The sequence below is a fragment of the Salmo salar genome, chromosome 19 (assembly GCF_965601325.2).
Source record: "Salmo salar chromosome 19, fSalSal1, whole genome shotgun sequence".
NCBI classification, from domain to species: Eukaryota; Metazoa; Chordata; class Actinopteri; order Salmoniformes; family Salmonidae; genus Salmo; species Salmo salar.
The window spans coordinates 4811264-4955442 of record NC_138309.1 but is presented as its reverse complement, the minus strand read 5'-3'; the positions used below and the strand labels follow the sequence as shown (position 1 = coordinate 4955442).

Below are 144179 nucleotides of genomic sequence, written 5' to 3'. Positions count from 1 at the left end.
ACTAGAGGTCTGAATGTGTGGTCTTCAAATACAGGGCTGGTGTTAAGTTTGTTAGCGCTGGTGTGGTGTGAGGTCCTTTACTGTGCCGTGTTCCCTGAAGTAGCACATAGGGCACAGGGACCTGGAATTTAAAGTTCAGCCCCTGATTGATGTGGTCTGTTCTTAATGAAACACAGTGGGTAGATTGGACACACTCCTTTACAAGGACGGGCTTGAATAGCCTACAGTTTGAATAGCCTAATAGCCTACAACTTTCTACAGGAGAGTGACTGTAAAAAAACATGACCGACTGGCCTTTGTGACATCATAAACACGAGACCCCGACAGGAGACGTTCAAGGTTACAGCTGAGTCATGCTACTGTAGGTGAAACAAGGTCAGTCCGGCTCTGGAGGTTCAAACATAGCCACTCTGGAATGCACAGTCATCCTCGGCAGAACAGGGTAAATATGTGACATGGTAGCATCTGTTGAAAACATCCTTTAAAGGTCCAATGCAGCCGTTTTATCTTAATATCAAATCAGGTCCCGTGTGGCTCAGTTGGTAGAGCATGGTGTTTGCAACACCAGGGTTGTGGGTTCGATTCCCACGGGGGACCAGTACCGAGAAAAAATGTATGAAATGTATGCATTCACTACTGTAAGTCGCTCTGGATAAGAGCGTCTGCTAAATGACTAAAATGTTTAAAATCATTTCTGGGTAACATTAAGTACCTTACTGTGACTGTTTTCAAATACAATGAACAAAAATATAAACACAACATGCAACAATTTCAAAGATTTTACTGGGTTACAATTCACATGACTGGGAATACAGATATGCATCTGTTGGTCACAGATACCTTAAAAAAATGTAGGGGCTTGGATCAGAAAATCAGTCAGTATTTGGTGTGACCACCATTTGCCTTATGCAGCGCGACACATCTCCAACGCAAAGAGTTGATCAGGCTTTTGACTGTGGCCTGTGGAATGTTGTCCCACTCCTCTCCACTTTGCGAAGTTGCTTGATATTGGAGGGAACTGGAACACGCTGCTCAATGGGTGACTTGTCATCTTCCAGGAATTGTGTACAGATCCTTGCAACATGGGGCCGTGCATTATCATGTTGAAACATGAGGTGATGGAGGCGGATTGAATGGCATGATAATGGGTCTCAGGATCTCGTCACGGTATCTTTGTGGATTCAAATTGCCATCGATAAAATGCAATTGTGTTCGTTGTCCGTAGCTTATGCATGCCCATACCATAACCCCACCGCCACCATGGGGCACTCTGTTCACAACGTTGACATCAGCAAACTGCTCACCCACACGACGCCATCTGCCCGGTACAATTGAAACCGGGATTCATCCGTGAAGAGCTCACTTCTCCAGCATGCCAGTGGCCATCAAAGGTGAGCATTTACCCACAAATGTCAGTTACGACACCGAGCTGCAGTCAAGTCAAGAGCCTGGTGATGGCGACGAGCACACAGCTGAGCTTCCCTGAGACGGTTTCTGACAGTTTTGTGCAGAAATTATTCAGTTGTGCAAACCCACAGTTTCATAAGCTGTCTGGGTTGCTGGTCTCAAATGTGGTATGCGGTTGAGGCAAGTTGGACGTACTGCCATATTCTCTAAAACGACGTTGGAGGCGGCTTATGGTTGATAAATGAACATTAAATTCTCTGGAAACAGCTCTGGTGGACATTCCTGCAATCAGCATGCCAATTGCATGCTCCCTCAGAACTTTAGACATTTGTGTCATTTTGTTGTGTGACAAAACTGCACATTTTAGAGTGGCCTTTTATTTTCTTCAACACAAGGTGCACCTGTGTAATGATCATGCTGTTTAATCAGCTTCTTGATTTGCCACACCTGTCAGGTGGATGGATTATCTTGGCAAAGGAGAAATGCTCACTAACAGGGATGTAAACACATTTTTGCACACAATTTGAGAGTAATAAGCTTTTGGTACAAATATTTCTGATATCTTTTATTTCAGATCATGAAACATGGGACTCACACTTTACATGTTGTGTTTATATTTTTGTTCAGTGTAAAAGGGTCCAAACAAAAATTGCTTCTCAGCTAAATGCAATTTCTCAAGCACAAATTTTGCTGTCTGAGAGAGGGTCCTAATTGGAGGAGCATAATGGGAGGGATGTATAACATGAAAACTAGCTGTTATTGGCAGAAAGGAGGGCAAACTCTCTTTGTTATTGGTCTATTAACTTATACCGCCTTTGCACTGCCTAAAACTCCCACCCAGGCAAACAATCTGACATTTAAGGTGGTCTTTTCAAACAGCTATTACAGTAAAGTGCATTATTATCATTTTTACATTTTCACTGTATTTTTCCAACTTCATAGTGTGGAAATATATACAAAACACACGGAAATCACGTTTTTGACTGCACTGCCCCTTTAAGCACTCACATATTTGGAATTGTTCACATCTGGAACTTTCTGGACTGTAAAATGTGAACATTCTTCAAATAATCTCCAATCACACTCTGCTAAGGATAAGGTACTACTCAATCAACATGTGATATCGCTGCCATTGTAGTGGAATGAATATGACATTTATTTAATGACGAGACTAGTTAAGGTTTGGTTCTATTGATTACAGCACAAACCTGCTTCTCAAGTTTGGCCCTCACACTGTAATGTAAGACAACACTTACATCCAACAGCAAGGTTGGTATCTATAGGCAAGCTTTTCAAATCCTCCACAATAAAACAGTTTCAGGCAATTTCAGCTTTATTGTCTGTTTACAGGACTTGTGCCATTTATGTGAACATTTTGTACGGAAACAGTAATGCAGCCTTTACGGGCGTCGTGAGCCAAGAAAACAAGCAAAAGGTCGAAATATGTTTTGCAGCTTTATCGAAATGTCGGAGCATTGGCCGGGTCCCGGGAGAATGTGATGATGAAAGATAATGGCTGTGTTATTGTTAATCACAGTAAATGGAGTCTAGGGGGACACTTAGATGAGGGAGGGAGAGGGGAGAAGGGTGAGGCAGAAGTAGAGAAGGGTTATGATTATGGCTGGCTATATGAAAACAACTTATTGAAGTGTTTTGTCAGGAAACCATCATTCCTGAGGGCAGATTCAAAATGGGTGGGGGGGGTCAACAGTTATCTAAGGCTGCGTTCAATCAGTTGCAGACCTCCACAGATCCATCTTGACCTAGAATACTGAAGATATAGTATATTGTAGGTAAGGGAACATTGATTACAAAATGGTCCTGTGTGCCGTCTATATTTCAAGGTAGTATCAGATGTGCATCTTAACCCAGAATACAAAAGATATGGATGATACAGACACATCAAAGATAAGACAGCCTCATGGATCATACTTTATCACTGGCGACTGTATACTTGAGGCTATAAAGGGACACTGGTCTCGTTCCAGTATATTATTGTTCATAAGGACTTATTTCTATATTCACTCAGAGGAGTGAGAGGCTGTTCCAGCCCAATGCCAAACCCCTGAGTACAATAGGAGCTGAAGCCCAGAATCCAATCTAGCACTGCTATTTCCCGAGACCATTTCCCTGCAATATGCCCAGAGAGGAAACCCATCAAACCAAAATTGGTTCTCTGAAAGTTCCTGGAACATTTGTTAGGTCGCGGCAAATGTTCTCATAAAACAAAAATTGTCCAGTCGTGCTGATGATTATACAATGTTTATAAAAAAACATTTGCCTGATGTTGCAAGAACATTCCTAGAACACATTTAATTTTGTATGTTCTTTGAAGGTTACCAGAGGAGTAACCTTTAATTAGGCTGTGGGTACATTACATTACATTACAAGAGCTAGGTTCCCAAAACACAAAATAATCTCAGTTGTGTTGACATTCATTCAGTGTTCAAGTTAGGTGGCACAGGACATTCATATGTTGTAAGTATGTTGACAGATTTATAAATCCAGTCAGAAATGCAGAATTTAGACTTACTGTAAAAAAATCAAACATTGTTTGAAATGCTTGATTATGTTCCCACCCTTTTTAATGATCTGAAAAGCAAATGTGATCCTAACTCAGCATTCATAGTCTTGGATACCTTGTAAATATGGGCCCAGAAGTACTCAGAATATCAAGTGGATGGGTGAAGTGACGGTGAATAACCCAGTTACCAGTATTTCTGTGGGTTAGTTACGGTGCATTCGGAAAGTATTCAGACCCTATGACTTTTTCCAGATTTTGATACGTTACTGCCTTATTCTAAAATGGATTAAATCGTTTTTTCCCTCGTCAATCTACACACAGTACCCCATAATGACAAAGCAAAAACAGGTTTTTAGCTAAATAAATAAATATCACATTTACATAAGTATTCAAACTCAGTACTTTGTTGAAGAACCTTTGGCAGCGATTACAGCCTCGAGTCGTCTTGAGTTTCTCCCATTCTTCTTTGCAGATCCTCTCAAGTTCTTTCAGGGTGGATGGGGAGCGTCGCTGCACAGTTATTTTCAGGTCTCTCAAGAGATGTTCAACTGGGTTCAAGTCCCGGCTCTTGCTGGGCCACTCACAGACAATGAGAGTTGTCCCGAAGCCACTTCTGCGTTGTCTTGGCTGTGTTCTTAGGGTCGTTGTCCTGTTGGAAGGTGTACCTTCGCCCCAGTCTGAGGTCAGTATAACATTTGCTCAATGTTTTTGAAATGTTCTGAGAACCTCCAAGACCAGGTAAAATGTATAATGCGTGAACAAATATGCTATGAACGTCATAAAAACAGACTTATTGGGAAATTGTGGAACATTATGTGTTGAGCTGAATATCAGGAGTGAGTCAAAGAACTACACTTCCCAGAGTGCACCAGCAGCAGCAAACCGGCTGCTTGTCACCTGATCAATCATTTTCACTGATTTGGAGCACCTGTGAAGGCATGGAGGGCGTCAGTCATTCAGAAGAACAAACTTCAGAGGGAAAACTCCAAGTTCACTCACAGGTTCAGTCCAAAGATGCCAATGGTAAAAGGCTTAAATGGTTAATTCATCTTAGTTATTTAGAATGTTATTTAAATATTTAAACTAGTTTAAGTTCATTAAAATGTTTAATTAAGATGGTAACTTTTTGTTCTGTCTTTAAAGGTTTACAACCTAATTTACTGGCTAATTTACTGGACAGACCAATCAACTGAAGGTAAACTAAAAATAAAAAAGATTGAGTTGGAAAATTGAGTTGTCCCTGTGTCCTTTGGATGGTGAACAAGAGGAGGACTTGACATTATGTAACATTGTGGGAATGTCTGTGCAATCTATGTGAATATCACAAGAATATGCTTGCAACATCCCAGACAACGCCCATAAGTTCTGGGAACCTCTTAAGGATCGGTCCCTTTTTTTAACATTTTTGCCTAAAATGACATACTCAAATCTAACCTGAGGCAAGGATATGCATATTCTTGATAACATTTGAAAGGAAACATCTTGAAGTTTATGGAAATGTGAAATTAATGTAGGATATATATATATATATATATATAATTTCTTGTACCGTCAACCTTTAAAATGCAAGAGAAAGGCCATAATGTTTTATTCCAGCCCAGGCACAATTTCGATTTTGGCCACTAGATGGCAGCAGGGTATGTGCAAAGTTTTAGACTGATCCAATGAACCATTGCATATCTGTTCAAAATGTTGTATCAAGAGTTCCCAAATGTGCCTAATTGCTTATTTATACATTTTCAATCACATTAGCCTACGTTAGGGGGGGACACCAATCCTGTAGAGGTTAAAAAGGTCATACCAAGGATCATTTTACTATTTGATTTAGAATTTTAAGACCCCTTGAAGCATCAACCAAATGCTTTGATGAAAAATTATTTGATGAAACATTTTATTTGGCCTTACTGCTATTTTCCCATACAAACGCATTGAATAACAGATTCAGTACATGGAACACTCACCCCCCCCCCCCCAAGAAATCTAAAGGAAGTTTGTTCTGAAGTGTCTATCCTATTTCTGAGAGATATAAGAAAGATTTTTTTGACATGTATTTAACCCCTTATTTTTGTCACTTAACAGCCTCCATATATACTTCAATATATGTTTTCAACTGGTACCAGTTGACCTTCAGACGAAGCCGACGAGAGGGTTACCCTGGCCTACGAGGTCCGTAGCCTGCTGGTTTTCTGATTATTAATTGCACCCACCTGGTGTCCCAGGTCCAGAGAGGAAAATATTCCCTCATTATGTCGAGATCACAACTTTTTTATCTCATGATCACAATAATAAAAGTTGTTTTGTCGAGATCACGAGATAATCAAAAGTACCACACATCATCCAATTTGTTTAGATGCACAATAACCACCTTATCAAGGAACCCTGTGGCTGCGTTGATCAAAATGTGGGGCATTTAAGCCCTGAATGATGCCTGACAGGCAACTATGTCTCCCAGGCTGTGTGCAACCCCCAAGACCACAACCAATCACATGCAAGGAACAACGTAGCTAACTTGGCCAGTATTGTGAGCTAGGTAGTCTTGTTGGCTAGCTAGCTAGCCAGGCCGATCAGATTCAATAGCAACCTCAGAGGCTGATAAATCAGGATGATGCCTTGTAGGCTGTTTCATATGTGAGGCTCCTTGCAGACTGCCTACAAGGCAGCATCCTGACTTATCAGCCTCTGAGGCTGCTATTGAATCTGATCGGCCTGTCAGGAATGGAGCTCACCCACTCTGTAAATTTCAATATTATCCATAAAACATGAAGTGTCCCTTACAATTATACACATATCAGTTATCCAAGCTAACAACCAGCAGAGATAACAAGACTACCTAGCTAACTAGCTCGCTCACTCACAAGATTAGCCAAGTTATCTGCTTGGTTGCTTGCATGCCATTGGCAGTAGTCTTGGGGGTGAGAAACAGCCTGGGAGACAGGCTGCCGGTCAGACATTGTTCAGGGCTTAAATGCCCCACGAGGGCTTAGCTGCCCCACAAGCTCTTAGCTCAAGGTAAGGGACATTTAGCTTGCTAACATTCTAACTTATAAACTGATGATGAGCTCCAAACATAAATGAAAGCATGATGTTAACATGAAATGTACCATCCCTTATTGTAACAATCTATAATAACGTATGTGCTGATCCCCCGTGGGCTCTGCCGCCTCAGCCATACTGTCAATCTATCACCAAAACATCCTCTCCTATTTATAGATTTTATCTCGTGATCTCGACAAAACAACTTCTGTTATGTAGTGATCATAACATAATTACGTTGTGATCTCGACGAAACAAGGGAATCGTTTTTGTTTTTCTTTTGTTCTCTCTGGACTTCTGCAAATCAGTCCTTGATTAGAGGGAAGGAACATCACACGAACTTGTTGAGAGAATGTTCCCTGCATGCATTTGTTTGAAATTGAGAAAAGGTCCAATTGTTTTCTTATTTAGTTTGAAGGTTCTGAGTCTATATTTAAGAAGAATATCTGACCCACCATTTGGATTCGGTCCTATGTAGCATTAGATAAAAATAGAGACTCAGAGCTAGAAAATGGTATATACACTGCAGTTGAGGAACAATGGGAAAGTTATTTTCAGAAAAGTAGCAACACTTTTGCATTTCTTGATGGCTAATGTTATATCTTTCAATAAAGGATTATCAACACATACAGAGCAGCTCACGTTATAGGCAGAAGTATGCTTTCATGGCAGTCCAATCCAAACTCATCTCCCGGCATTTCCAGCCCATCCATTATCTCAGCCAATCATGGCTAGGGGGAAGGTTCCTGATTTTTCTGTAGCTAACTATGCTTGTACAGTGGTTCCTCCTTTAAAAGTTGCGAGCTTACACCGCGGGACAGCACTCACCTTTGATGATCTTCATCAGATGACAACCCTAGGACATTATGTTATACAATACATGCATGTTTTGTTCAATCAAGTTCATATTTATATCAAAAACCAGCTTTTTACATTAGCATGTGACGTTCAGAACTAGCAAACTTCCGGGGAATTCGCTAACATTTTACTAAATTACTCACGATAAACGTTCACAAAAAGCATAAATATTATTTTAAGAATTATAGATACAGACCTCCTCTATGCACTCGATATGTCCGATTTTAAAATAGCTTTTTGGTGAAAGCACATTTTGCAATATTCTAAGTACATAGCCCAGGCATCACGGGCTCGCTATTTAGACACCCGGCAAGTTTAGCACTCACCATAATCATATTTACTATTATAAAAGTTTGATTACCTTTTGTTGTCTTCGTCAGAATGCACACCCAGGACTGCTACTTCAATAACAAATGTTGGTTTGGTCCAAAATAATCCATCGTTATATCCGAATAGCGGCGTTTTGTTTGTGCGTCCCAGACACTATCCGAAATAGTAAAGAAGTGTCGCGCGCTGGGTGCAATTCGTGACAATAAAATTCTAAATATTCCATTACCGTACTTCGAAGCATGTCAACCGCTGTTTAACAGCTAGGATTTTTTTTATTAGGCCTACTTACAATTGAAACTGGTCAAAAATGTAGTATCCTACATGAAACAATATAATTTAAAGAAAAAAAGTCTGCACGTTCGAACTAAAACAAAGTAACAATGTAATTAAAAGTGCATATTTGTAAATCCCAAACTCTAAAAGTAATTGGAAAGGTAGATAAAAATAATGCATAACATTGTGGTTACAATAAAGAATGTAGCCCATCATGCAAATGTTTCCTATTAGCAGGACAAAATACTTTTTATAGCCCGGCTAATGTTGTGAAAATTCCTCAACTTGCGATGTATTCAATGCTTAAGTACTCTAAAGTGTTACATTTCTAACTCAAAACAGCATTTCTTCATCAACATCTTTATGCTTTTGTTAATCTATAATTCTTTGAATGACAGTTTAATATTTTATCAAGGTTTTTGAATAGTATTTTTGTAAATTGTAGCGCTGATTCACCGGCAGTTTTGGAGCCTAAATATTTTCTGAACTTCATGCGCCACTGTAAAATGCTGTTTTTGGATATAAATATGAACTTGATAGAACAAAAAATGCATGTATTGTGTAACATGATGTCCTAGGAGTGTCATCTGATGAAGATTGTCAAAGGTTAGTGCTTCATTTTAGCTGGTTTTCTGCTTTTGGACGGCTACCGTTGCTTTGAAAACGCTAAGAAAATGGCTGTTTTGTTACTCTGTTGCTGTGGTGGTATCCTAACATAATGTAATGTTTTGCTTTCTCTGTAAAGCCTTTTTGAAATCGGACAACGTGGTTCGATTCAGGAGAAATTTATCTATAATTATTTGAATAACAGTTTAATATTTTATCAAGGTTTTTTAATAGTATTTCTGTAAATTGTAGTGCTGATTCACCGGCAGTTTTGGAGGCAAAATATTTTCTGAACGTCACGCGCCAATGTAAAATGCTGTTTTTATATATAAATATGAACTTTATCGAACAAAAACATGCATGTATTGTATAACATAATGTCCTAGGAGTGTCATCTGATGAAGATCATCAAAGGTTAGTGCTGCATTTAGCTGTGTTTTGGGTATTTGTGATGCATGCTAGTTGCTTAGAAAATGGCTGTGTGGTTATTGTGTCGATGTACTCTCCTAACATAATCTAATGTTTTGCTTTCGCTGTAAAGCCTTTTGGAAATCGGACAACGTGGTTCGATTCAGGAGAAGTGTATCTATAAAATGGTGTAAAATAGTCCTATGTTTGAGAACTTTGAATTATGACATTTTGTGGTTTTAAATTTGGCGCTCTGATTTCTCACTGGCTGTTGAATAGGGTGGGACGATTTCGTCCTACATACCCGAGAGAGGTTCATCTTCTTGATCTTCTTCCTTTTTTTTCTGTAGCAATTCTGAGCAAATTGATCAAGGGCCACGGTTGATTCGTCTTTGAAGATGACGTTATTGAATGTCTCGCCAGCTTTGATCCATGCCTGGGCCTGCAGGACGCAAAGTTCTTTGTTTGTCAGACGAATCATTGGAATCATTGACTCACTCACGCATTGAAAAGGGCGAGGATCGAGATGGAGTCACAATCCATGCCAGGCACACCTGTGAGCTCTGGAACTCCACCTCCGACAGGCAGAGTCAACATATGTGGTGGGTTCGTCAGGTCTTCGGTTCACCCTAACATTGTCATTCCTCTTCTGACAACAGAACTTGATCAACTGCTCACCAGGCACAGCAAGGGCTGTCCGGACCGTTATGCTGTTCTGCTATTCCAAGGATGTGTAACCGATGAGAGATACCAGGAGTGGGCACAGATACATAGCCTTCCCGCTGTGGACCGTTTCGCGCTGCTCTGAAACAAGCATGGAGAAACTAAAATGTTCAGTTCTTAAGATATGTGTTGACTGAATATAAGCAAGTGATGTCTGCTAAATAATGATGTTTGGTTTCTCCAGGTATAAATAATTCTAAATAACAAACTGGCTTTATTTACAAATTAGTGAGAATGTCTCACCCCATGTTCAAGAATTGCCTTTTTCTCGCTCACTCTAGGTTAGATAAAAACGAAATCTACAAAATATTGTTACTTTTTAAAACTTGTTAGGGCTAGGGTCCTATTTTCAGAATTTCAGCCTGACTGACGTACCCAAAGTAAACTGCCTGTTACTCAGGCCCAGAAGCCAGGATATGGATATAATTGGTACCATTGGAGAGAAAACACTCTGAAGTTTGTAGAAATAAAATAATTCATGAGATTATAACACAATTGATATGGTAGGAGAAATCCAAAGAAAAAACAACCAGAGTTTATTTTATTTTTTAGATCCCATGCTCTTACAATGGAAAGCTATGCAATTCCTATGGCTTCCACTAGATGTCAACAGTCTTTGATCAAGGTTTCAGGCTTGTTTCTTCCAAAATGAGGAAGAATTTTGAGTTTTGGTACAGTGAGTCACAGTTGGAAATCAGTCTGTGGGAGCGCGATGAAGAGGATGCGCACTTGCTAATTTTACTTTTCTATTAAACACAATTCTTTCCGTATGAAATATTATAGTTTAATTACATTTTAGCGTACCTGATGATTAAATAGAAATGTAGTTTGACTTGTTTTAACAAAGTCTAGCAGTAGAATTCTGGATTCCTTTGTCTGCATGTTGAACGAGTGTATTACTGAAATCGATGGCGCCAACTAAACAGACTTTTTGGGATATAAAGAATCCCAAAAGTGTCTCAGCTACAACCATGCATGAAATACTTATTTCCCTCATTAAAATGCAAATCAATTTATAACATTTTTGACATGCGTTTTTCTGGATATTTTTGTTGTTATTCTGTCTCTCACTGTTCAAATAAACCTACCATTAAAATTATAGACTGATCATTTCTTTGTCAGTGGGCAAACGTACAAAATCAGCAGGGGATGAAATACTTTTTTCCCCCACTGTATATCATTCTGCCAGGTAAGCATAAGCTCCTTTGTACCTAGTTAACATTTAATTGAGAAGGTTTTTGGGAAAGCCTTTCCATCTACCAGAAGTCGGTTAGGCCTATCATTAGCATCGCTATATTGTTCCTTAATTGTTTGAAACCTGGATGCTTTTACTTCATATTATGAGGCATGTCTTACCTTGCTTCAAAGTAGCCTATAGCCAAAATCACACCATAGAAATGTTGAGGCAATTATTTTATAGACTTCCTCCATATGCGTTCTCCTGTTCTATTGTTTTTTTAAAATTTCTTTCATTCTATTGCAGCAGCCAAAGGCATTATCCTAGTCATATTAACAACCCATGATAGCCTGTTGTAACTGTAAAACACAATTTATTATGGAAACCCCTAAGAGGTGTGCCTATGTGAATGGCTGAGAAAAATAGACAAAGGGAGAGAGAATGTTTTTTTTTTAATAACTTAACAGACACTCTTATCCAGAGCGATTTACAGTAGTGAATGCATACATTTCATACATTTTATGCATTTTTTTATTATTATTATACATTTTTTTGAACTGGCCCCCCATGGGAATCGAACCCACAACCCTGGCATTGCACACACCATGGTGGCATTGCAAACACCATGCTCTACCAACTGAGCCACAGTGAAGGCTATGTGTGAGTGAAAGAGAGACAGAGAGAGAGAGAGAGAGATTATGATCCTGACCACATTTGTATCCTATTTGTTTCTCTGTTCCTCGCTCTCTCTCTCTCTGTCGCTCTCTCTCTCTCTGTTACTCTGTTCCTCTAAGTCAGTGAAAGTGAGGGAAGTGATGTTGAGGGTCAGGGCTCAGCAGCAGAAGACAGGGAGGAAGAGGAGTTAGAGGTGATTGGTGGGATAGAGATGTGGAGCAAGGAGAAAGAGGAGGGAGGAGTGGAGCGAGAGGAGAGTGGAGGGAAAGAGGAAGAGGAGAGTAGGGCGAGAGGAAAATGGAAAGGAGAAGGGAGAGGAGGAGGAAGAGGGAGTGTACACCAGAGAGGGGAGCCTTTGTTTCCATGGAGTGCATCTGCCCCAAGTCTCACCATTCACACTTGTACAACACAGCTTACTTTGTGCAATTTCTCTGTCTCATTTGTTGAATTTGGATCCGAAAAGTGCATGTACCTACATAGCTGCTCAAAGTGGTTGCATGGCATATTGCTACCTATGTATGATACCCTGAGGGTGGTGTCAGTAGACCAATGTGGAGGACCCTGCAAAGGCCACTTCCCAGAAACTGCAGGCGCTGGTCCTTGAAGGCATTCAAAATGCAGCTTGTGCATTCACTTTGTGATAGCTACAGTGGCAGGAAGCGAGGACCAAAGAGTGTGGCACCAGGAGGTGTGGACCGTTGTTACTCATAATTTGAAAGCAGGCCACTCCCTGGTGAAGTTTGAAGGGGTGCAAGAGAGGGTGTGTTGTGTGCATCGGAGTGGACATACTGTAGGGAAAAGAGTGTGAGATGTGTAAAAAACACTATTGGGTGCTCTATGTGTTTTGTGCCACTTTGCATCCTGCTTCCAGAAGTTCCATGACAATGTTGTAGGCTAAATGCAAACTGACAGTGCGAAATATGAATTTGTCCTACAAATCTTACAGGGACATTGTGTACTTTTTACAATTGTATTTTGTATCTGTTCATTCACTGAATTGCTCCTAAAGTAGGCTACTATTTCTACATTTTGTTTCAGGCCTGGTCTGTGCTAAACCTTACTGAGGAAGGTTATCTACATTTTGAAAGTCTCTGAATAGTTGTTTGCATTTTTACGTTGTTACAGAAGTAATAATCGTTGTCAATCAACTAGCCTACTGTTGTCGTGTTGAGTGTTAATCATATTTTGATAGTAAGTGTCTTTTAAACAATGGAAGACAAAAAATGAGTGTTATTCCTATTGACATGAATGTGGTGTCATATTGAAGAATAGGGTGTGCTCTTTTAATTGTAATTTGTTCTTTGTTTTTTAGCTATGTCTCCACCGATTGCTCAGTTTGGCCGGGCAGCCAGCTCTAGGAAGAGTCTTGGTGGTTCCAAACTTGTTCCATTTAATAACGATGGAGGCCACTGTGGGAACCTTCAATGCTGCATACATTTTTTGGTACCCTTCACCAAATCTGTGTCTCGACACAATCCTGTCTCGGAGCTCTATGGACAATACCTTTGACCTCATGGCTTGGTTTGTGCTCTGACATGCACTGTTAACTGTGGGACCTTATATAGACAGGTGTGTGCCTTTCCAAATCATGTCTAATCAATTGAATTTGTACCACACAGCTTACTTTGTGCAATTTCTCTCAAAATATATTTTGAAAATGTGTGAAATTGTGATAATTAAATAATAATTTGATTTCATTGTATTTCCATTATGAATTCATGCAACATATCTTGACCGGCTATATCATATACAGTACCTTCAGAAACTATTTATACCCCGGACCTTTTCCACATTTTGTTGTGTTACTGGCTGCATATAAACTGTATTAAATTGAGATCTTGTCTCACTGGCCTACACACAATAACCCATAATCTCAAAGTGGAATTATGTTTTCCTGAATTTAAAAAGATTAATAAAAAACGAAAAGCTGAACGGTCTTGAGTCAATAACTATTCAACCCGTTTGTTATGGCAAGCTCGATGGTGAAGTTATTAATTACACTTTGGATTGTGTATCAATACACCCAGTGTGTATCAATACAAACTAGAAAGATACAGGCATCATTCCTAACTCAGTTTCCCGAGAGCAAGGAAACCGCTCAGGGACTTCACCATGAGGCCAATGGTGACTTTAAAACAGTTCCGGAGTTTAATGGCTGTGATAAGAGAAAACTGACGGTGGATCATCAACATTGTAGTTACTCCACAATTCTAACCTATTGGGTCATGGGTCCTCTCCTCAGATCCTCAAAAGGTTTTACAGCTGCACCATCGAGAGCATCCTGATAGCTTGCATCACTGCTTGGTATGGCAACTGCTCAACCTCCATCCGCAAGGCACTGTAGAGGGTAGTGTGTACTGCTCAGTACATCACCGGGGCCAAGCTTCCTGCCATCCAGGACCTCTATACCAGGCGGTGTCCGAGGAAGGCCCTAAAAATTGTCAAAGACTCCAGCCACCCTAATCATAGACTGTTCTCTCTGTTACCGCAAGCGGTACCAGAGCGCCAAATCTTGGTCCAAGAGGCTTCTAAACAGCTTCTACCGCCAAGCCATAAGACTCCTGAACATCTAATCAAATGGCTACCCAGACCCAGATCTCGACACCGGTGCTCCCCGCACATTGACACATTGACTCTGTTCCAGTACCCCTTGTATATTTTTGGGGATTTTCTTAAACCTGCAATGTTGGTTAAAGGGCTTGTAAGTAAGCATTTCACTGTAAAGTCTGCACCTGTTGTATTCGGCGCATGTGACAAATAAAATTGGATTTGATTTTGATTTAAATGACAGGGTGAAAAGAAGAAAGCTGGTACAGAATAATAATGTTCCAAAACGTGCATCATGTGCATAAGGCACGAAAGTAAATCTGCAATAAATGTGACAAAGAAATGTACTTAATATCCTGAATGCAAAGCGTAGCCTAGTGGGTAGAGTGCTGGGCTAGTAACCGTAAAGGTTGCAAGTTCAAATCCCTGAGCTGACAAGGTACAAATCTGTCCTTCTGGACAAGGCAGTTAACCTGCTGTTCCTAGGCTGTCATTGAAAATAAGAATTTGTTCTTAACTGACTTGCCTAGTTAAATAAAGGCAAAAAAAAAAATGTTTGGGGCAAATCCAAAATATCACTGAGTACCACTCTCCATATTTTTAAGCTTGGTGGTCCCTCATCATGTTATGTGTATGCTTGATGTCGGCAAGTAGTAAGGAGTTTTTGGGGGGATAAAAAGAAACAGAATAGAGCTAAGCACAGGCAAAATCCTAGAGGAAAACTTCAGTCTGCTTTCCAACAGACACTGGGAGACACATTTACCTTTCAGCAGGACAATAACCTAAATCACATAGCCAAATATGCACTGGTAGTGCTCAACAAGACAACATTGAATGTTCCCGAGTGGCTTAAATCTGCTTGACAAAAAAATAGCAAGACTTGAAAATGGCTGTCTAGCAATGATCAACAACCAACTTTACAAAACTTGAAGAATTTTTTAAAGAAAAATTTGCAAATATTGTACAATCCAGGTGTGCAAAGCTCTTAGAGACTTACCCAGAAAGACTCGCGCTTTAATCGCTGCCAAAGGTGATTTCTAACATGTATTGACTCAAGGGTGTGAATAATTATGTAAATTTGATATTTTTTTAAATGTCAAAAAATGTGTTTTCACTTTTTCATTATTGTGTAGATAGATGACAAACAATATATTTAATCAATTTTGAATGCAGGCTGTAATGCAACAAAATATGGAATAAGTCAAGTGGTATGAATTTCTGAAGGCACTGTAATTTGAACACATAAGTGCATTTGTAACGTTAATAATCCATTTGAAGTATAATAATTTGTTAAATTAGAGGCACGTCTGAAAGTTAAAACATTGTTAAAATACAATAAAAGACTGAGATAATGGGAAATCAAATGAGAGATGGCTAATCTTGCTCTGTTGGAAGACTTGGCACAAACTGAATTTCGTAGAGAGCATGTTTTTAGAGACAGGTGGGACCTTTTTGTAGAAAGTACAGATTGTCTCATCAGATATCTTTTCCCAAAATCTTATAGGATTTTTGCAAGGATTTAAAACCTACTTTAGAAAAGCAAACATATGCCATTCCGGTGTACATCCAAGTGCTATCCACCCTCAGGTTTTTGGCAATAGGCACTTTTCACGGGAGCTTGCTGATCGACATCTCACAGACCTCGATGAGCCGACGTTTTGGATGCAATCATCAGCTAAATGAACTGTTACATTCAATTTCCATACACCATCACATAACAGGTTAAAGTCAAGATGGGTCTATTTGCTATCAATGGATTCCCAAATACGAACGGAGCAAGAGAAGGCACCCACATCACCATACAAGCACCATCCCAAAATGTGTTCAACTATGTGAACAGAAAAGGCTTCCACTCACTTAATGTGCAGGTGATAGGTTATGTGATGCGCAAAAGACACTGCTCAATGTGGTGTCAAGGTGGCCAGGTGGAACGCACGACTCATTCATTCTGCAGAATGTTGGCCTATATGTGGGAGCTCTTGGGGATGGATGGCTTATTGGTGAGTGTTGCTTACTTTTTTGAAGTATATTTACCATTGCAAAGCGACTTCAATTTTTCTAATGGTCATCTCTTTGTAGCTATGTTTTTATTTGAACTGGTCAAGCCACAACTGAGCAAGCCAAATAAAACCTTTTGGTTGTACTCAACCTCTGACACTTCTTTTTAGCTTTTTTTGGTTGTGCCATTGTATAACATGGTATGGCTTTGTATATTCCCCACGGGCTTTGAAGGGATTTTGACCATATATGATTAATTAGGGGAGTTTTGTAATGCAAATAGCCAAGGTCGTGCACGAGCACTGAGGCTGATAACAATTGGTATTCATCAATGGTGAGCTACCGGTTTGCATATGACAATCATAGGATTGTTTTGATAAATTACAAAATTCTATGTGTACGAACATTCTAAATTCCGTTCATAAGTAGTATTTTAGAATAGTTTCTATACAAAATGAATAAGCGAGGCCCCAGGACTCTGTGCCACTCTGTCTTCTGGGATGCCTCCCTGTTGACAGCTCACTCACATGAAGTCTTTACTTGGATGTCAGAAGTGAAACAGATCCCCTTCTACTCACCCTATATATTTACATACACACACAGTTTTTTCCCCCACACACTCTCCCTCTCACTCAAAACACATGCACATGCATATGCACACACGCATTGTGATGGTTAGCATTTTGTCAGGGAGAGGCTAATGCCAAGCGCTAATCCCTCTGAACTGTGCACAATGGGAATAAAAGAGTGCAAGGCTCAAGTCAAAGTCTCGGTGGAAAATTCAGGACAATGCTCGAGGGGCCCAAGTGTAAAGCTGTTTTGGATGGAGCACTGGCCTGCTCATTTGATTCTAATTGGTTTTAATATTCCTTTCTTTTTCTTTCTTCTACTCCTTAGAGCAAATGAGGGAGTTAGAATGTACAGTAATGGCTCTCTTAGACCTACTTAAGACGAGTTCTAGACGTACATTTGGCTTTGTGATAAAGTTGTTGCATTGTTATAGAATTGGGTTTTATTGTTGTATAATAAAATTGCTCTTGCATGAAAAATGTAGGGTTACTTGGGTAACCCCGGTTCTATGACAATATGAGTGAGATATCTCACTTGATGGGGATTCGTATCAATCACAGCTTCTGTTGGAGACAGACAGGTCAAGTCCTGAATGAGGTGAGCCACTCTCCTTTTCATAGCTACGCCACTCTCCCACCTCTGGTCATTCTCAAGCATGCCTCTCTTCCTTGCACTTTTGCGAGCAGGGAAAAGCTGTGAAAAAGCAAGTTCTATATCCAATATATTGTTTCTATCTTACATAATGGAGATATAGACTAACCCCGTAACCCAGGCATGCTCTCCGAAGCCAGACTATTCCCAACAATATCACCCCTCGGAGGCACTGAGGACAGTGTGTGCCAACGAAGGTGCAGTGACATCCAGCTGTTAAAACCTCAGAAATGTATGAGGGGTCGTCCAACATGCAGCATCGCAAATCTCTTGCCAACAGATGCCCTTAAACAGTGTCCAAGAGGTAGCCATACATCTGGTGGAATGAGCCTTCAAGCCCTCAGAGGTCTGCAAACCCTTGCAATTATAAGCCAGTATATTGGCCTCAACTATTAAATTGGATAGCAGTTGATGAGAGAGGAAACGAAGAGTTGGGGGGCACCCAGGAAATGAAGAGTTGGTCACTCTTTCGACATACTCTCGATCTATCCAAGTAGATGCACAAAGCATGTACTGGACACAAACGGTGGAGACACTCTTCTTCCCTAGAAGTGAAGGGCGACAGGTGGAAAGACATTAGCTTTAAGGCTACACAATTATAATTGCCACTGACCTTAGTCATGAAGAAGGGGTTGGGTAACAGTGTACCTTGGAGAACTCTGGGGAAAACTGTAGTCACAAATGGTGAACTGACAGTCCATTCAGCCCACTCACTCGCTTTGTTGAGAGTGAGTGAAGGAGAGATATTTCATCTCCATGCTGTGAAACTGCCTCAAGCACAATAAACAAGACCCAAGACGGGGCTAAAGACTTGGAGACAGGGCGTAAGCGACACACTTTCGACTGGGCAGAGGATATTTATGAGGCTAGCTCCCTCTTTTCCTGCGTCCCAGACTCACTCAGGTTTCCACCGAAACCTAAATTCAGCAGACAGAGGGAGAGAGCGATGGGGTATATTGGGAGGGAGAGGAGAAGGGGGGGCAGAGACAGGGGGAGAGAGAGAGGAAGGACAGTGAGTGAGAGAGAGACTATTGGGAAGGGAGGGAGGTGTCCAAGAAAGGGAGAGCTAAAGTGACTTGTGGTTTGAAAATGGTTGGGAAAGAAAATATATGGGATGAGAAACTCAGGTAGCAATTCACCCTGTCTCCTCCTCTCCCTCCTCCCTCTCATTCCACTCAAAACAATGTAAAGCAGTCCTAGATATGAGCCTCTGGGCAACTATACCTGCAGCACTGGACATAATATGTCCAAGTATGGACATTGTACATTGTACTACTGAACTAATTAGTCTACCCCTCTTTCCCCCTCACGTTCTCTCTATCATCTCCCCTTCTTCTATTGCTCCTTTCCTGTGTCTCCCTCTACCATCCTCAACTCCCTCCTTACCTCTTTCTCTCTTTCTTTCCATCATTCTAACCCAATTGCCCCTATGTTCTGATCCCTTTGTTCTCGCCCTCCTCCTATTCCTCCCTCTCCAATCTTTCCCCTGCTTCCCTTGAGTTGCCCTCTCTCTCTCCCTCCTTTATATATTCTATCCCAATCCCCCCTTTCCTTTCCACCCTCTCACACCTACTGGATTTTCTCACTGTGTGTATGTGTGCCTGTCTACCTGCCTGCCTGCCAGTGCATGTGTATGTGCCACAGGAGGCTGCTGAGGGGAAGATGGCTCATAATAATGGCCCGGAACGGGGCAAAGGGAATGACATAATATACCTGGAAACCATGTGTTTGATGTATTTGATACCATTCCACTAATTCTGCTCCAGTCATTACCCAAAGCCCTTTCTCCTCAATTAAGGTGCAACCAACCTCCTGTGGTTTGTGCATGTGTGCGGGCCTGCCTGCCTCCCTGCGATTTGTGTGTCTCCCTGCCTGCCTATCTGCATGCATGTGCGCCCACACACGCCCCATGTGTGTGTATGTGCTTCCACCCCGGGGAGGGTGTCTATTCCAGTTTTGTATTTCATTTCCTCTAGCAACTCAGTACAATAACACTCCAACACCTTATTTATTTGACTGTGGATGGCAGGGCCTCAGACTTTACATTGGGGGCTTTTGGGAGGCCTGACGGAGACAGGAGCCACAAGACATTAGGGGAGGTAGACGGTAGCCTCTGGTGGAGTCATGGGGCCCGCGTGGGACCCTCACTAAGTTTTTATTCTCAGAGTTACGGCTGTGGGACTTAGAGCGCACCGGCACCAGCGTCGGCGCCCAGGCTCCGTGTGAGAATCCGGCAACTGGTGGCAGTCGCCATTCAAGTCAATGGCTGGGGTCGGCCCCCCCAGGTGGCCGGCATATGGCGGACTGAGGGGAGACTGAGGGGAGACAGAGGGAGATCCAGGCGAGACCCCTTTGGTGTGTCACACACACATATCAGAATAACACACACAGGAGCCCTGGAGCCACCCAGGCTAGGCCCCGGTTGCCGCCAGAGACGCCGTGTCACCAAGCCGAGAGCGAGAGAGAGGAGGAGAGATAGAGACTGTTGTCTGAGTGGCTAGGGAACAGTTGATGATCAGTGGGGTTTAGGGGTGCGGGTTTGAGTGTGTGTGTGTGTTTGTGTTTGTGTGTGTTGGGTGCGAGTGTAGACAACCCAAATCCCACCTTGTCGCCCCCCCTCCTGAGAACGCTCAATCGCACATCCCCATGGCGACTCACTGCTGTCTCTGTTCATCAAAATTAGGGAGATTTACCTACCCCCAACACACACACACACACACACACACACACACACACACACACACACACACACACACACACACACACACACACACACACACACACACACACACACACACACAGATACACCACACACATGCTGAACAGGTGGCAGGCCTTGCTCTGCTCAGCAGGGCCCTTCAAAGGTTAAACATACAGAGGAGTGTGGGCTATTTTTTTTGCCTTTTCCCAAGGTGGAGAGAGAGAGAGAGAGAGAGAGAGAGATTCTTACCTAGTGTTAAAAGGTCCTAGTCTAAGTCTTGGCCATGTCTTTTGTGTCATCACCACTAACCCCTTCTCTCTGGTTTGCTCCTGTACGAATGCTGCCAAGCTGGGGGTGGACAACTGGTAAAGCTGATCCTGGATCAGTTTGACTTCATGCTTGGGCCCTGTGTTTTGTGCAATCACCACTAACCCCTTCTCTCTGGTTTGGTCCTGTACGAATGCTGCCAAGCTGGGGGTGGACAACTGGTAAAGCTGATCCTGGATCAGTTTGACTTCATGCTTGGGCCCTGTGTTTTGTGTTATCACCACTAACCCCTTCTCTCTGGTTTGCTCCTGTACGAATGCTGCCAAGCTGGGGTTGGACAACTGGTAAAGCTGATCCTGGATCAGTTTGACTTCATGCTTGGGCCCTGTGTTTTGTGCAATCATGTGACAGGCCTGGATTTTAACTTTATTTAAAGATTTTCCATCAAACTGTCCCGTTTTCTTGTTATGTCAGATGGTCCAACACCATCCACAGACACTTGCTTTCATTTTTTGTGTAAACCTAATTTCTAGATAAAGCTCAAAATACTGGATAAAATCTTACTATTTCACATAATTGCACAAAACACAGGGACCTATAATGACACAGACTGGTCCCAGTCTCTATGCACGGTGGCAGTCCTGAAGATGCATCCCTTCACCATCCATTCCATTGATCATGGCGTTAAGGTCTACAACTAATCTCATGAATTATATCTGCCCATCTATAAGATCTTATCTAAGCTCAAACATAGTTGTTTTTGTCTTTGATATGTTAAATCTCTAATCTGGCGATGAGCTGCTCCATGTTTTCTGTACTTTAGCCAACAGAATATCCTCTCTGATGATATAAGTGTGTGTGTGTGTGTGTGTGTGCCGGTCCTTGTGTGTGCACGTAAGTATGTGTGTGTGTCTGTCTGTGTGTATGTGTTTTGTCTGCAGTTTGTTGTGTTCCCATGCCAACCCCTTGTCTGTGGTTGTGGGTCAGAAGGTTATTGTTGCTCCGTGTTGCCTATAAGCAGATAAGAGCCAGCGGGGGGGAAACTATGTGAATCCTAGTTACACTGCCCCCCCTTCTCCCTCCCTCCTATCCCTGTCCAGCCTGCCTGGTGCCAAGAATCAGATTTCAGAATTTCCTTCTACAAGCCACGTTTAGAGTCAGCCAGCAGAGTCCACACATCCCCTTCCCCTCTCTCTCTTTCAATCTTTCTCTCTCTGTCTCTCTTGCTATCAATTTTGCTCTCTCACTGTCCCGCCCTTTCTGGCTCTATCTCGCACTCTTTCTGGCTGTCTCTACCTTGCCCTTTACCCCTCTCTGTCTGTACTGTCCGTATGCCTCATTATGCATCTCTGTCTCTCTGCCTCATTATGCATCACTCTCTCGCGCTTACACTCGCACCTGCAAACACACAATACTTCACCTTCTGTGAAATGAAAACAATGATAATTATAAAAGTTACCTCTAACCAAATTAAAAACGAATATCACATTATAATACACAATGAGCAATCACAGCTTGGCTATATACAGTGCATGTTAACCTGCTCCAGAGCAAAAGGTCTGAAAACTAGTGTCACGATTTACCAGGAGCAGTAGAGAGGCAGAGTCAATTGCAGGAGACAGAGGTCCGGTAGTGCGATAGCGTTTAATAACAACCCGAAAACAACACAAGAAGCCGAAAGGCACAGGGTGCACACAATACCCAAAGAGGGAACACGTTCCCAAAACAAATGACGCACGGGGCGCAGCCCGGCCAATACTAGAATAGGGAGCAGCGCTCAACAAAACCAAAAGACACAGAAACATGGATCGGTGGCAGCTAGTAGGCCGGCGACGACGACCGCCGCCCGACCGAGGAGGGGCGCCACCTTCTGTGGATACTGTGACAGGTAGATACAGTATGGTAGGGTTAAAGTGACTAGGCAACAGGATAGATAATAAACAGTAGCAGCAATGTATGTGATGAGTGTGTAAGTGTGTGTGTGGTGACATTGTGCCTGTGTATAAGTGTTATGTGTGAGTGAGTGTGTGTGTGTGTGTATGTGTTGGAGTGTCAGTGTAAGTACAGTGCCTTCTGAAAGTATTCAGACCCCTTCCCTTTTTCCACATTTTGTTACGTTACAGACTTATTCTAAAGTGGATCAAATGAAATGTGTTCCTCATCAATCTACACACAATACCCCTATAATGACAAAGTATTCAGACCCTTTGCAGTGAGACTCGAAATTGAGCTCAGGTGCATCCTGTTTCCATTGATCATCCTTGAGATGTTTCTACAACTATATTGAGAGTCCACCTGTGGTAAATTCAATTGATTGGACATGATTTGGAAAGGCATCCACATATAAGGTCTAACAGATGACAGTGCATGTCAGAGCAAAACCAAGCCATGAGGTCAAAGGAATTGTCCGTAGAGCTCCGGGACAGGATTGTGTCAAGGCACAGATAGGTACCAAAACATGTCTGCAGCATAAAAGGTCCCCAAGAGCATAGTGGCCTCCATCATTCTTAAATAGAAGAAGTTTGGAACCACCAAGACTCTTCCTAGAGCTGGCAAACCGCCCAAACTGAACAATCGGGGGAGAAGGCCCTGGTCAGGGAGGTGACCAAGAACCAGATAGTCACAACGACAGAGCTCCAGAGTTCCTCTGTGGAGATGGGAGAACCTTCCAGAAGGACACCATGTCTGCTGCACTCCACCAATCAGGCCTTTATGGTAGACTGGCCAGACCGAAGCTAATCCTCAGTAAAAGGCACAATGCAGCCCGCTTGGAGTTTGCCAAAAGGCACCTAAAGGACTCTCAGACCATGAAAACAAGATTCTGGTTTGATGAAACCAAGATTGAGCTCTTTGGCCTGAATGCCAAGCGCCACTTCTGGAGGAAATCTGGCACCATCCCTACGGGGAAGCATGATGGTGGCAGCATCATGCTGTGGGGATGTTTTTCAGTGGCAGGGACTGGGAGACTCGTCAGCATTGAGGGAAAGATGAACGGAGCAAAGTACAGAGAGATCCTTGATGAAAACCTGCTCCAGAGCACTCAGGACCTCAGACTGGGGCGGAGGTTCACCTTCCAACAGGACAACGACCCTAAACACACAACCAAGACAATGCAGGAGTGGCTTCGGGACAAGTCTCTGAATGTCCTTGAGTGGCCCAGCCAGAGCCCGGACTTTAACCCGATCGAACATCTCTGGAGAGACTTGAAATAGCTGTGCAGTGATGCTCCCCATCCAGCTTGACAAAGCTTGAGAAGATCTGTAGAGAAGAATGGGAGAAACTCCTCAAATACAGGTGTGCCAAGCTTGTAGCGTCATACCCAAGAAGACTCGAGGCTGTAATCACTGCCAAAGGCTCTTCAAAAAGGACTGAGTAAAAGGTCTGAAAACTTATGTAAATGTCATATTTCAATTGTTTTGTTTTTAAATAAATTTGCTAAAATTAGAAAAAAACTGTTTTTGCTTTGTCATTATGGGGTATTATTGTGTGTAGATTGATGAGAAGAAAAAAAAAACGATTTAATCAAGATGCTCTCTATGGTGCAGCTGCATAACTTTTTGAGGATCTGAGGGCCCATGCCAAATCTTTTCAGCCTCCTGAGGGGGAAGAGGTGTTGTCGTGCCCTCTACACACACAACCAACCCCAGCGCCCCCTGCCGACATACGGCCTAGTAGAGATTTATGTAGTCCTGTGGCGGCAGACTGGCCTGGTGTGGAGGGTCCAACCTGGGAGCACGACACACACATGCGCACAGGCGCACACACACACGTATATGCACAGAAAAGTGGTAGTCGGTGCCGTTTAAGATGAAGGAGGATAAAACAAATTTCATGAGCATGCCTTTCATGAGCATGCCTTATCCAAATGCCGTAATAGAAATGACTGTCATTCATATTCCATTCACCCAGTTCATTGTAAAAGCAATAGGTTTAGGCTACTACATAATACTCACATTTTCCCTAGAACCATTATGAGGTTGCTACAACCTAGCCTATGAATTAATGTTTACAATGTAGGTGCAAACAGGTCGAGAGAAAAATTGGAGGCAACAGACAGTGACACATGGACCGACAGTGACACATTCAATACCGCCTTGCATACTCTTGCCTGCATCTAGCTGATCTAGGATGTAATCATGAGCCCATCATGAGTCCAACCGTTGAAAACAATAATTTATTTTGGACAAATTCAGGTATGTTTATCCCCGTTTTCTTCCTTTTGCTTCCATTTAAGAAACGTTTTTCAACAGAATCGGCGGAATGAATACACACGTAAACACAGTTCACTTTCACATCAGCCACATTGTATTCATTCTCGCATCTATGCGCGCTCCTCCTCTCACCTTTTCCCTTCACTTGTGGACATCATATGAATGTGACCAGGGAAAAAAACCTTTCCAAACCATATCATAACCGCTACACACAGCCTACATCGTTGTCACCATATTAGCTAAAGTAACGTCATAGTCATCATAGCTAACAGAACTAACGCGTTAGTAAACCCGCTACAATCATGCAGTAAAGTTAGTGTACAGTCAGTAAGCAGTTTAGCACTTACACCGGCTAGCCCCGGTGGCAATAAATGTGTAAAACCAAAAGCTTACCTTGACTTGAAAGAGTTCCAGTGTTGTGTTGGATAGTCATAGCCAGCTAGCTAACATAGCATCCCTCTGTTTGAGCAGGGTGTTTGAGTAGGCTAAACTAGCTAGCTACATTTACTAGCTAAGTAAGTGAAACTGAAAGTGAAAAAAGATGACAATCTCACTCTTTATCTCTCTTGCTTCTCATTCATTGTGGAATAAATTAATTTGTTCAAAACTGTTCAACTATTTTCTTTCTTTCTCTTTGCGTCAACTACTCACCACATGTTATGCACTGCAGTGCTAGCTAGCTGTAGCTTATGCTTTCATTAGTAGATTCATTCTCTGATCCTCTGATTGGGTGGGCAACACGTCAGTTCATGCTGCAAGAGCTCTGATAGGTTGGAGGACGTCATCTGGAAGTTGTCATACAGAAAGTCTATGAAAGGGGGGGAAAAACATGAGCCTCTTAGGTTTTGTATTGAAGTCAATCTACCCAGAGGATGGAAGCTAGCTGTCCTCCAGCTACACCATGATGCCAACCTACAGAGTGCTGTTGAGGCTACTGTATACCTTCATTGCAAAAAAAGTATGCTTAATCAATTATTTGGTGATATGTGAGTATACTTTTTTAAATGTTTTATTTTTATCAAATCAAAATCAAATCAAATTTATTTATATAGCCCTTCGTACATCAGTTGATATCTCAAAGTGCTGTTCAGAAACCCAGCCTAAAACCCCAAACAGCAAGCAATGCATGTGAAAGAAGCACGGTGGCTAGGAAAAACTCCCTAGGAAAAACTCCCTAGAAAGGCCAAAAACCTAGGAAGAAACCTAGAGAGGAACCAGGCTATGAGGGGTGGCCAGTCCTCTTCTGGCTGTGCCGGGTGGATATTATAACAGAACATGGTCAAGATGTTAAAATGTTCATAAATGACCAGCATGGTCAAATAATAATGATCATAGTAGTTGTCGAGGGTGCAACAAGCACGTCCGGTGAACAGGTCAGGGTTCCATAGCCGCAGGCAGAACAGTTGAAACTGGAGCAGCAGCACGGCCAGGTGGACTGGGAACAGCAAGGAGTCATCATGCAAGGTAGTCCTGAGGCATGGTCCTAGGGCTCAGGTCCTCCGAGAAAAAGAAAGAAAGAGAGAAAGAGAGAATTAGAGAGAGCATATTTAAATTCACACAGGACACCGGATAAGACAAGAGAAATACTCCAGATGTAACAGACTGACCCTAGCCCCCTGACACATAAACTACTGCAGCATAAATACTGGAGGCTGAGACAGGAGGGATCAGAAGACACTGTGGCCCCATCTGATGAAACCCCCGGACAGGGCCAAACAGGCAGGATTTAACCTCTCTAGGGTAGGTGGGACGAAATCGTCCCACCTACGTAACAGCCAGTGGAATCCTGTGGCACGTTATTCAAATACCTTAGAAATGCTATTACTTCAATTTCTCAAACATATTACTATTTTACACCATTTTAAAGACAAGACTCTTGTTAATCTAACCACACTGTCCGATTTCAAAAAGGCTTTACAACGAAAGCAAAACATTAGATTATGTCAGCAGAGTACCCAGCCAGAAATAATCAGACATCCATTTTTCAAGCTAGCATATAATGTCACATAAACCCAAACCACAGCTAAATGCAGCACTAACCTTTGATGATCTTCATCAGATGACAATCCTAGGACATTATTTTAGACAATACATGCATGTTTTGTTCAATCAAGTTCATATTTATATCAAAAACCAGCTTTTTACATTAGCATGTGACGTTCAGAACTAGCATACCCCCCGCAAACTTCCGGTGAATTTACTAAATTACTCACGATAAACGTTCACAAAAAACATAACAATTATTTTAAGAATTATAGATACAGAACTCCTCTATGCACTCGCTTTGTCCGATTTTAAAATAGCTTTTTGGTGAAAGCACATTTTGCAATATTCTAAGTAGATAGCCCGGCATCACAGGGCTAGCTATTTAGACACCCACCAAGTTTAGCCCTCACCAAAGTCAGATTTACTATAAGAACAATGTTATTACCTTTGCTGTTCTTCGTCAAAATGCACTCCCAGGACTTCTACTTCAATAACAAATGTTGGTTTGGTTCAAAATAATCCATAGTTATGTTCAAATATCCTCTGTTTTGTTTGTGCGTTCAAGACACTATCCGAAGTGTAAAGAAGGGTGACGCGCTCGATGCGTTTCATGACCAAAAAATTCTAAATATTCCATTACCGTACTTCGAAGCATGTCAACCGCTGTTTAAAATAAATTTTTATGCCATTTTTCTCATAAAAAAGCGATAATATTCCGACCGGGAATCTGTGTTTTAGTTCAAAGAGAGAGAAAATAAAAACATGGGGTCGCCTCGTGCACGCGCCTCAGTCTCATTGTCCTCTGATAGACCACTTACCAAAGGCGCTAATGTTTTTCAGCCAGGGGCTGCCTCGACATGATTCAGCTTTTTCCCGGGTTCTGAGAGCCTATGGGAGCCGTAGCAAGCGTCACGTTACAGCAAAGATCCTAAGTTTTCAATAAAAAGAGTCAAGAAGCCCAAGGAATGGTCAGAGAGGGCACTTCCTGTACAGAATCTTCTCAGGTTTTTGCCTGCCATATGAGTTCTGTTATACTCACAGACACCATTCAAACAGTTTTAGAAACTTTAGGGTGTTTTCTATCCAAAGCCAATAATTATATGCATATTCTAGTTTCTGGGCAGTAGTAATAACCAGATTAAATCGGGTACGTTTTTTATCCGGCCGTGTAAATACTGCCCCCTAGCCCTAACAGGATAACCCCACCCACTTTGCCAAAGCACAGCCCCCACACCACTAGAGGGATGTCTCCAACCACCAACTTACCGTCCTAAGACAAGGCCGAGTATCGCCCACAAAGTTGAAGTTTTTATGAACTTCACTGAGGAGGATAGTCCTCCCCTTCCTCCTCTGTGGAGCCTCCACTGGCACAGACGCACACACACAGGCATACACACACACACTCTCACACACACACACACACATACGCACAGGTGCACACACGCATGCTTTCGCACACATAGGCACAGAAACACAAACACACACACAGGGATATGCACACACACACATACACAAGGGAGGGAGGGAGTAAAGGGAGACAGAAAGTGAGAAAGAGAGGAGGCAAGGAGAGGGCAGTCAAAGAGGGAAGGAGGCATGCAGAAATGAGTGAGTGAGAGGGAGAAATAGGGAAGGCGGTGGGTTGAGGTGTGTGAGTGAGAAGAAGCGAAAAAAGAGGGAAGGAAAAATAATCTGCTTTGATAAAGGTGGAGAAAGTGAGTAAGAGAGATACAAGGAATGGTGAAAAAAGGACGGGGATGGAGAAACACACACATGGAAACGTACACGCACACACACACACACACACAGCTCCCATGTTATACAGCAAGCATCCTTGTTTAATTCCACTCCCCATGTCAGAGTTCAAGTAGGCACTGACAGGGAGCGAGGGATGGATGAAAAGAAGAGGTGATAGGGGAAAGGAGGTTGGAGGGAGAACAGGGATGGAGGAAGAGAGGTGGTAGAGGAGAGGGAGAGAGGGGAGGATGGGAGATAAAAAGAGAGGTGGTAGAGGAGAGGAGGAAGGATGGAGGGAGATAGGGTATAGCGGGAAGAGGGGAATGGAGGAGAGGACGTGGTGGTAGAGAAGACTGGTGTGGTGGTGGTGGCAGGGTGTACATAAGAGCAGTGGTGGAGTAGTGTGTGTGTGTCTCTGTGCATGTGTGTGCATGTACATTTGTATGTGTGTGCGTGTACATTGTGTGTGAGTGGCGGTGGTGGGGCTGTAACTGTGCTATTTGATGTGGGCTTGGTGAGGGGCCAAGCATGAACCCAGGATTCTGGTAGGGCTTTGTTCCCACCAGGACTGTTTCCTGCTCGCAGTGTGTTATAAGGCAGGAATGGTGTGTGTGTGTGTGTGTGTGTGTGTGTGTGTGTGTAATATACCTGACGGAGGATTATACAGCGTATGTCCTACCCTCTTGTAAGATCCCAAGATAAAGAGTTCTCTAATGTGTGCTGGGGTGTCACTGATAGGTGCCTTAGCCATATTGGATTCCAGTCCTGAAGGACTATATCAGCATATATATTTGATCATCTCCAGTATGTCCTAGATCTGTCATTGTCCTGTTGTACATGGGGATTTTCAGCACCTCTGTGTCCCTGCTGGGTGCTGGTCTTTACCAGAAGCGGACTGACGAGGTCAGAGTTCTCCTTTGTTCTCTAAAGTGGACTGGTCTGTGCTAATTCTGTGTCCTTATCCCTAACTTTGACAAATTGGGTGTTGAGAGGTGTCGTGTTTGAATGTTGTGGCTTTCAATGCTGCATGGCTATGGTTTGGTCTCTCGTTATTTTGCTCTCTCTGTCCTCTCCATCTCTCTCTCTCTTTCTTTCCCTCTTATTCTTGCCCTCACCTATCACTGTCTCTCAAAGCTCAAACTCTTAACTTGCCCACCCCTCTCTTAAACTTTCTCTCTCCCTGCTTTCCTCTCCATTTCACCATCTCTCTTTCCCTATTTCTCTCTGGTGTTGGGGACAGTATGGAGTCACTGGGGGAATCAGTGACTGTCATTGATGAGTGACTTTTAGACAAGTCACCTATCTATGTGGCGGGCAGTGGCATCCGTTGAACTTTGAAAGTCACCGCCACCAACCCCTCAACACCGCCCCACGCTAATGTTGTCAAAGAGTGATGGGCCTTCTGGGGGCTGACAAAAAAATCAGACAACAAACAACAATAAGCCTGCTGGAAATTCCTATACTACCGCCTCTTTGAAATGGATACTCAGAACATTATAAATATATCTCTGTTTTATCTGTGCCTCAGGCCTTGCCCCATGGAAAAATTATTCCAAATACCTGCGTCGTTTATCTGCCCCTGGAATAGGCTTGCATGAGGAAGCCTAAAATAAGGGCCTCTATTATGGGACAGAACATTTACTGAGGGAGAGGAGAGAGGGAGAGAATGGGGATGTGATGGGTGTATTTTGGTGTGTCGCCCTGCCTGCGAAAGGGGTTGATGCGGGGGCGATCAGTGGCTCCACCGACTGTAGCCTTTATCTTGGAGATATGTGGGCTCTGCCGCCACTGTCAGCTGTTGTTTGGTGTGTGTGTGTCCACGCGTGTCTGTGTTAATCCTGATTACAGAAACAATATAACTCACTTAAATTTTCTATTAATTCTCTATTCTCTATTAACACTCATAAACATCTGACGAGCGTTGGAAATTGACTCTTTACACTGATTTCACCATAGGCTCAATATGTGTCATGTGCATTTGGTCCATGACACACACACATTCAATAGGTGATTCACTATTGACTAAGCATAGCGAGGCTCTTTCTTTTTTCTTTTATTTCTTTCTTTTCTTTTTATTTATTTTTTATTTCACCTTTATTTAACCAGGTAGGCCAGTTGAGAACAAGTTTTCATTTACAACTGCGACCTGGCCAAGATAAAGCAAAGCAGTGCAACAAAAACAACAACACAGAGTTACACATGGGATAAACAAATGTACAGTCAATAACACAATAGAAAAGTCTGTTTACAGTGTGTGCAAATGAAGTAAGGAGGTAAGGCAATAAATAGGCCAAAAGTGGCGAAGTAATTACAATTTAGCATTAACACTGGAGTGACAGATGTGCAGATGAGGATGTGCAAGTAGACGTACTGGTGTGCAAAAGAGCAGAAAAACAAAAACAAATATGGGGATGAGGTAGGTAGTTGGTTGGATGGGCTATTTACAGATGGGCTGTGTATAGCTGCAGCGATCGGTAAGCTGCTCTGACAGCTGACGCTTAAAGTTAGGGAGGGAGATATAAGTCTCCAACTTCAGTGATTTTTTGCAATTCGTTCCAGTCATTGGCAGCAGAGAACTGGAAGGAAAGGCGGCCGAAAGGGGTGTTTCTTTATTTTTTCACACTTTCTATCTTTCTTCATCTATCTTATGTGGGATCGGGTTACGGAATGCGCCACCACCGCCTCTGCATCCCATTGACATTTCCGTCAGCGGCTAAGTGTGTGTTAGCATCACAGCCCAAGCTCCCCAGTCATTCACATTGTTCCTGTGGCAGAGTGGAGAGGGCAGCATATCTGCCATGCCACAGATGCCAAGATAGGAAGGAATGAGCACATCTCAGCCTCTCATGAGAAAGAGGTGTCAGGTTGAGAGGGCAGGACTGGCAGAGGAACAGCGATGGCAGTGCCAATGATGACTCATATGTTACTCATATGTTACTATCATAATTACTTAGAAATTATGCCAATGCGATACCCACCTGGTTTGCTCCATGCACATTGGCATGGAATTAACCTCTATGGGCTAGGTGGGATGCTTGCGTCCCACCTACGTAACAGCCACTTGCAGCCTGTGGCGTGATTTTCAAAACCTTAAAAATCCTATTACTTCAATTTCTCAAACATATGACTATTTTACAGCTATTTAAAGACAAGACTCTCGTTAATCTAACCACACTGTCCGATTTCAAAAAGGCTTTACAACGAAAGCAAAACATTAGATTATGTCAGCAGAGTACCAAGCCAGAAATAATCAGACACCCATTTTTCAAGCCAGCATATAATGTCACCAAAACCCAGAAGACAGCTAAATGCAGCACTCACCTTTGATGATCTTCATCAGATGACAACCCTAGGACATTATGTTATACAATACATGCATGTTTTGTTCAATCAAGTTCATATTTATATCAAAAACCAGCTTTTTACATTAGCATGTGACGTTCAGAACTAGCATACCCCCCGCAAACTTCCGGGGAATTCGCTAACATTTTACTAAATTACTCACGATAAACGTTCACAAAAAGCATAACAATTATTTTAAGAATTATAGATACAGACCTCCTCTATGCACTCGATATGTCCGATTTTAAAATAGCTTTTTGGTGAAAGCACATTTTGCAATATTCTAAGTACATAGCCCAGGCATCACGGGCTCGCTATTTAGACACCCAGCAAGTTTAGCACTCACCATAATCATATTTACTATTATAAAAGTTTGATTACCTTTTGTTGTCTTCGTCAGAATGCACACCCAGGACTGCTACTTCAATAACAAATGTTGGTTTGGTCCAAAATAATCCATCGTTATATCTGAATAGCGGCGTTTTGTTCGTGCGTTCCAGACACTATCCGAAATGGTAAAGAAGTGTCGCGCGCATGGCGCAATTCGTGACAATAAAATTCTAAATATTCCATTACCGTACTTCGAAGCATGTCAACCGCTGTTTAAAATAAATTTTTACGCCATTTTTCTCGTAGAAAAGCGATAATATTCCGACAGGGAATCTCCTTTTCGGCAAACAGAGGAAAAAATCACAAAGGCGGGGGCGGTCGGGTCATGCGCATAAGCCCAGAGTCCCTTGATCGGCCACTTGAGAAAGGCGATAATGTGTTTCAGCCTGGGGCTGGAATGACGACATTCAGTTTTTTCCCGGGCTCTGAGCGCCTATGGAAGACGTGGGAAGTGTCACGTTAGAGCAGAGATCCTTAGTAAAAGATAGAGATGGAAAAGAAGTTCAAGAAATGGTCAGACAGGCCACTTCCTGTAAAGGAATCTCTCAGGTTTTGACCTGCCATTTGAGTTCTGTTATACTCACAGACACCATTCAAACAGTTTTAGAAACTTTAGGGTGTTTTCTATCCATATGTAATAAGTATATGCATATTCTAGTTACTGGGTAGGAGTGGTAACCAGATTAAATCGGGTATGTTTTTTATCCAGCCGTGTCAATACTGCCCCCTAGCCCAAACAGGTTAAGAAAACGTGTCAGGACCGGGACCAGGAGTTTTTCCTGACCAGCTGACCATGAAAAACTTCTGGTCCAAGTTAAAACCTTATAGTCCATTATTAAGACCCAGAGTTTTTGCTTGCCAGGTCATTTGGTTAGGAAAAACTCTTGGCCCTACCTCATAACACATGACCCTTAAAAAAAGAGGTAAGTCACTTCCAAAATAGTGCATTCATTCCGTAGCTGGTGTAGGATCTAATGTGTTTTCTTAGTCTTCGTCAGAGCCTCCATGTTAAGGACATTCTAAACAAGACATTTTAAAGACGTTAACAAGCAAGGTACTGTTTATTATAACAACTAACATAGAACACATACAAACAATCCCGCACAAAGACTAGCAGGCAGCGGGGTGTAAATAAACCCACCAAAATCAACTAAATGAACACAGGTGTGAAGAAACAGACAGACACAAACGAAAAGGAAAAATGGATCGGTGGCAGCTAGTACGCCGGCGACGACGACCGCCGAGCACCGCCCGAACAGGGAGAGGAGCCACCTTCGGTGGAAGTCATGACAGTACCCCCCCCCCGACGCGCGGGACGCCGGCCTCGAGGACGACCAGGAGGACGAGGCGCAGGGCGATCTGGATGGAGGCGGTGAAACTCACTCAGCAGAGATGGGGTCCAAGACGTCCTCCACCGGCACCCGGCATCTCTCCTCCGGACCGTACCCCTCCCAATCCACGAGGTACTGCAGGCCCCTCATCCGACGCCTGGAATCCAGTATGGATCGCACTATGTATGCCGGGGCCCCCTCGATGTCCAGGGGGGGCGGAGGGACCTCCTGCACTTCAGCTTCTTGAAGCGGACCAGCTACCACCGGCCTGAGGAGAGACACATGAAACGAGGGGTTAATACGGTAATAAGGGGGGAGCTGTAACCTATAACACACCATGTTTATTCTCCTCAGGACTTTAAATGGCCCCTCAAACCGCGGACCCAGCTTCTGGCAGGGCAGGCGGAGGGGCAGGTTTCAGGTCGAGAGCCAGACCCGATCTCCAGGCGTGAACAATGGGGCCTCACTGCGGTGGCGGTCAGTGCTCGTTTTCTGCCGGCCTTCGGCCCGTTTAGGTGCCCCAGGATGGCCTCCCAGGTCTCCCTCGAGCGCTGCACCCAATCCTCCACCACAGGAGCCTCGGTCTGGCTCGGATGCCATTGTACCAGGACCGGCTGATACCCCAACACGCACTGAAAGGGCGAAATGTTCGTTGAGGAGTGGCGGAGCGAGTTCTGGGCCATCTCTGCCCATGGAACGTACCTCGCCCACTTCCCTGGCCGGTCCTGGCAATATGAAACCTACCCACATCCTGGTTTACTCTCTCCACCTGCCCATTACTCTCGGGGTGAAAACCAGAGGTCAGGCTGACCGAGACCCCCAGACGCTCCATGAACGCCCTCCAAACCCGGGACATGAACTGGGGACCCCGATCAGAAACTATGCCCTCAGGCACCCCGTAGTGCTGGAAGACGTGTGTAAACAGGGCCTCCGCAGTCTGTAGGGCTGTAGGGAGACCGGGCAAAGGGAGGAGACGACAGGACTTAGAAAACCAATCCACAACAACCAGGATTGTGGTGTTCCCCTGGGACAGAGAAAGATCGGCCAGGAAGTCTACCGATAGGTGTGACCAAGGCCGCTGTGGAACGGGGAGGGTTTGTAACTTTCCTCTGGGCAGGTGTCTAGAAGCCTTGCACTGAGCGCACAGCGAACAGGAGGAGACGTAAACCCTCACGTCCTTGGCTAAAGTGGGCCACCAGTACTTCCCCCTAAGGCTTCGCACCGTCCTATCGATACCCGGATGACCAGAGGAGGGTAACGTGTGCACCCCCCGAATCAATCTATCGCGGACACCAAGCGGGACGTACTTCCGCCCAGCAGGACACTGAGGCGGAGTGGGCTCCAACCGAGATGCCCACTCGATGTCCGCGTCCACCTCCCACACCACCGGCGCCACCAGACAAGAGGCCGGAAGTATGGGGGTGGGATCGATGGACCGCTCCTCTGTATCATACAGACGGGACAGTGCGTCTGCCTTAGCGTTCTGGGAACCTGGTCTATACGATATCGTAAATCTGAATCTGGTGAAAAACATGGCTCACCTTGCCTGGCGAGGGTTCAGTCTCCTCGCCGCCCAGATGTACTCCAGATTACGGTGGTCAGTCCAGATGAGGAAAGGGTGTTGAGCCCCCTCAAGCCAATGTCTCCACACTTTCAGAGCCTTTACGACAGCCAGCAACTCCCGGGCCCCACGTCATAGTTTTGCTCCGCCGGGCTGAGCTTCCTCGAAAAGAAAGTGCGGGGGCGGAGCTTCAGTGGCGTGCCCGAGCGCTGTGAGAGCACGGCTCTAATCCCAGCCTCGAACGCATCCACCTCCACCATGAATGCCAAAGAGGGATCCGGATGAGCCAACACGGGAGCCTCGGTAAACAGAGTCTTCAAGCGACCAAAAGCTCTGTCCGCCTCAGCCGACCACCGCAGACGCACCGGCACCCCCTTCAGCAGTGAAGTAATGGGAGCAGCCACCTGCCCAAAACCCCGGAAAAACCTCCGGTAGTAATTGGCAAACCCTAAAAACCGCTGCACCTCCTTTACCGTGGTGGGAGTTAGCCAATTACGCACGGCTGCAATGCAGTCACAATCCATTACCACCCCTGATGGAAATGTGATACCCCAGGAAGGAGACAGACTGTTTGAAGAACACGCATTTCTCAGCCTTGACGTATAAGTCATGCTCCAACATTCGCCCAAGTACTCTGCGCACCAGAGACACATGTGCGGCGTGTGTAGCGGAATATATCAGAATGTCATCGATATAAGCCACCACACCCTGCCCGTGCAGGTCCCTGAGAATCTCGTCTACAAAGGATTGGAAGACGGCTGGAGCATTCTTCAACCCATATGGCATGACAAGGTACTCATAATGGCCGGACGTGGTACTAAATGCTGTCTTCCACTCATCTCCCTCCCGGATACACACCAAGTTATACGCGCTCCTGAGATCCAGTTTTGGGAAGAAGCGTGCTCCGTGAAATGATTCAGTCGCCGTAGCAATGAGAGGTAGTGGGTAATTGTACCCCACCGTAGTCGAATTTAGACCTCTATAGTCAATGCACGGACGCAAACCTCCCTCCTTCTACTTCTACTTCACAAATATGAAACACGAGGAGGCGGGTGACGTGGAGGGCCGAATGTACCCCTGCCTCAGAGATTCAGAGACATATGTTTGCATAGCCACTGTCTCTTCCTGTGACAGGGGATACACGTGACTCCTGGGAAGTGTGGCATTTACCTGGAGGTTTATCGCACAATCCCCTTGTCGATGAGGTGGTAATTGGGTCGCCCTCTTTTTACAGAAGGCGATAGCCAAATCGGTATATTTGGGGGGAATGCGCACAGTGGAGATTTGTTCTTGACTCTCCACCGTCGTTGCACCGATGGAAACTCCCACACACCTACCTGAGCACTCCTCTGACCACCCCTTTAGAGCCCTCTGTTGCCACAAAATAGTGGAGTTGTGAAAGGCCAACCAGGGAATCCCCAGCACCACCGGAAACGCAGGAGAATCAATGAGGAAGAAACTGATTCTCTCCTCATGAACCCCCTGCGTAACCATGTCCAGTGGAGCCGTGGCCTCCCTGACCACCCCTGACCCTAATGGTCGACTATCTAGGGAGTGCACCTGAAAGGGTTTGTCCATCTGAACCTGGGGAATCCCTAACCTATGCGCGAAACCGCGGTCCATGAAATTCCCTGCTGCACCTGAATTTACTAGCGCCTTATGCTGAGAATGGGGGAAAAACCCAGGGAAAGAAATTAACACATACATGTGACCAACAGGGGGCTCTGGGTGAGCCTGGTGCTGACTCACCTGGGGTGTCCGAACAGTGCTCGGCCTGCCGTCTCGACTCCCAGACGAGTTCCTCCATCACCGGTCGGCAGTGTGCCCTCTCCGACCACATCCTGTGCAGGAGGAGGTTCCTCCTCCGATCGCCCTCGCTGCAGCACCTCCTAACTCCATGGGGGTTGGAGAGGAGGTGCTGGGGGGTGGAACCAACAGGATCCGATCCGGACGCCCACTTGTAGCCAGCAAGTTATCCAACCTTATGGACATGTCCACTAGCTGGTCCAGGGTGAGGGTAGCGTCTCTGCATGCTAGCTCCTTGCGGCCGTCCTCACGTATGCTGCACCTATAGTGGTCAATCAGGGCCCTGTCGTTCCTCCCCGAGCCGGCGGCCAAGGTCCTGAACTCCAGCGCAAAGTCTTGGGCGCTCCTCGTCTCCTGCCGTAGATGGAACAGACGCTCACCTGCCGCTCGCCCCTCAAGGGGATGGTCGAACACGGCCCGGAAGCGCCGGGTGAACTCTGGGTAGTTGTCCCTCACCGAGTCTGGTCCATCCCAGACCGCGTTGGCCCACTCCAGAGCTTTGCCTGACAGGCAGGAGACGAGGGCGTTCACGCTCTCACCTTCCGAAGGAGCCGGGTGAACGGTTGCCAGATACAGCTCCAGCTGGAGCAGGAAATCCTTGCACCCGGCAGCCGTCCCATCGTACTCCCTCGGCATCACGAGCCAAATACCGCTGGGCCCAGATGACGCCGGAGAAGGTGGTGGTGCAGGTTGGAATGTGGCTGGTGCAGGGGTAGGCAGGCCACCCCTCTCCCATCTCTCCATGGTGGAGAATGGTGGTGTGGTGTTGAACACGCTCCTCCATGGAAGTGGAGAGCGCGTCAGCTCCTGCTGACTCCATAGTGTGGTGTGGGATTCTGTTACAATGCCTCCTAGTAGGAGGGGGTGCAGGAATCAGGAGCAGGAGAGCAAGGAAGTTCCAGTGGCACAAAATGTTTATTATGGTAGTCCTGAACTCAATAACAACATGAGGGAAAAACACGCACAAAACGAAGTCGCCACACGCAGGGAAACTAACTACACATACGGAGGAGAAACCTCGACTCCTAAACAAAGTCTCGAAAACGGTAACACTACCGAATAAAACGAAAACCCCATGGTGCAGAAACGCACCCCTAACGTAGAACACATACAAACAATCCCGCACAAAGACTAGCAGGCAGCGGGGTGTAAATAAACCCACCGAAATCAACTAAATGAACACAGGTATAAAAAACAGACAGACACAAACGAAAAGGAAAAATGGATCGGTGGCAGCTAGTAGGCCGGCGACGACGACCACCACCTGAACAGGGAGAGCAGCCACCTTCGGTGGAAGTCGTGACACGAAGTCCAAAGTCTCATTAAAGGGATATTTCAGGATTTTGTCCATTAGTCAGATGAACTCATGGATACCATTTGTTATATCTCTGCATCCAGTATGATATAAGTTAGAGTTGGTATACACTAGCATCCTAGCAGTTACCATAGACTTCCAGTCATTGTGCTAACACTAGTTAGCAATTGCACTAACGCTAGTTCGAAAATTACTTCAAATTGCTCGCAGAGATATACAAATGGTATCCACGAGTTAACCTGTTAGGGCTAGGGGGCAGTATTGACACGGCCGGATAAAAAACGTTACCCGATTTTATCTGGTTACTACTCCTGCCCAGTAACTAGAATATGCATATAATCATTGGCTTTGGATAGAAAACACCCTAAAGTTTCTAAAACTGTTTGAATGGTGTCTGTGAGTATAACAGAACTCATATGGCAGGCCAAAACCTGAGAAGATTCCATGCAGGAAGTGGCCTGTCTGACAAGTTGTGTTTAATCTTGGCTCTTTTTATTGAAGACTGAGGATCTTTGCAATAACGTGACACTTCCTACGGCTCCCATAGGCTCTCAGAGCCTGGGAAAAAGCTGAACGATATCGTGGCAGGCTCTGGCTGAAACACTTTATCACGTTTGGCAAGTGGCCGATCAGAGTACTATGGGCTTAGGTGCATGCCCGAGTCGACCGAATGCTTTATTTTCTTTCGTCTGTTTACCTAAACGCAGATTCCCGGTCGGAATATTATCGCTTTTTTTATGAGAAAAATGGCATAAAAATTGATTTTAAACAGCGGTTGACATGCTTCGAAGTACGGTAATGGAATATTTAGACATTTTTTGTCACGAATTGCGCCATGCTCGTCACAATATTATTTACCCTTTCGGATAGTGTCTTGAACGCACGAACAAAACGCCGCTATTTGGATATAACAATGGATTATTTTGAACCAAACCAACATTTGTTATTGAAGTAGAAGTCCTGGGAGTGCATTCTGACGAAGACAGCAAAGGTAAGAACATTTTTCTTATAGTAAATCTGACTTTGGTGAGTGCTAAACTTGCTGTGTGTCTAAATAGCTAGCCCTGTGATGCCGGGCTATCTACTGAGAATATTGCAAAATGTGCTTTCACCGAAAAGCTATTTTAAAATCGGACATATCGAGTGCATAGAGGAGTTCTGTATCTATAATTCTTAAAATAATTGTTATGCTTTTTGTGAACATTTATCATGAGTAATTTAGTAAATTCACCGGCAGTGTTCGGTGGGAATGCTAGTCACATGCTAGTCACATGCTAATGTAAAAAGCTGGTTTTTGATATAAATATGAACTTGATTGAACAAAACATGCATGTATTGTATAACATAATGTCCTAGGGTTGTCATCTGATGAAGATCATCAAAGGTTAGTGCTACATTTAGCTGTGGTTTGGGTTTATGTGACATTATATGCTAGCTTGAAAAATGGGTGTCTGATTATTTCTGGCTGGGTACTCTGCTGACATAATCTAATGTTTTGCTTTCGTTGTAAAGCCTTTTTGAAATCGGACAGAGTTGTTAGATTAACGAGAGTCATGTCAAACGATGTTTACAATCAATCTTTAGGGTATTTTTATCGTAAAAATGCGATAATATTCCAACCGGACAATAGCGTATTCATTCCAGAAGAAAAAGAAGGAACGGCGCCCTCGCGGGTTCGTGCATAACCAAGTCCCTTGTCCTCAGACAGGCCACTGATTGACTGAGCTACTATTTTCTGCCCAGTAACAGGAGAAGGATGAAAACGGTTAACATTGGCTGTTGACAGCCAATGGAAGCCTTAGGAAGTGCAACATGACCCCACAGACACTGTAGTTTCGATAGGGATTCAAAAGAAGAACTACAATTCTCAGATTTCCCACTTCCTGGTTGGATGTTTTTCAGGTTTTTGCCTGCCATATGAGTTCTGTTATACTCACAGACATCATTCAAACAGTTTTAGAAACTTCAGAGTGTTGTCTATCCAAATCTACTAATAATATGCATATCCAACTTCTGAGTCTGAGTTGGAGGCAGTTTAATTTGGGCACGTTTTTCATCCGAACGTGAAAATACTGCCCCCTATCCCTAAGAGGTTTTAAACATTTGTTTATGTGTGTTAGTTCCAGAGCAACGAGGTGCTGTTCGAGGCGGTGGAGCACCAGGAGATGGACCTGGTGCAGTTACTCCTGTCCCAGTACAGTCTGGAGGAGCTGGACCTCAACATCCCAAACAGTTAGGGCCTTCTGCCCCTGGACATGGCCATCATGACCAACAACGTACCCATGGCCAGGCTGCTGCTCCACGCCGGAGCCAAGGAGAGACCCCAATGTGGGTACCTGTTCTGGCTTGCTGGTTGGTTGACTGACTGGCTATCTGTCTGACTTTCTGTCTGGCTGTCTGTATTTGTTCTGACGGACTGACTTTCTGTCTGTCTGTTCACCTGCTTGCCTGCGTGCCCACTTGCACGCCTGCTCCTTAGCTTATAGGATCATAACAGTTGTTTATTGAAGAAAATATGAAGCATGTTCCATCATAAACCAGAGTATGAGTAGAAGATGCACTTTTGGTACTGATTTAGGATAAGCTTACCCTCCCCAAATCTTAACCTGTAAAACACAAAACGGAATTTTCTCTCCAATTTGTCTAATTGCTGCAACTCCCCAATGGGCTCGGGAGGCGAAGGTCGAGTCATGCGTCCTCTGAAACATGACCCGCCAAACCGCGCTTCTTAACACCCGCCTGCTTAACCCGGAAGCCAGCTGCACCAATGTGTCGGAGGAAACACCGTTCAACTTGCGACCGAGGTCAGCCTGCAGGCACCCAGCCCGCCACAAGGAGTCACTAGAGCGGCATGAGCCAAGTAAAGACACCCCTGGCCAAACCCTTCCCTAACCTGGACGACACTGGGCCAATTGTGCCTCGCCCTATGGGACTCCCAATCATGGCCGGTTGTGTTACAACTCGGTATCAAACCCGGGGCTGTAGTGACGCCTCTAGCAATGCGATGCAGTGCCTTAAACCGCTGCTCCACCCGGGAGGCCCGCAAAACTGACTATAGATCAGCGTCTAAAAGTGACTTCATTCTAACTCTGGCAAGCATGGCCATCGTCACGGCAACTGTACCCACCGCCACGGCAACCAGAGCAGTTGCCACAGCAACCACAACCAGCAGAACAACCAACCTCTCACCACGCACCAAACAACAGCACGTTCTCACACTAGAGTATGTCAAAGTTGGCAGAGAGAGAAGGAAGAAAGAGAGACGAAAAACACAATGGTGCTCAGGGGGTGTTAGTCATCTTCATGCGATATCTTCATGAGGCCGTTCTGCCGCCAGTGATCGAGCAGCCCCCGCCGTCTCACTCTCTGCTAACGATTAGGCATCACCGAGCTCTTCCAGACTATTTGTGTTTGCACTCCCTTTCCAGAACCTATCCAGACATTTTATAAAGGTATCACCAAATTGAAAACACTTGAGGGAAAGTGGTGTTTACTGAAGTTCGCTCTTTGATTGCTCTCCGGAGCCCAAATAACACATGAAGAAAAAAGAGAGGGAAATAGAAAGAGAGGGAGAGGGGGAGAGAAATAAAGGGCTCTCCCATCAGCCCTAGCCAGGTTACAGAGTCAGCGTTTTTATAAGAACGTTGTAATCAAACTCCATCTGAGGAGAATTGAGATCAAAGACAATGCAGGGCTTTCGTTGGGCTTTGAAAGGAAGCCATTGATTCTGCTGTAAGAAACTTCACAGAGTCTGTCTGTGGCTCCCTGAGACAGACAGGGACAGAGACGTCAAAGAGACATACTGTACAGAGACAAACAGAGGGAGACAGATATAGGCATTCACAGACAGGCATAGACTCATAGTGGTCCTGTGTTGCTCAGATGGTACAAGAAAGGGACAAAACACTGAGACATACTGAGACATGGACAGGGCTGTCATGCACCCCAAACATCTAAGGGGGCACAAAGTATATGAGGATGGCTGTGGGGTGGTTTTCTGGAAGTTGGAGAATTTTGCATATTTCAAACACCTGAAACAGCTTTTTCCTGCAATCTAGAGCCATAATAATTTAGCTTAATTCTATGTAACAAAATATGCATATATTTCTGCATATCTAAGCATACCTCTTGAGCTGTCTGTATCCTCGACTGGTGGTTCTTTTTTTTAAAGAAGCAAAATATTATTCTCTGCATTGCTGCTAAAATCTAGTAAATGTGAGTCTTATTCAGGTCATTTAGTTATTGCTTGCTTTTCTAGAGTCTACCAACCTTGCCAGCAGGCATGCCTGCGAAGATAGTTAGACAAGCTAGCTACTCTAAATGTATTGATAGACTGAAATGGCTTCTTGACAGCTAGTTATGAATTTGGGCGATTGGGAACCTATCTGGGCTAGCTAATGCCAACTTCATAAAATGTCTAGGTGGCTAGTAGTATTACAGAGCGACAACAACAATCATTTTAATGTATTATTTATTAAAACATTTTAAACAGGACAAATGCCCAGATTGGGTGTGTGGGCCAGATGGGGAATTTTAACACTCTTACAATAAGTGCCATGGGATCTTTAGTCAAGATAGAGAGTCAGGACACCCGTTTAACATCCCATCCAAAAGACAGGGCAATGTCCCCAATCACTGCCCTGGGGAATTGGGATATTTAACCTCTCTAGGGTAGGTGGCACCAAATCGTCCCACCTACGTAACAGCCAGTGGAATCCTGTGGCGCGTTATTCAAATACCTTAGAAATGCTATTACTTCAATTTCTCAAACATATTACTATTTTACACCATTTTAAAGACAAGACTCTCGTTAATCTAACCACACTGTCCGATTTCAAAAAGGCTTTACAACGAAAGCAAAACATTGGATTATGTCAGCAGAGTACCCAGCCAGAAATAATCAGACACCCATTTTTCAAGCTAGCATATAATGTCACATAAACCCAAACCACAGCTAAATGCAGCACTAACCTTTGATGATCTTCATCAGATGACAACCCTAGGACATTATGTTATACAATACATGCATCTTTTGTTCAATCAAGTTCATATTTATATCAAAAAACAGCTTTTTACATTAGCATGTGACTAGCATGTGACTAGCATTCCCACCGAACACTGCCGGTGAATTTACTAAATTACTCACGATAAACGTTCACAAAAAGCATAACAATTATTTTAAGAATTATAGATACAGAACTCCTCTATGCACTCGATATGTCCGATTTTAAAATAGCTTTTCGGTGAAAGCACATTTTGCAATATTCTCAGTAGATAGCCCGGCATCACAGGGCTAGCTATTTAGACACCCAGCAAGTTTAGCACTCACCAAAGTCAGATTTACTATAAGAAAAATGTTATTACCTTTGCTGTCTTCGTCAGAATGCACTCCCAGGACTTCTACTTCAATAACAAATGTTGGTTTGGTCCAAAATAATCCATCGTTATATCCAAATAGCGGTGTTTTGTTCGTGCGTTCAAGACACTATCCGAAAGGGTAAATAAGGGTGACGAGCATGGCGCAATTCGTGACAAAAAATGTGTAAATATTCCATTACCGTACTTCGAAGCATGTCAACCACTGTTTAAAATCAATTTTTATGCAATTTTTCTCATAAAAAAGCGATAATATTCCGACCGGGAATCTGCATTTAGGTAAACAGACAAAACAAAATAAAGCATGGGGTCGACTCGGGCATGCGCCTAAGCCCATAGTACTCTGATCGGCCACTTGCCAAAAGCGATAATGTGTTTCAGCCAGAGGCTGCCTCGATATCGTTCAGCTTTTTCCTGGGCTCTGAGAGCCTATGGGAGCCGTAGGAAGTGTCAAGTTATAGCAAAGATCCTCAGTCTTCAATAAAAAGAGCCAAGATGAAAGTTTTAGAAACTTTAGGGTGTTTTCTATCCAAAGCCAATAATTATATGCATATTCTAGTTACTGGGCAGGAGTAGTAACCAGATTAAATCGGGTACGTTTTTTATCCGGCCGTGTCAATACTGCCCCCTAGCCCTAACAGGTAAAAACATTTTTCGACCAGATGAAAAAGTGCCACCTACCGGACCTCCAACACCAGCATCTAATCTCCCATCCAGGGACTTAGCTTCAGAAGCAAGCCATCAGTGGGAGGCAGGGTGGTATGCTGCTGGCAAATCTGAGTGGGCATATGCCCCTGTGCCCCCTATGGGCATGACGCCTCTGGACATACATCAAATCAAATCAAATAAATGTTTATTCGTCACATGCTTCGTAAACAATAGGTGTAGACAAACAGTGAATTGCTTACTTACGGCCCTTCCCAACATTGCAGAGAGAAAGAAAATAGAGAAATAAAAGAAAAGTAATAACATGTAATAATACAAGTCATAATAATACACAAAGAGTAACAAAAACTTGGCTATATACACGGGTATCAGTACCAAGTCGATGTGCAGGGGAACGAGGTAATTGAGGTAGACATGTACGCTACCGTTCAAAGGTTTGGAGTCACATAGAAATGTCCTTGCTTTTGAAAGAAAAGCAAATTTTTTGGTCCATTAAAATGGCATAAAATTTATCGGAAATACAGTGTAGACATTGTTACTGTTGTAAATGACTATTGTAGCTAGAAATGGCAGATTCTTTATGGAATATCTACATAGGCGTACAGGGGCCCATTATTAGCATCCATCACTCCTGTGTTCCAATGGCACGTTGTGTTAGCTAATCCAAGTTTATCATTTTAAAAGGCTAATTGATCATTAGAAAAAAAAAATGCAATTATGTTAGCACAGCTGAAACTGTTGTTCTGATTAAAGAAGCAATTAAACTGGCCTTCTTTAGACTAGTAGAGTATCTGGAGCATCAGCATTTGTGGGCTTGATTACATGGTCAAAATGGCCAGAAACAAAGAACTTTCTTCTGAAACTTGTCAGTCTATTCTTTTTCTGAGAAATGAAGTCTATTCCATGAGAGAAATTGCCAAGAAACTGAAGATTTCGTACAACGCTGTGTACTGCTCCCTTCACAGAACATAATAGAAAGAGGAGTGGGAGGCCCCGGTGCACAACTGAGCAAGAGGACAAGTACATTACAGTGTTTAGTTTGAGAAACAGATGCCTCACAAGTCCTCAACTGGCAGCTTCATTAAATAGTACCCGCAAAACACCAGTCTCAACGTCAACAGTGAAGAGGCAACTCCGGGAATGCTGGCCTTCTAAACCGAGTTGCAAAGAAAAAGCCATATGTCAGACTGGCCAATAAAAATCCAAGATTAAGATTGGCAAAAGAACACAGACACTGGACAGAGGAACTCTGCCTAGAAAGTTGTCTCTTCACTGTTGATGTTGAGACTGGTGTGGCAAAAGGGTTTTCAACTCAGATAGTCTGTGTGTCCATTTTGTTAGCTATTTAGCAGTGTTATGGCTTGGGGGAAGAAGCTGTTCAGGGTTCTGTTGGTTCATGACTTGGGTTGCTGGAGTCTGACATTTTTAGGGCCTTCCTCTGACATCGCCTAGTATAGAGGTCCTTGATGGTAGGCTCCTGAACAGCTTCTACCCCAAAGCCACAAGACTGCTAAATAGCTAACAAAATGGACACACAGACTATCTGAGTTGACCCTTGTATTTAATTGCACTGTCTCTACGCACACTCACACTCCAACACACACACACTCACACTCCAACACACACACACACACACACACACACACACACACACACACACACACACACACACTCTCACTTAATTTCCTCACACATAACATAGACACACATTTATACTGACTGTACACACATGCACACACACTCACATACAATCCTTATATACGCTGCTGCTACTCTGTTTATCATATATCCTGATTCCTAGTCAAATTACCCCTATACATATCTACCTCTATCACTTCAGTATCCCTGCACATTGCAAATATAGTATTGGAACTGACCCTGTATATAGCTTACTTACTTTCTCGTGTTCTTATTTTTATTTCTCTTATGTATTTTTAGTACTACATTGAAATTGATTACTGACATTAAAACTTGAAACTAGTGATGTGGACACTTAGGATCTTGAAGATCTCGACCCACTCCACTTTAGCCCCGTCGGCGTGATTGGGGGCGTGCTCAGCCCTCCGTTTCCTGCAGTCCACGATCAGCTCATTTTTCTTGCTGACGGTGAGGGAGAGGTTGCTGTCCTGGCACCACACTGACAGTTCCCTGACCTCCTCCCTATAGGCTGTCTCATCGTCGTCGGTGATCAGACCTACCACGGTCGTGTCGTCAGCAAACTTAGTGATGGTGTTGGAGTCATGTGCGGGCACACAGCTGTGGGTGAATAGGGAATACAGGAGGGAACTAAGTACACACCCCTGAGGGGCCCCCGTGTTGAGGGTCAGTGTGGCGGATGTGTTGTTGCCTACCCTCACCACCTCATGCATGAAGACACACTTAAGCCAAAGTGAGACAGGGTGACGTGATAGATACTGAGTCAAGCTGAAATATAGACAGAGTACTAGAATAACTTAATTATACCTCGGAACCTGACATACAATTTTCCCATCATATTGGGTGTCCCATTGAAATCCACAGAGGAACCAAACCCTGCCTAGTCACACTTTTCTCTGTTATTTTAACTCTGAATGATGTGACCCACCTGTCTGGGGTATGTGGGACGCTAGCGTTCCACCGGCGGGACACACTGCCAACAGCCAGTGAAATAGCAGGGCGCCAAATTCAAAACAACAAAAATCTCATAATTCAAATTTCTCAAACATACAACTATTTTACACCATTTTAACCTGTTGGGGCTAGGGGGCAGTATTTTCACGGCCGGATAAAAAACGTACCCGAATTAAACTGGTTACTACTCTTTTCCAGAAATGAGAATATGCATATAATTACTATATTTGGATAGAAAACACTCTAAAGTTTCTAAAACTGTTTGAATGGTGTCTGTGAGTATAACAGAACTCATATGGCAGCCAAAAACCTGAGAAGATTACAAGCAGGAAGTGGCCTGTCTGACAATTTGTGGTCCTTCTGTTGCATCTCTATCGAAATTACAGTATCTTTGGGGTTACGTGACATGTTCTAAGGCTTCCATTGGCTCTCTGAAGGCGCCAGAAAGTGGATTGGGACGTCTGCTGTCTCTGGGCAAGGTACAGGAACTCTGTTTGAGAGTGGTCTGCCTGGTGGCTCAGAGACAGGAGATGCGCGTTCACGAGACTTGGCCATTTATTTCTTCACCTGTTTGAATGAATACAAGGTTGTCCGGTTGGAATATTATCACTATTTTACGAGGAAAATCGCATAAAAAATGATTTTAAATAGCATTTGACATGCTTCTAAGTACGGTAAAGGAACATTTAGAATTTTTTTGTCACGAAATGCACCCGCGCGTTACCCTTTGGATAGTGACCTGAACGCACAAACAAAACGGAGGTATTTGGATAATAACTATGGATTATTTGGAACCAAAACAACATTTGTTGTTGAAGTAGAAGTCCTGGGAGTGCATTCTGACGAAGAACGGCAAAGGTAATCCAATTGTTCTAATAGTAATTCTGAGTTTACTGAGCCTCGGCGTTGGCGGGTGTCTGAATAGCTAGCCTTGATGGCCGAGCTATGTACTCAGAATATTACAGTAGGTGTGTCTCTTTTGTCACATGAAACAGAATGTCATAAGGTGAATGCACCAATTTGTAAGTCGCTCTGGATAAGAGCGTCTGCTAAATGACGTAAATGTAAATGTAATTACAAAATGTGCTTTCGCCGAAAAGCTATTTTAAAATCTGACACCGCGATTGCATAAAGGAGTTCTGTATCTATAATTCTTAAAATAATTGTTATGTATTTTGTAAATGTTGATCATGAGTAATTTAGTAAATTCACCGGAAGTTTTGGGTGGGTATGCTAGTTCTGAACATCACATGCTAATGTAAAAAGCTGTTTTTTTATATAAATATGAACTTGATTGAACAAAACATGCATGTATTGTATAACATAATGTCCTAGGAGTGTCATCTGATGACGATCATCAAAGGTTAGTGCTGTATTTAGCTGTGGTTTGTGTTTTTGTGACATATATGTTTGCTTTGAAAATGGCTGTGTGATTATTTTTGTCTGGGTACTCTCCTGACATAATCAAAAGTTTTGCTTTCGCTGTAAAGCCTTTTTGAAATCAGACAATGTGGTTGGATTAACGAGAGTCTTATCTTTCAAATGATGTAAAATAGTCATATGTTTGAGAAATTGAAGTTATAGCATTTTTAAGGTTTTGTATTTCGCGCCACGGTATACCACTGGCTGTTGAATAGAGTGGGACGCTCACGTCCCACGTTTCCCATAGAAGTTAATGTAACCGCTGTGTCAGATTCCAATTTTTTTTTACAGCGAAAGCACACTTGCCAATAATCTGAATACGGCGCTCAGTCACAAAACCAAACCCGCCATTTTGTGGAGTCAACAAAACTCAGAAATAATATTATAAATATTCACTTACCTTTGATGATCTTTGTCCGAATGCACTTCCAGGAATCCCAGTTCCCAATAAATGTTCATTTGTTTCGATAAAGTCCATGTATATATATATATATATATATGTCCAAATACCTCCTTTTTGTTCGCACGTTCGGTCGAGTACTCCAAATGCGCTGTGCTCACGCATTAAGTTCAGACGAAAAGTCAAAAAAGTTATATTACAGTTCGTCGAAACATGTCAAACGATGTATAGAATCAATCTTTAGGATGTTTTTATCATAAATCTTCCATAATATTCCAACCGGACAAGACCTTTGTCTTCAAAAAAGAAAAGGAACACAGCTAACTCTCACGTGAGTGTGCGCCACTGTGCTCATGTCATTTTATCACTCATCTACTTCCAGGAGCCCCCAAAAGTGATAATTTCATTTCAAAGAGCATGGCTGATAATGTAATGTGTTGATCACCTCGGCGACTCTTTTGTTAATATAAATTACAACTGTGTGTTGTTGTGCCCTGCAGTCGTGAGCCTTGAGGGCTGTGCTGTGCACCTAGCCACATTGGTCCGTGAGGCAGAGGAGCGCGTGGGGGACCTACAGGCCCAGGTGCGGAGCGAGGGCCCCGGGGAGCGGGAGACGTCGGACCATGAGAAGCAACTCAAGGCCTGGGAGTGGAGGCACCGGCTCTTCAGACGCATGCAGACGGGCTTTGAGCATACCAGTCAGTAGATAGTCAAACACATACACAAGCAAACATGCAGACCCAAATACATGCCAAAACACACATAGTACACACCCAGGGGCACTACCTTGAGCAACTTAATTGTAAAATATACTGCGTGTGTGTGACAGACATTTTTGAGACAGAGATCATGTGCTCAGCTCTACTTGAAGTGCAGTTGGTACCCAGATCAATCCAGCATTGCCTTGATTTCAATTTTTCTGTTCTTTTTTTTATGGCATTCTGACTGGGCTGAGCAGGTAATGGGTTCCACGTTGTGATGGCTGGGACAGAGCGGTATGTGTGTGTGTGTGTGTGTGTGTAGTGTGTACGCGCAAGCGTGTGTGTTTGTGCGTATGTGTGTGTGTGTATGTCAGTAGAGGCTCCTCAGAGGTGGAAGGGGAGGACCATCCTCCTCAGTGAATTTCATTTAAAAAATAAATAAATCTATATATTTTTATATATATACTAAATAAATTGACATATCACCAAATAATTGATGAAAGCATACTTTTTTGCAATGAAGGTCTACAGTAGCCTCAACAGCACTCTGTAGGGTTGCACCATGGTGTAGCCGGAGGACAGCTACCTTCCGTCAATACAAAACCTAGGAGGCTCATGGTTCTACCCCTTCCATAGACTTACACAGTAATTATGACAACTTCCAGAGAATGTCCTCCAACCTATCAGAGCTCTTGCAGCATGAAATGACATGTTGTCCACCCAATCAAAGGATCAGAGAATTAATCTAGTACTGAGTAGTTGACTCAAAAAGAGAGAAAGACAATAGTTGAACAGTGTTTAACAAATTAATTTCGACACCGATCCTGTATTACTGTTTTGTTCGTGTTTCATGACACACGTGGTAGCAGGTAGGCAGCCCCCTTACGCCTGAATCAATCTGGACTTTGATGCATAGAGGACTTTTTTCCTCTTCATCATTCTACATACTCCATGCTTTTATGATCGGACGGTTTTTGTAGGCTGAAATTCTTCAGATAGTGTAAGGTGCATGTTACGATTATGAATAAAGAAAAATATGTCTTTGAGTGATTGAAAACTGTATGTAACTGTTTTACTGTAAGTTGACTGATGAATAATTATGAATGTGGAATATCAATTTAGTTGATCTTGATTTAACCATGATAGTCAACAGAACTTTCCACTGTTCCCAGGGAATGCTGGGTATGTGATATATTATGAAATTATTAAAATGTCTGACTTTTTGACAGCACTGACTGACTGTGATGGCATGAATAACATTGTTGAAGCCTTAAAAAGTAAACAATAGCGGATAATATAAAGATGCTCCCACCTTTGTCCGCCTGTCTGTCATTAGCAGCTCCTGTCTGAGGGTGGACTTCCAGGAGCCTCTCAGTGTCAACTCTGAAGTGGTCACCAAGTACAAGGGTCAGCAACTGTTACATGCTTATTACAATGCTTACTAGTAAGACATTAAGTCATGTTTATTATTCTATAGAGATTGGGAGGAAAGTATGTTCGATATGCACTAATGCAGGAATGGGCCACTTTGATTGCGGTCGGGGCCACAATAAATCTGAACTCATCATGAGGGGCCGCAGTTGCTTTTCACCTGACATCTGCATATGCCATTCAGAAGGCCAAGACATGTCTGCATCAGTGCATTCTAAACACTTTGAGGTCAACTAATTATGAATATTTAGTATTAGCACTGATGACAGTGCAACGTGCACGGGAGAGGCAGAAAAGTGCCGAGCTGGGCCATTCTTTGACATCAACATTGTTTGGCAGATGACACTGTCAAAAATTGCTCTGAGTTTATGCTTTCATGCATATGAAAAGAGGATAATGAGCAGTTTTACACAAAATCTGCAAATTTGCACATTTTGCCATATGGTGGAGAGAAATGTTTGCCGTTTTTAATATGATATCTGAGTGAAACTGACTAACAAAATCAATCGGGGCCCTCCGGGCTCTAATTCGACCTTGATTACTACAAGTTCACAGTAGATAGCTGGCCGCTAGACTCATTTACCAATCAAAAATGTTTTAGCTGACGTGGGCTAATTGAGTGACTATCAGTAACTGACATAACAAGATAAAACTGTTGATGAAGGACCAAATTTCTAAATTGCACCTTGTTTATTCTACTATTCTACCTCGCAACGGTAAGTTTAGTTTTTTCCCCATACCTGCACTAATGTAACTGTGAGTGTGCGTATGTGCGTTTGCATTTACGTGCGTGTGTGAATGCGTGTGCACGTGTGCTCCACGGTGAGGTAGAGCAGTTCCCCTTCCCACAGTCCTCTGTTGGGTGAGACGCTAGTAGAGGACACCAGTCTACTGCAGTGCAACATTACTGACCTCACACCTGTGAGTATACTCAAACATCAGAGTCATGTTCAGTAGGGCACACTGTACCAAAACGTTTTGCAATGGAAAAACTAAATTCTGTGGCAAAAATTCTATGCTCTTATTGGACAAATTTAGATGACACCTACCCGTTTTACTCTGTTTTCTACCTACTGAACTCAACCCAAGGCTATTCCAAAGCACTGATGTTGTTTCCCCCAGCTACCAGTGAATAGCCCTCCTGCATAAACTTCCACCATACCTTACTTCATTGTTAACTTACACGTACGAGATACCAGACCCAGTCACAGGGATGGCTAACTGTGGAGATCCATTCGATCACCACTGAGTTAGGTGAATATGCTTTTAGATTTTTGTACCTTACTTGTGGAATAGAGACATCACCAACAAACTAACATGGTCCATGCACACCATGACGGGCACGACAAAACCTATTCCCCCTCAGGAGACTGAAAAGATTTGGCATGGGTCCTCAGATCCACAAAAGGTTCTACAGCTGCACCATCGAGAGCATCCTGACTGGTTGCATCACTGCCTGGTATGGCAACTGCTCGGCCTCCAACCGCAAGGCACTACAGAGGGTAGTGCGAACAGCTTCCTTACATCCAGGACCTCTATACCAGGCGGTGTCAGAGGAAGGCCCTAAAAATTGTCAAAGACTCCAGCCACCCAAGTCATAGACTGTTCTCTCTGCTACCACACGGCAAGTGGTACTGGAGCGCCAAGTCTAGGTCCAAGACGCTTCTAAACAGCTTCTACCCTCAAGCCATAAGACTCGTGAACATGTACTCAAATGGCTACCCAGACTATTTGCAGTACCCCCCTCACCCCCTCTTTACACCACTGCCACTCTCTGATGTCATCTATGCATAGTTACTTTAATAACTCTACCTACATGTACATACTACCTCAACTAAACGGTGCCCACGCACATTGACTCTGTATCATTACCCCCCTGTATATAGTCTCGCTATTGTTATTTTACTGCTGCTCTTTGATTAGGGGCTCGTACTGTGAGGGAAAAAAGTATTTCCCCTGCTGATTTTGTACGTTTGCCCACTGACAAAGAAATCATCAGTCTATAAATTTAATGGTAGGTTTATTTGAACAGTGAGAGACAGAATAACAACAAAAAAATCCATAAAAACGCATGTCAAAAATGTTATAAATTGATTTGCATTTTATTGAGGGAAATAAGTATTTGACCCCCTCTCAATCAGAAAGATTTCTGGCTTCCAGGTGTCTTTTATACAGGTAACGAGCTGAGATTAGGAGCACACTCTTAAAGGGAGTGCTCCTAATCTCAGTTTGTTACCTGTATAAAAGACACCAGTCCACAGAAGCAATCAATCAATCAGATTCCAAACTCTCCACCATGGCCAAGACCAAAGAGCACTCCAAGGATGTCAGGAACAAGATTGTAGACCTACACAAGGCTGGAATGGGCTACAAGACCATCGCCAAGCAGCTTGGTTAGAAGGTGACAACAGTTGGTGCGATTATTCGCAAATTGAACACAAAGGAATTGTCAATCTCACTCGGACTGGGGCTCCATGCAAGATCTCACCTCGTGGAGTTGCAATGATCATGAGAACGGTGAGGAATCAGCCCAGAACTACACAGGAGGATCTTGTCAATGATCTCAAGGCAGCTGGGACCATAGTCACCAAGAAAACAATTGGTAACACACCACGCTGTGAAGGACTGAAATCCTGCAGCGCCCGCAAGGTCCCCCTGCTCAAGAAATCACATATACATGCCCATCTGAAGTTTGCCAATGAACATCTGAATGATTCAGAGGACAACTGGGTGAAAGTGTTGTGGTCAGATGAGACCAAAATGGAGCTCTTTGGCATCAACTCAACTCACCGTGTTTGGAGGAGGAGGAATGCTGCCTATGACCCCAAGATTACCATCCCCACCGTCAAACATGGAGGTGGAAACATTATGCTTTGGGGGTGTTTTTCTGCTAAGGGGACAGGACAACTTCACCGCATCAAAGGGACGATGGACGGGGCCATGTACCGTGAAATCTTGGGTGAGAACCTCCTTCCCTCAGCCAGGGTATTGAAAATGGGTCGTGGATGGGTATTCCAGCATGACAATGACCCAAAACACACGGCCAAGGCAACAAATGAGTGGCTCAAGAAGAAGCACATTAAGGTCCTGGAGTGAGCCAGTCTCCAGACCTTAATCCCATAGAAAATCTGTGGAGGGAGCTGAAGGTTCGAGTTGCCAAACGTCAGCCTCGAAACCTTAATGACTTGGAGAAGATCTGCAAAGAGGAGTGGGACAAAATCCCTTCTGAGATGTGTGCAAACCTGGTGGCCAACTACAAGAAACGTCTGACCTCTGTGATTGCCAACAAGGGTTTTGCCACCAAGTACTAAGTCATGTTTTGTAGAGGGGTCAAATACTTATTTCCCTCATTAAAATGCAAATCAATTTATAACATTTTTAACATGCCTTTTTCTGGATTTTTTGTTGTTATTCTGTCTCTTACTGTTCAAATAAACCTACCATTAAAATTATAGACTGATAATTTCTTTGTCAGTGGGCAAACGTACAAAATCAGCAGGGGATCAAATACTTTTTTCCCTCACTGTATGTGGAACTTGTTCAGTTTATGTCTCAGTTGTTGAATCTTGTAATGTTCATACAAATATTTACACATGTTAAGTTTACTGAAAATAAACGTAGTTGACAGGGCTGAGTTTATGTGTAGGTGACTAATAAACTTTGATTTAATTTGATATATCATATGTAGAGTAGCTTGTTATCCCCCTAATACACCACCTGATTTTAGACAGACGCTCCCCCCTGGACATTATTGTGCAGGAGAAATCCCCTGGTGTCTATAGGTCCTATAAGCCCTGTCACCATGAGAAACACTCTTTTTACACCACTTTGATACGGAAGTTACTTTTTCGTAGCAGGTTAGGAGATTTTACGCAGCAGGTTAGGAGAATTAATGTAGCAGGTTAGGATATTTAGGTTAAGGTTAGGAAAAGGATCAGGGTTAACGTAAAAGAGGGCTAGCAAAAAAGAGGAACTCGAAGCAGTCTTTTAGTCCGACTTAGGAGGCGCGCACACTACCCGAGTATATTACTTGCTAATGTTCAGTCTGTGGATAACAAAGTTGATGAGATCAGGGCAAGCGTTTCTTTCCAGAGAGACATCAGGGATTGTAACATACTCTGTTTCACGGAAACATGGCTCTCTCGGGATATACTGTCGGAGTCAGTCCAGCCATCTGGGTTCTCAGCTCATCGCGCCGACAGGAATAAACATCTCCCCGGGAAGAAGAAGGGCGGGGGTGTATGTTTCATGATTAACAACTCATGGTGTATTTGTAATAACATAGAGGAACTCAAGTCCTTTTGTTCACCCAACATAAAATACCTCACAATCAAATGCCGACCGTATTATCTCCCAATAGAATTCTCTTCGGTTATTGTCACAGCCGCATATATCCCCCCTCAAGCCGATACCGCAACGGCTTGAGGAGGAACTTCACTGGACTTTATGCAAACTGGAAACCATATATCTTGAAGGTGCATTTATTGTATTTGTGGATTGTAACAAAGCAAATTTGAGGAAAAGGCTACCTAAATTCTATCAGCCCTATTGACTGTAGTAATCGCGTTGGAAAAACACCATTGTTATTCCAACTTCCGGGATGCATACAAGACCCTCCCCCACCCTACTTTTGGGAAAAAAACTAAACAACTGAAAGCACAAACCACCGTATTTAACCATGGCAAGGTGACTGGGAATATGGCAGAATACAAACAGAGTAGTGATTCCCTCCGCAAGGCAATCAAACAGGTAAAACGTCAGTATAGAGATAAAGTGGAGTCGCAATTCAACGACTCAGACAGAGGACGTATGTGGCAGGGTCTACAGACAATCACGGACTACAAAAGGAAAACCAGCCACGTCGCGGACACCGACGTCTTGCTTCCGGACAAGATAAACACGTTTTTTTGCCCGCTTAGAGGATAACACAGTGCCACCGACACAGCCAGCTACCAAGGAGTGTGGGCTCTCCTTCTCCGTGGCCGATGTGAGTAAGACATTTAAACGTGTTAACCCTCGCAAGGATGCCAGCCCAGACGGCATCCCTAGCCATGTCCTCAGAGCATGCGCAGACCAGCTGGCTGGTGTGCTTACAGATGCCTCACAAGTCCTCAACTGGCAGCTTCATTAAAAATTACCCACAAAACACCAGTCTCAACGTCATCAGTGAAGAGGCGACTCCGGGATGCTGTCCCTCTAGGCAGAGTTGCAAAGAAAAAGCCATATCTCAGACCAGACAATAAAAAGAAAAGATTAAGATGGGCAAAATAACACAGACACTGGACAGAGGAACTCTGTCTGGAAGGCCAGTATCCCGGGGGTTGCCTCTTCACTATTGATGTTGAGACTGGTGTTTTGCGGGTACTATTTAATGAAGCTGCCAGTTGAGGACTTGTGAGGCATCTGTTTCTCAAACTAGACACTGTAATGTACTTGTCCTCTTGCTCAGTTGTGCACCGGGGCCTCCCACTCCTCTTTCTATTCTGGTTAGAGCCAGTTTGCGCTGTTCTGTGAAGGGAGTAGTACACAGCGTTGTTCGAGGTCTTCAGTTTCTTGGCAATTTCTCACATGGAATAGCCTTCATTTCTCAGAACAAGAATAGACAGACAAGTTTCAGAAGAAAGTTCTTTGTTTCTGGCCATTTTGAGCCTGTAATCAAACCCACAAATGCTGATGCTCCAGATACTCAACTAGTCTAAATAAGGACAGTTTTATTGCTTCTTTAATGAGAACAACAGTTTTCAGCTGTGCTAACATAATTGCAAACGGGTTTTCTAATGATCAATTGGTCTTTTAAAATGATAAACTTGGATTAGCTAACACAACGTGCCATTGTAACACAGGAGTGACGGTTGCTGATAATGAGCCTCTGTACGCCTATGTCAATATTCCATTAAAAATCAGCCGTTTCCAGCTACAGTAATCATTTACAACATTGTCTACACTGTGTAGACATTTAACATTGTCTACACTGTATTTCTGATCAATTTGATGTTATTTTAATGGACAGAAAATGTGCTTTTCTTTCAAAAACAAGGACATTTCTAAGTGACCCCAAACTTTTGAACAGTAGTGTATGTAAGAATGCAACACTATAGTACCCTCCAAGCTCATCATTAAGCTTGAGGCCCTGGGTCTGAACCGCGCCCTGTGCAATTGGGTCCTGGACTTCCAGACTGGCCACCCCCAGGTGGTGAAGGTAGGAAACAACATCTCCACTTCACAGATCCTCAACACTGGGGCCGCACGAGGGTGCGTGCTCAGCCCCCTCCTGTACTCCCTGTTCACCCATGACTGCGTGGCCATGCACACCTCCGACTCAATCATCAAGTTTGCAGACGACACAACAGTAGTAGGCTTGATTACCAACAACTACAGGGAGGAGGTGAGGGCTCTGGGAGTGTGGTGTCAGGAAAATAACCTCTCACTCAACATCAACAAAACAAAGGAGATGATCGTGGACTTCAGGAAACAGCAGAGGGAGCACCCCCCTATACACATTGACGGGACAACAGTGGAGAAGGTGGAAAGTTTTAAGTTCCTCGGCATACATATCACTGACAAACTGAAATGGTCCACCCACACAGACAGTGTGGCGAAGAAGGTGCAATAGCGCCTCTTCAAACTCAGGAGGCTGAAGAAATTTGGCTTGTCACTTAAAACACTCACAAACTTTTACAGATGCTCAATTGAGAGAATCTTGTCAGGCTGTATCACCGCCTGGGTCAGCAACTGCACCGCCCAGAACCACAGGGCTCTCCAGAGGGTGGTGCGGTCTGCACAACGCATTACTGGGGGCAAACTACCTGCCCTCCAGGACACCTACAGCACCCGATGTCACAGGAAGGCCAAAAAGATCATCAAGGACAACAACCACCCGAGCCTGTTTAACTCGCAATCATCCAGCAGGCGAGGTCAGTACAGGTGCATTAAAGCTGAGACTGAAAAACAGATTCTATCTCAAGGCCATCAGACTGTTAAATAGCCATCACTAACAGAGAGGCTGCTGCCAACATACACAGACTTCAAATCATTGGCCACTTTAATAAATGGACCACTAGTCATTTTAATAGCCTGCTTTCCACTAGCGGAACGTTTCGACAACATCCGGTGAAATTGCAGAGCGCAAAATTCAAACAAATTGTTAGAAATATTTAACTTTCATACATTCACAACTGCAATACACCAAATTAAAGCTTAACTTCTTGTTAATATAGCCATCGTGTCAGATTTCAAAAAGACTTTACGGCGAAAGTAAACCATGTGATTATCTGAGGACAGCACCCCATCAAACAAACACATGACAATCACATTTCAACCCGCCAGGCGCGACACAAAACTCAGAAATAGCGATATAATTCATGCCTTACCTTTGAAGAACTTCTTCTGTTGGCACTCCAATACGTCCCATAAACATCACAAATGGTCCTTTTGTTCGATTAATTCCGTCGTTATATCTCCAAAATGTCCATTTATTTGTTTCATTCAGAAAAACACCGGTTCAACACCCAGCATGACTACAAAATATCTAATAAGTTACCTGTAAACGCTATCCAAACATCTCAAATAACTTTCCTAAGTCAACTTTAGGTATTTTAAAACATAAATAATCAATAAAATTTAACCTCTTGTCGTTCGCCTAGGATAGGGGGCGCTACAGCGATTTTTGAAAAAAATTCGTGCCCATTTTAAACGGCCTCCTACTTAACCTCTTGGGGCTAGGTGGGACGCTAGCGTGCCACCCGTGGTGCACTCCATCAACAGCAGGTGCATTTCAAGAGCGGCAAATTTGAATCCAAATAAATGTCAAAATTCAAATTTTTCAAAAATACAACTATGTTACACCATTTGAAAGATAAACATCTCCTTAATCTAACCACGTTTTACGATTTCAAAAAGGTTTTACGGCGAAAGCATAAATTTAGAGTATGTTAGGACAGTACATTTACAAGAGTTGTGTGTAATGTTTTGTCAAGTCAAAGACAGGGTCACCAAAACCATAAAACCAGCTAAAATGATGCACTAACCTTTTACAATCTCCATCAGATGACACTCCTAGGACATTATGTTAGACAATGCATGCATTTTTAGTTCTATCAAGTTCATATTTATATCCAAAAACAGCGTTTTACTATGGCATTGATGTTGAGGAAATCGTTTCCCTCCAATAACCGGCAGTCAAGTCAACACCACAAATTAAATAATTAAAATTAGAAAACATTGGTAAAATATTATATTGTCATTTAAAGAATTATAGATTTACATCTCTTGAACGCAATCAACTTGCCAGATTTAAAAATAACCTTACTGGGAAATCACACTTTGCAATAATCTGAGCACTGCGCCCAGAAAAATACTCGTTGCGATACAGACTAGACGTCATGTTGGGGAGATCTAAAATCGAAAATACTATGTAAATAATCCATTACCTTTGATTCTCTTCATCAGATGTCACTTCCAGGTATCACAGGTCCATAACGAATGTAGTTTTGTTCAAAAAAGCTCATCATTTATGTCCAAAAATCTCCGTCTCGTTAGCACATGATGTAAGCCAGCCGGACTTCTCGTCATGAACGAGGGGAAAAAATATATTTCCGTTCGTTCAAACATGTCAAACGTTGTATAGCATAAATCATTAGGGCCTTTTTTAACCAGAACATGAATAATATTCAAGGTGGACGAATGCATACTCTTTTATAACGTATTGGAACGAGGGTACCCAACATGAACTAGCGCGCCAGGTGTCTAATGGGACATCATCGTTCCATGGCTCTTGTTCGGTCAGATCTCCCTCCAGAAGACTCAAAACACTTTGTAAAGGCTGGTGACATCTAGTGGAAGCAATAGGAAGTGCCAAAATATTCCTAAACCCCTGTGTTTTTCAATGGGATAGGTTTAAAGTCAATACAACACATCAGGTATCCACTTCCTGTCAGAAAATGTCTCAGGGTTTTGCCTGCCAAATGAGTTCTGTTATACTCACAGACACCATTCAAACAGTTTTGGAAACTTTAGAGTGTTTTCTATCCATATATAATAAGTATATGCATATTCTAGTTACTGGGTAGGATTAGTAACCAGATTAAATCGGGTACATTTTTTTTATCCAGACGTGCAAATGCTGCCCCCTAGACCCAACAGGTTAAACTCAGAAGCTAGGATATGCATATAATTAATACTTGTGGATAGAAAACACCCTAACGTTTCTAAAACTGTTTGAATGGTGTCTGTGAGTATAACAGAACTCATATGGCAGTCAAAACCCCGAGACCGATCGTAACAGGAAGTGGAATTCTGAATTGCGGACTCAACTTCATCAGTTTGCCTGTAAATCACACAGTGAGCAATGGTTCATTGAGAACTTCCTATTGCTTCCACTAGATGTCCCCAGTCTTTACAAAGTGATTTGAGCCTTCTACTGTGAAAACTGAATGAATGAGACGCAGTGGAACGTGGTCACACGGAGAGGGCCATCACCATTATGACGCCGGCCCCCTGGCTACCCTTCCCTTTCGAAACGTTTTGAAACACAATGCAATCGTCCCCCTTGAATCTTATTGGAGCTCTGGTTGAAAAAGGCCCTAAAGATTTATGTTATACAACGTTTGACATGTTTGAACGAACCTAAATAAAAAAAAAATGCATTTTTCCGAAAGTGGAGTCCCGCGCACGACGGAACTTTACATGCAGCCTTCAGAACGCGCTAACAAGAACAAGCTATTGGAACATAAAGGATTAACTTTTTAGAACGAAAATACATTTGTTGTGGACCTGGGATTCCTAGAAGTGCTTTCTGATGAAGATAATCAAAGGTAAGGGATTATTGACAATAGTATACAAGACTAGATTTGATATGCGATTGTTCCAAGATGGCGCTGACCTGTAACGGTAGCCTATTTTCTGAGTATCGCATCCCCTTTTATCGCAAAGTGTGATTACCCAGTAAAGTTATTTTTAAATCTGGCATTACAGGTGCTTTCAAGAGATATTCATCTATAAATCTTAGAATGACAATATTACATTTTTAAAATGTTTTCGAATAGTAATTTAGTAAATTGTAACGCTGTTTCACCGGATGCATTTGAGGGAAAATAGTTAGTCAACGTTACGCGCCGATGTAAAATGCTGTTTTTATATATAAATATGAACTTTATCGAACAAAAGAATGCATGTATTGTGTAACATGATGTCCTAGGGGTCTCATCTGATGAAGATTGTCAAAGGTTAGTGCTGCATTTAGCTGTTTTTTGGTTATTTGTGATGCATGTGGTTGGTCGGAAAATGGCTATGTGGCTACTTTTACGATATACTCCTCTAACATAATCTAATGTTTTGCTTTTGCTGTAAAGCCTTTTTGAAATCGGACAACGTGGTTCGATTCAGGAGAGGTGTATCTATAAAACGATATAACATAGTCCTATATTTCATTATGCTAATGGCGATAGGATTTTTCGCTGGATGTCTGTCCCCAACCAGGGGTTAAGGCGGGATAGACTGTGTTCAATACCGGATAAAAACAACGTGAAGCGCATGACCTGGAGCGCGCATCAAAACAGTAGAGAGCACTTGGCTGGACCCTCGTTCTGAATAGCCGTACTTCTTCATTTTTCTAAAGAAAAAATTCAACCAATTTCTAAATACTGTTGACATCTAGTGGAAGGAATAGGAACTGCAACCATGTACCATAGAAATCTAGGTTCCAATAGAAAAGCAATTGAAAACAGAGACACCACAAAAAAAATATTCTTGGAAGGTTTGTCCTCGGGTTTTGGCCTGCCAAATAAGTTCTGTTATACTCACAGACATAATTCTAACAGTTCTAGAAACTTTAGAGTGTTTTCTATCCAAATCTACCAATTATATGCATATCCTAGCTTCTGGGCCTGAGTAGCAGGCAGTTTACGTTGGGCACACTTTTCATCCGGAAGTGAAAATACCGCCCCCTATCCCAAACAGGTTTTAATAATGAGCCCGGGAAAAAACTGAATGTCGTCATTCCAGCCCCAGGCTGAAACACATTATCGCCTTTCTCAAGTGGCCGATCAAGGGACACTAGCTTATGCGCGTGACCCCGACCGCCCCCGCGTTTGGGATTTTTTCCTCTGTTTGCCGAAAAGGAGATTCCCTGTCGGAATAATATCGCTTTTCTACGAGAAAAATGTCGTAAAAATTGATTTTAAACAGCGGTTGACATGCTTCGAAGTACGGTAATGGAATACTTAGAATTTTATTGTCACGAATTGCGCCATGCGCGTGACACTTCTTTACTATTTCGGATACTGTCTGGAACGCACGAACAAAACGCCGCTATTCGGATATAACGATGGATTATTTTGGACCAAACCAACATTTGTTATTGAAGTAGCAGTCCTGGGTGTGTATTCTGACGAAGACAACAAAAGGTAATGAAACTTTTATAATAGTAAATATGATTATGGTGAGTGCTAAACTTGCCGGGTGTCTAAATAGCGAGCCCGTGATGCCTGGGCTATGTACTTAGAATATTGCAAAATGTGCTTTCACCAAAAAGCTATTTTAAAATCGGACATATCGAGTGCATAGAGGAGGTCTGTATCTATAATTCTTAAAATAATTGTTATGCTTTTTGTGAACGTTTATCGTGAGTAATTTAGTAAAATGTTAGCGAATTCCCCGGAAGTTTGCGGGGGGTATGCTAGTTCTGAACGTCACATGCTAATGTAAAAAGCTGGTTTTTGATATAAATATGAACTTGATTGAACAAAACATGCATGTATTGTATAACATAATGTCCTAGGGTTGTCATCTGATGAAGATCATCAAAGGTGAGTGCTGCATTTAGCTGTCTTCTGGGTTTTGGTGACATTATATGCTGGCTTGAAAAATGGGTGTCTGATTATTTCTGGCTTGGTACTCTGCTGACATAATCTAATGTTTTGCTTTCGTTGTAAAGCCTTTTTGAAATCGGACAGTGTGGTTAGATTAACGAGAGTCTTGTCTTTAAATGGCTGTAAAATAGTCATATGTTTGAGAAATTGAAGTAATAGGATTTTTAAGGTTTTGAAAATCGCGCCACAGGATAGCAGTGGCTGTTACGTAGGTGGGACGAATTCGTCCCGCCTAGCCTAGAGAGGTTAATAATGTTTACATTTCTTGCATTACTCATCTCATATGTTTATACTGTATTCTGTACTGTTCTACTGTATCTTAGTCTATGCCACTCTGACATTGCTCATCCATATATTTATATATTTTTAATCCAATTATTTTACATAGATTTGTGTGTATTAGGCATATGTTGTGAAATTGTTAGATATTACTTGTTAGACATTGCTGCACTGACGGAACTAGAAGCAAAAGCATTTCGCTACACCCGCATTACGCTAAACACGTGTGACCAATAAAATTGATTGGATTTGATTTGATTTTGAAAATGCTCTACTCACCTGCCAAGAAAATCACTTCCTGTCGTAGCTGTATCGAAGTGGTGTGAAAAGAGTGTCTCCTGTCACCATGCTGCCCCTTGGCACAGTGCAGTATGACGGGAGCCACCGTGACATGACAGCAGTCAGCGTGGGGTCAGGAAGTGGCTGGCGGCTGCCTGATTGATCTGGCTGGAAAGTGGAGGGCAGGCTGGTTCCACAGCAAGGTCATGTGTTGTGTTACTTGTGATGCTAGTGGTGGTAGGCTGTTGTAGACATGGGATGGGAGCCTCCCACACACACTGGGATGCATGATACATAGGGATGCTTGCACACATAGAGATGGAGATAGAAACACATACACACACACACACAAACACACTGCAACACAGACACGTAGGGATGCATAGTGACATGGAGATGGAAGTGGCTGTGGGGTCATGCTGTAATAGCTATAGTTCATCGAGGGGTCAAGGAAACCTGATGTTGGGCCTGGCCTCAGTGAGTTATGGTCAGCTGAGGAGGCACTCGATAGTAAGCAGCACATATGCATTATAAATACAATCTCTACAATGGTTTTCTGCTGGGCTTTGTTACATCAAAGCACACACACACACACACACACACAAACACAGTATAAAACATGCAGGGACAAACATTGCCACCCAACGTACTGTATATGCTATGAAAGAGAATATATCATTTGTCAACTGCATCACTATCAGAGACACTCAAGTAATAATTAACAAGACCCATTAAAATGTTGACATTTTATTTTTTTATTTTGTTTAATTTATTTAATTACATTGTATTTCATAATGCATTGTGCTAATGCCATCTCCTTGTGTTGTTCTGTGACAGGGGACATATTACTATGTCCAGGTGTCTGCCTACAACATGAAGGGATGGGGTCCTGCCCAGACCTGCACCCCGTCCTGCACTTCCCCCTCCAGTAAGTCCACCAATCTATCCCCTCCTTTGTGTGTGTGTGTGTGTGTGTGTGTGTGTGTATGTATGTATGTGTGTGTGTGTTCATGCGTGCATCCGTGCATGCATGTGTGTGCCCATTAATGCGTTGTGTTGTTCTCATTGAACCCACATCTAATGTGTCTTCTGAGCAGAATTTCCAACGCCAACGTTGTTTCAACTTTGCTTATGAACCTCTTTCCGTCTTCCATGGTATTGGGTGGGTGGTGGTTGGCAGCTGGACCCCCCATCCAGGCCGGACGTCAGTGTGTGTAACCGTAGCTGTGTGTTTGGGCCAATGAGATCAGTGGTGTGAAGTCATCCAAGTCAACAGCTGAAGAGATGAGTGGCCAGAACAGCTCTCTATTTCTCTTCTTCTCTCTTGATCTTTCGATATCTGTTTCTCTTCCTTCATCTCTCCCTTTTTCTTTCGCACTCTCTCTTTCGAGCTCTGTCTCTTCCTCCCCTCTCTCTCTCCTTCTCTCAATCGCTCTCTCTCTCTCTCAGTAAGGACACAAGGAGAGGAAGCCCATTTAGACTATTTAGATGTACCCGGCCCTCAGTCGCTTCCACATTCCGAGTGGGATTCCTGACGGCATGGTTTGGGATGAGTTTTAGAGCGTGTGCCTAAAAACCTCAGTGCATCAACTGGTGTTGACTTTCTTAGGTCTCTCAATACCTGACCTGAATGTCCATGGTAGGAAAGAGAGGGAGATGTAACTCCAGTGTATGACTGAAGAATAGACAGTTTGTACTCTGGCTTTTAGAACACATTAGCCTCTTTAATGGCCTTCAATATGTATACGTTATTGTATATGTAACATATGTAATTGTTTATCTGCACGTTTGTGTGCGCGGGCGCGTGTTCATTTTAAGCACGTTTCTTTATTTCCGTACTTGTGTAAAAAATATTAAACACATACAGACATATACCAATGAGTGTATTCATTTGTCTGTGCAAGTCTGTATAGTGTGTGTACACTGTACAGAATGTTTGTGAGTGAGTGTTTGTATATCTCTGTATACACGACAGAGAGAGCGAGAGAGAGCGTGAGAGAGAGAGAAACTGCAGGGCTTTCCCTTTCCCTCCCCCTACCCACCTACCCCCTTCCCCTCTCGCCCCTCCCTCCGAGCTAATTTCAATGGTTGCGTGTTTGTGTTTTCTATTTGGGCCACCACTGGAAATATTTGCATGTCAGTGAGAGCTGGGGCCGTAAATGCCCAACAGTGAGGCCCTTATATGAGGACCACTCTCTCCGCCGAGGCCATTAAAGAGGCTAGTTGTCCAGTCAGGACAGGAACCTTTCCGGGAATAGAGCTCACGGTGTTTCACCCAGCCTCCAGGGGCCCACGGGGAATAACCAAGATGTCTGTGTTGCTGCCGTCTTATCACCAGCACATCGTCCTCCCTCCTTCTTCTACTCCTCCATGGGACACTGCTGGCATGCTCTCTCTATCTAGAGGGAGAGTCTATACTAACCTGTTTACCCCTGTGTATGTATACAGTGTGAATGAGGGAGGGGGAAAGGATGTGTAGTGTGTTTGTCTGTATAGTATGTGTGTGTGTGTGTGTGTGTGGACTTTATAGCATTCAAGAAGGCATGGATTATTGAGTCATTGTTAGTTTTACACTTCAGACATGACTCTGCCATTGTGCTGTAAAATTGTGGATTTTGTCTCTTGTATAATAAATACTATACAATATTTTATACTGGATTAAGCGTACACTTTCGTTAACTGTAACTTTGTTAGTTATGTTCCAACATTCCCTCCATCTTGTGCTTATATCAGTTATTTCTTTGTCTTGGTTCCAGTAGTTTGAACACTAAACAAAAATATAAACGCAACAGGTAAAGTTTTGGTCCCATGTTTCCTGAGCTGTAATATCCCTGTTAGTGAGCATTTTTCCTTTGCAAAGATAATCCATCCACCTGACAAGTGTGACATATCAAGAATCTGATTAAACAGAATGATCATTACACAGGTGCACCTTGTGCGGGGGACAATACATTCATTTCTCTACCATAAGCCGCCTCCAACATCGTTTTGAGAATTTGGGAGTATGTCCAACCGGCATCACAACTGCAGACTACGTGTATGGTGTTGTGTGGGCTAGCGGTTTGCTGATGTCAACGTTGTGAACAGAGTACCCCATGGTGCCGGTGGGGTAATGGTATGGGCAGGCATAAGCTACGAACAACGAACTCAATTGCATTTTATCAATGGCAATTTCAATGCACAGAGATACTGTGATGAGATCCTGAGGCCCATTGTTGTGCCAGTCATCTGCCACCATTACCTCATGTTTCAGGATGATAATGCACGTCCCCATGTATTTATATGAAATCCATATATTATAAGAAATCCACATATTAGGGCCTAATTTATTTATTTCAATTGACTGATTTTGTTATATGAATTGTAACTCAGTAAAATCTTTGAAATTGTTGCATGTTGCACTTATATTTTTGTCCGGTATAGTTTTTTCTAGGAGATTGTCAGTTGGATAGGCTCTCTGCAAGGTTTGCATATCTTACCTATGATATGTACATTCTTTTCTGACTCAAATTGGGTTCCCTCAAGATTACTCTGATGTCCAAAAGATTTCAAATAGAAATGTCTTTAAGTTGCATGTATTTGAAAAGATCTACATTGGTCAGTCCGTCATGGAAATAAATGTATTTCCTGTTACCGAGTTATTTACGGTTTCTATGTCTTTAGTTATCCATGTAGACCAATTTATTGGTGAATTCTGAAAAGCTATCAAATTATGTTTCCATATGGTTGTGTTTTTAGGAAGTGATATTGGTTCATGTAGAATACGTTTAATTTTCTTCCATATTGTTATAGTCTTCTTAACTATGAAGTTGTTAATGTTCTTAGCTTTGTGTGTAACGGTTGTCGTCGGGAATGGAGGACCAAAACGCAGCAGGAATGTGGAAGATCATCTTATAATTTATTTTAAATAAAGAGAACACCAAAAACACCAAAACGAAAAATGCACGAACAACAAAACAGTCTTGTAAGGCTCACACAGGCAAAACAAGAAACAATCTCCCACAAACACTAAACCAAACACATACCCATATATAGGACTCCAAATCAGAGGCAATGAGAAAACACCTGCCTCCAATTGAGAGTCCAACCCCAATAAACCAGACATAGAAATACAAAAGACCAGAGACCACAGAAATACAAACATAGAATATTACCCAAAAACCCGGAAATAATAAATCAAACGCCCCACTAAATAAACCACCACCCCGAACCACATAAAACAAATACCCTCTGCCACGTCCTGACCAAACTACAATAACAAATAACCCTTATACTGGTCAGGATGTGACATTGTGCTTAGAAAATAGACACGTGAAAAGATTCTGTGGGTGAGCATGCACTTCTTCAATATGTACCCATTGTTCCTCTTTATTGCATTTAACTATTTGTTGCAAGTAAAAGCCCTGGGTGGCAAGTTGATACAATTCAACGTCCGGAAGGTTAAAACCACCCTCTGACTTAGGAAGATGTAAAACATTCCTTTTTATCCTATGAATTTGATTTGTCCAGATAAAGACTGTTATGATCTAATATTATTTTTTAAAGAATGTCTTCAGTGGGTTAATTGGGATTACCGATAATAAATATAAAAACTTTGGGAGTCAAGCCATTCTGAAGAGATTTATTCTACCTATAAGATTCATGGAAAGATTGTTCCATTTAATTAGATCTGGGCTTTTTCTAAAATAGTGATTTATTTTTCTTTAATTAAAATGTCTAACTTAGATTTAAATTTTGCAGAGTTTGATTATCATTCCCCTAATGTACACCTTAAAAGTATCCCAAAATATATCGGGGGGTGGCTTTTCACTGTCCTCTATGTCTACATTTGTATTGGTAAATGTTCATTTTCTATATTCTGTCGCTAAGTGTAATTTCTGTTGATATAATTAAGCATGATTGTTCAGAGCATTTTAAGTAAATTGTTCAGAGCATTTTTGGAAATAAAAATGTAGTCAATTCTTGAACAGCTTTTTTTCCTTAGAGAAAAAAAAGGACTAGTCTTTTTGAGTTGGAAATAGTAATCTCCAGTTGTCATGTTTTAGATTACACTTTGGAAATTCCTTGAATTTGCCTTTTTTAATGCTACGCCTGTCAATCTAATGGAATGTATGATTAAGGTCACCTGCTAAGATAATAGTTCCTGTTTGGATTTGATATGTGACTCGTTTCAGGAAACTGGGCGTATGTCATGCGCCACTACTTTACTGGAGAGCCATTTGAACATAAACTTTTTCATTTGAGCTGGTCAGTATGTGTAGGTAATCCTTTGTAACGCCGCTTTAAAAAAATATATATCACATAGTAGAACTGCATAAGTGTTTGTTGCTCTCCACTTTCTGGAGGACCGGGTTTTGAAATCAGTGGAATTTGAGTATGATAGCTAAGGAGATGGAGAAAACACCTGTCTGCGGATTACATCTTCAAACTAAGGGCAACCATGGCATTCGTGACAGAGAGGGAGAAGCGTCCATCCATGTATACGGGTAACATAGTCTAGCTAGCTACATTTTCAGATATTACACATTTCAAATTTTGTCAGAAAGTCATTTTCATTTCAAGTTAAAGCAAACTGTTAGCTAGCTAGCTAATGTTAGCTGGCTGGCTCGCTAACTAATGTTACGTGTATGATCTGTGTAGTAATATTTTTTGCATCTCAGATACGTTTGCTTTGCTAGTTATAGCCTATTGTTAGCTAGCTAACATTGAACCTGGTTGGTTAGCTACCTGCAGATTCATGCAGGGTAGTAACGTCATGAGTTGGGATTATGGTTAATTGTTTAGCTAGCTACAGTGAGGGAAAAAAGTATTTGATCCCCTGCTGATTTTGTACGTTTGGCCACTGACAAAGAAATGATCAGTCTATAATTTTAATGGTAGGTTTATTTGAACAGTGAGAGACAGAATAACAACAAAAAAATCCAGAAAAACCGCATGTCAAAAATGTTATAAATTGATTTGCATTTTAATGAGGGAAACAAGTATTTGACCCCCTCTCAATCAGAAAGATTTCTGGCTCCCAGGTGTCTTTTATACAGGTAACGAGCTGAGATTAGGAGCACACTCTTACATCTAGATGTTCCGCTAGCGGAACACCGCTCCAATATCCAATGATAGGGCGTGGCGTGAATTACAAACTCCTCAAAAATCCAAAAACTTCAATTTTTCAAACATATAACTATTTTACACCATTTTAAAGACAAGACTCTCCTTTATCTAACCACATTGTCCGATTTCAAAAAGGCTTTACAAAGAAAGGAAAACATTAGATTATGTCAGGAGAGTACCCAGCCAGAATAATCAGACACCCATTTTTCAAGCTAGCATATAATGTCACAAAAACCCAAACCGCAGCACTAACCTTTGATGATCTTCATCAGATGACAACCCTAGGACATTATGTTATACAATACATGCATGTTTTGTTCAATCAAGTTATATTTATATCAAAAACCAGCTTTTTACATTAGCATGTGACTAGCATGTGACTAGCATTCCCACCGAACACTGCCGGTGAATTTACTAAATTACTCACGATAAACGTTCACAAAAAGCATAACAATTATTTTAAGAATTATAGATACAGAACTCCTCTATGCACTCGATATGTCCGATTTTAAAATAGCTTTTCGGTGAAAGCACATTTTGCAATATTCTCAGTAGATAGCCCGGTCACAGGGCTAGCTATTTAGACACCCAGCAAGTTTAGCACTCACCAAAGTCAGATTTACTATAAGAAAAATGTTATTACCTTTGCTGTCTTCGTCAGAATGCACTCCCAGGACTTCTACTTCAATAACAAATGTTGGTTTGGTCCAAAATAATCCATCGTTATATCCAAATAGCGGTGTTTTGTTCGTGCGTTCAAGACACTATCCGAAAGGGTAAATAAGGGTGACGAGCATGGCGCAATTCGTGACAAAAACATTCTAAATATTCCATTACCGTACTTTGAAGCATGTCAACCGCTGTTTAAAATCAATTTTTATGCCATTTTTCTCATAAAAAAGCGATAATATTCCGACCGGGAATCTGCGTTTAGGTAAACAGACGAAAGAAAATAAAGCATTCGGTCGACTCGTGCACGCGCCTAAGCCCATTGTCCTCTGATCGGCCACTTGCCAAAAGCGATAATGTGTTTCAGCCAGAGGCTGCCTCGATATCGTTCAGCTTTTTCCCGGGCTCTGAGAGCCTATGGGAGCCGTAGGAAGTGTCATGTTAGAGCAAAGATCCTCAGTCTTCAATAAAAAGAGCCAAGATGAAACACAACTTGTCAGACAGGCCACTTCCTGCATGGAATCTTCTCAGGTTTTGGCCTGCCATTTGAGTTCTGTTATACTCACAGACACCATTCAAACAGTTTTAGAAACTTTAGGGTGTTTTCTATCCAAAGCCAATAATTATATGCATATTCTAGTTACTGGGCAGGAGTAGTAATCAGATTAAATCGGGTACGTTTTTTATCCGGCCTTGTCAATACTGCCCCCTAGCCCTAACAGGTTAAGGTCCTGGAGTGGCCTAGCCAGTCTCCAGTCCTTAATCCCATAGAAAATCTGTGGAGGGAGCTGAAGGTTCGAGTTGCCAAACGTCAGCCTCGAAACCTTAATGACTTGGAGAAGATCTTCAAAGAGGAGTGGGACAAAATCCCTCCTGAGATGTGTGCAAACCGTGTGGTCAACTACAAGAAACGCCTGACCTCTGTGATTGCCAACAAGGGTTTTGCCACCAAGTACTAAGTCATGTTTTGCAGACGGGTCAAATACTGATTTCCCTCATTAAAATGCAAATCAATTTATAACATTTTTGACATGCCCTTTTCTGGATTTTTTGTTGTTATTCTGTCTCTCACTGTTCAAATAAACCTACCATTAACATTATAGACAGATCATTTCTTTGTCAGTGGGCAAACGTGCAAAATCAGCAGGGGATCAAATACTTTTTTCCTTCACTGTAAGAACAGAGGCAGACAGCATATGATTAATCAATTACAGTGCTACCCTAATATTCTCTCAGTTCATCACATTTGCAGTGTCTCTAGCGGTGTCTCCTAACCAGCCTTGTGCCCCCGGTTGGCCCGAAGGTTATCGATGACGGGACTGGCTTCCTCTCTGACATCAAAACATACATGCAGACGAGAGACAGATGGATAGAGAGAGAGCATGATTAAGCCTTGTTTCTTTTTATTCTAACGCGGTCAGTCATCATAATCATCAGGAAGTGAAAGGCAAAACTTACCTTGGATCATTAAGTCTGGGACTACTACATCTCTATCTGTATTTCAATGTAAAGCATCTCTTTAATAATACTTCCTGTTGACCTGACCTCTCACCTATGATCATGCTGTGCCCTCTGTGTCAGCCAGTTCAGATGCGGGAGGGGTTCACCGACACAGCTGATATAACCTAGAGGATTTAGGGAGAGGGGGAGAGGGATGAAGTGAAGGAGAGAGACAGTTATTGTGTGTGTGTGGTCTCTCCTGATGTCCACACTAAGTGGCCAGAGTACTTTATGCTGAAAAACAGACACATGAGGACAAACAATTTATTTATTTATTTAATTTGATTTATTTATGTCATTATTAGACATAAATACCACTTGAAGCTTGATGATGACTTGATCATTTGAATCAGCTGTGTAGTGCTAAGGCAAAAACAAAAATCTGCACAGGTGTTTGGAGCATTCCGATATGCCACAGCTGGTGAGGTGTCAGGTTCGCCTCTGTACTTAAAGGGTGATTATTCCAACTCTCTGTGAAATGCTGCAGATCTGCCCACAGATCTGAACACATATCCCACACAGAAGAGGTGGATAGAATTTGACAAGTCAAGGTATCCTTCTTCCTCCAGACTGTGCATGTGAGACAGGTTCCATGTACAACAAGACAGGCAGAGAGAAAGAGAGAAAAATAACACAGAACAGTTTAATGTGAACATTTAATGTGAACATCTGGCAATATCTACATTTTTGACCCCTTGATCAGCTCGCACTCTGAAAGTAAAGAAAATAGCTTATTTTTTGGAGATATGAAAACAATAACTGAGATATCACCATTCAATCTAAAGCAGCAGATGTCATTTTCAGGATATGTCAATACAGCACAGAAAGCTTAACTTCTCTCGGCTAGGTGGGACGTGACCGTCCCACACTATTCAACAGCCAGTGAAATAGCATGGCGCGAAATACAAAACAGCAAAAATCTCATAATTTCAGTTTCTCAAACAATCAACTATTTTACACCATTTTAAAGATAAGACTCTCGTTAATCTAACCACATTGTCCGATTTCAAAAAGGCTTTACGGCGAAAGCATAAAATTTGATTATGTTAGGACAAACTTCACAAGAAAATCCACACAGCCATTTTCCAAGCAAGGACATGCATCACAAAAACCAAAAGTACAGCTAAAATATTCACTAACCTTTGATGATCTTCATCAGATGGCACTCATAGGACTTCATGTTATACAATACATGTATGTTTTGCTCGATAAAGTTCATATTTATATCCAAAAACAGCATTTTACATTGGCGCGTGATGTTCAGAAAATGTATTCCCACCAAAACTCCGGTGAATGTGCAAATTAATTTACAAAAATACTCATCAAAAACGTTGATAAAATTTACAAGAGTTATTGAAAGAATTATAGATACACTACTCCTTGACGCAACCGCTTTGTCAGATTTCAAAATAACTTTACGGAGAAAGCACATTGTTCAATATTCTGAGTACATAGCTCAGCCATCGAAGCAAGCTATGCCAAGTTCTGGCATCAACAAAACTCAGAATTAGTATTATAAATATTCTCTTACCTTTGCTGATCTTCATCAGAATGCACTCCGAGGACTCCTACTTCCACAAGAAATGTTAGTTTTGTTCGAAATACTCCATATTTATGTCCAAATACCTCCGTTTTGTTCGTGCGTTCAGATCACTATCCAAAGGCATAACGCGCGAGCGCAGTACCAGAGACGAAAAGTCAAAATGTTCCATTACCGGTCGTAGAAACATGTCAAACGTTGTTTACAATCAAACCTTAGGGTATTTTTAACATAAAACATCGCTAATATTCCAACCGGACAATAGCGTATTCATTCCAGGAGAAAAAGAAGGAACGGCGCACTCGCGGGATTTCCACACTTCCTGGTTGGATTTTTCTCAGGTTTTTGCCTGCCATATGAGTTCTGTTATACTCACAGACATCATTCAAACAGTTTTAGAAACTTCAGAGTGTTTTCTATCCAAATCTACTAATAATATGCAAATATTTGACTCTGGGCCCGAGTATTAGTCAGTTTACTCTGGGCACGCTTTTCATCCGAAATCGAAAATACTGCCCCCTATACCCTAAAAAGGTAACACCAGACTGGTCTTGTGGTTGTTCATTAGGTGATGGGAAATATGCAATATGTATACAAAATAATATACTTACCTGTTGTATCTTGAAAAAAGCATTGAAATTAAAAGTGAAATGTTTAACCTATTGACCTGCTTCATTATTTATGTATTACCAGTTGATGAAGAACAACTCCAATTTCATATGTCAGTGAACATTTTTCTACGCTTAAGTAAGAATTAAAAAGTTAAAATAACTTCTTAGATTTGATGGAGACATTATACATCTTAGTACCTTATCAATTAATGATTTGTATCAATGTGGATTAGAGACAGAGGTGCAGGATGTTTTTACAGAACAATGGAACGAAGCTGGATCATTCTGGCAATGATACCTGCACCATCTACACGCTGCAAAGACTCCCTAACTCTTCTCCATTGTACACAATGCCCATTGTTTGGAGACTTCCTTTGACCATTCTAAAGCCCACATGGGGCATCCTTGCCTTAATTAATGGCGCTGACTTTCTGGTCTAACTCTTCATCTGACATTTCTTTTTGATACTGTCGCAAAGCTAACTAAAAAGCAGCCTTCGCAAATGGAGGATGGCTTTCACTTCAGCAGTAATAAATTTATGAACTTCTTTGAGGAAAAGATCATGATCATTAGAAAGCAAATTACAGACTCCTCTTTAAATCTGGGTATTCCTCCAAAGCTCCATTGTCCTGAGTCTGCACAACTCTGCCAGGACCTAGGATCAAGGGAGATACTAAAGTGTTTTAGTACTATATCTCTTGACGCAATGATGAAAATAATCATGGCCTCCAAACCCTCAAGCTGCATACTGGACCCTATTCCAACTAAACTACTGAAAGAGCTGCTTCCTGTGCTTGGCCCTCCTATGTTGAACATAATAAACGGCTCTCTATCCACCGGATGTGTACCAAGCTCACTAAAAGTGGCAGTAATAAAGCCTCTCTTGAAAAAGCCGAATCTTGATCCAGAAATTATAAAAAACTATCGGCCTATATCGAATCTTCCATTCCTCTCCAAAATTTTAGAAAAAGCTGTTGCACAGCAACTGACTGCCTTCCTGAAGACAAACAATGTATACGAAACGCTTCAGTCTGGTTTTAGACCCCATCATAGCACTGAGACTGCACTTGTGAAGGTGGTAAATGACCTTTTAATGACGTCAGACCGAGGCTCTGCATCTGTCCTCGTGCTCCTAGATCTTAGTGCCGCTTTTGATACCATCGATCACCACATTCTTTTGGAGAGATTGGAAACCCAAATTGGTCTACATGGACAAGTTCTGGCCTGGTTTAGATCTTATCTGTCGGAAAGATATCAGTTTGTCTCTGTGAATGGTTTGTCCTCTGACAAATCAATTGTAAATTTCGGTGTTCCTCAAGGTTCCGTTTTAGGACCACTATTGTTTTCACTATATATTTTACCTCTTGGGGATGTCATTCGAAAACATAATGTTAAATTTCACTGCTATGCGGACGACACACAGCTGTACATTTCAATGAAACATGGTGAAGCCCCAAAATTGCCCTCGCTAGAAGCCTGTGTTTCAGACATAAAGAAGTGGATGGCTGCAAACTTTCTACTTTTAAACTCGGACAAAACGGAGATGCTTGTTCTAGGTCCCAAGAAACAAAGAGATCTTCTGTTGAATCTGACAATTAATCTGGATGGTTGTACAGTCGTCTCAAATAAAACTGTGAAGGACCTCGGCGTTACTCTGGACCCTGATCTCTCTTTTGAAGAACATATCAAGACTGTTTCAAGGACAGCTTTTTTCCATCTACGTAACATTGCAAAAATCAGAAATGTTCTGTCCAAAAATGACGCAGAAAAATTAATCCATGCTTTTGTTACTTCTAGGCTGGACTACTGCAATGCTCTACTTTCCGGCTACCCGGATAAAGCACTAAATAAACTTCAGTTAGTGCTAAATACGGCTGCTAGAATCCTGACTAGAACCAAAAAATTTGATCATATTACTCCAGTGTTAGCCTCCCTACACTGGCTTCCTGTTAAGGCAAGGGCTGATTTCAAGGTTTTACTGCTAACCTAAAAAGCATTACATGGGCTTGCTCCTACCTATCTTTCCGATTTGGTCCTGCCGTACATACCTACACGTACGCTACGGTCACAAGACGCAGGCCTCCTAATTGTCCCTAGAATTTCTAAGCAAACGGCTGGAGGTAGGGCTTTCTCCTATAGAGCTCCATTTTTATGGAATGGTCTGCCTACCAATGTGAGAGACGCAGACTCAGTCTCAACCTTTAAGTCTTTACTGAAGACTTATCTCTTCAGTAGGTCCTATGATTAAGTATAGTCTGGCCCAGGAGTGTGAAGGTGAACGGAAAGGCTGGAGCAACGAACCGCCCTTGCTGTCTCTGCCTTGCCGGTTCCCCTCTTTCCACTGGGATTCTCTGCCTCTAACCCTTTTACAGAGGCTGAGTCACTGGCCTACTGGTGTTCTTCCATGCCGTCCATGGGAGGGGTGCGTCACTTGAGTGGGTTGAGTCACTGACGTGGTCTTCCTGTCTGGGTTGTGCCATGGCGGAGATTGTTGTGGGCTATACTCGGCCTTGTCTTAGGACGGTAAGTTGGTGGTTGGAGACATCCCTCTAGTGGTGTGGGGGCTGTGCTTTGGCAAAGTGGGTGGGGTTATATCCTGCCTGTTTGGCCCTGTCCGGGGGTATCATCGGATGGGGCCACAGTGTCTTCTGATCCCTCCTGTCTCAGCCTCCAGTATTTATGCTGCAGTAGTTTATGTGTCGGGGGGCTAGGGTCAGTCTGTTACATCTGGAGTATTTCTCTTGTCTTATCCGGTGTCCTGTGTGTATTTAAATATGCTCTCTCTAATTCTCTCTTTCTCTCTTTCTGTCTTTCTCTCGGAGGACCTGAGCCCTAGGACCATGCCTCAGGACTACCTGGTATGATGACTCCTTGCTGTCCCCAGTCCACCTGGCCGTGCTGCTGCTCCAGTTTCAACTGTTCTGCCTGCGGCTATGGAACCCTGACCTGTTCACCGGACGTGCTTGTTGCACCCTCGACAACTACTATGATTATTATTATTTGACCATGCTGGTCATTTATGAACATTTTAACATTTTAACATTTTGACCATGTTCTGTTATAATATCCACCCTGCACAGCCAGAAGAGGACTGGCCACCCCTCATAGCCTGGTTCCTCTCTAGGTTTCTTCCTAGGTTTTTGGCCTTTCTAGGGAGTTTTTCCTAGGGAGTTTTTCCTAGCCACCGTGCTTCTTTCACATGCTTTGCTTGCTGTTTGGGGTTTTAGGCTGGGTTTCTGTACAGCACTTTGAGAATATCAGCTGATGTACGAAGGGCTATATAAAAATAAATTTGATTTGATTTGAAATTTGACATATCAGAATAGCATTCCCTGACAGACATATTGTGTTCTTTCATCCTTTTGTAAAAAAAAGCTAAACGTTACACTGTCATGTAATATGATTATATATCGACTATGAAACAAATAGGACATGGCCTGCTTATGAGTTGCCATGAAAGAAAGTTAGATGAATTCAACTGAAAATGGTGAGAACAGGTGTTCGTAGCTAAATGTTTTTGGATAGCTTGAGAATAATAATTGCATGATTAATCATTCTACGGTATGTATGTATCTATGTAATATAGTAGAATGTTATGAACCGACACTGAATCGTAGGCGCTAACTACTAGCTATGTAGAAGTTGGACGGAAGAACGCCCGGTGCTGCTTACCTGAGATGCCATCACAGTCCTTCTTCGTAGGTGTCCTCTATGACTTCCTTTGTGTCGGAAAGAAAGGCAGTATTGGTTGTAGCCAAACTGACACTCAAAAAATGGCCAAAATGGAGGGTGGTTGATAGCGAAATTAAATTGGAGTTTTGTTTTCAAATACATTTTTTGTTCTATAAATATTTTTGGGAATAAAATGCATAAAGTTTTGTGCTCTATTACAAAATATTTGATTGCAAAAATTATTTTTTACTCTGAAGCCTCGTTTTAGCTTTCAGAACAATTATTTTTGATTGAAAATGTCACGGATCCCCCTGGAACTTTCATTGAGCACACCTGGCCCCTATTCCCACTGATTGTATTTGTATATATGTGCCCTTTGTTCACCATGGTGGGGTCGATTATTGTTACTATGTCCGTTGGTCATGTGAGTACCTGTGCTGTGTGTTTTGGGCTTTCGTGCCCTTGTGGAATGCACAGATGATTACTGGTCTCGTCCCGTCTGATAATCATTGTGCGCTTGTGTTATTTATTCGAGGTACTCCTCGCTCTTTTGTTTGGGTTTCAACTCTGTGTTTTGTTACGTGTTTGTTTGGTCTTCATCCCCGTGCCTTTACACGGCACTCCATAATTTGGAAAGAAAAAAAACCCTATTACGCATTCCTGCGCCTGTCTCCCGAATCATTGTTACCAACATGACAGAAAGAAAAAAGTTGCTTTCAGAAAAATTATTTTGGACTTGAAAATAAAAAAGTTTTGCTCTCAACAAAAATACATCCATTTGTTGCAAGTTGGGGAGGGGGGCTAATAGCTGAACAATAGACTATTCAACCTTTACTAAAGAATAGTCTAATAGCCGATCTAGGTGTGGAAAACCCCCCGTCCTATCACAGACCAGATTTGCCTTAACAACCAAGGAGGAGTTAGAGCACTGATTATGCTTTTGGGTCCCAATGCACTACTGTCTCTAACTGACAATGAATGGGCAATATAAACCAAATAATAAACTGATAATTGTGCACGACTTCAAATGAAACAAGCAGGGTGCAGGTTTCAAACCCTCAACCTTCTTGCCCGAAGTCCAGCACGCTATTGACTGTGCACCAAAAGCATGCTCAAGCCGCAGAGTCGATAGAGTGCGTCCTCGCGGTAGCTTGCACCTTACACGCTATGTTGGCTGAAAGTAATGACTTTCAAATAAGTTACCTTATGTTATGTTGGCTGACAATTTGTTAGCTACGCTGTCCTTACGATCCACATAGCATATCATTACAGCAGTATGTATCGGTATGTTAGCTACCTACCTAACATTAGTAGTTATACATCAAACTTGCCAGTATATTAACTATAGGCTATCTAACTACCCAACGTTTATTGACTTGATTATTCCCATCATTCTTAGCTTAGCTAAGCTATTGCTAGTTTGAACACCAGAGGGCATCTTTGAGAAGCATTTGACAGTCTACCATATTGCAGACACACGGGAGACCGGGGTTCAATTCCCCAACAGAGAGGACGGAGTAGGCTGTCCTTGTAAATAAGACTGAGTTCTTAACTGATTCCATATGTGTTATTTCATAGTTGTGATGTCGTCACTATTATTCTACATTGTAGAAAATAGTCAAAATATAGAAACATCCTTGAATGAGTAGGTGTGTCCAAACTTTTGACTGGCACTTGCTTAATTAATTTGATTAAGTGCCTTGCTCAAGGGCACAATGGTTGTAGGTGGCACCTGAAATATTGACACCTTCATCTACATTTTTATTTATTGTTAATTGTATTGTTTGTGTATGTATAGTCAGGATGGAGGGAGATTAATGGTTGCGCACCTCACCAGCGGGGCCAGAAGGAGGCGCTAGACCAGCTACTGGGACACATTAAAGAGGCACACCTTCACTGTGTGTACCACGGTATAAACGTTCTCCCTATCTTCTCTTCCCTTTCACCTCAACACATAGAGGTTAGGTAGAAGTAATCTGTAATCACTGATATAGGATCAGACCTTTATGAATCCTGCTAGATGTTAAGGTTAGAGTGGGGCTATATTAATCTGATTCTAGATTTGTGGTTAGGGGAAACGTGAGTCACACTGTGTGCCACACTGAAATGAGCCACCATCTTTTCATGAGACAGCCATTCTCCTGAAATGAATAATGGGTCTCTCACTTGGAGTAGGAGCATATTAAATGCCAAGTATATCTTGGAGATATTGTTCAATGCTTCACCATTAGCTGGCTCCCAGGTTTGCATTTCTTTCTAAAATACAACTTACAGTAAATTGGCTCCATGAATGTCAAGGCCAGATCACATAGAACATTTTCACTGTTGTTTGTGAATCCAGTTTCAGTCAGTCAGCTTAGCCCAATAGCGTAATGGTTGGAGATAATATATGCATATACTGTATATATAGTGTACTATGTATAATTCTACTATATAGTGTATATAGTGCAATGATACTGTATATGTCATATGCCATAGTAATTGTAGTAGTTGTACAGTATGTGCATATATAGTATACTGTGTATAATTATACTATATACACAGTGTAATGACATAATGTAACGTCATGTATAGTAATCAGGGGGGTAGCAGTGTATACTATATACACATATAGCATAATGATATAATGCAACATGACATACAGTCATCAGTAATAATCTATATAATAGTCAGCATTCAGTCCCCTGGCCAGGCTTTTCCAGAGTATGCAGCACAAGTTCATGCACGGTAGCTGAGATCGTCTGTACCGGGTCATGTTTGTTGTTCTTGTAGAGACGGAGGCTTGACGCTAGTTTAAGGGGTATAAATTAACACTGACTAGCTGCTGCCCGGTCCCTCAACAGGCCTCCAGAACTGCTGTCTGCTACCACCCTCCCACCCCCCGCCCTGCCGGCACCCCTTCTCCAAACACTATTAATTAAACTGTGAAAGGGGCCCTGACTAACACGGGCACCCCAGCGGACGGCTATACCTGTCTGTCTTACTCAGTGTCAGGGCGGTAAGAAAACGGGGGGTTTAGTGGGGGGGCGAGTTGAGCTGCAGCTCGTTTTCTTGTTATTCCACCTTGACTCATCTCATGAAAAGAAAATTTGTTCATTTCTCCTGAATAGGGCATTTATTGACTTAAATGGCCCTAGCCTAATCCTAATCCTAACCTTAATCCTAATGCTAACCTTAACCCCAAACCCAATAACCCTAAACCTAATCCTAACTCCTAACCCTTAAACCTAACCCTAACCCTAATTTAACCCTAACCCCTAAGCCTAAAATAGCCTTTTTTTTTTAAATGTCCCACTTCTGGGCCCCACAAGGATAATAAAACAAAAAAAAACACACACACTCACACATCCAGCCCCCCTTTGGGAATGACTGGTTCCCTCTGGCCCTATAATCTGCAGCAGAGTGTGAGTGACTGTCAACTAAACCTGAATAGAACAACACATTCCACCACACTACATACACCTAAGTTGTGGGACACAGGATTCCATTCCTAACACTGATGCACCGAGGAAAACAGATTCTTACTGTACATTGTTACTGTGTCTTTGGCTTGGTAATTCTATGAATCATTGTCTTGAATGTCTTGTCCTTCCAGAGCAGTGCAAAGCCCCTCCACATGTAAGGAAACACTGTATTCAAATGCCTGCGCCACCTATTCCAGCCAAAAAGCAAATTTGTCAAAAGCTTGAAATGGTACATAACCGCTTTTCTGGTCTCCCTTTACACCTCTATGTATTGCGACCCACACAGACAGCTGTGTGTTATGTGTTATGCTGTCCGTTGGTTGTGTTGTGCAGTGAGGGAAAAAAGTATTTGATCCCCTGCTGATTTTGTACGTTTGCCCACTGACAAAGAAATCATCAGTCTATAATTTTAATGGTAGGTTTATTTGAACAGTGAGAGACAGAATAACAACAAAAAAATCCAGAAAAACGCATGTCAAAAATGTTATAAATTGATTTGCATTTTAATGAGGGAAATAATTATTTGACCCCCTCTCAATCAGAAAGATTTCTGGCTCCCAGGTGTCTTTTATACAGGTAACAAACTGAGATTAGGAGCACACTCTTAAAGGGAGTGCTCCTAATCTCAGTTTGTTACCTGTATAAAAGACACCTGTCCACAGAAGCAATCAATCAATCAGATTCCAAACTCTCCACCATGGCCAAGACCAAAGAGCTCTCTAAGGATGTCAGGGACAAGATTGTAGACCTACACAAGGCTGGAATGGGCTACAAGACCATCGCCAAGCAGCTTGGTGAGAAGGTGACAACAGGTGGTGCGATTATTCGCAAATTGAAGAAACACAAAAGAACTGTCAATCTCCCTCGGCCTGGGGCTCCATGCAAGATCTCACCTCGTGGAGTTGCAATGGTCATGAGAACGGTGAGGAATCAGCCCAGAACTACACGGGAGGATCTTGTCAATGATCTCAAGGCAGCTGGGACCATAGTCACCAAGAAAACAATTGGTAACACACTACGCCGTGAAGGACTGAAATCCTGCAGCGCCTGCAAGGTCCCCCTGCTCAAGAAAGCACATATACATGCCCGTCTGAAGTTTGCCAATGAACATCTGAATGATTCAGAGGACAACTGGGTGAAAGTGTTGTGGTCAGATGAGACCAAAATGGAGCTCATTGGCATGAACTCAACTCGCCGTGTTTGGAGGAGGAATGCTGCCTATGACCCCAAGATTACCATCCCCACCGTCAAACATGGAGGTGGAAACATTATGCTTTGGTGGTGTTTTTCTGCTAAGGGGACAACTTCACTGCATCAAAGGGACGATGGACGGGACCATGTACTGTCAAATCTTGGGTGAGAACCTCCTTCCCTCAGCCAGGGCATTGAAAATGGGTCGTGGATGGGTATTCCAGCATGACAATCACCCAAAACACACGGCCAAGGCAACAAAGGAGTGGCTCAAGAAGAAGCACATTAAGGTCCTGGAGTGGCCTAGCCAGTCTCCAAACCTTAATCCCATAGAAAATCTGTGGAGGGAGCTGAAGGTTCGAGTTGCCAAACGTCAGCCTCGAAACCTTAATGACTTAATGAAGATCTGCAAAGAGGAGTGGGACAAAATCCCTCCTGAGATGTGTGCAAACCTGGTGGCCAACTACAAGAAACGTCTGACCTCTGTGATTGCCAACAAGGGTTTTGTCACCAAGTACTAAGTCATGTTTTGCAGAAGGGTCAAATACTTATTGTTGTTATTCTGTCTCTCACTGTTCAAATAAACCTACCATTAAAATTATAGACTGATCATTTCTTTGTCAGTGGGCAAACGTACAAAATCAGCAGGGGATCAAATACTTTTCTCTCACTGTACTTACCACTACCCAGTGTTCGCGGGTTTCGACATGCCAGTCAACCTGCTATCTGCCAACCATGCGAATGCCTGGAATGTTCTTGTGCCGGGCATCCTGGTGGTTGGTGGAGTGGCGGGGGGTGGAGCATCGCAAATTTAAGACCATGTTTAGCCATTGTTCTCTCTCTTACGTCTGGTCTTAATAAGAGATGGTCACGGTTGTTTTATATGGGTATCCTTAATTGATTTGGCGTGGGCTACGGCCAAATAGTAGTCTGTGTTGAGTTGGGTTAATAAACCGGGAATTCGTAACCTTAACCTCTGTCTGGACAATTGTTCCTTTATGATCTAGCGAGGTGATAAAAGTATTGTATCTCCTCCCTTCATCCATCTTCACTTTCATGAGATAATTTGTTTTGACACCAATAAATGCTAGAAATGCCACAAAATATAATCTCATATGTCATTTTACCTATAGGCGATTGTTAGAATTAATAGTTCAAGGCCACTACTGTGCTGTCTTGAATTAGCGACTTTTGACAATTGTTCAAAACTAAGTGACTGCTTTGTCTCTATGGTTTTCCAGAGGGCTCTACTTGACATCTATATTCTTCCAAGACGACAACGTCCTGGTGACGCCTAAGGAACAGATCCCCATCGTAGAGATAGAGGACTCCTACTCCAGCTCACTGATGCAAGACTTCCTAGTCTTCACTAAGGTAACAAACGCACTAGTTCCATTCCTCACGTTTCACATTTGACAGTTTCCACTGGTATTTACATTTAGTACCTTCTGGTACTAGCAGTACTTAAAATAATTCAACAAAATGTCTAACATGCTATGAACCTGATACCTAATGGTACCCAGTGGTGCTTGATTTAATGAGTCCTGGAGAAATAAACAAGTATTAGTTATTACTGTGCGATTACCATTTCACCCTTTACTTTCTAATAACTGGTCATTTCTGTAGCGTAAAAGAAAGTGATTGTGTATCCTCCATCCCCAGGTGTCCTACCTATGGGAGGAGATTCCATGGCTGCAGCAGTGTCTCAGCCCCTCTCAGTCCTTCTGCTCATGCACCCTCCAGACACGCCTCAAGATGCTGCAGGCCATCTCCCAGCTCCAGGTTCTTCCTTACACATCAATACTGTTATAAACATGACATAACACCTTAATAACGCCTTAGAAACACTCATGGTTGTTTATGACTGGTTACGACTGATAACGTGGTCAAAACCATCCAATCTTCATCGAAACAAACAACTCTTAGCCAACACCATTAAATATTGATTAAAATTGGTCAGAACCATCAAATGTTAATTGGGACCATCAGATTCTGGTCAAAACCATCAAAAGTAAGGTGTCTTTGAAAGTGTCTTTTTGGGGATGTTTTTGCAGGGCATGCTGGGAACTCGGGACCTGGATCAGGTTTATTTTGAGCCAATCAAAGATAATTATTGCAACGCCCTGCTGGTGTTGCTGAGGGACATGAACGCATGTCCCAAGTGGACCCAGCTGTGTAAGCTCCAGCTCCAACACAAGTCCAATATCGTCCCCCAAGGAACCCACGGCCTTGGACATGCTGCTCATCACCCTCCATGTAGGTCCCAACCCATTACAATCACTGGTGTTTGTAGCTTAACACTGTAGCATTAGCGACACTGACACCCTTTTCCTTAAACATTGCATAATCCCCCGGCCCTATAATGGAATCATTTTTTATAGCTCATTGGATTGAATTTGGATCGAGTTTGAATCTGAGGATAATAATACAAAATATGCATTGTAGCTATTTGTATTCCTGCCAGTACTTACAGTAACTGCATTTCAGCATACACAGAGGATAAGGCTCCATTCATGCCAAACCAAAATAGCGATGTTTAAACTGTTCCCTACATTTACCCTTCACCACTTTGCATGTGATTATTTTCATTGTAAACACACATGGCAATACCCTACCTGTCATACCTACTGGTCACTTGTATCTAAGTAGTCTATCAAGCTAGTCCAGTTGACTCACAGTCACAGCAGACATGTAAATGCTAGACAATGGACCCATGCCAACAAAACAGCTCCCGTAATCTCTTATGCTCAAATTCCCTGAAATACCATTCATTTAAATGAGAGTAATTAGAAGATTGGAGTCTTTCAGACATATTGGGTCAATTGCAACGGACGAGCAGAATTTAACGCGCACCTGCAGGTCAACACTGGATCTGAATGTTTAAACAAATGTGATTGCAACCAAAAACACACAAGAATAAAACAGCATCAGTTTATCTCTTGCTGTTACCATGTCAAGTGATTATGCTACCAGACAGCAGTAACTAGGTTCTCTACTCCCGCCCTCAAGGAAATATTGACAGGTGTATTGGAAACCATAAGGCTGGTGAATGTAAAAATACTTAAAGTATAATAAGAATATATAAGTAGTAAGCCTATATTTCATTTAAATGTTTCACCTCAAATGGCAAAATAATATAATATGTGCTATTTGAAATAGCTTTATTAGATTACATTTGATAAAAAAAATATTTAGAGATAATATAACTCCCCCCGATCTTGATAAGACATTACCATTATTTTTAAAGACAACTTTCTTTTTAACCCTTTGACGTGTACGATCACGTATTTGTGATCGTTGTTGAGGGGTCCCTGCAGCGGACGATCACAAATATGTGATTGGAACAGTAACAACAGAACATATGATGCAACAAACGCATCTTAACAGCATTGTTTTCTGAAAAGCATCTAAACAATGTTTTGTACTGATGGGAAATAAAGGTCTTCACAACTTTGTTCCTCAATTTCCCCTTTTATTGTAAAAGATAAATGCGAACTTCATCATCCAAACATCACGCGGAACACATCCACAGCTAAACTCATTCCATAAACCTATCAGAACTCAGGATAAGACCTAGATGCAGACAGTTCGAATCACAGAAGTTTATTTACAAAACAGGGGGCAGGCGAACAACAGGTCAAGGGCAGGCAGAGGTCAGGAATCCAGGGCAGAGTCCGTAAGGTACAGAATGGCAGGCAGGCTCAGGGTCAGGGCAGGCAGAATGTTCAAAACCGGAAGAACTAGAAAACAGGGACTAAAAAGAACAGAAGTACGGAAAAAGACGCTGGTAGGCTTGATGAGACAGGACAACCTGGCAACAGACAAACAGAAAACACATGTATAAATGCACAGGGGATAATGGGGAAAATGGCCGAAAACTGGAGGGGTTGGAGACAAGCACAAGAGAGGTGAAACAGATCAGGGTGTGACAAAACCAGTCTAAATAACAGGTTGGGCTGACAAATGAAAACATAAGTTAGCAGTTTAACATCTTACATCTAGACGTTCCGCTATCGGAACACCTGCTCCAATATCCAATGATAGGCGTGGCGCGAATTACAAATTCCTCAAAAATACAAAAACTTAAATTTTTCAAACATATGACTATTTCACAGCATTTTAAAGACAAGACTCTCCTTTATCTAACCACACTGTCCGATTTCAAAAAGGCTTTACAGCGAAAGCAAAACATTAGATTATGTCAGCAGAGTACCAAGCCAGAAATAATCAGACACCCATTTTTCAAGCTAGCATATAATGTCACAAAAAACAAAACCACAGCTAAATGCAGCACTAACCTTTGATGATCTTCATCAGATGACAACCCTAGGACATTATGTTATACAATGCATGCATGTTTTGTTCAATCAAGTTCATATTTATATCAAAAACCAGCTTTTTACATTAGCATGTGACGTTCAGAACTAGCATACCCCCCGCAAACATCCGGTGAATTTACTAAATTACTCACGATAAACGTTCACAAAAAACATAACAATTATTTTAAGAATTATAGATACAGAACTCCTCTATGCACTCGATATGTCCAATTTTAAAATAGCTTTTCGGTGAAAGCACATTTTGCAATATTCTCAGTAGATAGCCCAGCCATCACGGCTAGCCATTTAGACACCGACCAAGTTTAGCCCTGATCAAACTCCGATTTACTATTACAAAAGTTTCATTACCTTTGTTGTCTTCGTCAGAATGCACTCCCAGGACTGCTACTTCAATAACAAATGTTGGTTTGGTCCCAAATAATCCATCGTTATATCCGAATAGCGGCGTTTTGTTCGTGCGTTCCAGACACTATCCGAAATGGTAAAGAAGGGTCGTGCGCATGGCGCAATTCGTGACAAAAAAATTCTAAATATTCCATTACCGTACTTCGAAGCATGTCAACAGCTGTTTAAAATCAATTTTTATGCCATTTTTCTCGTAGAAAAGCGATAATATTCCGACCGGGAATCTCCTTTTCGGCAAACAGAGGAAAAAATCACAAAGACGGGGGCGGCCAGGTCACGCGCCTAAGCCCAGAGTCCCTTGATCGGCCACTTGAGAAAGGCGATAATGTGTTTCAGTCTGGGGCTGGGATGACGACATTCAGGTTTTTCCCGGGCTCTGAGCGCCTATGGACGACGTAGGAAGTGTCACGTTAGAGCAGAGATCCTTAGTAAAAGATAGAGATGGCAAAGAAGTTCCAGAAATGGTCAGACAGGCCACTTCCTGTAAAGGAATCTCTCAGGTTTTGACCTGCCATTTGAGTTCTGTTATACTCACAGACACCATTCAAACAGTTTTAGAAACTTTAGGGTGTTTTCTATCCATATATAATAAGTATATGCATATTCTAGTTACTGGGTAGGATTAGTAACCAGATTAAATCGGGTACGTTTTTTATCCAGCCGTGAAAATACTGCCCCCTAGCCATAAGAGGTTAACAGCTAGACTTGTTTACAATGTACCACATCTCTGGTGAACATAAGGAAGAAATGCAATATTGTTTTGCCATGTTTGTTATGTTTGACTTGGCGAAAACTCCCTAATACCAGAATGCTTTTCACTATAAAACGCAAATAAACAAAATCAAAGATGGCTGCGCCCATTTTCTGAAAAATATTTACTTAGTGTGCCACTTGTCAGCATATAACAAATCTTCAATGTACTTGTTACAGTGAAAACAAGAACCGAAGCATATGACTTGACAAGTCGTTTACAGTTTTTCACAAAGAAAATGAAATGTTATCACCTCACAGATCATCACACCAAATACAAGCCTACTGCCTAGCCTAACCGTAGCGTGAAAGCTAAACAGGTATGAAACCATTTTATGGGGGTTTGTGGGGGGTATTAAAGTCCATTGGGGTAGAAATGGGGAAAGGTATTGTAGGGGCATATGATGCAGGAAATGATGGGGGATTTATCAATAAATGGGGTGCAAACACAGGAGAAGTTTATACACTAAATAAAGGGGCGTCTCAGCTGAAAGGGGCGTCTCAGCTGGCAACCCTAACATACCAACGTTACAATCTGATGCCGTGTTCAAAACAACTGGGAACTCGGAAATCTCCGACTTCAGTGTGTTCAAGACAACTGGGAACTCAGATAAAAACTAGCTCCGACTGGGATTTTTTTTTTTTTACGGTCATCCAACTCGGAATACCAACTTGGGAACTCGGGCCTCTTTCTAGAGCTCCGACTTTGCGAAGGTTGTACTGATTATGATGAGCTAATGCTAAGCTAATGCTGGCTATGTGTGGCACCATGTTTGTTGACATCCTACAATGCATTCTGGTTGTCACGGAAGAGTCAATCTATGCTAGAATCGGAATGCATGATTTGTCACCAGGACTTGAAAACGTGAATAAAATAAATACATTATGATCCATGGCTCCCGAGTGGTGCAGCAGTCTACAGGTTCATAATTAGCTCAGCGTCTTCTGGGTTTGGGGAAAGGGAAGGTTTGGCCGGGATAGGCCATCATTGTAAATAAGAATATGTTCTTAACTGACTTGCCTATTTAAATACAGGTAAAATAAAAAAAATACATACTGTGTGCTACAGTAGAAACGACAACACAATATACAGAAAATAAGCCAATTACTTTGATAGGAATGCATACATGTCCAAAGTCCAATTTGTAAGGAAAACAATGAAGGCAATGCAGGTGCCAGGGAGAAAATGTGCTGGGGGAAAAGTTTGTACAAGGCCGGTTCTGACTAGAGATGCACAATGTCTTCATACTTGATCTGGGGAAACACTGAGGAAGTGATTGGGGTCTCGTTGAAGAGTGAAGCTTTTCCCCGGCTCAGTAAAGCCTCAAACATAAATTTCACTACACCCACAATAGCAATCTGCTAAATATGTGTATGTGACAAATTTGATTTGATTTGAAATGGGCTACTTCTTATGTGAATTAATGAGGCAGAACACCTCAATTAAAACTGTTGTTAGAAAATAAAACTTGTTAGAAAATAATTTAAAATTGACAAGTTGAAACATAGTCTATAGATAATTAGCAGGCAGCATACCTTGATTTGAGGACAGCGTGCCTTGGTTTGAGGACAGCGTAGATGAACTGTCCTGTTTCTTAACAATCACATTTAGGAACAGTGAATGCATTTTGACATCACGTGCATAAAAAAACTCACCGTTAGAGATATTTGGAACTCACATGTGAAAAGGTTAAAGACAAGTTGTAATTAATGGATTACATGAATTGGAAACGAAAAGGTGTCGGGTAAATTGGCACTTTAGATAGTAAACAAGTAAAAAATACTTTATTTTAGTTGTACGGAATTATTGTCAAATAGATAAATTGCCCTTAGTCTGCTAAAAAAGCAAGATTCATTTGTTCCGATGATAATACCCACCAGAGTTTGAAATTGTCTTGAAAAAATTGGCAGCAATCAGAACTAAAAGTTCCCCCGAGCATTTACTTTAGGGACCGGTAAATCGGTGGCCAATGATAGAGGCAATTGAGATCAGCTGTGCGGGTGATTTTACCATGGTTTGATTGTTTAACAAGAGATAGAGATTACCTTGTGCTAGTGCGCTGGCCAATGTTCATTGCAATAGGCCATACTGTACATATCCAGAAAGGCTAATCAAATAAAAGTTCAGTGGTCGCGTACACAGTTTAGCAGATGTTGCAGCGAAATGCTCACTTTACTAGCTCCTAACAATGCAGTAAAATGTCAAACACAAAAAAATCTAGAAATCAAAAAATCCAATGAACATTGAGCTTGTCACTACCAATGCTCTCTGAATATGAATTAGAGTACATTTTTGTTTCTGGTGAACCTAATACCAGCCAATCTGATGTTGTTTTGTTTGCGCTGCATGTTGGTTTGGGGTTTTTATTCCAAAAACAATGGCTGGAGCTTCAGTTCTGGCGGTCACGATCAACTCCATTGATGTATTGGATACAGGATAAATATAGTTTATGATTCCAAATATGAACAAATTATATAATTGAACAAAAATAAAATGCATTATATGGTTATTATTTAATATGAACTTAAAACCCCCAAATACCATAGACTGGAGCAACCCGATCCTCAAAGCCCTCAAAGCAACAACAATATAACCGCCATCACGGTTGACAACTCCCTTGTGTCCTCCTCCCAGAGTGCTAAGAGCCTTGGCGTGACCCTGGACAACACCCTGTCGTTCTCCACCAACATCAAGGCGGTGACCCGATCCTGTAGGTTCATGCTCTACAACATTCGCAGAGTACGACCCTGCCTCACACAGGAAGCGGCGCAGGTCCTAATCCAGGCACTTGTCATCTCCCGTCTGGATTACTGCAACTCGCTGTTGGCTGGGCTCCCTGCCTGTGCCATTAAACCCCTACAACTCATCCAGAACGCCGCAGCCCGTCTGGTGTTCAACCTTCCCAAGTTCTCTCACGTCACCCCGCTCCTCCGCTCTCTCCACTGGCTTCCAGTCGAAGCTCGCATCCGCTACAAGACCATGGTGCTTGCCTACGGAGCTGTGAGGGGAACGGCACCTCCGTACCTTCAGGCTCTGATCAGGCCCTACACCCAAACAAGGGCACTCCGTTCATCCACCTCTGGCCTGCTCGCCTCCCTACCTCTGAGGAAGCACAGTTCCCGCTCAGCCCAGTCAAAACTGTTCGCTGCTCTGGCACCCCAATGGTGGAACAAGCTCCCTCACGACGCCAGGACAGCGGAGTCAATCACCACCTTCCGGAGACACCTGAAACCCCACCTCTTCAAGGAATACCTGGGATAGGATAAGGTAATCCTTCTAACCCCCCCCCCTTAAAAGATTTAGATGCACTATTGTAAAGTGGTTGTTCCACTGGATATTATAGGTGAATGCACCAATTTGTAAGTCGCTCTGATAAGAGCGTCTGCTAAATGACTAAAATGTAATGTAATGTAAAATGTAAATATCTAAATAAATGACATTAAAATATACATTATCAAAGGCAATCCCAGTCTCATGTCTTCCCCATCTGGTTCCCGTCATTATTTCAGGAGAAGCTGGCCTACCACAGACGGAGCAGGAAGCTCCTCTCCCCAGGCCTGTACCTGGGCTACCTGAAGCTGTGTAGCGCCATGGACCAGATCAGAACCCTGGTGCCTCAAAAGCTGCCCAACGTCCTCTGTCACACCAAGATACGAAACAACTGTAATGTGTCTCGGTGAAGTACCTGGATATCCGGTATCCGGTATTAGTGAATTTATTGGTTTCATGTTACGGTATTGTTATTGAAATACTAGCTATTGTCTGTAATACTGTATATATGTAAATGTGTGTGTGTGTGTGCGCGTGTGCATGTCAGGGAGGAGTGGCAGTGGCTGCAGGCCCTCAGTTCTTTGGAGGAGTCTCTGGAGATGGACCAGGATATCCAGAGCGCTCCACACCGCCTCCTATAGAACTTACACAGTGCTGCCAAGGACCTCATGACCCACATGAACAATCCCGTCAGCCAGGTCAGCATCCATCCATCCATCAATTATTGCTTATTATCACTAGATAAGCATTGTAGATCCTGAGCCTTTCAAAAAATTATAAAATGTCAGAAACACCCAAAGATGACCACAGTAAAAATCTGTAGTTGTACTGTAGTTGTAATACATTTCAACCATCCTTCCAGCCATCCATTTCTAACATCTATGCTGTATATCCATCTACTACATGGCAATAATGTCATAGTTGTGACTCAGTATGCTGTCCCCCTCTTCCAGGCACAGGAATTCCGTATCTATGCCCAGGAGGTGTTGGAGTTTGGGGACAAGGTGTCCTTCCTGCTGCTGCTGCCCCCCTCAGACAACATGTGTACGGCCCCCGGCCAGAACAACCCCTACCCCCCCAATCAGGCTTTCTCAACTTGCCTCTGCAGTTCTTTGAGCAGGGTCAGTACTGCTCTGTCTAGTGTGATTTTCTTCTTTTTTCCCATTACTGTTATTTATTCAACTATGTACATTCAATTGACTTCAGATTAGTTGGCCTATTGTGACTTAAAATGGTTTGTGCAGTTGACTCCAAATGAATGCTTGAGACTGTTGTGACAGTGTGCACTAAACCCAAAGCAATTAAAAGTCATTAAAAAGTTATGTGAAACTTATCTGAAGTACACTGAACAGGAAACAACTGCATAAAGTGCATTTGTGACTAACCGGCTCAAATTGGTTTTATGTGGCAAAATTTGATATATTTTTTTTTTTTTTACATTGGGTAAAAGTAGACACTCAGAGCTACAAAATGGTATATCACATACTGCATTTTTGAGGAACAATGGGAATGTAATTCTGTTTTGAAAGTTGATAAACTTGTAAACTGACTTTTGAGCAAAGGGCCTTTGAAAGTTTTGGTACCTACTGTAGCGTTCTCCTTTTTCTACACCCATTCAGCATTGTTCACACCCTCTTAAACCAGCCCACCCATCTCTTTAAGGATTCACATGTGAGGTCAAGTGCTAAACAGTGAATAGTGTAGTAAAGATTAAGACTAAAAGTGGTAGTAGCCTCCATACATAAGTTAAGGCCATGCAGGTAAACAGAAAGTGTCCAGCTAAAAATATGTTACAAATATTATATTACACTTACTCAGACACACTTGTCTAAATTGATGGGTCATGTGAAAGAAATGCTATAACCCCAGCCACATCCAGTGGTAGAAAAAGTACTAAATTGTCATACTTCACTAGAAGTATAAATCATTTCAAATTCCTTGTATTACACCAGAAGGCACAATTATTTTTATTTATTTTTATTGACGGACAGCCAGGGGCACACTCCAACATTCAGACATAATTTACAAACAAAGCATTTGTGTTTAGTGAGTCTGCCAGATCAGATGCAGTTGGGATAACCAGGGATTGTTCTCTTGATAAGTGTGTGAATTTGATTCTCCTGTCAAAATGTACTTTTGGGTGTCAGGGAAAATGTATGGAGTAAAAAGTACATTATTTTCTTTTGGAATGTAGTGAAATAAAAGTTGCCAAAAATAGAAATAGTTAAGTAATGTACAGGCACCCCCCAAAATACTTAAGTAGTACTTTAAAGTATTTTTACTTTAGTACTTTACATCACTTCCCAAATGCCTTCACACCAATACATAAGCATACTTTATATGCTGTTACACACATACTTATCACATAGTATTCCATACATAAGTTAAGGCCATGCATCCTGAGTGGAAACCTGAGTGAGGTGCACATGTATATTACATAAATAGATGCATGCACCATATATTTATGTGGTGGACACTTGATATGGCCACATGATATTGTTGTAGTATGTCTCAAAATCATGTTACGGCCACACATATCAATATTCATTTTATATATCAATATAAAATGTCTTGCTAAGTGGATGGGTCTCTACAGAATGTGTAAATGTTACAGTCAAATGGATACTTGCATAGTAACAATATTAGAAATAGATAGTGTCAATATAAATAAAATAATATACAGTATGTACAACAACAATATCAATAACGATATCAATGATAGACGAGGTAGTTATATGCAAACAATCAGGGGTAAAGTAGGTGAGCAGCAGGATAAAATAAATAGTAGCAGCAAAGTATGGTGTGTGTTAGGAGAGAGCCTGTTTCGGTCCTGCCCTTGACTTTGGTGCAGGACATGTGATGTCCATAGCCTCTTCGTCGCCAAAGTCCCTGATCTTCTCAAAAATATATGTTTGTCTAGCTGTGTCCAGTCCAGGTGGTGTTTGTACAGGCAGACCATCTATGGGAGGAAGGATATCAGCGTTGAGCAGCAGTTGAAACCTGGTCCCGACAGTCTGAACGCTCCTTGGCGACAACAATACCAGGCTCCAGAGCATCGAAGCTGTAAAACAGGAAATAACCAAAACAAAAATCTGAAGACATTACAACACTGCACAACATCAATTCACCTCCCAAGTTTAGATAAGAAGAATAACCTCATACAATGCAATGAAAATGATTTTCACCTGAAGTGCTGGTACTGCTTGAACTGTGGCAGTGGCCTGAAATACGGAGTCAGGTGTTGTTGCCAGCCATAGCTTTCCAGCTTTCCGTACCATCCTCCAGTCCAACAAGCTGTGGGTTATTGACCCCCTGACACAGTGCTGTCCTTCACAACACCAGCAATCTCAGACAAAGTGTTCACAATGGTCTTTCTGAAGCGCTGCTTTATGAGGCCGAAGCACCAGTCGGGGGCAAACTTGGTGTGGCCTGTGATCAGGAAGTGAAGGTCCAGACTGTGGTGGAGCTTGTGCATGGTCCGCCAGGTACAATACCAGAGCACAAACTTGTTCTTGTTTTGGCCACTGCAGTTATCACAATTCAGGTCCACATGTATTTCCCCAACTCCGTAGTTGGTGAAGAAATGGTGCATGTAGTTGATGACCGCGTTGCTGCCTTTGCTTGCTTGGGCCAGCTCTCTTTTTGATGGGAGGCATTTGATCATTCTCCTTGTATGACTGGTGGAGGAGAGTCAGGCATTTTCTACTGATACTGAAAGACAAATTCCAGATACAAATATTTTAAAATTATTATACAATAGATGCGAAATGGCATTCTGAGATAACATCACTACACACAGTTCATACACGTCAGCTGGCTAGCTAACTGCAAGCTATAATGAGCAATACAAACTGATTGTCATAGCTAGCTAAAGTTAACCAAATAGGTTCAATGTTAGCTTGTTAGCTAGCTAACATTAGGCTATAACTTGCAATGTGAATTGGCATTCTGAGAAAATATCACTAAAGTTACACACACAAGTTCATGTTAGCTAGCAAGCCAGCCATCTAACCTCAGCTAACGTTAGCTAGCTAACAGCAAGCTTTAACTTGGGGTCTTTTGTTTAGACATGTCATGTTAACGTTAGCTAGCTAGCTAAAAAAATAACTATAATCCCAATCCATAGAGTAACGTTACTAGCAATACAAACTGATTGTCATAGCTAGCTAAAGTTAGCCAAATAGGTTCAATGTTAGCTAGCAAGCCAGCCATCAAACTCCAGCTGGCTAACAGCAAGGTTTAACTTGCAATGAAAACAACTTTCTGACCAAAAATAGAAACATATAATATCTGAAACTTTATCTAGATTCTTACCCGTAGACATGGATGAAAGCTTCATGACAGACTGCAATCCCTTTTATTAAATAAGACTTCCTGTGTCGTTTCTGTTTAGTTTGTTTGGCCCGTTGTGTTCCACTGATTTCAAAACTTGGTCAACTTCTTTCGTGACAAGAACACTGTTGATCGCCGTTTCTTCCCCATCACTGTCATCAGAAGACTCTACAATGTCTTCTTCAATTATTTTTTTTTAACCTAAATCAGGGATTTCCTCATCGTCTGATTCATTTTCAGAGTCAGAGAGAGTCAGCAGTCCTCCAGAAAGTAGTCCATGACAACTTTTTCCCGCTGACCTTTGTCGATAGCGCCTGATAAATTCAGGGCAGCAATGTTATTGAGAGCAGTAGCAACATTTTTGCAGTTCTCCATTGCTTTCTTTCGAAAAAACTGCAGTAGAAAAGCTTATCTACTCATAACGAGCAGCTGATTTTATAGACACAAGATGCTACACCGCGGACCAATCTGAAACTAATCTCTCGGCATGTCCAGCCCACTCATTATCTCAGCCAATCATGGCTAGCGGGAAGGTTTCTGACTTTTTCTTTGGTTAACCAACTAGGCTCGTAATTTAACAACTTTATTCGTATTTACAGTTGGCATAAAAGTTTATAATTAAGGCACATGAAAGTTCACACATTTGAGAAGGCATTTCTGCCAAAAAATGCATTTTGCTGAATTTTTTTATTTATTTTTCAAATGGCTCTTCTGTGAAGTCGTGACTTGTAACAGACGCCTAGTATACTGAAAAGGTGTTAGTATTTTTATCTGTGAGTTATTTAGTCTTTTTGTACGCTTTTAAATCCTGTCCCTTCTACAGTTCACTTTGATGCCTACTGCCCCAGCTTTATAGGGCAGTACTGCCGTGTGTCTGCCCTGCTGGAACTGGAGTTGCTCATGTCCCAGTAGACCCTGAGGGAGGCCTTCTCCGAGACGGAGCTCCACGCTGCCAAGCAGAAACATCAGCAGGTCCAGGAGCACATGCAGGTAGATGGAAGTCCTAGCTGATATAACTTCTATGGGCTAAGTGGGACGCTAGCGAGCAGGACACAGCCAGTGAAATATCAGGGTGGCAAATTCAAAAACAACAAAATGTCATAATTCAACTTTCTCAAACATATAACTATTTTACACCATTTTAAAGATAAACTTCTCGTTAATCTAACCACATTGTCAGATTTCAAAAAGGCTTTACAGCGAAAGCAAATCATTAGATTATGTTAGGAGAGTACATAGACAAAAATAATCACACAGACATTTTCCAAGCAAGGACATGTGTCAATAAAACCCAAAACACAGCTAAATGAAGCATTAACCTTTGACGATCTTCATTAGATGACATTCCTAGGACATTATGTTACACAATACATGTATGTTTTGTTCGAAAAAAGTTTATATTTATATCCAAAAACAACATTTTACATTGGCGCGTGATGTTCACAAAATGTATTCCCACCAAAACGTCCAGTGAATGTGCACATCAATTTACAAAAATACTAATCATAAACGTTGACAAAATATATAACAATTATTTTAAGAATTATAGATAGACTACCCCTGGATGCAACCACTGTGTCAGATTTTAAAATAGCTTTACGGAGAAAGCACATTTTTCAATATTCTGAGTACATAGCTCAGCCATCACGGTGAGCTATTCAGACACCCGCCAAGTTCGGGGCAACCTAAACTCAGAATTAGTATTATAAATATTCTCTTACCTTTGCTGATCTTCGTCAGAATGCACTCCCAGGACTGCTACTTCCACAAGAAATGTTGTTTTTGTTCGAAATAATCCATATTTATGTACAAATACCTCTGTTTTGTTCGTGCGTACAGGTCACTTATCCAAAGGCATAACGCGCGAGCGCGGAACGAGAGACGAAAATTCAAAATGTTCCATTACCGTATATAGAAGCATGTCAAACACTGTTTAAAATCAATCTTTATGGTATTTTTAATGTAAAATTGCGATAATATTCCAACCGGACAATAGCATATTCATTCAAGAAGAAAAAGAAGGAACGGCGTGCTCGCGTGACTGCGCATATCCAATCCCTTTTTTGCCAGGCAGACCACTCAGTGAATGAGCTCCTATTATCTGCCCAGTGACAGGAAAATGCTCAAACCACTTTCTGAAGGCTTTAGACAGCCAATGGAAGCCTTAGGAAGTGCAACGTCACCCCACAGACACTGTAGCTTCGATAGAGAATCAAAAGAAGAACTACAATTCTCAGACTTTTCACTTCCTGCTTGGATTTTTCTCAGGTTTTTGCCTGCCATATGAGTTCTGTTATACTCACAGGCACCATTCAAACAGTTTTAGAGACTTCAGAGTGTTTTCTATCCAAATCTACTAATAATATGCACATTCTAGTTTCTGGGCCAGAGTAGTAACCTGTTTAAATTGGGTACGTTTTTCATCCAGCCGTGAAAATACTGCCCCCAACCCAGACAGGATAACCATAACCCTGATATCCTGATATGGATTTAGTCTCCAGGTGCTCAATAGTGATAACTAGAGCCATATAAGCGCTAAGATATTATCACACAAGGAGCTAATAGATTACAGGTCACCTGGAGTTCAATTATTGCACATGATGTTTCAAAGAGCACTAAAAGTAAATAATGTATTTTTCCTGTGTGTTTCCCCTTTCTACAGCAAATGAAGGAGGTGTGACCAGAGGCACGGTGGATCATAGATGCTCTACAGTATGCCCGCTACAAGCAGCCCACAGGTGGCCTTTCCCTGGCCTGGATCATCGACTTCTCCAGTGACGTTGTGCCTGACACGCCCCGCTCCACCTCCTCCCAGCCAGACTACCTGCCCTTGCCTATGCCCTCCCCCGAACCCAGCCGCAGGCACTCTAGTGAGACAGGGATAGGGCCACAAGTTTTTCATTCTGATAACACGGTCTTGTGGTGTTGGGTCTGTTTTACAAGAAAATCAATTATTGTTTGTTTGTGGGTTTTACAAAAGTGAATAGTTGTGTGTGTTTTACTTCAAAGGGAATGATTTTGTGTGGTTGACCCAAAGATAAATAATTGTTCTGACCACACGGTCTTATGATGTTGGGTCCGTTTTACAAGAAAATAAATAAGTGTTTGTGTGTGGGTTATCTTAAGGTGAATGGCTGTTGTGTGTATTTTACCCAAATGGGAATGCTTGTGTGTGGTTGACTTAAAAATACATAATTATGTGTGTTTTGTTTCTCCCTCCCAGTAGACTTCCACGGTCTCTCCTACAAAGAGGGTTCCTCTGAGGTCTTCCTTACCACCGACAGTGACTACAATACCAGCCATGCCCAGAGCCCCCACGACAGTGTGCTGGAGGGGGTGGAAAGGGTTCAGGGATGGGGGAGCTGAGGGACTCCACCCCCGACATTCTCCAGACCTCGGAGCCCCAAACGAATGACAGCAGAGCGGAGTGGGGCCCGGGGGGAGAGGCGAAGGGACTGCGACTTCATCCTACTCAGCCGGCAGATCGAACTACTGAGGATTGTGGAGAAGAGGCAGGCCTTCTGTGTGAGAACCAGTAGTCTTGATTTCTCCTCTCCCTCTGGTGGTCATCCTGCCCACTCACCCTCAACATCGCCATCCTCCTCCCTCCACCCACTGCTAGCACCGACCCTCCTCTGTGGACTGCTACTGCCCTACTGAGCAGTGCCTGCCAAACCCCCTTGCCCGCACTCTGTCAGAGGACAACGGCACCCAGAGGCTCTCGGGTGCCCACTCCCACGGTACCCACAGGAAAAGCTGGAACGCCACGTTACGGGTGTACCCACAGTACCGAACAAGGCTACCCAAGGAAACCAGTGTGAAGGTATGGGGAACTTGGCTTGAGGATGTCAGGTTATAATGAATTGTTGTCCAACTTCCACTGGAACTTTCTTTCCTTTTCACCCTCTCTTTCTCTCTCTTTTCCTCTTTGGTTGTTTTTCCCAACCAACTACTGTACAGAGACTAGTAAATGATTTTGTTTGTTTATTTGTTCATTATTTTGTTAACTGAAGTGCTTCTGTGATACTCTGTTTCCATGAGGTCTCCTCCCATCCCATGTAAACTTCCCTTCCTTCCTCAACCCTCATCTGGACACCAAATGGACAAAAGCAAATGGAAAACAGTTATTTTTATATTATTTGCATCATTAAATGTTGGAGCCCAAAAAGGAATGTGATGGTGTAGAAGATCAATGAATTAATGCCACGGTGCTCTGGCATGAAGCATGATTGACGGCAACATATTTTGGCGCCTGCGTTGCCAGAACACCACGGTTTCGTCATCTGCAGCCACATGCGGGCAGACAAGCCTTTTTCTCGGGAAGAAATCTGGAATCTGTCCGGCAATTTGACCAGCCAGCTTGTCACTATGTCAGACTCGCCTTCGTTGGCCACTGTTTTGACTTTGGGAAGGAGAGAGCTAGGAGAACACATAAGACAGAAGGATAGAAATAAGGAGGAAGGGAGGCGGAGAGGGAGGGAGGGATGGGAGAAAGGAGGATGCTATTTCTTTGGGATCCTGGCACTTACTTTCTGGTGTTTCTTTTTCATCCTGAGAGCAGGAACAAATACTTTGTGCATGGCATCTCCTGCCATACTGTGGTGGAGTCATAGAACAAACAATCATCTCATCCAACGCAGCTATCGATAAGAAAGGAAAAGACAACAGATTTGTATTTATATTTTACGAAACCCAAACAGGAACAAAAGAAAGAGAAGCAATACTTGACTTCTGCAAAGTTTTTTACCCATTTGTTTCTTTGTGATTCGAGACAGTTGTACATCTTCCAGAATTCCTCCAAAAACTGTGCCATGCTTGTCATGTGCTAACCGTTAGTCAGTGCAGTGTTTTGTGTTATCTGACCAGTAAGAGGTGTTTGTCACCTCATTGGGGGTCTATTAGTCATTACAGTACTGTAAGTACTCCAATGGAAATAGGAATGGCCAAGTTGCTCTTCGACGTGATACTAGTAAGCTCTTTGAGCGCACAGTGGCTGCAGGATTTGGTTTTAGTCAAGCACTCATCTCCGTGTTGATTTGGTGGAAATCCAATGTAGCAAAACCTTCAAGGCACTCCTAAATTCTTTGAAAGGGTTCAAACAGAAGGCATTTCAGCCCTGTATGAAAGACCCTGGTTGAATATAATGCCCTGATGTCTGGAATGAAAGCCTGCACTTACTGTGACATTGTTGGTCCAGAAAAGTTTAGACCTAGAACCTTCTACCCTGTTCTATAGCCTTTCCTTAGACGTGATTGGGTTCTCCGAGCCAGGTTCTCTAGTTTCCTTTACCCTCCCCCCCTAAAATGTGTGTTTACATATAACTACGAAAATAAGTCTTAAAGAGCAACTGATGTGAAGTTGTAATTGAAAAGTCTTGGTTTTACTGATGTTTTGAACTCTTATGTTAGCGCTTAGATGTATATTTTATTCACATTGTTAAAGACTGTTTTTACAAGGGCAGACTGCAAAAAAATACTTGGACATAGAGAAAACGGTACTAAATGTATCTACTGTTAGACGTCAAGCTACTGGATCTGTCAACAATATAGAGGTCAGAGGACAATTCTGAACGGTGAAAGGGCAGAGGGTGAGGGGGGTTTGCAAGTCCCTCACCAGCCAAAGGAGAAGGAAAGCCTGATCTTTACAAGACCCCTTTGGCAGATCCACTGGGCACAGTCATGAAGGAGGCATCACGTCATAAAAAATATATATATTTTTTTATTGAACAATAAATGAATATTATCAAATAAAACCTCCATTGTTTTGAGTTTCTATTTTACAGATCACTGTGAATAATTGTAGAAGTAGACATGGGTGCACGTTCACAATACTCAAAGTTCGGAGAGGCTTTTTTATGTGATGTCGGTCCTTTTTAACACATTCTGCACCGTAAGACTTTACTGTAATTTCAACAGAGAAACACTGTAGGATGCACAGTATAATACCATACATGTGTTGTACAGCTTTCATGCCGTAGATTTCACTGCATTGTGGGTAAAATACTGAAAAATACTGTTATTAACTGTAATTGGGAAGCCTCCTGTAAAAATCACTCTAACATACTGTATTTCTTTACAGTAATATCTTATGCCTACTGTAGATTCAAATTATCAGTTTCAGACACCAACCTCATGGTGTCAGGTGAGACATATGAAGTTCAGACTACTTCAGTAAATCTCTTCTTGAAGCAGCTGTGAAGTGGAAGAATATTTCCAACAGCTGCTGGGTAGGTACCTTGACTTGTTCATAAGTATATTTATTGCTAGCCAACGTTGAATTACTGCATGTTTCCTTAGCTAACCTAGCTAGCTAACCTAGCTAGCGGCACTATGAAGACCAAGGAGCTGTCCAAACAGGTCAGGGACAAAGTTGTGGAGAAGTACAGATCAGGGTTGGGTTAGAAAAAAATCTGAAACTTTGAACATTCCACGGAGCACCATTAAATCAATTTTTTTTAAATTTAAAGAATATGGCACCACAACAAACCTGCCAAGAGAGGGCCTCCCACCAAAACTCACGGACCAGGCAAGGAGGGCATTAATCAGAGAGGCAACAAAGAGACCAAAGATAACCCTGAAGGAGCTGCAAAGCTCCACAATGGAGATTGGAGTATCTGTCCATAGGACCACTTTAAGCTGTACACTCCACAGAGCTGGGCTTTACGCAAGTGTGGCCAGAAAAAAGCCTTTGCTTAAAGAAAAGAATAAGCAAACATGTTTGGTGTTCGCCAAGAGGCAAGACTCCCCAAACATATGGAATAAGGTACTCTAGTGTGATGAGACTAAAATTTTGCTTTTTGCCCATCAAGGAAAACGCTATGTCTGGCACAAACCCAACACCTCTCATTACCCTAAACACCATCCCCACAGTGAAGCATGGTGGTGGCAGCATCATGCTGTGGGGATGTTTTTCATCGGCAGGGACTGGAAAACTGGTCAGAATTGAAGTAATGATGTATGGCGCTAAATACAGGGAAATTCTTGAGGGAAACCTGATTCAGTCTTCCAGAGATTTGAGACTGGGATGGAGGTTCACCTTCCAATTATGTTGTTAATTCATTTTTATTGTTGTTACCAATTTGAATACATATATGTTATGTATAAATGTATTGTTTTTCTTACATTTAGATTTCAGGTAGAATATCTCTGTAAATTTGCTGAATTATCCTGGCACCAGAGTTGCCAGCTTAACACTGTAATTTTGCTTTACAGTATTGTTTTTCTTACTGTAAAACATTACAATATCCCTGTAAATGTACATCAAGGATGCTGTAATATGTCTTTACAGTAAGGAAAATAGTACTGTAAAACATAGTACAGCATCTCTGCTGTAAAGCAAAATTACAGTATTAAGCTGGCAACCGTGGTGCCAGTATAATGCTGTAAATTTAGAGGGAAAAGTTTTACAGTATGTCTTTGAGATTAACCCTTTAGAAGTTTTCGGGATGTCTTTGAGTTTCGTCAGTGTTCTCCAAGAAACCGAACCATGTTTCAGACTAGTCATGTTGGATGTTTTAAGGGCATCTTGTATTAATAAAGGCATCCACTTGCAAACCAGCTCCAATCAGAAGGATCATACATGAGGAAATCCAATTTCGGTTACAAAACGGGTGCCCTGCCAAATGTCAGCAGAGCACATGAAATGAAACTGGAGCGACTTTAAGGAGCATACGCAACCAAAGACCAGTCTAGTGGCTTGACATGAAGGAGAATGAGTGACAAATAGAGCTCACTTGTTCCTACACATGCTATATAGCAATGGTCTCATCCGTATGAGCTGGCCAGCCAATGAAAAAGGAATGGTAGGCAGCTCCAATAGCATTTCAGCCTATGGGAATGGCTTTGGCATTTCGATCTTCAAACTGTCAGAGTGCTAACATCTGTAACACATTACTTAAAGCTGATGTGTATAATGCATTATGATGCAGTTATAATGCATTGTACGACATCCTCTGATGTCAGACAGTATCATCTCATAATATCAAAATTAGTTATTGTCATTTTGAGTATGTAGAAAAAGAGTACACATATTATGATGAGTAGGGCTGTAGCGGTCATGAAATTCTGTCAGCTGGTAACTGTCATGCAAATAACTGCCGGTCTCACGGTAATTGGCCGTTAATTAACGTAAACACGTTTAGCATCTCCAGACTTCCACGCATAGCCTACAAGCCACTGATGCTGACCTTTGGAACATCTGCATTTTAAAAAGTCTAATCAATCCATTATTTATTTTAGACAAGTCTAAAGAAACATGATATGAAGAAAATGTAGCCTATTTCAGAATAACAGAATAGCATATTCTGCGTCATCCTTGGGTTAGGCCCTGATCTGGCTATGCCATATTGCTGTGGGATACACTGGTTCATTTAGCAGATAAGATTTGCTTATAATGTCCATGGCATTATTTTAGATTGTTTTATGTAAGAAGAATACAATTGAACATATATTAATAAAATAGAAAGGATATTTTCTCCAAACGATTTCCGAGGGAGTGCGCACATGCACCTATTGAGCAGTTAACAAAGTGTTAATTTGAAACAGGTCCTCCAATATGCTTAATTTATTTTAGTTGATTTGTAATACATTCTAATGCTGCATGATGCAACTCTAATGATTATTTGAAAAAAATTGCATGAGTGTGCTCTGCTCTGTTTCTTGCGCATGCTGCACACACTTCTTCAGTCTCTCATTCACCCATTAGAGGATTCTCAGTTTAATCTGGTCTTTACATATGTGAGCGACCGGCTCAAATCGGTCTGATGTAGCACAACTTGAAATTGTGTTTTTTACATTGGATCAAGGTAGAGCTACAAAATGGTATATCTAATACACTACAGTTGAGGAACAAAGGGAAAGTAATTCTGCTTTGAACATTGATAAACTTGTAAACCCACTTTTGAGAAATGGCCTTTGAATGTTTTGGTACTACTACTGGAGAGCCCTTCTTTGTCTACACCCATTTAGCCTCATTCACACCCTATTTTATGTTTTATTTAACCTTTATTTAACTAGGCAAGTCAGTTAAGAACAAATTCTTATTTACAATGACGGCCTACCAAAAGGCAAAAGGCCTCATGCGGGCATGGGGGCTGGGATAACATTTTTTTTTTATAAAAAAAGGTATAGGACAAAACACACATCACGACAAGAGAAACAACACAACACTACATAAAGAGAGACCTAAGACAACAACATAGCAAGGCAGCAACACATGACAACATGGTAGCAGCATAGAACATGGTACAAACATTATTGGGCACAGACAACAGCACAAAGGTCAAGAAGGTAGAGACAACAATACATCATGTAAAGCAGCCACAACTGTCAGCAAGAGTGTCCATGATGGAGTTTTTCAATGAAGAGATTGAGATAAAACTGTCCAGTTTGTGTCACGGGTGTCGTTGTGTAGAGATGACCAAAACGCAGCGGGAATGTGGATGCTCATCTTTATATTTATTAAATAAAGAGAACATGAAAAAACAACAAAACAAAGAACGGCAGACGACAGTTTTACAGGCTATACGCAGCAGTGCAAAATACAACTACCCACAAAAAACCCCAGGTGAAAACAAGCTCCTAATATATGACTCCCAATCAGGAACAACGACGTACAGCTGTTCCTGATCGGGAGCCACACAAACAACAAAGAAATAGACAAACCAGAAAACCATAGAAAATCAAAACCAGAACATACACTAAAACCCCGGAATACATAAACCAAACACCCCTTTAATACTACACACACAAACCGAACCATATGAAACAAATACCCTTCTGCCTCGTCCTGACCAGGACGTGACAGTTTGAGTGTTTGTTGCAGCTCGTTCCAGTTGCTAGCTGCAGCGAACTGAAAAGACGAGTGACCCAGGAATGTGTGTGCTTTGGAGACCTTTAACAGAATGTGACTGGCAGAATGGGTGATGTATATGGAGGATGAGGGCTGCAGTAGATATCTCAGATTTTTTTAAATAAGCGACCGGTATACAGAGATGACCAGTTTACAGAGGATATAGAGTGCAGTGATGTGTCCTATAAGGAGCATTGGTGGCAAATCTGATGGCCGAATGGTAAAGAACATCTAGCCGCTTGAGAGCACCCTTATTTGCAGATCTATAAATTACGTCTCCGTAATCTAGCATGGGTAGGATGGTCATCTGAATCAGGGTTAGTTTGGCAGTTGGGGTGAAAGAGGAGCAATTATGATAGAGGAAATCAAGTCTAGATTTAACTTTAGCCTGTAGCTTTGATATGTGCTGAGAGAAGGACAGTGTACCGTCTAGCCATACTCCCAAGTACTTGTATGAGGTGACTACCTCAAGCTCTAAACCCTCAGAGGTAGTAATCACACCTGTGGGGAGAGGGGCATTCTTCTTACCAAGCCACATTACCTTTGTTTTGGAGGTGTTCAGAACACAGTTAAGGGCAGAGAAAGCTTGTTGGACACGAAGAAAGCTTTGTTGTAGAGCATTTAACACAAAATCCGGGGAGGCGCCAGCTGAATATAACTGTATCATCTGCATATAAATGGATGAGAGAGCTTCCTACTGCCTGAGCTATGTTGTTGATGTAAATTGAGAAGAGTATGGGCCCTTGGATCGAGCCTTGGTGACAGGCAGTGGCTGAGACAGCAGATGTTCTGAATGTATATACTAAATCTTTGAGAGAGGAAGTTAGCAAATCCGGCCAAAGACCCCTCAGGGACACCAATACTCCTTAAGTATGGAATGGTCTACCGTATCAAAGGCTTTGGCCAAGTCATTAAAAATAGCAGCACAACATTGCTTAGAATCAAGGGCAACGTTGACATCATTGAGGACCTTTAAGTTTGCAGTGACACATCCATAACCTGAGCGGAAACCATATTGCATACCAGAGAGAATACTATAGACATCAAGAAAGCCAGTCAGTTGATTATTGACAAGACTTTACAACACTTTTGATAAACAGGGCAAAATAGAAATAGGCCTATAATAGTTAGGATCAGCTTGATCTCCCCCTATAAATAAAGGATGAACTGTGGCTGCCTTCCAAGCAATGGGAACCTCCCCAGAGAGGAGAGACAGGTTTTAAAGGTCAGAGATAGGCTTGGCGATGATAGGGGCAGCAACCTTAAAGAAGAAAGGGTCTGAACCATCTGACCCAGATGTTTTTTGGGTGTCAAGTTTAAGGAGCTCCTTTAGCACCTTGGACTCAGTGACCGCCTGCAGGGAGAAACTTTATAGTGGGGCAGGTGAAAAAGAGGGAGGAGCATCGGGGCTAGTTGCATTAGAAGGGGTGGGAGATGAGGAAATGTTGGACGGGCATGGAGGCATGGCTGGGTCAAATAGGAATCCTGACTTATTGAAGTGGCGATTAAAGAGTTCAGCCATGTGCTTCTTGTCAGTAACAACCACATCATCAACATTAAGGGACATGGGTAGCTTTGAGGAGGAGGGTTTATTCTTTAACCGTTTTCCAGAACTTCTTGAAGTTAGACCCACAAAGAGAGAACTGCTCCTTAAAGTTACTAACTTTGGCCTTCCCGATAGCCTGAGTGCACTTATTTCTCATTTGCCTGAACGAGAGCCAGTCAGCCTGAGTATGCGTGTGCCAAGCCTTTCGCCAAATGCAATTCTTGAGGTGGAGTACCTCTGCAAGATCACGGTCGAACCAGGGGCTGAACCTGTTTAATTCTCATTTTCTTTGTGGTGGCTTTTGTTAACTTCTTATGGACAACATCCGGTGAAATTGCAGAGCCCAAAATTCAAACTACAGAATTATAAATATTTAATTTTCATAAAATCACAAGTGTAATACATCAAAATAAAGCTTAACTTCTTGTTAATCCAGGCGCTGTGTCAGATTTCAAAAAGGCTTTACGGCGAAAGCACACCATGCGATTATCTGAGGATGTCACGACTTCCGCCGAAGTCGGTCCCTCTCCTTGTTCGGCCGGCGTTTGGCGGTCGACGTCACCGGCTTTCTAACCATCGCCGATCCACTTTTAATTTTCCATTTGTTTTGTCTTTGTCTAACACACCTGGTTTCAATCCCCCAATTACCTGTTCATTATTCAACCCTCTGTTCCCCATGTTTGTTTGTGAGTGATTGTTTCTATGCAGGAAGGTCTGTTATTGTGGGCTCTGTTTTTGTATTGCATTTATATTATGTTGAGTAAAATACTTTTATTTACTCATATCTGCTGTCCTGCGCCTGACTCCTATACACCAGCTACACATAGACCTCCTGACAGAGGACAGCGCCCCGCATAAAAAAACATGAAAAACATATTTCAAACAGGCAGGTGTGCCACAAAAGTCAGAAATAGCGATATAATAAATGCCTTACCTTTGATGATCTTCTTCTGTTGGCACTCCAAAAGGTCCCAGATACATCACAAATGGTCATTTTGTTCGATAATGTCCTTCTTTATATCAATAAAAACTCAGTTTAGCTGGCGCGCTTCAGTCAATAATCCACCGTTTCCCTCCATTAAAATGCATACAAAATGAATCCCAAACGTTACTAATAAACTTTTCCAAACAAGTCAAACAACGTTTATAATCAAACCTTAGGTACCCTAATATGTAAATAAACGATACAATTTAAGACGGAGAATCGTTATTGTCTTTACCGGAGAAAAATACCAAATAACGCGTTCTCATTCACGCGCTTGGAAACACTGCAGCCAAAATGGGAGCCACCTAGAAAAACTACAATTTCTGGCTCATTTTTCCAAAAACCAGCATGAAACTCTTTCTAAAGACTGTTGACATCTAGTGGAAGCCCTAGGAACTTCAATCTGGGAGGATTTAGCTTTATAATAAAAGTGACAGCCATTGAAAACAGTGGTAGGATGAAATCTTTCTTTTTTGGGATGGTTTGTCCTGCCAGTTCTGTTATACTCACAGACATAATTTTAACCTGTTAGGGCTAGGGGGCAGTATTGACACGGCTGGATAAAAAACATACCCGATTTAATCTGGTTACCACTCCTACCCAGTAACTAGAATATGCATATACTTATTACATATGGATAGAAAACACCCTAAAGTTTCTAAAACTGTTTGAATGGTGTCTGTGAGTATAACAGAACTCAAATGGCAGGTCAAAACCTGAGAGATTCCTTTACAGGAAGTGGCCTGTCTGACCATTTCTTGAACTTCTTTTCCATCTCTATCTTTTACTAAGGATCTCTGCTCTAACGTGACACTTCCCACGTCGTCCATAGGCGCTCAGAGCCCGGGAAAAAACAGAATGTCGTCATTCCAGCCCCAGGCTGAAACACATTATCGCCTTTCTCAAGTGGCCGATCAAGGGACTCTGGGCTTATGCGCGTGACCCGACCGCCCCCGCCTTTGTGATTTTTTCCTCTGTTTGCCGAAAAGGAGATTCCCTGTCGGAATATTATCGCTTTTCTATGAGAAAAATGGCGTAAAAATTGATTTTAAACAGCGGTTGACATGCTTCGAAGTACGGTAATGGAATATTTAGAATTTTATTGTCACGAATTGCGCCATGCGCGCGACACTTCTTTACCATTTCGGATAGTGTCTGGAACGCACGAACAAAACGCCGCTATTCGGATATAACGATGGATTATTTTGGACCAAACCAACATTTGTTATTGAAGTAGCAGACCTGGGAGTGCATTCTGACGAAGACAACAAAAGGTAATCAAACTTTTATAATAGTAAATATGATTATGGTGAGTGCTAAACTTGCCGGGTGTCTAAATAGCGAGCCCGTGATGCCTGGGCTATGTACTTAGAATATTGCTTTCACCAAAAAGCTATTTTAAAATCGGACATATCGAGTGCATAGAGGAGGTCTGTATCTATAATTCTTAAAATAATTGTTATGCTTTTTGTGAACGTTTATCGTGAGTAATTTAGTAAAATGTTAGCGAATTCCCCGGAAGTTTGCGGGGGGTATGCTAGTTCTGAACGTCACATGCTAATGTAAAAAGCTGGTTTTTGATATAAATATGAACTTGATTGAACAAAACATGCATGTATTGAATAACATAATGTCCTAGGGTTGTCATCTGATGAAGATCATCAAAGGTGAGTGCTGCATTTAGCTGTCTTCTGGGTTTTGGTGACATTATATGCTGGCTTGAAAAATGGGTGTCTGATTATTTCTGGCTTGGTACTCTGCTGACATAATCTAATGTTTTGCTTTCGTTGTAAAGCCTTTTTGAAATCGGACAGTGTGGTTAGATTAACGAGAGTCTTGTCTTTAAATAGCTGTAAAATGGTCATATGTTTGAGAAATTGAAGTAATAGGATTTTTAAGGTTTTGAAAATCGCGCCACAGGCTGCAAGTGGCTGTTACGTAGGTGGGACGCAAGCGTCCCACCTAGCCCATAGAGGTTAACAGTTTTAGAAACGTTAGAGTGTTTTCTATTCAAATCTACCAATTATATGCATATCCTAGCTTCTGGGCCTGAGTAACAGGCAGTTTACTTTGAGCACGCTTTTCATCCAGTGAAAATACTGCCCCCTACCCAAGAGAGGTTAACAATACCACTGAAAATATAAAAAAAGAAGGTCCAAGTGTCTTCGACAGAGCTGATTCTATACCATTTTATAGAGGCCAGTTCATTAAAGTCTTTTAACCTGTTAGGGCTAGGGGGCAGCATTTGCACGTCTGGATAAAAAAAATGTACCCGATTTAATCTGGTTACTAATCCTACCCAGTAACTAGAATATGCATATACTTATTATATATGGATAGAAAACACTCTAAAGTTTCTAAAACTGTTTGAATGGTGTCTGTGAGTATAACAGAACTCATTTGGCAGGCAAAACCCTGAGACATTTTCTGACAGGAAGTGGATACCTGATGTGTTGTATTGACTTTAAACCTATCCCATTGAAAAACACAGGGGCTGAGGAATATTTTGGCACTTCCTATTGCTTCCAATAGATGTCACCAGCCTTTACAAAGTGTTTTGAGTCTTCTGGAGGGAGATCTGACCGAACAAGAGCCATGGAACGATGATGTCTCATTAGACACCTGGCGCGCGAGTTCATGTTGGGTACCCTCGTTCCAATACGTTATAAAAGAGTATGCATTCGTCCACCTTGAATATTATTCATGTTCTGGTTAAAAAAGGCCCTAATGATTTATGCTATACAACGTTTGACAATCTTTGAACGAACGGAAATATATTTTTTCCCCTCGTTCATGACGAGAAGTCCGGCTGGCTTAGATCATGTGCTAACAAGACGGAGATTTTTGGACATAAATGATGAGCTTTTTTGAACAAAACTACATTCGTTATGGACCTGTGATACCTGGAAGTGACATCTGATGAAGAGAATCAAAGGTAATGGATTATTTACATAGTATTTTCGATTTTAGATCTCCCCAACATGACGTCTAGTCTGTATCGCAACGCGTATTTTTCTGGGCGCAGTGCTCAGATTATTGCAAAGTGTGATTTCCCAGTAAGGTTATTTTTAAATCTGGCAAGTTGATTGCGTTCAAGAGATGTAAATCTATAATTCTTTAAATGACAATATAATATTTTACCAATGTTTTCTAATTTTAATTATTTAATTTGTGACGCTGACTTGACTGCCGGTTATTGGAGGGAAACGATTTCCTCAACATCAATGCCATAGTAAAACGCTGTTTTTGGATATAAATATGAACTTGATAGAACTAAAAATGCATGCATTGTCTAACATAATGTCCTAGGAGTGTCATCTGATGGAGATTGTAAAAGGTTAGTGCATCATTTTAGCTGGTTTTATGGTTTTGGTGACCCTGTCTTTGACTTGACAAAACATTACACACAACTCTTGTAAATGTACTGTCCTAACATACTCTAAATTTATGCTTTCGCCGTAAAACCTTTTTGAAATCGTAAAACGTGGTTAGATTAAGGAGATGTTTATCTTTCAAAGGGTGTAAAATAGTTGTATGTTTGAAAAATTTGAATTTTGACATTTATTTGGATTCAAATTTGCCGCTCTTGAAATGCACCTGCTGTTGATGGAGTGCACCACGGGTGGCACGCTAGCGTCCCACCTAGCCCATAGAGGTTAACAAGCGTCTAATCAGGACAGGTCATTTCACTGAGCAGCCATTATGAACACAGGCTGTAAAACAGTGATCACTAAGGTCATTACAGAAAACACCAGACTGATGCCTATCAGTATTATTTGTGAGGATAACATCGAGGAGAGTAGCCTTTTCTGGGTGCTTGGAGTCAGAGCACATACTGGACGGTCTGACCGATGAGTAGGGTTGATACGAATGTTCTGACCTCACAACGGCAGTCAAGCACCCAAGATAACTGGCTAACATTGGCTAGCTTGCTAGCTACTCCCATACACAAATGAGAGAATACCCCACGCTGACCATTTTACTCGCCCTAGCAGAGCTGGTTAGGCTGTTTTCATGTTATCCAGAGCGTTGGTGACTGTAACTCTGCTGCTGGCAACAATTGTATAAAGCTTTTTTGCCAATGTTTACTGACATGTCCATATTCAACGTATGTTCAGCGTTCGTAAATTCATCATTTATTCTGCGCTCTGGCACACTCAGACGAGAGTGCTCTGAAATCAGAGTAGATGGGCAGACTGAATTTATGAACGCACCCAAAATGTTTACTTGCATAGTGGTGTCTTTTGTTAAGACATATAGCTAGCTAGCTAGGTAAACAATGAACCATAATCCCAACTCATGACGTTACTACCCTGCATGAATCTGCAGGTAGCTAACCAACCAGGTTCAATGTTAGCTAGCTAACATTAGGCTATAACTAGCCAAGCAAATGGGTCTGACATACGAATAATACGATCATACACGTAATGTTAGCTAGTGAGCCAGCCAGCTAACGTTAGTTAGCTAACAGTACACTTTCACTTTAAATGAAACCACTTTCTGTCAAAATTTGAAATGTCTAATATCTGAAAATGTAGCTAGCTAGTCTATCTTACCCTTATACGTCATGGATGTACGCATCTCCTGTCGGATGCCATGGTTGCCCTTAGCTTGAAGATGTAATCCGGAGACAGGTTTTTTCCATAGCCTTAGCTATCATCCTCAAATTCCACTGATTTCAAAACTCTGTCCTCCAGAAAGTGGAGAGCAACACTTACGTAGTTTTACTACGTGATACATTTAAGAAAAATCTGTGTTAGACAGGATTACCTACAGTGCTTCGTCCTTTAAATGTTGCTGCTGCAGCATTCTTTGGCACGTTATCTAATGGTCAGCCACTTGTTCTGTTAATGCAAGTTATTGCTAGTTTGACCACCAGAGGGCGTCTTTGAGAAGCATTTGATAGTCTTCCATATTGCATGCACGCGGGAGACCGGGGTTCAGTTCCCCGATGGGGAGGAAGGAGTAGGCTGTCTTTGTAAATAAGAATTTGTTCTTAACTGGTTACATATGTGTTATTTCATAGCTGTGATGTCTTCACTATTATTCTACAATGTAGAAAATAGTAAATATATTGAAAAATCCTGGAATGAGTAGATGTGTCCAAACTTTTGACTGGTACTTGCTTAATTAATTTGATTAATATTATGGTGTTTCTATTCCATGAGAAACAAAAAAACATCTGGGTTTTTGTTTGGATGGAACGGAAAATGTAGTGCTGTACAACGTGACGGTCGGCAGTACAGTACTGGGCTATTTAGCTAAAGAATCCCTGTGTCGTGCTGGTGGGAGACCGGGGTTCAATTACCCGACGGGAAGGAAGGAGTAGGCTGTCCTTGTAAATAAGAATATTGTTCTTAACTGACGTTTACTGACACCGGACATATTCAAATTCATTATTCTGCGCTCTGGTACACTCAGGCGAGAGTGCTCTGAAATCAGAGAGAATTTACGAAAGCCCCCGAATGTCCACTGAGTACGCACAACAACTATACCATTTAGCTAAGCTAGAATGATGGGAATAATCAAGTCAATAAACTATGGGTAGTTAGAGCCTATAGTTAATATGCTGTCAAGTTTGAGGTATAACTACTAATGTTAGGTAGATAGCTAACATACCGATACATACTGCTGTAATGATATGCTATGTGGTTCGTAAGGACAGCGTAGCTAACAAATTGTCAGCCAACATAACATATAAGGTAACTTATTTGAAAAGTCATTACTTTATTACACTGAGCAGCAAGCTCTGCAGCTTGAGCATGCTCTTATTGCACAGTCGATAGTGCGCTGGACTGTGATAGGACGGGTTTTTTTCACACCTAGCTCAGGTATTAGACTATTCTTTAGTAAAGGTTGAATAGTCTATTGTTCAGCTATTAGCCCCCCTCCCCAACTTGCAACAAATGGATGTCTTTTTGTCGAGAGCAAAACTTTTATTTTCAATCAAAAATAATTGATCTGAAAGCAAAAATGAGGCTTCAAAGTAAAAAAAAAATGTGGTGATCAAATATTCTGTAATAGAGCGCAAAACTTTTTATTCCCCAAAAATATTTAGAGAACAAAAAATATATTTGAAAACAAAACTCCAATTTATTTTTGCTATCAACCACTCTCCATTTTGGCCATTTTTTGAGTGTCAGTTTGGCTACAACCAATACTGTTCAGCCTTTCTTTCCGACACAAAGGAAGTCATCGAGGACACCTACGAAGACGGACTGTGTGATGATGGCATCTCAGGTATGCAGCAATGGGCGTTCATCCATCCAACTTTTACATAGCTAGTAGTTAGCTCCTAAGATTCAGTGTCGGTTCATAACATTCTACTATATTACATAGATACATACATATCGTAGAATGATTAATCATGCAATTATTATTCTCAAGCTATCCAAAAACATTTAGCTCCGGACGCCTGTTCTCGCCATTTTCAGTTGAATTCATCTTTATTTCATGGGAACTCATAAGCAGGCCATGTCCTATTTACTTCATAGTCGATATATAATCACTGTTTCACAAGTTGACAGCCTGGTATGCTGTTTTTTTCATGAGTCCCTAAAACACAAATTACAAATGCATACTCATGTCATAACACTAGCAAGCTAGCTGGCTAATGTTAGCTAGTCAGCTAACTTGCTAAATAGCGATTTTCGTAAATTAACTTTAAGATAAAAAAATATGCACAATCGATTGCCTCTACATTAACTAACATGTACTTCTCAATTGTAATGTTTTGCTTGACTCGTTATGACGTTATAACTACTTATATTTGCTTCCCTGTTTTGTCAGCCATCTTTGCTAAAGAAAGTCACCAGGGACGGGTGGCTCGCGTCAAATTCGTCATTGGAACCACTCGATATGATTGGTCATATAAAAATCTAGGGACCCAAATGCATAATGAGTGCTCTACCTCCCCCTTGTGGTGGTCTGGAGCAATGAAGCCTTGACGCTGGGTACCTCTAGTCCCGCGGTGTAAGCTCGCAACTTTTAAAGGAGTAACCACTGCAGACATACTGACCAGCTCAAATAGACAGAAGCGTGCTAAATGGCAGACCAATCCAAACTCATCTCTCGGCATGTCCAGCCCACTCATTATCTCAGCCAATCATGGATAGTGGGAAGGTTGATCACTTTTTCTGTAGTTAAACCAACTAAGCTCGTAATTTAACATTTTTATTTGTATTTATAGATGGCATACAGGTTTCTTATTAAGGGACATTGAAGTTAACATGTTCGAGAAGTCATTTCTGACAAAAAAAAGGTATTTAGATTTTTTTTAAAGTTTACGTTCAAACGGCTCTCCTGTGAACTAGTGACCCGTGACATATGCCTAGTTTCCTGAAACAGGTCACATATAGCCTACTAATACAGTGCCTTCAGAAAGTATTCACGCCCCTTGACTTTTTCCACATTTTGTTATGTTACAGCCTACACAATACCAGATAATGTCAAAGTAAGAATTATGTTTTTAGATTATATATATATATATATTAATAAAAAATTGAAAGATGAAATTGACTCTAAGTATTCAACAACTTTGTTATGGCAAGCCTAAGTAAAACATGTCCTTAACAAGTCACCTAATACATTGCATGGACTCACTCTGTGTGCAATAATAGTGTTTAACATAATTTTTTTTATGACTACCTCATCTCAGTACACCACATATACAATTATCTGTAAGGCCCCACAGTCCGAGCAATGAATTTCAAACACAGATTCAACCACAAAGACAAGGGAGGTTATCCAATGCCTCGCAAAGAAGGGCACCTATTGGTAGATATATATATTTTTTTTAACCTGTTAGGGCTAGGGGGCAGTATTTGCACGGCTGGATAAAAAAATGTACCCGATTTAATCTGGTTACTAATCCTACCCAGTAACTAGAATATGCATATACTTATTATATATGGATAGAAAACACCCTAAAGTTTCTAAAACTGTTTGAATGGTGTCTGTGAGTATAACAGAACTCATTTGGCAGGCAAAACCCTGAGACATTTTCTGACAGGAAGTGGATACCTGATGTGTTGTATTACCTTTAAACCTATGCCATTGAAAAACACAGGGGCTGAGGAATATTTTGGCACTTCCTATTGCTTCCACTAGATGTCACCAGCCTTTACAAAGTGTTTTGAGTCTTCTGGAGGGAGATCTGACCGAACAAGAGCCATGGAACGATGATGGCCCATTAGACACCTGGCGCGCGAGTTCATGTTGGGTACCCTCGTTCCAATACGTTATAAAAGAGAATGCATTCGTCCACCTTGAATATTATTCATGTTCTGGTTAAAAAAGGCCCTAATGATTTATGCTATACAACGTTTGACATGTTTGAACGAACGGAAATATATTTTTTCCCCTCGTTCATGAAGTGAAGTCCGGCGGGCTTAGATCATGTGCTAACAAGACGGAGATTTTTGGACATAAATGATGAGCTTTTTTGAACAAAACTACATTCGTTATGGACCTGTGATACCTGGAAGTGACATCTGATGAAGAGAATCAAAGGTAATGGATTATTTACATAGTATTTTCGATTTTAGATCTCCCCAACATGACGTCTAGTCTGTATCGCAACGCGTATTTTTCTGGGCGCAGTGCTCAGATTATTGCAAAGTGTGATTTCCCAGTAAGGTTATTTTTAAATCTGGCAAGTTGATTGCGTTCAAGAGATGTAAATCTATAATTCTTTAAATGACAATATAATATTTTACCAATGTTTTCTAATTTTAATTATTTAATTTGTGGTGTTGACTTGACTGCCGGTTATTGGAGGGAAACGATTTCCTCAACATCAATGCCATAGTAAAACGCTGTTTTTGGATATAAATATGAACTTGATAGAACTAAAAATGCATGCATTGTCTAACATAATGTCCTAGGAGTGTCATCTGATGGAGATTGTAAAAGGTTAGTGCATCATTTTAGCTGGTTTTATGGTTTTGGTGACCCTGTCTTTGAATTGACAAAACATTACACACAACTCTTGTAAATGTACTGTCCTAACATACTCTAAATTTATGCTTTCGCCGTAAAACCTTTTTGAAATCGTAAAACGTGGTTAGATTAAGGAGATGTTTATCTTTCAAAGGGTGTAAAATAGTTGTATGTTTGAAAAATTTGAATTTTGACATTTATTTGGATTCAAATTTGCCGCTCTTGAAATGCACCTGCTGTTGATGGAGTGCACCACGGGGGGGACGCTAGCATCCCACCTAGCCCATAGAGGTTAAAGAGGTGGGGTTTCAGGTGTCTCCGGAAGGTGGTGATTGACTCCGCTGTCCTTGCGTCGTGAGGGAGCTTGTTCCACCATTGGGGTGCCAGAGAAGCGAACAGTTTTGACTGGGCTGAGCGGGAACTGTGCTTCCTCAGAGGTAGGGGGGCCAGCAGGCCAGTGGTGGATGAACGCAGTGCCCTTGTTTGGGTGTAGGGCCTGATCAGAGCCTGAAGGTATGGAGGTGCCGTTCCCTTCACAGCTCCGTAGGCAATCACCATGGTCTTGTAGCGGATGCGAGCTTCAACTGGAAGCCAGTGGAGAGAGCGGAGGAGCGGGGTGACGTGAGAGAACTTGGGAAGGTTGAACACCAGACGGGCTGCGGCGTTCTGGATGAGTTGTAGGGGTTTAATGGCACAGGCAGGGAGCCCAGCCAACAGCGAGTTGCAGTAATCCAGACGGGAGATGACAAGTGCCTGGATTAGGACCTGCGCCGCTTCCTGTGTGAGGCAGGGTCGTACTCTGCGAATGTTGTAGAGCATGAACCTACAGGATCGGGTCACCGCCTTGATGTTAGTGGAGAACGACAGGGTTTTGTCCAGGATCACGCCAAGGTTCTTAGCACTCTGGGAGGAGGACACAAGGGAGTTGTCAACCGTGATGGCGAGATCATGGAACGGGCAGTCCTTCCCCGGGAGGAAGAGCAGCTCCGTCTTGCCGAGGTTCAGCTTGAGCTGGTGATCCGTCATCCACACTGATATGTCTGACAGACATGCAGAGATGCGATTCGCCGCCTGGTTATCAGAAGGGGGAAAGGAGAAGATTAATTGTGTGTCGTCTGCATAGCAATGATAGGAGAGACCATGTGAGGATATGACAGAGCCAAGTGACTTGGTGTATAGCGAGAATAGGAGAGGGCCTAGAACAGAGCCCTGGGGGACACCAGTGGTGAGAGCGCATGGTGCGGAGACAGATTCTCGCCACGCCACCTGGTAGGAGCGACCTGTCAGGTAGGACGCAATCCAAGCGTGGGCCGCGCCGGAGATGCCCAACTCGGAGAGGGTGGAGAGGAGGATCTGATGGTTCACAGTATCAAAGGCAGCAGATAGGTCTAGAAGGATGAGAGCAGAGGAGAGAGAGTTAGCTTTAGCAGTGCAGAGAGCCTCCGTGACACAGAGAAGAGCAGTCTCAGTTGAATGCCCAGTCTTGAAACCTGACTGATTAGGATCAAGAAGGTCATTCTGAGAGAGATAGCAGGAGAGCTGGCCAAGGACGGCACGTTCAAGAGTTTTGGAGAGAAAAGAAAGAAGGGATACTGGTCTGTAGTTGTTGACATCGGAGGGATCGAGTGTAGGTTTTTTCAGAAGGGGTGCAACTCTCGCTCTCTTGAAGACGGAAGGGACGTAGCCAGCGGTCAAGGATGAGTTGATGAGCGAGGTGAGGAAGGGGAGAAGGAAAAAGCTCTGACATGCACTTTCAACTGTGGGACCTTAGAAAGCTGTGTGCCTTTCCAAATCATGTCCAATCAATTGAATTTACGACAAGTGGCCTCTAATCAAGTTGTAGAAACATCTCAAGGATGATCAATGGAAACAAGATGCACCTGAGCTCCATTTCGAGTCTCATAGCAAAGGGTCTGTATACTTATCTGTAGAAAAGGCCCATGGAGTTGGTGGAAGAATCCTTTAATTCATGACCACTTGCTCAGCTGGGCCAGGGGCGCTTTAATTAGGTCAGGTGGAAATGTCAGACAGATCTCCACTCATTAAAAGTAGGAAATCGCCATCGCCTGATCTCGTTGCTTTCTCTTCCTTAACTCCGTTTAATCCAGAAGTTCTGTGCGTCCATGAATCCACACTACCCAGTAAATATACCACTTCATGGTTAAAGGAATTCCTGCCTCAGTCTCATCCATTCCTCTGTCACCTGGCCCGTGACCACCTGTTCACCTTCACTGTCAGTCATCCTACCTGTCCAGATACCCACACAGATTCCACTAATCTTTCATATGTAAATAAGGAATTTGAGTTTTTTGTTTTTAATATATTTGCAAACATTTCTAAAAACCTGTTTTCTTTTTATTATTATTGTTACGTGCCTCCAAGTAGGAGGGAGGTGCAGGAATCAGGAGCAGGAGAGCAAGGAAGTTCCAATGGCACAAACGTTTATTAAAGCAGTCCCAACTCAGCCACAACATGGGGGGGAAACACGCTCAAAACTAAGTCGCCACACACAGGGAAAGTAACGCCACACATGGACGAGAAACCTCTACTCCTAAACAAATCTCTAAATGGTAACACTACCGAAAGAAAAGAAAACCCCGTGGTGCAGACACGCACCCATAACATAGTACACATACAAACAATCCCATACAAAGACTAGCAGGCAGCGGAGGTAAATAAACCCACCGAAATCAACTAAATGAAACACAAGTGTGACAAAACAGACAGACACAAACGAAAACGAAAAATGGATCGGTGGCAGCTAGTAGGCCGGCGACGACGACCACCGAGCACCGCCCGAACAGGGAGAGGAGCCACCTTCGGTGGAAGTCTTGACAATTATGGGGTAATGTGCGTAGATTGATGAGGAACATTTTGTATTTAATCATTTTTAGAATAATGCTCTAACATAACAAAATGTGGAAAAAGTCAAGGGGTTTGAATACTTTCCGAATGCACTGTATTTGCAAATTATTTAAATGTATGCTCAGCTCTGCCTCTGATCTATATGGTTATCAAAGCTCGGATTTTGAAATATAATATGGTCTGAGAAGAACAACATTGTCAGGCCAGGCATTTTTTAATGTTTAAATCTGAGCGGTAGATCTCGGCATGCTTTTTGACTGCTAAAGTGATTTTGACTCAGAAAAGGTTGGTGACCACTAAGCTAAAATAAAACTGCAAAAATGTGGCAAAGAAATACAACGTGCTATGTTTGGGGCAAATCCAACACAAGTTGAGTACCACTCTTCATATTTTCAAGCATGGTGGTGGCTGCATCATGTTATGCCAATGCTTGTTGGACTATAGGACTATAGAGTTTAAAAAAAATAAACAGAATAGAGCTAAGCACAAGCAAAATTCTAGAGGAAAACCTGGTTCAGTCTACTTTCCAACAGACACTGGAAGACAAATTCATCTTTCGGCAGGACAATATCTAAAACACAAGGCCAAATATACACTGGGGTTGCTTACCAAGATGTCACTGAATGTTCCTGAATGGCCTAGTTACAGTTTTGACTTAAACCGTCTTGTCTAGCAATGATCAACAATCAACTTGACAGAGCTTGAAGAATTTAAAAAAGAATAATGTGCAAATATTGTACAATCCAAGTGTGCAAAGCTCTTAGAGACTTACCCAGAAAGACTCACAGCTGTAGTCACTGCCAAACATGCTTCTACAAAGTATTGACTCAAGGGTGTGAATACTTATGTAAAAGAGATATTTCTGTATTTAATTTTAAATACATTTACAAATATTTCTAAAAACATGTTTTTACTTCATCATTATAGGGTATTGTGTGTAGATTACATTTTTTTTTAATACGTTTTAAATTCAGGCTGTAACACAACAAAATCTGGAATAAGTCAATGGGTATGAATACTTTCTGAAGGCACTGTATGTGTGTGGATTTTTTATTTATTTAGAATTGCCCACAAAAAACAAAAATGGTATTATCAGTAGCCTGCATTCAAATATCGAATGGTCAAAAGCTTCCCGCAGTTACGATTTTAAGTATTAAGAAATACATATAGCAGCACGAGAAATCAGCGATCCTCTTTTAAATAATGGCCAGTCAAAACTCAATGACAGGGCTTATAAGAACACATGTTTCACATGGCTCTCCAACAGTTCTAGGGGTCCTAGGCATGTAGGCTATGCTTAGAGTTATTTGGCCACTTTAGTTGTGTGAAACAAACCTAATCAAAACATATAGGCCTATAGGCTAGGCTTCATGATGCATAAAACTACGATTTGAAAAAGTTGCAAAAAAATGCATGCGCTGTTTCTTGCCTTAGACTGCACACTCTGGGGATCATTCATAAGTGATAATATTCTCACCCATCAGAGTATTCTCAATTGAATCTTGTATACTCAGTGGCGATGTGTCACTTGGCTCCGCCTCACCAATATGCAGGAGATTTGCATGCAATTATTTTATTTCATGTCACACCAATATTATAGTTTTTAACCTTTATTTCACTAGGCAAGTCTTAACCTGTTAGGGCTAGGGGGCAGTATTGACACGGCTGGATAAAAAACGTACCCGATTTAATCTGGTTACTACTCCTGCCCAGTAACTAGAATATGCATATAATTATTGGCTTTGGATAGAAAACACTCCAAAGTTTCTAAAACTGTTTGAATGGTGTCTGTGAGTATAACAGAACTCAAATGGCAGGTCAAAACCTGAGAGATTCCTTTACAGGAAGTGGCCTGTCTGACCATTTATTGTCTTTCTTTGACATCTCTTTCCAAAACTTAGGATCTCTGCGGTAACGTGACACTTCCCACGGCTCCAATAGGCTCTCAGAGCCCGGGAAAAACCTGAATGTCATCATTCCAGCCCCAGGCTGAAACACATTATCGCCTTTCTCAAGTGGCCGATCAAGGGACAGTGGGCTTAGGTGCGTGCACTGGCCGCCCCCGTCTTTGTGTTTTTTCCTCTGTTTACCGAAAAGGAGATTCCCGGTCGGAATATTATCGCTTTTTTACGAGATAAATTGCATAAAAATTGATTTTAAACAGCGGTTGACATGCTTCGAAGTACGGTAATGGAATATTTAGACATTTTTTGTCACGAATTGCGCCATGCTCGTAACCCTGATTTACCCTTTAGGATAGTGTCTGGAACGCACAAACAAAACGCCGCTATTTGGATATAACGATGGATTATTTGGGACCAAACCAACATTTGTTATTGAAGTAGAAGTCCTGGGAGTGCATTCTGACGAAGACAACAAAGGTAATAATATTTTTGTTATAGTAAATCTGATTTTGGTGAAGGCTAAACTTGCCGGGTGTCTAAATAGCTAGCCCGTGATGGCTGGGCTATGTACTTAGAATATTGCAAAATGTGCTTTCACCAAAAAGCTATTTTAAAATCGGACATATCGAGTGCATAGAGGAGTTCTGTATCTATAATTCTTAAAATAATTGTTATCCTTTTTGTGAACGTTTATCGTGAGTAATTTAGTAAATTGTTAGTAAATTCCCCGGAAGTTTGCGGGGGTATGCTAGTTCTGAACGTCACATGTTAATGTAAAAAGCTGTTTTTTGATATAAATATGAACTTGATTGAAAAAAACATGCATGTATTGTATAACATAATGTCCTAGGGTTGTCATCTGATGAAGATCATCAAAGGTTAGTGCTGCATTTAGCTGTCTTCTGGGTTTTTGTGACATTATATGCTAGCTTGAAAAATGGGTGTCTGATTATTTCTGGCTGGGTACTCTGCTGACATAATCTAATGTTTTGCTTTCGTTGTAAAGCCTTTTTGAAAAGGTTAGATAAAGGAGAGTCTTGTCTTTAAAATGGTGTAAAATAGTCATATGTTTGAAAAATGGAAGTTTTTGTGTTTTTGAGGAATTTGTAATTCGCGCCACGCCCATCATTGGCTATTGGAGCAGGTGTTCCGCTAGCGGAACGTCTAGATGTAAGAGGTTGGATCCGCCCCTTTTTTTCAATTTTCACCTAAAATGACATACCCAAATATAACTGCCTTTAGCTAAGGCCCTGAAGCAAGGATATGCATATTCTTGGTACCATTTGAAAGGAAACACTTTGTCGTTTGTGGAAATATGAAAGGACTGTAGGAGAATATAACACAATAGATCTGGTAAAAGATAATACAAAGAAAAAAACCAACCGTTCTTTTGTATTTTTTTGTACCATTATCTTTGAAATGCAAGAGAATGGCCATAATGTATTATTCCAGCCCAGGTGCAATTTATATTTGGGCCACTAGATGTCAGCAGTGTATGTGCAAAGGTTTAGACTGATCCAATGAACCATTGCATTTCTGTTCAAAATGTTGTATCAAGACTGCCCAAATGTGCCTAATTGGTTTATTATTAATAACTTTTCATGTTCAAAATTGTGCACTCTCCTCAAACAATAGCATGGTATTCTTTCACTGTAATTGCTACTGTAAATTCGACAGTGCAGTTAGAATAACAAGAATTTAAGCTTTCTGCCAATATCAGATATGTCTATGTCCTGGGAAATGTTCTTGTAACTTACAGCCTCATGCTAATCACATTAGCCTAGATTAGCTAAACTACCAATCCTGTAGAAGGTTAATTGCCTTGTTCAGTGGCAGAATGACAGATTTTTACTTTGTCAGCTCGGTTACCGGCCCAACGCTCGTACCACTAGGCTACCTGCCGCCCAGTTAGCAAATTAAAATAAATAAAAATCTAATAAAGCATCCGTGGTTGTTCTCCCATTGTATATTTGTTTTCATAAATTTTCGATGAGTAAAGCAGCTCCAAAATGCAGCTGTTTCAGCCTCGCTCTGTGCTTTCTGTTGTGGAGCGGCAGACAGAGCGGGAAGGCATCGTTGATCTTGTCTGGTTGCACGTGATTGGCTCAGGGTGCTGTCACTCATGAGGACTCTACATCACCGCAGCACCTGCTGGGAGAGCTGGCCAGAAAATGCCCATCTTCAGTGCTCCATTGATTTACAGTGTAAGTGCCCACCCAAGATATTCAATGTCATTGGCCACAGATAAATCACTGTCTTATGCCCGGTAACTTTGATTGGACTGTTGTTTCTGTCAACGTCATAGCTAACTAGTTGTTTATCACTCACCGTTACGACGTCTTCAAGCTAGGTAGCTTTGCTAGCTTTAACATGCAGACTAGCTTAGCTATCTCCTATCAAGTAATTTCAAACTTGGCGTTGTGAAGGACATGTAGAGATAAAACGTCTTGGTGCTCATTAACCACCTAAACTTTAAAATATGGCAATTCAATAAAATAAATCAAGGTGGAAACGAAGATTCAAGTCGAGTGGTTGGTGGTGGATCATGGAGCAGTGGCAGACATCTGTTTTGAGGTAGGCTAGCTATAATAACCTATAGACTACATGTGTCTTATTGTGGATGTTTGATGGCAGACTGTAATACCCATTGAACCACATGTAGAAGAAGGGTTGTAACTGCAATACATGAAGCTAGGGAATAGCGTTATAAACATTGCATATTGTTAACTGGGCTGCTTTGCAGTGGTGGAAAAAGTACCCAATTGTCATACTTGAGTAAAAGTAAAGATACCTTAATAGATAATGACTCAAGTAAAAGTGAAAATCACTCAGTAAAACACTGCTTCAGTAAAAAGTATTTGGTATTTAGTTTTAAATATACTTAACTATCAAAAGTGAATGTAATTGCTAAAATATACTTAAGTATAAAAAAAAGTAAAATTATACATATTTTCAAATTCCTTATATAAAGCAAACCAGGTGGCACAATTTTCTTGTTTTTTTATTTACAGATAGCCAGGGGCATGCTCCAACACACATCATTTACAAACAAAGCATGTGTTTAGTGAGTCCGCCAGATCAGAGGCCATGATGGATTCTACGACTTGCTCGGGTCCATCTGGCCCCACCTCCCATCGGCCATCGAGGGGTCTTCTAAGAACAGCAGGACCTCCTCAGCCATTTCACCAGCTGTCATCATTGGCAGCTCTATGGTGAAAAACATCTCAGTTCCCAGGGCAAAAACCCTGTGCTATCCTGGGGCACAAGTACAGGACATTACAAGGCTGCTTTCTAACATTGTACGACAGCTGCCGGGGGCTGACTCTGTCGTAGTCCATATGGGGTCAAATGACATTAGGAGGGCTAGCTAAGAACTGCTGAAAATTGACTTTTAAACATTAACCCATAGCCTACAATTTCTACGCCCCCGCGGAAATCTAATTAACACAATTAAAAATCCCTATCAAAAATCGATCTTTTTAAGTTGGTTATATTTTTTGTTGTTGCATGGGCTGCATCTCAATCCACCTCATCTGCCGATATTGCCCTGCCACATCTGCGGTGAAAGGTGGACATAGCTAGAGCGGTGTTTGTCAGACCATGAGACATCCAGAAAATTGTTCTTGTCACAAAAATGTCTGTAGCGTTCGAACGTTTTGGCCTACAAAGTATTATGACTACTATGTTGGAAGATGATCTGTTTTGCTCAAGGATGCCCACAAGACTCGTCTGAAATGATGTTTTTGATTTTTTTGATGGCAGACTTAATGGAAGTATATACACTGCTCAAAAAAATAAAGGGAACACTAAAATAACACATCCTAGATCTGAATGAAATAATCTTATTAAATACTTTTTTCTTTACATAGTTGAATAATCAGCGATCAAGTCGTTGTGATCCCCCTGCACAGAGACCAGGGTCATTCCATACTTTGAAATAGGTAGCATTTGTGTTAAAAAAAAGGTGACCCATTTTTCCCGTGTCCAAGGGCATTGAAATATTTGATATTGATTTATACACTTTGTTCTGTTGGAATTTAGAATTCCCAAATCAAAGCTTTTGACAACAAAATCACACAAAAATAATCAATGGAAATCCAATTTATCAACCCATGGAGGTCTGGATTTGGAGTCACAATCAAAATTAAAGTGGAAAACCACACTACAGGCTGATCGAACTTTGATGTAATGTCCTTAAAACAAGTCAAAATGAGGCTCAGTAGTGTGTGTGGCCTCCACGTGCCTGTATGACCTCCCTACAATGCCTGGGCATGCTCCTGATGAGGTGGCGGATGGTCTCCTGAGGGATCTCCTCCCAGACCTGGACTAAAGCATCCGCCAACTCCTGGACAGTCTGTGGTGCAACGTGGCGTTGGTGGATGGAGCGAGACATGATGTCCCAGATGTGCTCAATTGGATTCAGGTCTGGGGAACGGGCGGGCCAGTCCATAGCATCAATGCCTTCCTCTTGCAGGAACTGCTGACACACTCCAGCCACATGAGGTCTAGCATTGTCTTGCATTAGGAGGAACCCAGGGCCAACCGCACCAGCATATGGTCTCACAAAGGGTCTGAGGATCTCATCTCGGTACCTAATGGCAGTCAGGCTACCTCTGGCGAGCACATGGAGGGCTGTGCGGCCCCCCAAAGAAATGCCACCCCACACCATGACTGACCCACCGCCAAACCGGTCATGCTGGAGGATGTTGCAGGCAGCAGAACGTTCTCCACGGCGTCTCCAGACTCTGTCACGTCTGTCACATGTGCTCAGTGTGTACCTGCTTTCATCTGTGAAGAGCACAGGGCGCCAGTGGCGAATTTGCCAATCTTGGTGTTCTCTGGCAAATGCCAAACGTCCTGCACGGTGTTGGGCTGTAAGCACAACCCCCACCTGTGGACGTCAGGCCCTCATACCACCCTCATGGAGTCTGTTTCTGACCGTTTGAGCAGACACATGCACATTTGTGGCCTGCTGGAGGTCATTTTGCAGGGCTCTGGCAGTGCTCCTCCTGCTCCTCCTTGCACAAAGGCGGAGGTAGCGGTCCTGCTGCTGGGTTGTTGCCCTCCTATGGCCTCCTCCACGTCTCCTGATGTACTGGCCTGTCTCCTGGTAGCGCCTCCTTGCTCTGGACACTACGCTGACAGACACAGCAAACCTTCTTGCCACAGCTCGCATTGATGTGCCATCCTGGATGAGCTGCACTACCTGAGCAACTTGTGTGGGTTGTAGACTCCGTCTCATGCTACCACTAGAGTGAAAGCACCGCCAACATTCAAAAGTGACCAAAACATCAGCCAGGAAGCATAGGAACTGAGAAGTGGTCTGTGGTCACCACCTGCAGAACCACTCCTTTATTGGGGGTGTCTTGCTAATTGCCTATAATTTCCACCTGTTGTCTATTCCATTTGCACAACAGCATGTGACATTTATTGTCAATCAGTGTTGCTTCCTAAGTGGACAGTTGGATTTCACAGAAGTGTGATTGACTTGGAGTTACATTGTGTTGTTTAAGTGTTTCCTTTATTTTTTTAAGCAGTGTATATGTGACTGACCAGCTCTAATTGGTCTTATGTAGCAAAATTAGAAATTCGGTATTTTACATTGCATTTTTTGAGGAACAATGGGAAAGTAATTCTGCTTTGAAAGTTGATAAACTTGTAAACTCACTTTTGAGCAAAGGGCCTTTGAAAGTTTTGGTACCTACTGTAGCGCTCTCCTTTTTCTACACCCATTCAGCCAGCCCACCCATCTCTTTAAGGGTCAAGTGCTAAACAGTGATTAGTGTAGTAAAGATTAAGACTAAAAGTGGTAGTAGCCTACCATATGGAACAGTTGCAGGTAAACAGAAAGTGTCCAGATAAAAATATGTTATAAATATTATATTACACTTACTCAGACACACTTGTCTAAATTGATGGGTCATGTGAAAGAAATGCTATAACCCCAGCCACATCCAGTGGTGGAAAAAGTACTAAATTGTCATACTTGAGTAAAAGTATAAACCATTTCAAATGCCTTATATTAAACCAGACAGCACAATAGTATTTCTTTATTTTTTATTTTTTTACTGCCGGATAGACAGGGGCACAATGTACTTAAGTATGAAAAGTAAAAGTAAAAAATATAAACCATTTCAAATTCCAAACCAGAGAGCACAATTTTATTTTATTTTTTATTTATGGATAGCCAGGGGCACACTCCAACACTCAGACATAATTAACAAACGAAGCATTTGTGTTTGATGAGTCTGCCAGATCAGATGCAATAGGAATGACCAGGGATGTTTTCTTGATAAGTGTGTGAATTGGACAATTTTCCTCTCAAAATGTAATGAGTACTTTTGGGTGTCAAGGAAAATGTATGGAGTAAAAAGTACATTACTTTCTTTACGAATGTAGTGAAGTAAAAATATAAATAGTAAAGTAATGTACAGATACCACAAACACTACTTAATTAGTACTTTAAAGTATTTTTACTTAAGTACTTTACACCACTGCCCAAATGCCTTCACCCCAGTACATTCGCATACATTATATACTGTTACACATTGACTTTTCACATAGTATTCTGTCACGACGTGGCCTTTTGGGTGTATATCATGGCCACCCCCCCTCTCTCTCTTTCCCACGTCAGTTTTTACAATGGTCACAAATACTTGGTAGAAACTGCCATGCATTATTGAGGGAGAGAGTCTACCAGAACAAAGAGCATCTCTTTGTTCAAAACTTCTAATCCTCAAAATGGGAGAACTAAACAATATGTATATTTTTGAGAATGTGGGAATGGTCCGTGGACATTTAAAGAACAATCCTGTTGAAGTTGTTTGAAATCATGAAGGACAGGAAACACATAACTATATCTCTTAATGTGTACATTTCCCAGCTGTTAGGTTTACATCTAAATATTGTGAAACGTGTGTGATTAAACATGAAACAATTTGTGAAAAGATGTAATGTGATGTTAACCTTCTAAATGAGAGTACGGATTTTCATATGAAGATTAACTAGTCAGTGGCCACACCCCCGTGAGCCCAGACATCACATTAGGCGTCACAGAACCGCCCCTTCTTCCACAGAGTATAAAACCCACTTCCTACAAAATATACATTAAGTCAGAGAACGCCAGGACAGAGTCCCCACGTTGGAATGGCTACAATTCTATAGACCATTAGACCATACAGCTGTAGTTTTGGCTACATGGCTGGCAATGGTTAAACTCTGAGACTATCGATCACTACAGAATAAGAGCAAATTGTAGACGTATAATTACTAGTCTGCAGCTAGAAATGACGTAAGTCTAGAACGAGAATACCGACAACCGCCTAAGCATCTATTCTATGAGAACATTTCCGAATAGTACCCTGAAGTATACATTCTAACCACCTACAACCACAAAAGACATTGTGACTTCTGGGGAAGTTAAACAGAGACTCTCTGATCAACTGACTCTCCAGCAGATGGACAGGCGATTCCAATATGGAAGACAACAATGACATACAGGCGTAAATATATACACTGCAATTATTCTCGAATGAGCGGCCGTTCATGTGCAAAGGATTAGCATTTCAGTGAATTTAATTATTCACTGTGTGCAGTGAATCCATTTTGTATTTCCCACTCTTTCTCAGTCCCCACCCCTTTCCTTTGTCTACCAAGCCATCATATCGGCTTTGTCCGCTAGGAACTTTTTCTTTGTATCATGTTGTAACCCAAATATCTACTGTTTGTTTGTTATGTAATTCTGTGTGATTATTTAGTTAGTTAGTAAATAAATAATTAAGCCAATTTGGATATCGCTGATTCATGATTTAGGCTAGGGTTTGTGCAGATATCCAAGTGTTTGTGACGTTCAGTAATGAGAACTGATGAGGTAATAATAATAATTAATTAATAGAAGACTAATTGAACAGATATTAAAATATCTGAAGAGAAATATATTCTGAAAATTATAACTCTGTAAATCTCAACATTTTCCATGGTGCCCCAACTTACATAATAATTCAACCAAGAGAACTGATTTTATATAAATAAGTCTTCACATTTAATGATAGTCCAGACACGACAATTCCATACATAAGTTAAGGCCATGCAACCTGAGTTGAAACCTGGATGAGGTGCATGTACAGTACATAAACAGATGCATGCACCATATATTTATGTGGTGGACACTTGACACATATTGTTGTGGTACATCACAAAATCATGTTACAACCACACATCAATATTCATTTTATATATCAATATTTTACTAAGTCTTGCGAAGTGCATGGTCTCTACAGTAGGTTTAAAAGGTACAGCCAAATGGCTACTTGCATAGTACCAATATCAGAAATAGATAGTGTCAATATAAATAAAATATACAGTATGTACAAGAACAATATCAATAACGATATCAGACGAGGTAGTTATTTGCAAACAATCAGGGGTAAAGTGGCTGAGCAGCAGGATAATAAAAAAAATCATAGCAGCAATGTGTGGCGTGTCTTTTGAATAGAGTCAGAGTCTTTTGAATAGAGCCACTGCAGATAGTGCTGATGACTGGTCCATCCGAACAACACATGAGAAGGGAATCTATTTTTGGAGAGTCTGTTTCTGTCCTGCCCTTGACTTTGGTGCAGGGCATGTGATGTCCATAACCTCTTTGTCTCAAAACTCCCTGATTTTCTCAAAAAGATAAGTTTGTCTAGCTGTGTAGTGCTTGTACAGGCTGACCATCTATGGGAGGAAGGATCTCAGCATTGCACAGCAGCTGAAACCTGGTCCCGTCTGAGTTCGAACACTCCTTAGCAACAACACCAGGCTCCAGAGCAACGAAGCTGTATAACAGGAAATAACAAAACATGTATTTGAAGACATTACAACCTTGCACAACATTCACTTCCCAAGTTTAGATAAGAAGAATAAGAATAACCTCATACAATGCAATGAAAATTATATTCACCTGAAGTGCTGGTACTGCTTGAACTGTGGCAGTGGCCTGAAGTACAGAGTCAGGTGTTGGTTTCTTACCATCCTCCAGTTCAACCAGCTGTGGGATGTTGACCTCTGTCACAGTGCTGTCCTTCACAACACCAGCAATCTCAGATTGTTCACTCTGGTCTTTCTAAAGCACTGCTTGATGAGGCCGAAGCACCAGTCGGGGGCAAACTTGGTGTGGCCTGTGATCAGGAAGTGAAGGTCTAGACTGTGGTGAAGCTTTTGCATGGTCCACCAGGCACAGTACCAGAGCACAAACGTGTTCTTGTTTTGGCCACTGTAGTTATCACAATTCAGGTCCACACGCGTTTCCCCAAATCCGTAGTATTTGCAGAAATGGTGCATGTAGTTGATGACTGCACTGCTGACTTTGCTGGATGACATGCCTTCATCAATCAAGTAGTTGACTTGTTGTGGTATTCCTTCACAGCAGACACCAAACAAGCCACACTTGCGAGGAGTTAAAAAGATTGGACCTGGCTGCATATGGTCGGAAGGATAGTGCACCTGCAAACAACAAAAGACCATTAAGATAAATTGCAATTAATTGTCTCACCCCTGTCGATCTGTCTTTACACCGCTCTGTGAAATGTATTTGCCTGCCTCCCATATATATGCTGTTGAAGTCGGAAGTTTACATACACCTCAGTCAAATACATTTAAACTCAGTTTTTCACAATTCCTAACATTTAGTACTAGTAAAAATTCCCTGTCTTAGGTCAGTTAGGATCACCACTTTATTTTAAGAATGTGAAATGTCAGAATAATAGTAGAGAGATGTCACGCCCTGACCATAGAGATCCTTATTATTCTCTATGTTTGGTTAGGTCAGGGTGTGACTCGGGTGGGAAAATCTATGTTTTCTGTTTCTTTGTTTTTGGGCGAGTGTGGTTTCCAATCAGAGGCAGCTGTCTATCGTTGTCTCTGATTGGGAATCATACTTAGGCAGCCTGTTTTCTTCCTGTGTTTGTGGTAGGTTGTTTTCTGTTTAGCCTCTGTTGCCTGACAGAACTGTACGTTTTCGTTTTTCGCCTTTTGTTATTTTGTTTGAGTGTTTTGTGATAAGAAAGAATCATGAGCACTTACCACGCTGCGCTTTGGTCCACTTCTCCTTCAAACGACCGTTACAAGAGAATGATTTATTGCAGCTTTAATTCTTTCATCACATTCCCAGTAGGTCAGAAGTTTACATACACTCAATTAGTATTTGGTAGCATTGCCTTTAAATTGTTGAACTTGGGTCAAACATTTCGGGTAGTCTTCCACAAGCTTCCCACAATAAGTTGGGTGAATTTTGGCCCATTCCTCCTGACAGAGCTGGTGTAACTGAGTCAGGTTTGTAGACCTCCTTGCTCGCACACGCTTTTTCAGTTCTGCCCACACATTTTCTATAGGATTGAGGTCAGGGCTTTTTGCGACCAAGCTTTAACTTCCTGACTGATGTCTTGAGATATTGCTTCAATATATTTACACAAATGACTGATGTTACGACCTGGCTCATAGTTCGTAACAACAAAAGGAGACCACATATGGCTTAAATGTAAAAAGGAATACATGTATTAAACTAAATAATAATAAATACAAAAATGTAACATAAGCTGTGGACGTCTGTAGGAACAGCAGTGTGTGGATGAGTGGAGAGGTTGTTGAATGGTGAAAATAGACCAAAACACCAAAGGTGGTGGAAGCCAGCCTGCCAGTCAGAGAAGATAGAGAGTGTTGGCTGATGTGGCCACCCTTTATAGCCCACCTGCGCCACATCAGCTGACGATCCTCCCAGCTCTGCCCACTGGCCTCTTGCAACAAGCAGACTACCAAACAGGAGAGATCCTAGTAGATCTCCTGTCCCCCCAACCCCCCCACCCCTTAAGAATGGGGTTCCACCACAAACCTAAAACAAAACAGAAACAACCAAAACACACACAAAAAAGCATTATTGCGCCACTTATTACAACAAATAAAAACGTGGATCCTAAGGAGCACTTTAAGAGGGAGAGAAAGAGAGACAGTACCGGGGAAGCAGTAGGGAGACAGGCGAGGGCGCGGGACAAGGCATCGTCAAGGACATTTTCTTTGCACTTAATATGGCGAATGTCTGAATTGTATTGCTGCAAAAACCGCAGCCACCTCATAAGCATCTCATTTGGGTTCTGCAAGGTTTGGGGATTATGATCTGTGTACACCACAAGAGAGGTGCCACCTGAACCAACATACACATCAACATGTTGGCGAGCGCAAATAAGCACATGTGCTTCCTTCTCTACCACAGAATAATTGAGCTGATAGGAGTCAAACTTCTTGGAGAAGTAAATAATTGGACGGTCCACCCCCTGGACATCCGCCTGCAACAGAGTAGCACCAACACCTACATTACAAGCATCTACAGTGCATTCAGAAAAGTATTCAGACTCTTTCACTTTTTCCAAATGTTGTTATGTTACAGCCTCATTCTAAAATGGATTAAATAAAAACATGTTCTCATCAATCTACACACAATACCCCATAATGACAAAGCAAAAACTGTTTTTTTTTAACATTTTCACAAAAAAATGATATAAATACCTTATATATTTAAGTATTCAGACCCTTTGCTATGAGACTCGAAATTGATCTCAGATGCATCCTATTTCCATTGATCATCTATGAGATGTTTTTTACAACTTGATTGGAGTCCACCTGTGATAAATTCAATTGATTGGACATGATTTGGAAAGGCACACAGCTGTCTATATAAGGTCCCACAGTTGACAGTGCATGTCAGAGCAAAAACCAAGCCATGAGGTTGAAGGAATTGTCCGTAAAGCGCAGATACATGATTGTGTCGAGGCACAGATCTGGGAAAGGTACCGAAACATTTCTGCAGCATTTAAGGTCCCCATGAACACAGTGGCCTCTTCCTGGAGCTGGCCGCCCGGCCAAACTGAGCAATCGGGGGAAAAGGAGGTGACCAAGAACCTGATAGCCACTCTAACAGAGCTCCAGAGTTCTTCTGTGAAGATGGGAGAACCTTCCAGAAGGACAACCATCTCAGCAACACCACTAATCAGGCCTTTATGGTAGAATTGCCGGACAGAAGTCACTCCTAAGTAAAAGGCTCTTGACAGCCCGCTTGGAGTTTACCAAAAGGCACCTAAAGGACTCTCAGACCATGAAAAACAAGAATCTCTGGTCTGATGAAACCAAGATTGAACTCTGGCCTGAATGCCAATTGTCACGTCTGGAGGAAACCTGGCACCATTTCTACAGTGAAGCATGGTGGTGGCAGCATCATGCTGTGGGGATGTTTTTCAGGGGCAGGGACTGGGAGACTAGTCAGGATCGACAGAAAGATGAATGGTGCAAAGTCCAGAGATCCTTGATGAAAACCTGCTCCAGACCGCTCAGGACCACAGACTGGGGAAAAGGTTCACCTTCTAACAGGACAACGAGCATAAGCACACAGCCAAGACAACACAGTATAGGCTTCTGGGACAAGTCTCTGAATGTCCTTGAGACGCAAAGCCAGAGCCCGGACTTGAACCCGATATAACATCTCTGGAGAGACCTGAAAATTGCTGTGCAGCGACGCACCCCGTCAAACCTGACAGAGCTTGAGAGGATCTGCAGAGAAGAATGGGAGAAACTACCCAAATACAGGTGTGCCAAGCTTGCAGAGTCAAGACTTGAGGCTATAATCGCTGCCAAAGGTGCTTCAACAAAGTACTGAGTGCTTATGTAAATGTGATATTTCAGTTTTATTTTTTGTATAATTTGCAATAATTACTAAAAAACAGTTTTTGCTTTGTTATTATGGGGTATTGTGTGTAGATTGATGAGGGAAAAAACATGTAATCCATTTTAGAATAAGGCTGTAACGTAACAAAATGTGGAACAGGTCTGAATACTTTCTGAATGCACTGTAGATTCAAAAGAGGGTCAAAAAGCACTGGGGCAGAACACAAGAGTGTCTTTACATTCTTGAATGCAGCTTGACATCTGTCCGACCAAATATACTTTACCTGAGCCTTAAGCAAGTCGGTCAGGGGTGCTACCACTGAGGAGAAGCTCTTACTGAAGCGTTGATAATAACCAACCATGCAGAGAAAGTGCGTAAGCACTTTCTTAGTCATGGGAGGTGGACACTGCTCAACAGCTTCAACTTTGGCATGCACTTGGTGAACCACACCCTGACTGACCACTTTTCCCAGATAAGTGACCGTTGCCTTAGGAAACTCACATTTGGCCAGATGAACTATCAAACGCACCCAAGCCAACCTATCAAAAAGTGCTTGTATATGTTGGACATGCTGAGACTAGGTGTCAATATAAATTACCACATCATCCAAGTACACTGCACATCCATCCAGACCAGAGACAACACGGTTCATGAGGCGCTGAAATGTTGCAGGTGCATTACGCAAACCAAAAGGCATAACTGTATATGAATAACATTCCAGAAGTTGTAATGAAAGCACAAATCTCCCTTTCTCTTGGAGTCAAGGGGACCTGCCAGTACCCTTTTAGAAGATTGAACTTGCTCACAAATTTTGCAAAACCCACTTGATAAACACAATCCTCCATACGAGGAAGAGGAAAGGAATCAGGCTTCGTAATGTTGTTAACTTTACGATAGTCTGTCCATGGCCTTAAAGATGCATCAGGCTTCTTGACTTACAGACAAGGTGAAGCTCAACTGGAACAAGAATGTTCAGCAATATCATTATCCAACATTTACTTGACATTTACATTTACTTGACTTCTGCGTCTAAGTGCTTGTGCTTGTCACGGTAGAAACACAGTAGAAGTGCTGCCTTATTGGATGAGCATCTCCAACATCAACATCATCCTCAATGAGATGAGTACGAGAGGGCATATCAGAAAACAGTTCCGGATGACTTTCAATGAGTACAACTAACTCAGTACATTTACCATCATCCAAATGCCCCAACAGAGCATGCAAATTCCCTAACTCTCCTGAATTTTCTTAACAGCCTTGCAAAACACCATCATCAGGAGCTGAACTCTCCTCCTCATACAATGTATGAGGCAAAAAGAAGTCTAGGTTAACTGAGAATTCTGAAAGGACAGAACTAACTCTCAGTGAACTATCACCTGACTTAGCAGGAGTCGATGCCGATGAACGAGGGTACCAAGGTTTCAACAAATTCAGATGAAAAAAGGTGGCCTTCTGCGCTTACGAGTTGCAATTAGATATTTCTGTTCAGACACTTTGCACACCACTGTGGAAGGACCAGTGAACTTAGCCTGAAAACGAGAACCTACAATAGGTAAAAGAGCAGGAATGGTCACCTGGTTACCAGGGCTAAATTGTCTATGTTCAGACCGACGGTCATAAATATGCTTCATCTTTACTTGTGCACTTTTCATTTTCTCTTTTGCCACTTCACCAGCAGGGAACAGTCTATTACGAATTCCATTGACATAATCGAGTACATTTTGTGGTGGCTCTACTGTTCCCCAGCTGTCCTGCAACACAGCCAGAGGGCCACCCACTGCATGTCCACAAACCAGATCATTTGGACTAAAACTTATACTCTTCTGCCGACAGTAACCATGACAAACCTTCCAAATCACAATTTAGCTCTGTACACTATGGATGCAGGAAAGACTTTAGGGTTTGATGAAAACGCTCTAACGCACCCTGAGACTGTGTGTGATAGGCAGAGGACTGGTCATGCTTGACATTAAGCTGGTGTAGCACCTGTGCAAACATGTGAGAGGTAGAATTAGAGACTTGTTAACTCTGAATGACCTTAGGAATGCCAAACAGAGATGAACTGAGATAAAGCCTTCACGACAGACTTAGTAGTTATTGTGTTTAGCGGATAAGCAGCAGGGTACCTGGTTGCTGCTTGGCACATCACTGTAAGCAATAACTACTGCCAGACTTAGAGCGGGGCAAAGGACCATCACAGTCAATGATCAAATGTTCAAAAGGCTGACCAACGGCATAGGATACAGAGGAGGTTTAATTGATTGATTTGGCTTACCAGTCAACTGGCATGTGTGACATAGTCAACTGGCATGTGTGACATGTCTTAATGTAAGCAGAGATGTCACGTTTCAACCTAGGCCATAAAAAGTAACAAACAAAACGGCAATACGTTTTCCTAACTCGCAAGTATCCACAACATTACCATGGGAGGTTTGAAGGACTGTCTGGCGAAACTTAGAGGGAACTACAATCTGCATGATAGGATCATCTACAAAGTTTCCCCATGAGGCACCTAACTCCGAACTAGCACTGTTTTGAAGCGAGTAACCTTGTGCAGAGCTTTCTATCCCATCAGCTGGCAAAACTCTGTCAAACAGCTCCTTCAATGAAGGGTCATCCTGTTGTTCCTTCACGAAGTCATCACGAGAAACAGACAAGAGATGCTCAGGCAAAGACGAGTCAAACGATTTTGTAACAGACACAGAATTTTGTTCAGTTACTGACACCTCATGGCTCATGGCACGTGTCACCGCACAAGCTGGATAGATAACGGGAGAGTTATCTGACTCCTCAGGAGCAGGGAGAACAGGTGTTTGCTCTGTAACCACAGAAAAGGTGGTGGCACACCAGCCCAGACCTGTACACCGGTTAACTGGTTACCCAGAATAAGATCAATACCCTCAACTGGTAGATGAGGACGCACACCAACACGAACCATTCCTTTCACAAGATCTGAGTCAAGTTACAATGTATGCACTGGAACAGGAAAAATTAACAACCCCATCCCAAGAATGAGTATAGGATCATCTGTATCAGACTCAGAAGAGATACGGATTCACAAACAAATGATTCCACAGATCCTGTGTCTTGCAAGATGTTGGCTGAGAGAAGTTGATAGAGAAGTTGATAATAAAAAGAATGTGGGAGCTGTTTTGTTAGACTTCAGTGTAGATTTTGATATTATCGATTATCTGCTGCTGAAAAAACGTAAGGGTTATGGCTTACGGCTGCAATAATGTGGATCGAGAGTTAGCACAGCTGGCCCTTAAATGTTAATTTTTTATTTATTTCACCTTTATTTAACCATGTAGGCTAGTTGAGAACAAGTTCTCATTTACAACTGTGATCTGGCCAAGATAAGGCAAAGCAGTGCGACACAAACAACAACACAGAGTTACACATGGAATAAACAAACATACAGTCAATAACACAATACCTAGCAAAGACTTATAGATGGCCTGGAGCCAGTGGGTTTAGCGACAAATATGAAGCGAGGGCCAGCCAACGAGAGCATACAGGTCGCAGTGGCGGGTAGTATATGGGGCTTTGGTGTCAAAACGGATGGCACTGTGATAGACTGCATCCAATTTGCTAAGAAGAGTGTTGGAGGCTATTTTGTAAATGACATTGCCGAAGTCAAGGATTGGCAGGAAAGTCAGTTTTACGAGGGTATGTTTGGCAGCATGAGTGAAGGATGCTTTGTTGCGAAAAAGGAAGCCGATTCTAGATTTAATTTTGGATTGGAGATGCTTAAACCTGTTAGGGATAGGGGGCAGTATTTTCACGGCCGGATAAAAAACATACCCGATTTAATCTGGTTACTACTCCTGCCCAGAAACTAGAATATGCATATAATTAGTAGATTTGGATAGAAAACACTCTAAAGTTTCTAAAACTGTTTGAATGGTGTCTGTGAGTATAACAGAACTCATATGGCAGGCCAAAACCTGAGAAGATTCTATACAGGAAGTGCCCTGTCTGACCATTTCTTGTCCTTCTGTAGCCTCTCTATCAAAAATACAGCATCTCTGCTGTAACGTGACATTTTCTAAGGCTTCCATTGGCTCCATTGGCGGATTTGGGGTTGTACCTGGTATGTTCATTGATAATTTGTGTGAGATCGAGGGCATCAAGCTTAGCTTGTAGGATGCCCGGGGTGATAAGCATGTCCCAGTTTAGGTCACCTAGCAGCACAAGCTCTGAAGATAGATGGGGGGTAATCAATTCACATATGGTGTCCAGGGCACAGCTGGGGGCAGAAGGTGGTCTATAGCAAGCAGCAACGGTGAGAGACTTGTTTCTGGAAAGGTGGATTTTTAAAAGTAGAAGAGCAAATTGTTTGGGCACAGACCTGGATAGTAAGACAGAACTCTGCAGGCTATCTCTGCAGTAGATTGTAACTCTGCCCCCTTTGGCAGTTCTATCTTGTCAGAAAATGTTATACTTAGGGTTGGAAATTTCAGGGTTTTTGGTTGCCTTCCTAAGCAAGGATTCAGACACAGCCTGGACATCCGGGTTGGCAGAGTGTGCTAAAGCAGTGAATAAAACAAACTTAGGGAGGAGGCTTCTAATGTTAACATGCATGAAACCAAGGCTTTTACGGTTACAGAAGTCAACAAATGAGAGGGTCTGCCTGGGGAATGAGAGTGGAGCAAGGCACTGCAGGGCCTGGATTAACCTCTACATCACCAGAGGCGCAGAGGAGGATTAGGATAAGGGTACGGCTAAGGGCTATAAGAACAGGTTGTCTAGTACGTTCGGAACAGAGAGTAAAAGGAGCAGGTTTCTGGGCGCGGTTGAATAGATTCAATGCATAATGTACAGACAAAGGTATGGTAGGATGTGAATAAAGTTGAGGTTAACATAGGCATTGAGTGACGATGAGAGAGGTATTGTCTGAGGCATATTGAGCAGGGCTGGAGGCTCTACAGTGAAATAAGACAATAATCACTAACCAAAACAGCAATGGACAAGGCATATTGACATTAGGGAGAGGCATGCGTAGCCGAGTGATCATAGGGTCCAATGAGTAACTGGACGGGCTGGAGACACTGCGATTCAGACAGCTAGCGGGCCGGAGATGGCAAGCTAGCAGAAGGGCCTTAGGGACGGCGCGACGGAAGAAGTCTGTTGTTGTATCCCCCTCATGCGGTTACGTCGGCAGACCAGTCGTGATGGATCAGCAGGGGTCCGTGTAGTAAAACGGTTCAGGCCAATTGGCAAAATAGGTATAGTAGCCCAAGAAATTGACTGATGGACCACTTCAGCTAACAGTCCGGTATGCTCTAGACAGCTAGCGGGCCGCAGCTAGCAGGCTAGCAGATGGGCATTCAGGGGACAAAACCCTCGGGCAGATTACGTCGGTAGTCCAGTCGTGATGGATCCGTATCGGCAATAAAAGGGGTCCAGGCCAATTGGCAAAATAGGTATTGTAGCCCAAGGAGTGGCGGATGGACCTCTTCAGCTAGCCGGGAGATGTACCTAGCATAGGGTAGCTCCAAGCTAATTGGTGCTTGCTTTGGGACAGAGACGTTAGCCAGGAGAAGCCAATCGGATAGTAGCTAGCTAACTGCGATGATCCAGGTGAAGAGGTTCAGAGATTGCGGTAGGAATCTGGTGACATGAAGAAAAAGGAGTCCGATAAACTCTGGATTGAAACACGCTGTACAGACTGGCAGGAGTTGTCCTGGCTAAAGGTTAGCTGATGACCACTAGTTACCTGCCTAGCATCTGTTGGGGGTTCTGGTTCTAAAGTAAAGAAAATAGCAGATCCATACCACATTGGGTGAGGCAGGTTGCAGGAGAGTATGTTGAAGTTGGGGTTAAGAAAAATATTTAAAAAATATGCGAAGAAATAAGATATAAAAAGATATATATAAAGATATATACACGGGACACGACAAGACGAAGACAAAAGATGCCTGACTGCTACGCCATCTTGGATATGGAGAGCTAACATTAATAATATACATGTCAATCTCTCCTGGCTCAAAGCAGAGGAGAAACTGACTTCATATTGACTTCACCACTACTTATATTTGTGAGAAGTATTGAAAAGTTGATTGCACCGAGCTGTCGGTTTTAAATTACTAGCACACAGCTCAGACACCCATGCCAGAAGAGGTCTCTTCACAGTCCTCAAGTCCAGAACAGGCTATGGGAGGCACACAGTACTACGTAGAGCCATGACTACATGGAACTCTATTCCACATCAAGTAACTCATGCAAGCAGAAAAATCATATTTAAAAACAGATACAAATACCCCTTATGGAACAGCGCGAATTGTGAATAGACACAAACACAGGTACAGACACTTGCATACACGCACACATGATTACATATGCACTATACACACACGTACACATGAATTTTGTGTTGTAGATACTGTGTGGTAGTAGAGTAGTGGCCTGAGGGCACACACTTAATCTGTTGTGAATGTAATTTTTTTCATTGTATATAACTGCCTTAATTTTGGTGACCACAGGAAGAGTAGCAGCTCCCTTGACAGCAGCTAATTCGGATCCATAATAAATACAAATAAAGGCCATCAAAACTCTGTTTCCTCACACAATTGCATAGCTTAGCCTATAGGAATGTTGTGCAACATGGGTTTATAGGAACACTTATTTCATTTCATGCATCAACCAGCTATGAGGAGCTGGTTCTCACTGCGCAACGAGTCATTTTATTCTGCTCAAATTCTGAATGGCAGTGCTCTCATGAACTGTTTAATTAGATTTTCGATTGCATTCGCATTGATGTCAGAGTGATTAGTCAATAGAGCGCTGATTACCAGGCCATTAGCGACTGGTCTTTAGCAAGTTTAGTAGGCTACTAATGACCATCAGCAGCATCAGAGTTTTGGAGAAGCCTAGTTATCATGACTCAAAGGTCACATGGACTATGGTCATGACTTGTGACTGCCGGTGTGGCAGTAATATGGTCAACATAGTTATGAGTCCCACAGCCCTAGTTATGAGTTGATCTATTATCTTCATTATCGAATATCAAACATTACATGAAAAAGAGGAATTCATACTTAACACCTACCGTATATTGCTGCTTATTTTCTGCAATAACATATCATCACACTGCCCCCTTCCACACGCATGCACACAGAAACACACACACACACACACACACACACACACACACACACACACACACACACACACACACAAACATACAGTACCAGTCAAAAGTTTGGACACATCTACTCATTCAAGGGTTTTTCTTTATTTTTACTATTTTCTACATTGTAGAATGTTGTAGAATTCAGTAGACATCAAAACTATAAAATAACACATATGGAATCATGTAGTAACCAAAAAAGTGTTAAACAAATCAAAATATATTTTAGATTCTTCAAAGCAGCCACACATTGCCTTGATGACAGCTTTGCACACTGTTGGCATTCTCTCAACCAGCTTCTTGAGGAATGCTTTTTCAACAGTCTTTAAGGACTTCCCACATATGGTGTGTACTTGTTGGTTGCTTTTCCTTCACTCTGCGGTCAAACTCAACCCAAACCATCTCAATTGGGTTGAGGTCGGGTGATTGTGGAGGCCAGGACATCTGATGGTGCACTTCAAATAGCCCTTACGCAGCCTGGAGGTGTGTTGGGTCATTGTCCTGTTGAAAAACTAATGCTAGTCCCACTAAGCGCAAACCAGATGGGATGGTGTATTGCTGCAGAATTCTGTGGTAACCATGCTGGTTAAGTGTGCCTTGAAAAAATAAAAAAATCCCTGACAGTGTCACCAGCAAAGCACCATCACACCTCCTCCTCCATGCTTCACGGTGGGAACCAGACATGCGGATATCATCCGTTGACTTACTCTGCGTCTCACAAAGACATGGTGGTTGAAACCAAAAATTGCAAATTTGAACTCATCAGACCAAAGGACAGATTTCCACAAGTCTAATGTCCATTGCTCGTTTTTCTTGGCCCAAGCAAGTCTTCTTATTATTGGTGTCCTTTAGTACTGGTTTCTTCGCAGCAATTCGACCATGAAGGCCTGATTCACGCAGTCTCCTCTGAAAAGTTGATGTTGAGATGTGTCTGTTAGTTGAACTCTGTGAAGCATTTATTTGGACTGCAATCTGAGGTGCAGTTAACTCTAATGAACTTATCCTCTGCAGCAGAGGTAACTCTGGATCTTCCTTTCCTGTGGCGGTCCTTATGAGAGCAAGTTTCATCATAGCTCCTGATGGTTTTTGCGACTACACTTGAAAAAAATTAAAATGTTCTTGAAATGATGGACTGTCATTTCTTTTTGCTTATTTGAGCTTTTCTTGCCATAATATGGACTTTGCCTTTTACCAAATAAGGCTGTCTTCTGTATGCCACCCCTACCTTGTCACAACACAACTGATTGACTCAAACGCATTCAGAAGAAAAGAAATTCCACAAATTAACTTTTAACAAGGGACACCTGTTAGTTGAAATGCATTCCAGGTGACTACCTCATGAAGCTGGTTGAGAGAATGCCAAGAGTGTGCAAAGCTGTCATCAAGGCAAAGGGTGGCTACTTTGAAGAATCTCAAATATAAAATATAAATGATTCCATATGTGTTATTTCATAGTTTTGATGACTTCACTATTATGTAGAAAACAGTAAAAATAAAGAAAAACCTGGAATGAGTATGTGTGTCCAAACTTTTGACTGGTACTGTACATACATACATATACAGTTGAAGTCGGAAGTTTAAATACAATTAGGTTGGAGTCAATAAAACTTGTTTTTCAACCACTCCACAAATTTCTTGTTAACCAACTATAGTTTTGTCAAGTCGGTTAGGACATCTACTTTGTGCATGACACAAGTAATTTTTCCAACAATTGTTTACAGACAGATTATTTCACTTATAATTCACTGTATCACAATTCCAGTGTGTCAGAAGTTTACATACACTAAGTTGACTGTGCCTTTAAACAGCTTGGAAAATGGCTTTAGAAGCTTCTGATAGGTTAATTGACATCATTTGAGTCAATTGGAGGTGTACCTGTGGATGTATTTCAAGGCCTACCTTCAAACTCAATGCCTCTTTGCTTGACATCATGGGAAAATCTAAAGAAATCAGCCAAGACCTCAGAAAAAAATTGTAGACCTCCACAAGTCTGGTTCATCCTTGGGAGAAATGTCCAAACTCCTGAAGGTACCACGTTCATCTGTACAAACAATAGTACGCAAGTATAAACACCATGGGACCACGTAGCCATCATACTGTTCAGGAAGGAGACGTGGTCTGTCTCCTAGAGATGAACGTACCTTGGTGCGAAAAGTGCATATCAATCCCAGAACAGCAGCAAAGGACATGAAGATGCTGGAGGAGACAGGTACCAAAGTATCTATATCAACAGTAAAACGAGTCCTATATCGACACAACCTCCTCCAAAACTGCCATTAAAAAGCCAGACTACAGTTTGCAACTGCACATGGGGACAAAGATTGTACTTTTTGGAGATATGTCCTCTGGTCTGATGAAACAAAAATAGAACTGTTTGGCCATAATGACCATCGTTGTGTGGAGGAAAAAGGGGGAGGCTTGCAAGCCCAAGTACACCATCCCCACCGTGAAGCACGAGGGTGGTAGCATCATGTTGTGGGGGTGCTTTGCTGCAGGAGGGACTGGTGCACTTCACAAAATAGATGGCATCACGAGGGAGGAACATTCTGTGGATATATTGAAGCAAAATCTCAAGACATCAGCCAGGAAGTTAAAAGCTTGGTCGCAAATGGGTCTACCAAATGGACAATGACCCCAAGCATACTTACAAAGTTGTGGCAAAATGGCTTAAGGACAACAAAGTCAAGGTATTGGAGTGGCCATCACAAAGCCCTGACCTCAATCCTATAGAGAATTTGTGGGCAGCACTGAAAAAGTGTTTGCTAGCAAGGAGGCCTACAATCCTGACTCAGTTACACCAGCTCTGTCAGGACGAATGGGCCAAAATTCACCCAACTTATTTTGGGAAGCTTGTGGAAGGCTTCCCGAAACGTTTGACCCAAGTTACACAATGTAAAGGCAATGCTACCAAATACTAATCGGGTGTATGTAAACTTCTGACCTACTGGGAATGTGATGA

At 42.2% G+C, this 144179-nt stretch overlaps 1 pseudogene; it reads left to right on the top strand.

Annotated features, from left to right (window-relative positions):
• The first annotated feature begins 37771 nt into the window (after positions 1-37771).
• LOC106578334 (ankyrin repeat and fibronectin type-III domain-containing protein 1-like) lies at positions 37772-98674 on the top strand (annotated as a pseudogene).
• The last annotated feature ends 45505 nt before the right edge of the window (positions 98675-144179 follow it).